Source organism: Camelus bactrianus, chromosome 11 (assembly GCF_048773025.1).
Source record: "Camelus bactrianus isolate YW-2024 breed Bactrian camel chromosome 11, ASM4877302v1, whole genome shotgun sequence".
Lineage (NCBI taxonomy): Eukaryota > Metazoa > Chordata > Mammalia > Artiodactyla > Camelidae > Camelus > Camelus bactrianus.
This window is the reverse complement of record NC_133549.1, coordinates 47,365,342-47,492,826: the sequence shown is the minus strand read 5'-3', so window position 1 is coordinate 47,492,826 and position 127,485 is coordinate 47,365,342. Positions and strand designations below refer to the sequence as shown.

The 127,485-nt window shown below is 38.2% G+C and overlaps 1 protein-coding gene across 3 annotated transcripts; it reads right to left on the bottom strand.

The window, feature by feature from the left end:
• Positions 1-29,753: 29,753 nt before the first annotated feature.
• On the bottom strand, positions 29,754-118,901 carry IDE (insulin degrading enzyme). 3 transcript variants are annotated; one of them, XM_074373953.1, is made up of 25 exons: positions 118,683-118,901; positions 91,299-91,483; positions 90,091-90,298; positions 86,808-86,977; positions 74,142-74,264; positions 69,814-69,926; positions 69,137-69,299; positions 68,342-68,434; positions 67,805-67,896; positions 66,736-66,816; positions 65,095-65,198; positions 57,224-57,326; positions 56,087-56,209; positions 53,986-54,068; positions 50,114-50,258; positions 48,136-48,246; positions 47,019-47,139; positions 44,172-44,263; positions 43,147-43,258; positions 40,294-40,461; positions 38,658-38,930; positions 37,594-37,655; positions 33,464-33,536; positions 32,666-32,733; positions 29,754-32,048 (listed from the first exon to the last, which is right to left on the bottom strand). In XM_074373953.1, exons 1-25 carry the CDS (start codon positions 118,778-118,780, stop codon positions 31,953-31,955), a joined length of 3,060 nt encoding a protein of 1,019 aa, XP_074230054.1. In that variant the 5' UTR covers positions 118,781-118,901; the 3' UTR covers positions 29,754-31,952. The 3 variants fall into 3 exon arrangements, with proteins under 3 accessions (XP_074230054.1, XP_074230053.1, XP_045363325.2); XM_074373952.1 differs by lacking the exon at positions 50,114-50,258 and adding an exon at positions 50,749-50,893 and having other exon boundaries at positions 118,683-118,896; XM_045507369.2 differs by lacking the exons at positions 50,114-50,258; positions 118,683-118,901 and adding exons at positions 50,749-50,893; positions 95,500-95,622.
• Positions 118,902-127,485: the final 8,584 nt, after the last annotated feature.

The window sequence follows — 127,485 nt, the reverse complement described above, 5'->3', positions numbered from 1 at the left end:
GACCAGGCTTTCCTCATATTTCAGTTAGTTATTGCAGCATAACATATCATCCCCAAACTCAACTTTAAACGAGAATTTATCATTGCCTACAAGTTTACAGATCATTTTGGTGGTTCTCTGGGTCTTGTCTGGGCTCAGTTATACAGCTGTTATAAGCTGTGGGATCTGCTGATCATGGCTTCACTATCTCCCACTATCTCTTCACTATCCCACTATCTTCGTTTGGGGCAGGTCTGCAGGCTGGTCTAGGATGGCCCAGACTAGGCTCCTGGGCTAAATCCCATGTGCTCGGCTATCCTCTGGTAGGTGGTAGTAGAGGGCCCAGAGAGAGAAAACATAAGGATGCAAGGCCTCTGAAGCCCTAGGGGTTGAAACTGATGTACCTGCCATTTTTGCCACTTTCTATTGGCCAGAGCAACTCATGAGGCCAAACCCAGAGTCAGTAAGGGAGGATACTATCAAAGGTGTAGATCCAGGGAGGGCTGAAAAATTGGGGCCATAATCAATCTACTATGCCATCCCAGCCCTGATTTCAAATCCAAGACCCCACTGTCAGAAAGGCCCAGAGAACAACAGAATCATTAACATCTCGGGATCCCCCAGACTTGGATTCAAATCTACTTCCTTGTCTGAGTGTGTTCAGGCAAGTTACTTAACCACTCTGGCAGTGGGCTCCTCATCTGCAAAAGGACAATAATCATCTCTCCCCCTTAGGGCTGTGAGGATGAGATGACATGCATTGTGAAGAGGCTTGGAAGGACCCTAACTAGTGCTCCAGGACTCATTAGAACACATGGGGTTTGGAGTAGTGGGGGAATCGCAGGGAAACCCTACGTGCCCCCGTTCCCTCCAGTCTTTAAGTGGGACGTGGAGGATGGGAAGGAAATGAGGAGGGAAGGGATGAGATGGGTACAGGGCTGGGTGGGGAGGGTTGATGTGGTCACGGCCCTCGTGCAGGACCTCAGGAGGAACTTGATGAAAGCAGAGCACATTTCTGCAAAGTCACAAAGGCCCTGTTGTCCCCACATCTGCAGGCACTCCTCGACCCAGGAAGCAAACACAGCTGATTCTCTCCAGGGAACAGGGAAGAAAGAACAAGTTGATTCATTAATTCATCAAGTCAGCTCAACTACTCCAGGAAAGGGGTCTTCTGCACACATCTGTGTGTTCACACGTGAGGGACAGGCAGAGACATATGCTCCCTGAGAAAACAAGAGCTTCATTTAACAACAAGGCTACAAAGAGCCAACAGACCATTTGGTTTACCCTCCTCGTTTCACAGATGAGCAGTGAGGCCAAGTGGCTCTTCCCAGTTCCCACAGCCATCTACTGAGCCTGGACTAGAACTCTGGGGTCCTACTTCCCTTGTCACCAACTGCAAGTTCAGGTTTCCAAAACCACCCTCAGGGTGAGTAATTCATTTACTTAAACGAATCAATCATAGAACTCATGGAAAGCTGTCTTACTCACAGTTACAGTTTATTTCAGGTAAAGGACACAGATCAAAATCAGCCAGAAGAGATACAGAGGGTGGAGTCTGGGAGGGTTCCAAATGCAAAGCTTCCATTGTCCTCAATATATGGCCCTCGGTGCACAGATACTGATGTATGGCAATGTGTGTGGGGTGTGACCAACTAGGGACGCTCACCCAAGCTTCAGTGTCGAGATTTTTAATGGGGCTTCATTCCATTAGTATGAGTAATTGATTTACTGTCTGTGGAATTGAACTCAGTCTCCAGCCCTACCCTGTTCCCTGGAGGTCAGGCTGTTATCACCTGGCTAAGCAGCCCATTCTGAGTCACCTCATTAGCATAAATCATCGGGTGTGGGCTAAGGGGCCCACCATGAATAACAAAGACACTCCCATCACTTGGGAAATTCCAGGGGGTTTAAAGGGTACCTTCCAAGAACCAGGGACAAAGGCCAGACCAATTTGGATAAGGCCGAGCACACACTTTTCACCTGCTTACGCCTTATAAAGGCAGTTACATTGAAAAATGAAGACAGCTCTACTGAGCGTGTGCTAAGTGCCAGACACTGTACACATATTTTGTCTAATTCTCATAACAACCCTGCAAAGTTGGTGTCATTTCGTTTTATTTTACTGATAAGAAAATTGAAGCTCAGAAAGTTGCCTAAAGTTTTAGAGCTGGAAAGTAAACAGATGTGATCATGCTGACACACTCCTTGGGCCATTAGATCCATGTTGCCAACTTCATTCATTCATCCATTCAATAAAAAACTTCATCAAGCCTACTATGTGCCAGTAACAATTTTTGATCCTAAAGATACAGCAAAGAACAGACAAAAATCCCACTCACAGAGCTGATATTCAAATGAGACAGAAAATAAGGTCTAAATATGTAAAACAAATAGCATTTTGAATGGTTTAAGGCAATGTGTGTACTTTGCTTGGACCTTTATTCAAACACGTCAACTATAACATGACATCTTTGGGACAACTGGGAAATTTGAATGTGGACTGCTACTGTACTATTAATTTTCGGTGATTCGATGATGTTATGGTGACTGTGTTCTCCCAAAATAAAGTACTTATCTGTTAAAGATGCAGACTGAAGTACTTATGGATAAAATTATAAAAATGTTGCTAATCATTGATGCTGGATGGTAGATACATGAGGAAAGGCCTGTATACTATTCTTTCCAATTCTGTGTATATTTGAAAATTTCATTAGTACAAATGTTTTTTGTTTGTTCATTTTTAAGTGTTGGATAGGGTAGCAGATAGGATGTGTAAGGAGTGTTTCAAGATGAAAAGTAAACCGGGGAAGGCTTCACTAAGAAGGTGACAATAGAGCAAAGACTTGAAGGAAATGGGGAAGAGATCTATGTGGATCTCTGGGAAAGAACATTCCAGCAGAAATGGGAGCTAGAGCAGAGCCCTGAGGTGGGAGCATGCCTGGGATGGGATGTTCAAAGAATAAAAAGCCAATGGCTGGAAAGAGAAGATCAGTGGATAAAAGAGTAGGAGGCAGCATCAGAGTTAACAGAGCTGGGTGGGGAGGAGAGGAAGTGCACACAAGGCCACATCCAACAGAGAATTCTTACTCAAACTATGGAAGAACACCTGCGACGAATAAGAAAAATAAAGGCAACTCAGTAAAAAAATGGGCAAAAGACTTGGAACCGGCCCTCCACAGGAAAGGAAATGGCCAATTAGCCTATGAAAAGGCATTCTTCTTTATTAGGCATCAGGGAAATGCACATTAAAACCACAATGCACACCTCCACATACCCTCAGAAAGGGTACAGTTAAAAGGCAGACAATACTAGGTATTCGAGAGGAAACAACTCTCCTACCCTGCTGGTGGGTCTGTAAACTAGCACAAACAGCACCTACAAAAACTAAAAATATGCATACCATTTAAGCAATCACTCCCATTTCTAGGTATATATCCAACAGAAAGCCATGTAAATGTCCACCAAACACTGGAGAAGGATGTTCAGAGCAGCACTATTCTTAACATCCAAAAACCTAGAAATACTCATCTGACTACTAACAGCAAAATGCACAAGCAATGGGCTACTGTACAGCACTTACAACAAAGTCAACAATATAGATGCTCACAAAAATAGCGAGCAAAGCAAGCAGACACAAAGGGTTTAAACCATGTAATTCCAGTTATGTAAAGTTCAAAAACAAGCAAAACTAATCTATCCTATTAGAAGACAGAATAGTGGTTACCATCACAGAGAAAGTGACTGGAAAGGGACAGGCAGGGTGGGAGGGTATTGGGGGAGCTGGTAACATCCTGTTCCTTGATCTCGATGCTGGTTAAGTACCAGCATCAATTTGTGAGCAGCCACCAAGTAGCACACTGATGATTTATGTACTTTTCTATATTATAGGCAAAACATTTTTAAAAAATCATGCAAGGGCATCTTGGTTCCCTCCTCTGAGCTACAGGAGACAGGTCCAACACCCAGACACCCGGATCCCCCATCCCATGCTGAGTCAGAGCGACAGAGAGCAAGGTGGATTGTTGGCTTAAAAAGAGTAGAAAACATGCTTTCTCAACTCACAGCTGCAACCTCTACATTTAAAGATGCTGAAATTGACATAGTGAGTTCTTTGGCTCGTGGAAGGGAGGCATCTACTCCTAAGAACTGGGAGAAATTGTAATTAAGAAAATCTGGCAACTATCTTTCCTTAATAGATGTTAATAATGTATCTTGTGTCTCATGCAACAGAACATTTTCACACAGTATCATGCTGCCAGTTAAGCTGTGGCATTGTTTTGAGAGTAATCATATAGTGAAAAAGAAAATTGATTATTTTAAGTGTAGACTTTATGAGCTCTTTAAAAGCCAAAGTTACAGCTTTTCAAACTAGAAATGGAAAGGTACTGAAGCAACTACAGGTTTTACTTTCAAATAAGATATTGATAGGCAGGCACAACCCATATAAACAAAAAGCTCTTTGAGGGTCTCAATTTAAAAAAAAAAAAAAAAAGAGTAATGAGTCTCACTTGAGATCCAAACGTGAGAAAATCACTGCAAATTATCCCCAACCTTGTTGATAGGTCGGTTTCTTCCTATGACCTCATAAGGAGCTATTGTTTTGGAATTTTAAGAACCAAATAAGCACCTAGTTAGGCCTAGGTTATTAGTCCTTCTGGCTCAGGAAGCTGCTTTTCTGCAACCTGAGGGACTTTGACCAAAGTCAGCCTGTTTTCTCGGCATTTTGGTCTGTTCTGGTGGTTGGGGATTCTTTTTTCCCCCTATATTATTTTTTTCTCTCATTTCTTTTTTCTTTATTCTTTAATTTTGCTTTTATCATTTTTCTTTTCCCTCATTTTTTTTCTTTTTAAATATAGTGTGTTGGTATTTGCTTTAGTTTATTTTTATTTTTGTCTGTCATTGTATTTTGATCCCATTGTAAAGACCAGTTCCTCAGGTGAACTGATTTTTTTTTTTTTTTTTTTTTTGAGATGCTTGAGACCAAGGTTCTCACCAGTTCTTCTCAAATGTAAGCTGACCTTAGGACATCTTGACTCCAAGCTCAGCAGAGTCAGCCCAAAGTGCTGCAAGGCCTCTAAGCTGTCTCTGCTGAGGAAAGACTCAGATTCGCACGATCTCCTCCAGACCTTCGAGACCATGGGCAAGGGTGATTCGGCTACGGTGAAGTTGGCCGGCACATCCTGACTGGGAAAGCGATAGCCGTGGAAATCACTGAGGAGACTCAACAGACTCCTCCAGCCTCCAAAGGCCATGGCGCAAAGTGGGAATCACAAAGGCTTGAATCATCCCAACACAGTGAATATTTGAAGTGACAGCAGCTGAGGAAACTCTCCACCTCGTTAGGAAGGACACTAGTGGAGGAGAGGCGTTTGAGTACCTCGTGGCTCATGGCAATAGGAAAGCAAACAGGCCGAAGGCAGATTCCAGCAGACAGTGTGCGCTGTGCAGACGGCCACCAGGAGGGTACTGTCCATGGGGATTTAAGGGCAGAAAAGCTGCTGGTGGATGCTAACACGAACATCAGACTTTGGCTTCAGCAACAAATTCACCTTTTACAACAAGCTGGATACCTTCTGGGGCAATCGCCCTCACGCTGTCTCGCAAATCTTCCAGGGAAGAACCACAGGAAGTCAACCTATATACTCTGGCGGATGGATTCCTGCCTTGTAATAGACAACTTCAAGGAGCTGCTGAGGGGTGCTTAGAATAGAATATATTATATTCCCTTCTACATGTTTGTGGAATGAAAATCTGTTTAAGAAATCTGAATCTCAGTAAGAAATAAGAGCAAATCATGAATCGTAGATTATTGTGGGTCATGGATATGAAAAAGAAAGCTCTACACGGAGCCACTCTGACTACAGGGACCCTGGGCAGACTGAATTCATGGTTTCCATGGTTACACATGGAGAGAGAGATCGGGACTCACTGATAAGCCAGACATAGGAGGTAACGTTCCAGCACCTGCTCCTGGGTTATGAGAGATCTGAGGGGAGCTATGCAGTCGCCCTGAAGCCTCAGCCTTCAGCTGCTCTGACCAACAGCCCCGCTCCTTCCCTGCCCCCCACGCCCCTTACAGTGCAGGGTCCCTGCCAACTGCAAGCAGCACACTTTCAGCAGCCTGTGGTTCCCACCTCTAACTGTTCCTCTAAGATCACTCAGGAGGAGGAACGAAGATTCCAAGAAGGATCAGTGCAGAGGGTCATGGCACAGCCAACGTGCAAGCGTGGGAAGAAGACCACCCCTGTCCCCCAGCCAACAGCGAGCCCTCCGCCGGCACAAATCAGAGCAGGAATCCCCTACGTCCTCGGGGGAGGACCAGCCTCGACCAGGCCTCCCTGCAGAGCCTGAAAGACAGCCTGACCACGAGGTCCAGGGCCACCGTGGCTTCAGCTTCTGCCACGGGCTCCCCAGCCCGCCTGCACCAGGAATCCAAGCGCAGCCCAACCGGGCCTCGGGGCCCCGCGGCGTGGAGAGCACGGCGAGGAGCCCAAGCCCGGCACAGCCCCACCCCGCGTGGCCCTGTGCCCTCCGGTCTATCTGCAGTGGAGCCCGGGTCTGTCCGAAGGGGGCTCCGCCCACAGGGGGGCACTGGACAGATGCCTGACCTGACTGCCCTGAGGTGAGACCCCAGCCTCTCCCCGCGACAATGGCCACGGCCGGCTGAGGGCCACTGGAAGCTCCTTCAGGAAGTTCAAGTTCAACTCTACAGGAGGAAATTTTTGTTTGAGGTTTGTCAGAGGAACCTAAATGAACCTGAAATCAAAGACAGAGGGGAGACACTGCATCCTCACATGGTGGGCAGCCGAGGCAGTGATTAAACAATGATGGGGAAATTCCAGCGGCCTCCACACTTGAGGTGGAGGACGGAGACCGCGAGGTCCGTGGAGCCTGAGGAGGTGATGCGGTGACAGGAGATGATGCTGAGACAGGAGATGATGCCGGGAAGCGCGGCGCTCACGCCAGCAGCTGCCGGTGAGGCTGAGACTGGTGGGCGGGGAGCGCGACGGATTGAAACTCGACCCCCGAACTTACAGGGTCTCCAGAATCATTGCCGCCCCGGGCACCAGAGGACTGGCTGCTCGGAAATGGGGCGGGCTCGCCCACCTGAGCCAAAAGCCGAACTCCCTGGAGCCCTGCTCCTGCCTTGGCCCTCTTCCTCTTCTCTTCCGCCTGGTGGCCAGAAGGGATGCTCTGAAGATAAACACAGGCAATGAGTTAGAACGCATAGCTGTTTACTCACAAACTACCAGCACGGCCTGCCTGACCTTGGCCTGGCCCCTAGGCGAGTGGGATTGGCGCTGCTTTGGGGCTGCAGAGATGAGGGGTGGGGGGATCTGGCCTCCCTCCAGCCCCAGAGCTGGCATTTGTAACGGGTGTTTGTACCCCTTTCCAGTCTGTGCATTCACCTCCCCCACCGCCCTCTGGGACTGGGATTGTGGAGGGGACTGTAGGGACATTAGGCTCCTCTGGGGGCCCCTGGGCTGTTGGTCTCCCTGGTGACAGGGACTCTGAGCAATCTCTGTCCTGGGAGAGCCTTTGTCTGAATACACAACACACCACCCTCTTCCCAAATGCTTCCCTTGGTTGGCACTGATTTGGGTGACAGCTAGTTCCTCAGCAGTGACCTCATCCCACCTGACTCTGCCTGCTAACCTCACAGCTGGTGTAGGAATGAGCACTGGCTGGTTGCAGTCACGGCATCCTTCATTTACTTCTCTGCTGTTTCTGTTCTTGAGAAATTGAGGCTCAGACCAAGGACTTCACTCCCTATTCTTGCCCTGTGGAACAGCCCAGATGCTCTGAGGGGCCCAGGAAATCATGGTTTTGATCCCAAACAGGCCCCTCCCCTCCCAGCATTCCCTCCAGCAGGGCCCTCTCTGCCTCCCAGACCCAGTATGGCCTTCCCTCCTCTTCTCCTGATTTCTTCTCCCAGACCCCCTCTTCCAGCTACTATCAGAAGATTCCAGTAGCAGAGGCCAAGGGGAGTACTATAAGATGTAAGTAAGTATAGAACTGAAGGAGAGATGACACAGAGAAAGAGAGGGCCATCAGTTCATGCAAGCAACAGAAACCAACTCAGGGTGATTTCGACAAGAAAGGAATTTATAATGTTGGGTACATCATGAAATTGCCAATATGGATGGAGTGCCAGGTTCTATGAAACACAGGATCAATGCCCGCTACCAAATGGCACATCTCATCAAGTATGGACATCCCTACCACCACTGGCAAGCACAAGACTCTAGTCTTGTACCACCAACCCCTCTAGCACTGCATCCGGCATACCACTCCTGGCCCTGCTGCCACAGGAACTCAAGCCAAGTGGAGGCTCTCAGCCTTTATCTCTTTGAGTCACTGGTTCCTGCTTCTGAGTCACTAAGTCACTAGACCATGCCCTAGCTGGGACCGTGCCCTAGATGCAAGGGAGCCTAGGAAAGCATGAGTCTGGCATTTTCATCTCCCACTGGGTAAGGCAACCTCTGCATCCCACTATGGCTAACAAGGTTGGAGAAAGACCAAATATCCAACGGATTGCAGATGCTCAGCAGACTAAAACAATACAGAAGTGTCCATAAGGGAAAGCATATCAGGTGGGGACCAGTGAATGAACTATGATTATAAAATTACCAGACTGATTTCATTCTGTGGCTCTAATCCACACTACCAGAAGGAAAATCCAGGAGAAAAATTACTCTCCTGAGGGAACCACCTTAAATGGAAACACTTGTTTGGATATTTGTTTAAATATCATTCTCCACAGCATGATAAAATTTTCATAAAACAATGTTTGATGAATAGATATAACACTCAAATCTGGACAATACCATTTGACACCCACTTTGATTCAGCTGTAACTCAAGCTGAATGCACCCTTGGAATGGCCAGGTATTCAAACAAATTACCTTTTCAACCAGTTAGTTTGAGGTGAGTTTCTGTTACTTGTACCCAAGAGAATCTGGAATAAACAAATATTTGAATAAACTTGGCACTAACATGTGTTGATTCTATTTGGACTACAGCCATAAATGGACTTATGTGGGACTACTTTTAATTCATACCAGAAGGAAATGGAAAAAATAGAAATGATTGTAGATTTATTTTTGCAAGCTCTGTAAGATCTTTGATAAATTTTATTTTCTTTACAATTTTCTTAGTTTTTAAAGTTTAGTTTTTCTTAATATGTGTAAGTGGGACAAAACCACGTTTAATAAAAAAGAAGGACGAGATCCTACTGTATTTTGAAAATTTTTTACATTGTAGGCAAGGCAGGTTCTACTTGTTCCTGAAAAGGAACAAACTGACATAGATTTAAGGCCAATGTGTGAAAAAATAGATTTAAAAACTTAAACTATTTATAAAATATGAGGGGAAAGGAGCAAAGAAGATTACATTTGTGATTAAATATAGTAATAGTATAAAATTAGGGTCAACTAAACATTTGAGTCTAGTGCTGATGGCCTCTTCTCAATACACAAACACATATGTGTGCCCACTAAACTTACTCTCTAGGGCACTAGATTAAATTTAAATAGTACATAAAATGTGTCTAAGAATTTTATGAGATACTTCCCAATGACCACCAAAAAATGAACAAAAAATTTACTTCTACTCCCTCCTATAACTCTACTTGTTAGAGCAGGTAGGTAGCTTGATATGAGCAGAGAAAGTGGGGGCACTGGCCAAATGGCAGGAAACCATACATCTTGTAAACAATGAGGGTCCTTGGGCAAACAAAAGCAGGAACCTCCAGAATGACAAGAAACCACACATTTTGGGGTGATGAGGATCCTAGAGGCAGACAAAGAAAGGTGAGAAAAGGTAATCTCCAGTGTCTGAATGTAACCTTTTGCTCATTATGCCCTCATTACAATAAAATTAGCCTTGTAGGTAAGTACCTTCATGCACTGACGCCATGACACTTCCCATCCAGACTAAATAAGGACAAAAATCCCTCCTCCTCTCAGGAAGGTGGAGCTGGAATGAAAATCAGAGAATTCGACCCCAAACCCCTCCCTCCCCAATGAATATTCCATCCATTCATTTTTTTACACCCCACATAACCAGATGCCAAAGAAACCCAGCTACTCACCTGGAGTCTGCCTGCTCTCCCCTCGAGAAGGTACTATCGCTTAATAAATCCTCTCTTTGCTTTCTTGACCTCTGTGTCGTCTACAAATTCTGTGATGAGGCAAGAACCTACTCTCTGATAACACACTGAAATGAAAGTAAAGGGATTAGATTAAAAGGTGAAACCACAAGGATAAACAGAAGTGGCAGAGAGATGACGGCAATAAAATCTGGAAGCAAGAACGCATGCGTGTGAGTCGCAACCTTTTGGCAAATGTGAGAAAGCCAGACCCTAAGCCAGCAGCGGCACAGTGTGAGCAAGCCCTGCCCCGCGCAGCCCCTCAAAAGCTCTGAACCGGAGGCTTCAGGGACCCCGTGCCGGGCCTGGTGGGTGAACAATCAGGGGAGTCACTGCAAGTCTGAACACAGAGTGGCTGGAAGCCCACACCCCCTCTCCGCTGGCCCAAGACTTTTACTCCCCGGAGATGCTAATTCAACAAAGCCCTGGACTCTGGGGCCCCAGCCTCCCCTGTAGGCAGTAAGGCTGTGCTGAAAACACGGGAACCAGGGAGAGTCTACACACCAAACAGACCCTCTGGCCTCTTGTCCACAGGGCTTCCTGAATATTGGGGGTGAATTTAGGCTGCACCTTTCAGGCTACCGTTACTTCCTTGTTTCTGTTTGTATTTTTTGAATTCTTTAAAATGACATATATTATTTATGTATATAAACAAAATTCAGGAGGTAAATTACTTCCAACTTAGATATATCAGGTGCCAAAGAACATGTCACTTTGCTCACACAAAGAAATGACATCTTGAACAGCAGCTAAATCAGTGGCCATCTGATTAAGTTGGTAATCCACTGTTACTCACCAAGATCCATCTGCCCTTTGCATAGACATAACTGAACAATCTTTAAAAGAGAAAGAAACTGGGGTTAAGACAGCACAACTGACAGATGTCTGTCCAGAATTCAAACCCACTTTCTGGCTCCAAAGCCTAAGCAGACGTCCTTCCACCATGAGATCTCAGAGGCTCTGTAATCACATTCAGTTGCCCGTCTATTACTAGGAATTAGTCTCATTTTTGGTTAAAATAAAATGCATTTTTTGAGAATCACCATCTCCCAAATATTAAATAAATTGCAAGGTAGGTACCAAAGTAAGATCCAATCCTTCTTCCGTAATAACTGAATTATCTCTGATGGAGTTCAAACTGTGACTGTGTTTATAGGTAGCAGCTTGGTAACGGATCCACATCCTCAACGGCCACCAGTATCCTGAACGGCCGCGACGGGCGCGAGGCGCGGGCTGCACGCCGAGGGCCCGGGTGTCCGCCGCACGCCGGCCTCGCGCCGATGGCCCCGCGGCCGCGCTTGGAGCCCCAGCTCCCCGGGCACGGACCACAGAGCCTGGCGGAGCTGCGGGAGGCGTTGAAGCACCAGCAGAGACTTCGACAATGACAAATTCACTTGCAAGTCGCCCACCGAGGGTGAAAAGAGCTTTGACTCTGGCCAACTCGCAGAACGTGAGGAGCTTGGGGAGTGGAAACGACCGGTTTCATCCCGTCAGACTGGACTGTGAGCCGAGATGAAAAGCCATTGCGGGAGTGGATGTGGACACAGATAAGGCCCAGAATTCTGACACTGATTTGAGACATTTCCTGACTAGTTCCTGGCTGTTCCTCTGCAGATAACAGCAGGTCATCTAAAGCAACGTCAGGCTAACAGGGACTGCCTGCCCCTTCGAAAACGGTGGAGAAACTTCAGAGGCCGAGTCTGCAGCCGGAGAGCCCTGGCATTCCAGCTGCAGAGTCAGGGCAAAGAAAACTATCAGGGATTAAGAGGGGCGTAATGATAAAGGGGTCAATTCCCCCGGAAGACATATCAATCTTTAATATGGATGAACCTAACAAGAGAGGGTCAAAATTTGTGAGGCAATGATGGATAGAACTGCAAGGAGAAATAAATCCATCCACAGTGTTAGCTGGTGACTCCAACACCCCTCCATCACAAATGGACACATCCAGCAGGCGGAAAATCAGTAAGGATGTAGTTGAATTGAACAGCATCATCAATCATTTGGTCTGTTGACGTCAATAGACTACTTCATACAACCAGTGCAGGGTATACAATTTTCTCAAGCTCATGTGAAACATTCACCAACACAGACCACACTCTGGGGCATAAAACATGCTTTAACAAATTTAAAACAATAGAAATCATAAAGATTATACTCTCAGATTACAATGGAATTAAACTAGAAATTAATACAGAAAGGTAGCTGGAAAACCCCCAAATAGTAGAAGATTAAATAACATATTTCTAAATAACACACAGGTCAAAGAAAAAGTCTCAAGGGAAATTTTTTAACTAAATGAAAATATAACAAAAATTTGTAGGATCCGGCAAAAGTGATGCTAAAGGAAAATGTATAGCATTGAATGCATGTGTTAGAAAAGAAAATTCTAAAATCTGTAAGTTTCCACCTTAGTAAACTAGAAAAGAAGAGCAAATTAAATCCAAAGTAAATAGAAAAAAACAAAAACAAGAGCAGAAATCAATGAAATTGAATATAGGAAATCAAGAGAGAAAGTCAAGGAGACCAAAAACTGGTCGCTGAAAGACAAGTAAAATCAATAAGCCTCTAGCCAGGCTGATCAAGAGAAGACAAAAACAGTATCAGAAATGAAAAAGAGGTTATCACTACTGATTCCACTGACATTAAAACAATAATAGAGGTATATTATACACAACTTCTTGCCCACAAATTTTGTTGATCGTTTTAAAGAACCAAATTTAGCTTTTGTTGATTTTCTATTTTTTTCTATTACTTATTTTACTTATCTCCTCTCTAATATTTATTATTTCCTTTCTTCTGTTACTTTTGAGTTTAGCTTTCTTTTTTAGTTATTTAAGGTAAACAATTAGATGATTGATTTAAAGTCTTTCTTCATCACTAATATATACATTTATAGCTATAAATGTCCCTCCTAGCATTGGTTTTGCTGTATCTCATACTTTTTGATATATTGTATTTTTGTTTTCATTTTTCTTATGATACTTCATCATTTCCCTATGATTTCTTCCTTGATCCATTTGTTGTTTAAGTGTATGTTGTTTGATTTCCACATATTTGTGAGGTTTTCCATTTTTTCCCTTTTGTTATTGATTTCTAGTTTCATTCCATTGAAATCAGGAAGGGTACTTTGTATGATACCAGTCTTTCAAAATTTATTAAGATTTGGTTGTGGACTAACATGTAGTCTATCCTGGAGAATGTTCCATTTGTGCTTAAGAATAATGTGCATTCTGCTATTGTTGGGTGAAGTGTTCTGTATGTGTGTCTTAGGTCTGATTTATAGTGTTGTTAAAGTCTTCTGTTTCCTTACTGAGCTTCTGTTTGGTTGTTTTATCCATTATTAAAAGTGGGGTATTGAAATATCCTATTATTATTGTAGAATTGTCCATTTTTCCCTTCAGTTCTGTCCATTTTTACTTCATATATCTTGAGGCTATATTACTAGATGGGTATGTTTTATAATTCTTACATATTCTTGATGAATTGAAATTTTTTTCAATATATAATATCCTTTTTTGTCTCATAACCTTTTGACATAATCTGTTTTGTCTGGTAATAATGTAACTACCCCAGCTCTTTTCGGTTACTGTTTTCATGGAATATCTTTTCCATCTTTTTAATCTCTTTGTGTCTTTGAATCCAAAATAAGTCTCCTTTAGACACCATGTGGTTGTATTATACATATATAAAATTTGTACAAGATCTCCATAAAAAAACTGCAAAACTCTGATGAAAGAAGTCAAGAAGATCTAAATAAATGGAGAAATAGTCCATATTCATGGTCAGGAAGACTAATTTTGTTAAGTTATTAGTTCTTCCCAACTTGATCTATAGATTGAACACAATTGCAATCAAAATCCTACCAAGTTCCTTTCCAATACCAATAAACTGATTCTAAAGTTTATATCAAAAGACAAAAGACCCAGAATAGCCAAAACAATACCGAAAGAACAGAGTTGGAGGACTGACACTACTGACTTCAAGACTTACTGTAAAGCTATAGTAATGAAGATGGTGTGTATTAAAGAATAGACAGGTAGATCAACACAACAGAATAGAAAGCCCAGAAATAGACCCCATGCAAATATAGTCAACCAATTCTTGACAAAAGGGCGAAGGCAGTCAATGGAGAAAGGATAGTCTTTTCAACAAATGGTGCTGGAACAACTGGACATCCACATTTAAAAACAAAAAAAAGGAGCCTAGACACATGCCTCACACTTTTAAAAAAAATTAACTGAAAATGAATCATAGCCCTAACTATGAAATATAGAACTGTAAAATATCTAGATGACAGGATAGGAGAAAATTGAGGTGACTCTGGGCGTGGCAACAGTTTTTAGGTACAACGCCAAAAGCATAACGCATGAAAGAAAAAATGGATGAGTTGGACTTCATTAAAATTAAAAACTTCTTCTCTGTGAAAGACAACTTTAAGAGAATGAAATGAAAAGCCACAGACTGGGAGAAAATATACCCAGAACACATATCTAGTAAAGGACTCGTATCCAAAAGATTCAAAGAACCCTAAAACTCAATAATAAGAAAACAAACAACCTCATTAAAAAGTGGACTAAATATTTGAGCAGATTCTTTACCAAAGATGGTAAACAGCAGATGAAAAGATGCTACTCCAATGTCAAATATCATTAGGGAATTGCAAATTGAAACAAGGAGATACCACTGTACATCTCCTGGGAGGGCTAAAGCCCCAGACACTGACGAGCTGCATGCTGGCCTGGGTGCGGAGCCACAGGGACTCTCACTGCTCGTGGGGATGCCAAACAGTACAGCCACTTTGGAAGACAGTGCGGCAGCTTCTCACCAAGGTAAACATAGCTTTACTGTACAACCCAGCATTTGTGCTCCTTGGCATTTACCCAGATGAGGCAAAAACTATGTCCACTCAAAAACCTGCACCCAGATGTTTATAGCAGTCTTATAATTCCCCCAATTTAGAAGCAACCAAAATGTCTTCAATAGGTGAATGGATTAACAAACTGGTACATCCAGACGATGGAATATTATTCAGCAATAAAAAGACGTGAGCTATCAAGCTAAAAAAAAGAACTTGGAAGAAACTTAAATGCATATTGTGAAGTGAAAGGAGCCCTTCTGAAAAGGCTACATACTGCGTTATTCCAACTCTGACATTCTGGGAAAGGCAAAACTAGAGAGACTGTAAAATGCTTGCCAGAAGTTCTAGGGGAGGGATAGATGAATAGGTGGAACACAGAGGATTTTTAAGGCAGTGAAACCATTCTGTTTGTACTGTAATGCTGGACACGTGACATTATGTGTTTGTCAAACCCTTTGTACACAGAATGTACAACACAAAGAGTGAACCTTAATGTAAATTACAGACTTAAGTTAATAATAATATATCAGTATTGATTTAATTGTAACAAATGTACCACACTAATGTAAAAAGTTAATAATGAAGGAAATTGTATTGAGGGGGAAAATGGGGGGAAATGGGGTATTTTGGAATCTGTACTTTCTGCTGAATATTTCTATAAACCTAAAACTTTTCCCCCCAAAATAAAACATGATCTTTTAAAAAAGTAAGTTGATTTTTAACATAAAATGGGAAACTGCTAGAAAGACTTTAGTCAGGAAAGTAACATGGTCAGATTAGGCTTTGGGTAAGGCTGTCTGGTGGCCGTGTGGAGGGTGAGGGGCAGAGAGGACAAAGGGGGAAATGTACAAAGCCCAGCATCACGGAGTAATGCCCTGTGCACAAAGAAGATGGAGACAGTATCAACTAGGATGATGAGAAGGGAAAGAGGAGATGGGCTTGAGAAATATTTAGGAGGTCAAGTAGGCAAGATGTGGTAGTTGGTTGTATGTGAATGTTAAGAAGGAAAAGAGAGGATGACGCCCGGGTGACCAGGTGGGTGATATTCTGCCTAAATAGACAGAAGTTCCCCTGTGGACTCTCAGATACCCCTGTGTCCACTCCTGTCATCACAGACTGAAGTGTGTAAGCATTTGTGGTTTATTTGTTTCGTGGCAGTCTGCCCCTCTAGCCTGAGAACGCGGTGGGGCAGAGCCACGTCTGGTTTGCTCCTCCTGGTGTCACCAGCGCTAGCAAAGCGAGGGCACACAGCACTGAATAAAAGCTGTCCAAAAAATATCCAGAATGAGAACAGGAATACACAGGAAGAGACGACATTTTAATGAGCTCCTTTTTGGACGTTGTGAGTTTGAAATGACTGTGCAAAACTCCAGCTGTAGATAACCAGGGGGCAGCTGGAAAGGAGTCTGAAGTTCAGGGAGATTAGGTTTAGAGATAAAGACTTGAGAGTTACCAGCGTGTAAAACAAGCTGAAAGTGAGAAGAGTATCAGACGCAGACCCTAATGAAGTTCAGAATTTAAAGAGGTTTACTTCCTCCTACTTCTTAGCCAATTACCTTCGCCTTCTGGAAGTACACGGTCACTGTCCCCTGGGCAGCTCCCAGAGGGAGCGAATGACACAGCTCCAGAGGACACAGTGCTATGTTGTGTTTCAGGGAGGGCCCACCCACACCTTTATGGCCTTTCCAAGGAGACATCATATGCCTATCCTATCTTCCCCTCCTTTTTGCCAACTCAGTTCCCCCAAGTTCTTTAAACAACCCCAGATTTCCAGGAAATCCACTTCTATTAAATCTTCCCACACTGAACCTTAGAATAGCAATTCTCCTGAATATCCTGGCCATCAAATAGCAAACTCTCCTTAATCAAAATATAAAAATCTTCTTCTTTTCCAGCTCATTTTCCAATTGGATACCTTTGTTTGTCATCTGTCCACTCTCAAGACAAAATCAGCCCTGGGCTGATACAAATACCTGTCTTCTATTACTATTTGGTTTATTATTTCTATTCTGTTGACTATGTGTTTGGTCACAGCAGGGGCTATATACTTTAATTTGGCGCCGACCCTGAAGAAATCACAGGCTCTGTCAGGTAAGGTGATGGGACTTCCTGACTTTTCTAGTCCTGTTCTGTAGAAAATAGTCACCCTACAAGTGATATGTCAAACTATGGATTTTGGCTCAGATAACATTCAAGGAAGGATCTAGACTCCTTCTGCCTGTCCTCTCTGCCGTCCTTACTTCAACCGGCTTTTGTCCTCACACTTGTCATCTCGTGGACAGTGATGGTTGCTCTCATTCCAAGTTTTGTGTCTCCAACAAGATGGGGCAGGAGGAGAGGGGAACAAGGGAGAAATCTCCGGTACTAAGTCTTATTTCATTCCAGAAGGGAAGCCCTCCTTAGTGGTTTTTACCTACATTTCATTGACCATCTGTAGCTAAAAGGGGACAGAGATCAAGACTGTAGTGTTTGGGGGAGGGTATAGCTCAATGGTAGAGCCCATGTTTAGCATGCACAATGTCCTGGGTTCAATCCTCAGTACCTCCATTTAAATAAACGAACAAATAAATCTAATTACCTCCCCCCTTCAAAAAAAAAAAAAAAAGAAGATTGTAGCTTTTGTAGTTTTTATGGTAGAGCTTGGCACATGATGGGAGAAATGAAAGTTGAGAAATGCCAATCTAGGGTTTCAGACTTAGGAATAAACTATAAGGTTCATTATTATGCCTGCATATTTCCTAAAATCCTGTGAGCATATCTTAAGCTGATGTTGATTTCTATTTACGTAATTCTTAGAGTGACCTTATTTCAAAATTTTCCACTCTATAATATACAAACAATATTACTGTCCTTTTCTATTTTCAGTTTTGATGTCAGTTCATATGGTCTATTTTATCAAAGTGAGCTAGACAAGGAATTGAAAATATTTCTAGATGCTAGTTCTGGGGGAATAAGATGTATTTTTATCCACATGTTATTTCTTAAGTTAGTACCTGGAATTTTTGCCAGTGGTGGCAAGAATTTCTTTGGTTGGCAAGCAACAGTACAAAAGATAATTTTACCTATCTTCCCACATTTTTGCCCTGCTGGGTACATTACATAAATTGGAGTCGGTGCAGCTGTGAAGACAGAGAAAGGGTTTTGAGCAGAGCCTTCTATTTTTTTTCCTTTTTAACGGGGAAGTGCTTTGTCTCCCTCTGGTGGACAACCTTATCTTTGCAACATCAGCCGAAGTTCTCAGGCCAGGCTGCACTTGAGGTTACCTCCAGCGGTGCTTGTTCAACAGGCCCAACGCCCGGTCCCCTCCCTAGGCTAATTCAGTCAGAAGGTATGGAATAGGACCCAGGATCTGTGTTGTTCTTTTTTAAGATCTGTAGCTAATTTTAATGTGCAATTGGGGTTAAGAACCACTGAGTTAGAAGCAGCTCTAAATCAGTGATGAACACTGGACATTTGTTGCTCCTGTAAGCTTGTTACAAGGAAAAAGAGCAATCTGCGTAGGTGAATTCTGTAATCTTCCAGAGGCCCTTTTCCACCTGCCAGAGGGGAAACCATCAAGGAGTTGTTAAGAATATCAGAAATCTAAATCTACTTCCTGAGTGACTCTTCCTACGATGAGACAATGAGCAAACACACACACACACACACACACTATCAGACTGCTCCCTGGAAAAAGCTATCAAGTACTTTCAACCCGATATTGATACCTTATGTATTTACTAAAACTTTCTCGTGTATTTTCTCATTTAATTCCCTCCAGAACTTGTTAAAATGAGTATTCCCTCTTCCCATGAGTGTAAATACTCACCTAAGAACACAGAGCCCTACAGTATCTTAGGTGCACACTCAGACTCTACTTTCCCCTGCATCTTTTTGCTCATTAAATCTTACATTGCCGGAATCAGCTTCCTCCTCAGCCTGCTATCTTTTCAAAAGCCTTCACAAATGAATTCCCACTGACCATGGCTCAGCCTTCATCGTGATGCATGTGTTATTGATATTAAATTTAGTTATTAAAAAGGAGACCAAGTTCTGCTGCTGGCAACGGTTGACCAGATGGTTCTGCACCCTCTCACTGAAGACAACAATTAAAGTTGTACAAAGTGCATACCATTGAAAGAGTGAAAAGGCAAGCCAGAGAGTGAGAAGTAATATTTGCAATTCATAAAACTGACAAAAGAGCTCACATCCAGAAGATACACAACTCCTATAACTCCCTAAGAAAAAGACTGGCAACCTCCCCCCCACAAAATGGACAAGAGACTTCACAAAGGGGAATACTGAAATAGGCAATAAACATATGGAAAGGCTCTCGTCTTCACTAGTATACAAAGAAATACAAATTAAAACTACAAAGTATTCACCCACCACACCCATTAGAGTGGTCAAAATTGAAGAGAGTAACAATTCCTAGTGACTGTAAGCAACTACAACTCTCATACCCTGCTGGTAAGAGTGGAAATTGGTAGAACCACTTTGGAAAATTGTTTGACGGCATCTCCTAAAGTTGAACATACATGGGTGTCTATGACAGCAATTTCACTCCTAGATACCCCCACAGAAATGCATATGAGTGTATACCCAAAGACAGGCTTAAGAATGTTTATAGCAAACATCAACCAAAAACTGGAAAACTAAATGTCCTTCCATAGTAAAATGGATACATTGTGATATATTCATACAATGAAATTCCATATCACAAAAAAGTGGAAAAAACTAGAATTACACACATAATAAATGGGTAATCTGACAAATGCAATTTTGCACAAATAGGACAAACAATATGTATTTAAAAGTTTTCATTTATATAAAGTTCAAAGCAGGCAAAACTAAGTTGCTAGGTGTGAAGACAGTGGTTACGTTTAGGTAACAGGGAGAGGTAATAACTGTAAGGGGAAAGGATAATGATTTATTTCTTCCTCTGGATTGTCATTACATGGAAGCGTTCACTTTGTGGTAATTCATTGAGCTGTAAACCATTTTGTGCACTTGAGGGCAAAAAAGTTAAAAAAGCAAGACAGGATATTCAAAAATAGTTTTGTAACACTCAAGCCTTCCTTGTATTTTTAACCTTAAGTGGGAGAGTTTTAATTGATGGGATATAATCGACAGTGTTCCTCAAACTTTACAGTACCTATAACTCTTCTGAGAATCTTGTGAAAAGGCAGACTTGATCCAGTATTCTGGTGTGGAGCTCACAATTCTTGCATTTCTAGGGCTAACCTAAAGAAAAATGCACAACATGAGAGTTGTGAGTTCAAGTTTGGTAACTCCTGAGAATTATAGCTCAGGAGATAGCCACACTAGCTCTGTGTAGGGGAGAAGCCAGTACACATATGAATTTTTTGGTTGGGAAATACATGTAGTCAAGCATACATCCTCTCTATAAAAAAAAAAAAAAAACTTTAAAAAATTTTAATGGAGGTCCTGGGGATTGAACCAGGACTTCATGCATGCTAAGCAGGCACTCTACCACTGAGCTATCTCCCTTGCCCCAAGCATAAATCCTGATAAAAGATTACTGCTAATCACAAAGAACAGATATCCCAAGTTAATGATTTTAGACTTTTCCATGTGTGAGAAGATGCAAGAACCTGGGATCATTGAAATTCTTCCCGAGAGATGCATCAAATTATCTAGAATGCCTCATCCTGTTTTATCATCTGAATCCCCTCAGGGTGCACTGTCCGTGGTTGACTGCAGTGGGCTGGATTTAACCCTTGTAAAACTGGATAATGAGCAACACTCTTCTTTTTTGTTCAGAGTCTCTCCCCTTTTGGCCATAAATTCAATCAAGGTTTGGGAGACATTTCATGACCAATTTGTCCCACAGCACTAGGAAAGCTCATTCTAGGTCAAGTGAGGATTTCATTGATAGGCCATTCATGTGCTATAACTGGACTAGGTCTTGTTAATAACCTAAAAATTCTCTGGATCATCTGTCTTAGTCATCTGTTATGATCCAGGAAATGTTTCTCCCTTGTTGCTTCTTCCTGTATCTATTACAATTAATGTTATATAGAGCTATAGATGAGATCAGTTGCCTCAAGACGCTTAGCCATCATTAATTGTGTCAGAGAGCTGGTTATACATCAGATAATGCAAGAAACAACAATCATAAAACAAGATATAAATAATATTACCATCAACATTAATAAGGATATGGTACAGCAGCAAGAGACACAAAGCATACATAGTTTAAAAACAACAAAGAGAGAACAAGTTAGAACAGCAGTTAGTATAGACAGTTGCAACCTGAATCACAATAAACTACCAAGTCCAGAGGGGAGCCCCCTGAAGAAGCCAAATTCTAGATGGATCAGGTAGAGAGAAAAAGATAAATGTTTCATCTTTGTTTATATAGGTATGCTTCATCAAATTTCTGTAAGTCATAATTAGCATTAAAAGAAAGGTTTCCTCATAAGTGGAAAACAAAGACTAAAAGCCAGTCATATTTCAGACCAAAAGTCATAAAAATTATAAATCATATACATCAGTTCACTCAGTCCCATGTAATTAATTCTTGCTAATCTTGATCTTTTGTTTCAGTAGATGAAGCCTTCAGGTTTCCCATTAGAGTTCTGTAATTTCTTACCCAGTTCAGTGGTATGATTTAAGTTATCAGAAATCCATATTTGTCAAAAAGGTTATTTCTATGAATCTTCTTGAAGAGCTTCATTTTTGTAAAAGCATCAGAGCAAAACAGTAACTGTCTACAAATGACAAAAGACTTAAAATGGCATGGTTAAAGACCTGATTACAATGCAATTGACAAGGAAATTTTGTTATTTCTGTGACATACAATATTTTAAGGTAATAACTAAAATTATGACTGATAACACTATATCAAGACATATCTAATTTTAAGAATCTCATATAATTTCTAGAACATTTATATTAATAACATTTACCCATATAATCTAAGAAGGCTTATCATCATTCATTTGACAATGCTGCCTATGTAATTTAACATACCAAATAAGCCTAACTCGTTTAATATCTCTCTTTGAGATGTTTCAGGGGCCTTTTGAAGCACCCCGAAAGTTTGCTAGAGGTCCAAAGGACTCAGTTTGGAATTTGATTTGAGGAAGTTTATCAAAGATATCAAAAGTTAAAAAAAAAAAAATGTTGATCAGTTAGGATCATAGGTCACTGAGAAACAATACTTATTAATTTAGCCAAAGTGACAATAAAAAATTTCAAAGGCATATTACAGAAAGTTACAAGATTATTTAAGTGGTAAAGAAACTTTACAACTGTTATCAAAAGCAGATTAATATTCCAAGAAAGCTTTATCTTCTTAACAGAGAGAACCAAGTTCTCATTTTCTACCCTCTTATTTTTAATATTGATTCATTTACTTTATTCTAATTTTAGCCAGTCCTAAACATACACAAAACTCTTTTCTCAGGGTTCTTTTTCCATAAATCTTGTACAGCATCCTTTTTTATCTTCAGATTTTTATCTTGTAAATTCCTTTCCTCTTTTTCTCTCTTTCTTAACCTCTCTTTAGGACAAAATTATTTTCTTTTCTCTTAATAAGATGCATTTCTATTTCTTATATTTCTTTTTCTTACAAATAAAACATTTTTCTTATCAATTTTAGTAATTTCAACTTATATATATAAATTAATTAGAATTCTAAATTTAAAAAAAAGCTTATTTCCTAGTGAAAGCTAAAAAGTAAGCAATTATAAACTGTCTTTTACATTAGCATTCTGTAGATTGGCAAACTTAGAAATGTTATTTATAATTTCTAAAAACGTGCTTTCTTATAGAAAATTTCTCAGTACGGCACCAGACATATTTATGAATAGTCCTAAATATCTTTAAGTTTCTCTATAAAAGGAAGCCTATGTCCAGTAACTGATGTTTCAGTATATCTTACCTGGGAGAGATCTAGATAATAAATTTTCATCGTTTAGCTTAGATGATGAAACTCTACAGTTTCAAGTTACCAGAAAGGTTTGGAGAAACTATTTTTAAGCAGACATACCAAAGAACATAATTATTCTTACAGAGTTTACTTAAAAACTCTGATTTGCATTTAATTTACTTATGGAAATAGCATCATACCAAGTTATTTTTCTTGCTGACAAATTTTGTAACAGATAACATGAACTTATTTGATCAGTAAACCCAGGTAGAATAAAAGTTTTATATTTAATGTTGATAATTCTAAAGACATGTCTATTTAAATCAACTTTAAATTTTCTTTTATTTACTAGAGATTAATCTTAGATCTTGTGAACTTGAAAAACAACTGGGTTAGTTTGTACTGTATCTAGAAATATTTAATCCATAAGTGCTTATATTTAAGCCAATTAAACAGAGCTCTTTGAAAATTAGATTTTGGGCGAGGGATACTTGCCAGCAGCTTGTACTTTTTAAAAGGCCTCTTCTTTTTTCTTTGGTTTTAGGTTCTACTTGATTGAGTTAACCAGACTCAGTCTCAGGTCATGGTGGGCTGTATTTGCATTTCTGATTCGTAGAGGCAAGACAAAAACAGTTACTTTTAATTCCCCAAAGAACTGAGCTTTGGAAAGACGGATCTGCTCAACTACATTTAAAATTTTGTTTCTGTGTATCAGTAAGAAACTTTCCAATTAAAATAGAAGTCAAAAGATTTCTACGTTCCAGAACTTCAGGGTTCAATGTATTCAAAAGCATTCAACAAAGGCCCTCTTTCCAAACACATAAGTCAACCCTACGGCAATTGACCCTAGGGGTAAGAGTCTCCATTACTGTTTCTAGTGGCCCCTGAATATAAGCCCCAAGTTTTTAACTCACACTTTAAGGGCTCAGGTAACCTTACTGGTTTTCTTCAGCATGTTCAATGAACATTACCTGAAGGGCAGACTTATATGCCCTGTTTTATAACACCAGGCACAGGGGAAGCATTCCCCAGTGGGACATAATGTCTATCCCCACAATGTAATCATGCAAAAGAGATGCAACCATCTTACACAAAGCCTGCTCAATAGACCAATTTTCTTACAGATTTTGTTTCAACTCCATCAACTCTTCTATCCTTAACCTTAGCCTTCGTTAGAACCCCATCAAGTCTTGATCTTAAAAGGATTCCCAGAAACTTTTCCTTTTTATCCCACAGCCATTTAATCCATTCCTGTATAAAAGGCGTTGGGGTCCCCAGTGAGGGGTGGAGCCGAGGGATCCAGGCCCCTTTATCAATCTTAAACTTGATTAACTGGCTTAACTGTTGTTCCAAGCAATTGCTAGTGAGGTCTCTCAGTGTAATTTTTTCCTTCCAGCCCCTTAAATGTTTCCAAACTGGGGTACATAGAGTGAACTTGTTTAGGGCTCTTTAATGCTGAGTGGACCCCTAGAAGGTTCCTTTGGCACATCCAACCTTAGGTAGTGCTTTACCAAAGACTTTGTTTTAATTCCATCAATGTCAGTTTTATTTATCCCATTTCTTAATAACAATCTAAAGATTCCCATCCTGCTGGGACAAGTCCCATGACTTTCCCCTTAATAACCCATTCTATTCCCTAGTGAACCTAATTAACATTCATTAACTTAATATGTTTTTATTAGCATTTGAAGGACCCAGTGAGGGAAGCAAAAATTCAAACAGGCTTCCTGAACAGGTGTGCTTTTTTTTTTTTTTTTTTAACTAAAGGAGTTCTTAAGGTTAGTTAGTCGTTATATTTCTTTGTACCCACATTTTAATTTGGTCTTTCCATAGGGACCAATAAAACAGCTGTTTACAATGAGAGCACTCTAAAAATTTACCAATTTAGAAATATTTCCAATTTAAAAGTTCGATCAGTCGGCCACTGAGGAATAGGATCTTAATAGGGACTCAAAGCATGAAAGGGATGTCCCCATAAGATTGTGCAAAGGATTGCAGCACTCACAAGCTTTGAGACAGATTCAGATACTGGTAAAAAGGTTAGCTAGTCACCTATAATAAATGAAGGCCTTTGAAGAATCTAGCCAGTAAAATTCCAGTCTAGTGCCCAGTCTGGTCACTCTTTGGGAGTTAGCCAAAGCAGATATATCAATAGCCTCTGTGCTTTACCAAATATGTGGAAGGGAAGGAAAATGCCCATCTTGATCTAACTGTAATCATAGCAATTACACCCGCAGTGATGGTTGTTGGCAGAGATTACATCGCTAAAGTGCTTTTATCTTGCTCCAAAGCAGTGATGGGAGGAAGACCAAGATAAGGGAAACAGGGCAGCTGGGAGGGAAGCACAATTTGACATGGTGGGTTAGGATAACCAGAACACCAGGTTCCTCCTTCTGGTGGAATTTAATCTGAAGATTAAAGGAGACTCAAGTCAGAACATTCAGTGTACTGGACTGTGACTTGCAAAAACTGGTACAATTGGACCAAGTGATGAACAAACCTCCTGAAAGCTATAGAGACCAAGCGTAATAGGCCCATTTAACGTGCCCACCAATAATAATAGTCTCCTGAATTTCTTTGAAGTTGTTCTCTTGGTCTTAACATTCTTAATTTTTCTTAAATGCTACTGAAGATCCAGAACATTATAACCAAAAGAGCACTCAGTAGCATATCATTTCCCCACTTGTAGATGCTATATTTGGCTTTCTTCTCTTGTGCTTTTAAATAGTATTTATTACCTACAAGTTTTCATTAGTACTTGCTAAGTGACTTCTATCACATAATAGGTGTAGCCTTCTATAATAAAAAAATAAAATTTAAAAACAGATAGATGAGAAAGTGATTATTCTCAGTATTAAAACATAACGTTCCCTTTGCAAAAGGCTTCACAACTGGGTTCCTTTGGCTGATAATTTCCCCTAGGGCCTTTAGAATTAATTTAGCTACACTTACCTTACAAACTACTTTGAGTACTATTTACAGAATTTCAAACTGTCCCCCAAATCTGTCCATCAACTTCATCAAGTGGAATTATCAACACTTGTTTTCTAAGGTGAACTTTAATAAAATACTTCCCTTATTAACTCCATAATTCTAACTCAGCATACTTTATAGTTGTGAAAAGCTGCCTCCAAAATATGATCTTTTGCTACAAGAAAAAAGTGCATCTACTCTATGGCAGGAAAAGAAACCTTTAAAAAAAAAAAGCTAGAAGCTAGAGGCTTTCACTTGGCATTGTCAGTATTTCTAACTATTCTAGTCTGCATGAAATGGTATCTCATTTTGGTTGTTAAAAATTTTATTGACACAGAACATTTCCACTTATCTAAGTTTCCTTACGTCATTTGATTCCATCTCCTGGCCTGCATCTCCAGGCAATCACTGGTCTTCCTTCTCACAGCCGTTTTGCCTCTCCTGTTGGCTTTAATTTGCATTTCCCTGATGACTCATGATGTTGAGTACCTTTTCGTGTATGTATTGACCATTACTTCCATCTCCTTTAGTGAAGCATCTTTTGAGCTCTTTTCCAACAGTATTGTCTTCTTTATGAAGACAATATATATATTGTCTTATATATTCTTGTATATAAGTCCTTTGTCTGATTTATGTAAATACTTCCTCCCAGTCAGCAGCTTGCCATTTAACTTTCTTAATGGGGTCTTTAGAAGAGGAGTTTTAAACTTGAAAAGCTTCAATATGTCCATTTTTTCTTTGATGGTTAGTGACTGAGTTCTGCCTACCAAACTTCAAAAAGATTTTCTCCCGTTTCCCTGTAGAACTTTTAGTTTTAGTTTTAAAATCTGTAGTCCTTTTTGAGTTAATTCTGTATATACTGTGAGATAAGGGTTAAGGTTCAATTTTTTTTTTCCATAAGGAGATCCAGTTGTTCTTGAAATATCAGTTGAAAAGACTGTTTTTCTCCCATCAAAGTACCATGACACTTCTGTCAAAAATCAATTGAAATAAATGTGGAGATATATTTCTGGGCTCTTCTCTTCCGTTGATCTATGATTATCCTTAGGCTAATATCTACTAGCTTGATTATAGTTTCATATAAGCCTTGCTATCAAGGATAAATGTGTTCTTTTTTAGAATTATGTTAGCTATTCAAAATTCTTTGCATGTCCATGTAAAATTTAAAATCGGTTCGCAAATGTCTACTCAAAAAGCCTGTGGGAATTTTGACCAGCATTGCTTTAGAAATCTACAGCTAAATGGGGGAGAATGGAACTGTCTCCCAATCCATAAATATGATGCATCTTTTTATCTGGGTCTTTAAAAAAATTTCCTTCAGTAATGTTTTGAAGTTTTCAGTGTACAGTTTTTTCACATTTTTGAAAATTTGGCCCCTACTTAATTTTTTGGTGCTATTGAAAAGTATATATGAACTTTGTGCACATTATACAGATATAAAATTGATTTGTTAATGCTGATTTATCTTTTGCAACCTTGTTAATTCAGTTATTAGTAGCATTCTTCTAGTCCTTAGGGTTTTTTGGGTTTTGGTGAGTTGTTTTTGGTACGTGCTCATGCCATCTGTGAATACAGTTTCACTTCATTCTTCCCAATCATTATTGCACTGACCAGGACCTTGTATACAAGTCTGAAGAGAAGTAGTGAAAACATACATCTTGGTGCAGGGTCCAAGTGTTCAATATTTTATCCTTAAATATGATGTTACCGTTAAGTATTTTGTGAATTCCCTTTATTAGGCTGAGCAAGTTCCCTTCCATTCCTTGTTTGTAAAACACTGTATCCAGTGAAATGATCACATGGTTTTTCCTCAATTCTGTCACTATGGTAAATAAAACTAATTGATTTTCAAATATTATAATAATCAACTGTATAAAAAATTCCTTTTCAAACATTGCTGGATTCAAATTGCGAATATTTTGTTGAAGACTTTCGGGACTTTTTAAAAGGGTAATTAGCTTGGAGCTTTCTTTACTTGAAATATCTTTGTCTCATTTTGGTATAAGGATAATGCTGGCTTCATAAATAGGGTTCCCTCCTCTGTTTTCTAAAATCCTATGTAATATTGGTATAATTTCACCCTTAAATGTTTGCTAAAATTCCCCAGCAAAGCTGTCTGGGTTTGGAATTTTCTTTGTGGAGAGGGCATTCATTCAATTTCTTCAAACAGATAAGGGAATATTCAAATTTTCTATTTCTTTTCATGTCTGTTTTGGTAATTTGTGTCTATCATCTAAGCTGACAAATTTACTGGTATATAATGTCTAAACAAAGATAAAGGGGACGAAGGCCAGACTTTCCTTCGGGTGAGGCTCAACTCCCGACTACACACTGACCTTGTTATTAGGAGAGTCATACCATCTGCAACCTACTGAGAGACAGGGAGTAGGTGCAGCAAACACCATAAAACTGGTGAATCCAGGGTGAAGGGTATATGGGCATTCACTGTACTATTTTTACAGCTTTTCTGTAGATTTAACATTTGTCCAAAGAGAAGTTAAATGATATATTCATATTCCATTAGCCAGTAATTTAAAGAAATAATCAGAAAAACACACACGTATTCTGCATAAGGAGTTTTATCATGGATCAAAGTTTGAAAAACACCCTAAACATCCCACAAAGAGGATTTGATAAACAACTACAGTATGACACAAAAAAACCCCAACAACAACAAAAACAACAATTTTGTCAAAAGTATCCATGTGGAAAATTCTCAATACAGATAGACTATTGAAGGAAAAAGCTGTAACACTGGCTATATGACCCATTCTATATGCATGGGAAAAAGACTGCAAAAAAAAAAAAAAAAAAAGCAAAAAAAAGTAGTTGTCTCAGAGTGGTGGGATTACAGGTGAACTTGACTCTTCTCCATTCTCCTCTTCTGAATTTCTTGAAGGATGCCAGATAATCTCACCACTCTAGGGGCAACAGAAAGGAGCGCCTGCAATTGATTTAAGGGCTTAGCAAGACAGGAGGCATGTGTCTGGATTAACCCCAACAAGGAGATCCTGCAGGCAGTGGTGATAACTGGCCACAAAGGAGCCCAGCAGAGTGGAAACATCAGCGGACTGGAGGAGAGGCACACAGACTCTGAGTTCTGGTCTCACCCCCTCTAAAACAGGCAAAGGTTGGGAGATTAAGTAAGATGGCACCCGTGAAAAGGTAAAGGTTCAGACAAATGTAACAGCAACTGCCTTTCTACTTTGTCCCACAAGTACATTAATGGCCTTGGTACCTATTATTACAGGAAATCCACATGGACCAATGAGATCTAGAGAGAGGGGAAAACCGCCCCAAGCCATAAAAGTTGGGGTGACTCCAGGCCTCTGGATAGGGCAGCTGCGTCATGTCACCCTGAGCACAACGCTGTGTGCACTGCATGAGTGTCCTAGGCTGGAAACTGAGGAACCAGCAGAATTTCTTCTTGAAAGGCCTTTTTGAGTCAGCTAGTAACCACGAGTAGAAAGATTATGAGCAGACAGGGAGCCAGAAGCCAGGGATGAGACAAGATATCTGCCGAACCTGCTGCTGGAGATACGGCAGGAAGATGCAAAGACTAGCTGTAGAGGAAAGAAATATTTCTTTCTACCTTAAAAATTTTCCTCCCTGTAATGCCTGGGATGAGTCTTTCTGGGTTTTGGGTCAATGACGACACTCACAGCAAGGAGTTCAGCCTCTCACACCGAGATTCCTGTTTTACGAAAGTGATCTATTCTTAAGAGTGAGACTGACCCATTTATTTGATTACATCACTACTAAATCATACTCAGATTCACTTAAAAAAAACCTCACTGCTTTCTGCATTAGGAACAATGAAAGCAAGAAACTGTCAAATCGAGATACTGAGAGGTAGGATTGAGGACTGGACACTGAAACTGTAAAAATAATACAAATGCAAACTCCAGCAGTGAAATTCAGGAGATTTATTGTAAACAGGATCACCCTGGCACTCCACCACACACTGGCTGTGTCACATGCTCTCTCTTCCACATCAACTAGTGGAAAAGAAGACTTTAAAAAAAAAGTCGCAGGCAACTAACACCTTAGTGTGTTTCACAAATCTCATGTACTGGGCACTGAGTAAAGAGCCGTATCCGGGGTAGTCTGTTATTGCTCATGGACTGCAGCTTGCACCCATTTAGATGAATCCGTTAGTATGCCCGAGTGATCCAGTGGTAGTTCTAGATCAAATCTGGAAACCAGACAATGCTGGAGCACGTTGAACAGCAATCACAGGTTTCTGGAAGACTACATGACATGCCTTTCAGATTTCTTCATGTGACTTTCTCATAAAAATGACACTGTTGATTTCAACCCCCACCCCCTTTTTAAAAAAAAGAGTTAAAAGTTATCCAATAGCACATAATTTTCCACAGAAAAGGTATAGGTGGATCCTCCAGTGGTAGATTTAAACACTCAGGACTAGGTTTCAATCCCTCTCATATTTATTTGCAGTTTGATGAAAAGCTGCATAGTCTACAAATGCATAAAACCAGAAGTTAGTGATGACTCACACACCTTCTGATGGACAAAGACAGGCTTCGTACTAGGAAGCTCTTGAAGGTAAGGATAAAAAGACGGTTACAGCACCACATTTATCTGACGGTAGACATGGAGCCCTGCTTTCAGAAGCAGCCTCCACAGTTGTGATTATCATTCTTGCCCCAAATTCAGATTATTTGGAAAAATGGCAAATGTGAAAACTTAAGATGTGAAAAGACATGACTCTACAGAAAGAAGTCCTGGCAAACCAACTCATATGGAGGTAAAATGTCCTCTGAAAATGCCATTCTTTACTTTGCCTGAGTTAGCAGACAGCAGGGCCACTTACTGTTTCTATTATCTGTATGTTTCCAATTGCTCTTGAAGTTTATTAACAGTAAATATTTCAAAACAGCTGTTAAATCTACAGTAACAATTTCATCTAAAATATTATCTGATAAAAAAATATTCTTTAAAAGTTCACTCCAGTCACCATCTGTGTGTTCATATGTTTATATTTATATTGTCAAAAAATAACTTAATACTTAAGGCAATATTAGACTGGCAGCAAGAAGGGATTTTAGTCTCTATGGAGATCACACTATTTAAGAACCCTAAGCTTTCATTTTATACCTTCAAAAAGGTATCTTTACACTTGTTGCCTTTTAAATTCATAATGGGGCAAACATTTTGGTTTGTATACTGACTGCAATTTTACAGGTGTTTAGAATAGCTGATGTTGGAAAAGCATGTCACACACTCAGTGGGATCTGAAGTCGACCCTATTTGTATTTGTTAAATAAATACAGTAACATGTTGATGGGAAAAAGTGAAAATGATGGAACACTGCAAACCAACTATGAACAACAAGAATATCAATATAAGTCAATCAGAAAGAAACAAATCACAGAAATCCTGAGAAATTCAGTTTGGGACAAAATTGATGTACGGTAAGTCTGTATTTCTAGCACTGTAAATAAGTAGGATGTTCTAGAGTTTTCCAGCATTTTACTAGTTTGAATAAAAAACATGTTCAAATTTTACAAAAAGATTAAAACCATGCCTTATATAATCAGCAAGTTCACTAATAAAAGAAAATTACATTGCTCTGTTCATTATCTGCCAAATGTAATGTTCTCCATTATTTACATGAAACCATTAAGTAGAAAGCAAAATTGAGAATCAACTTTTAAAAAGGTATTTACCTTGCTGTATGTTTCCAAGTCTTTTCTGTCAACCTAGGAGGCTTTTAGAAAAAAGCTAACGTATTTTTCTTCTGAGAAGTCACTATTTTACAGAATAGGGAAGGAAGATTCTATAGGAATATCATTGATCATTTTAATTATTGTTATATAAGGGACATTTCTCTTAGTAATGAAAAGAAAACTTTTAAAATATTTAAGAGGCATGTATTTTAAAAATACTCTACATCTATAAGATTTCATGATTTAATTACTTTGGATTTTTAAAAAATATTTCTACATAATGACATTTAATGACTTTTTTTTTCCTGTTTGTCTCTCTAATAGTGAACTAGAAACTATTAAAGTGGCCAAGATTATTTTCCTAGCCCTCGGAAGACTCAGGAATGCATCCACTTGCACTTTTCCGCCTGTGGGGAATCTTCAGAGTTTTGCAGCCATGAAGTTAATATGTGGTTTCACAAGGGGAAACAGTGGCAAACCACGCTTGAACTCGGTCATGTTCTGAATCACTTCAGGCTGTAAAGGAAAAAAAAGTTTTCTCTTAGTGTATTTAGCCTAGAAAGAAGAGTGAACAGGACATCAGCCTTTTTTTTTTTTTTTTTTTTTTTTGCACACACACACACACTAGTTTCTACACCATATATTATATATTATGTCTGCTGATCCCTCTTCTAGGGCCAGATGGAAGATGCTTGGCTCTCCTCTGGGCACTCAATGGTGGGCAAACCGAGGTTCCAGCACTGAGGCTTTGGTGGAATGGTGTGCCCATCTGGCAAGGGCCTGCTTATACTGCCAGCTCCTCTTCCTGCAAGTAAATGCCAGCCTTTCCAGATGATTAAAATGCACAAGCACCATGGAGAAGACTGGGGACAAATGTGACTGGAGACGACACTGCGGAGTAATACAACTGTTCAAACCAGAGGCAAAGGCAGAAAAGGGCAGAGGTTGAGTCTCTGCAGCTGAAAAGGAAAAGAATGGTGGTCTGGTCTTTAAGGAAGCCCTAAAGTAGAGGCCCGAACATTTGGTGACCTGAAACCTCTAGGTCTTACGTGCCCTGGTGAACAAGCTCCTTCTAAGTAGGGAGTCCTCTAACCTCTAACAGTGCAACCTAACATGACATGTACATTTCTTACTTGTGGCAAGGCTGGTGCTTCTGACAAATTTATATCATTTTGACATGGGAATTCTCCAACCACAGGACCTACAAAAAAACGAAAGGGTTTAATGTTTTGCACTTACTGATACTAGCATACAAAAGCAACTTTCACCAAGAACAAACAAACAAAAACAAACCAGACTCAGCTCACTAAAAAACTGCACCAGGCCCACTCCATGTACTTCTTAAAGCCTCTCAGGCTGCATGCTCCCAAGGCTTTGACTGCTCGTCCTGCCTCCTATCCAGAGTCCCCAGCGATGGCTGATGGTGTTACTGTGCTTATGCAGCCTCAGCAGCAGCTGCTTTAATGCCCAAGTCTGAGCTCACTGGACCCTGAGCCTCTGGTCACATGGAAGGGCCCAGTAAAACAACTGAGAACGCCAGCGGAGTTCACGGTCATGGGGCAAACCCTGGCTAGTCAGAGACAGAAGATGGGAAGGGCTGAACGGACAAATTGCTCACCCATCCTCCCCACGTGCAGTGGTTCCACACAGCTTCTCTGGAGATGTCCTACCAGCAACTGGCCATGTCTTCTTATAGAGCTGTCAGCCAGCTCAGCACTGTGCCATCGGGTGCTGGTACTCTCCCTCACTGCCTCATTTCCCTTTTCCTCTTATTTTTGCTTTGATAGATTAGACCCTGTTTCCAATGAGTTCACCTTCTGTGCCCCTTTACCTCCTGGTGCTCTGTAAGGGATGTGGCTATGGCATGGGACAGCTATCACGTACTTAAAAATATACTTAAAAAAAAAAAGAAGTCAATACTCAATACTTACAAGAATCCATTTCTCTGGCAAGAACATGGACGGACACCTTATGTCTCCTCGGGGCATCTACCGCCAACATTTCCTAGGCGGGAAGAATAGCAAGGTCACCCTTTTGCCTCACTAAGGAACCTAAAATGAGGTGCTCTCTTACACCCATAAAGTATCACCTCTCACAAAGTCAGAAACAGAAAAGAGGCCTCCCTTTCTTTGCCCTCACAGTATTTCATTTAAACAAAGATTAGGAGGGTAGGCAAGAATTATTCTTAACCCCAACTTACAGATGAAAACAGTGAGCCCAAGAAGATGAAGTGCTCAAACTCCCAGGCTAGTAAGTACCTGGGCTGGGGTTAAAAACCTAGCCTAGGACTTATGGGGGTGTGACACAGGGCTGCACCTAGTGACTGTCAGCGTCTGCAGAGACAGTGGCCTGAGCTTAGTCAAGGGACAACCATAACGCCTGTTCCCCTAAGAACCTTCTCAGCTTCTGCACCAGGGCACTGCTGTGGTTCTTCACCTACCAAAAGAGAAGAAAACTAACATTCCTCAAGTCTTGCCTTGTATCAGCCTCTCTCTTATGTTAGCTCACTTGATTCTTTTTAAGCTAAGTGTTACGATGGTTCCTATTTTAGAGACTTGGATGCTAAAACACAGAGGATATGACAGACTGTAAGGATGGTCTCAGACATGAGGTCTGCTTGTCCTCTCCATCCCACCACGATGCTTGCAGGGACTCCCCTTAGTTACTGCCAAGAATGCCCGGCGTGGCAGGCTGGCAGAAGGATCCCGTGGGGAAGTGTCTCCTCCTTTTCCTTCTCCTTAGTGCTGGACCTGTATCTGCCTTTTCCAAAGGGAAAACACACCTTGTAATGAAGCTTCCCCTGATGCCTCAGCCAGAAGTATTGTTTTGTATCCTCAGAGGAAGACATTGTCAGCAAAGCTAAGCTGACTCCCGGTTATTTACAGAGCAGTTATCATATAAGTCTGGCCCTGTGCAGCTACAGTGGAAGCCCTGCTTGCAGAACAAACCTGACCACAGCTCCCGCCAGCTGGCGGAGCAGCCTCTTTCAGCAGCTTAGTCCAGGTTTGCCTCCAGTAACGTGCAGTGCCTCATCTGAGAGCATTGTACTTACTGGAGTAAAAAAGTAAAGGTTGGCTTCCAAAGATCCGTTCTAGATCCCTTTTCACCCAAACTTTCACTGCTCTCTTAAGCTGTATTGGTAACAGTCGAACACCCTCTTCAGTTTGAGACTGTTCAATTTCCTGACCATCTTAGGACAATCCCCATTTTTCTAAAAACCAATGAACCAACCAACAGACTCACTGCTTTTTCTTCCAAACTGTATTCTAAGGAACACTAGAGTCTTAGGAGATATTTACAGATATTCTGTGCAAAAAAGAGGACCCATAGTGAAATCATCTTATGAAATATTTTGTTAATCGAAACTATACAAATGCTGGGCTAAAGAAATCTTGACTATGCAGCTTCTTAGAACTTTTAAAAGGCTAACAAGCTCTGTGATTCTCCAAGCTTGGGAATAAAGAGTGAGGTCATTCCCAAACTACATGGTCACGAAACCCTTTTTCCTAGGTACCCCTTATCTTGTAGAACACAAGTGTACCACAGAACATAGCTACGGAAATGCTGTCCTAGATTTAGCTTAAGCTTGGTAATAAATACTCTTATTTTTTATGACAAGAAAGAGTCAGTCTTATAACTACTATTTTCACAAATTTAGTAATCTGGTACCACTTGTAACTTCAAATAAATGTTAGAATTTGTGGAAGGAAAGACAAATCTTCATTTCTTCTGGAAACATTACAGTAAGTTATGTTAAAACATCATTCTTTTCGAACATATATAACTAATAATGCTTTAAAATGGATGTCTTAAGAACCCAAAAGAGCTGAACATGAATACCCTCTTTTGTAGGCAACTGAGAACAGATAACTAACCTCACAAAGTTTAACAGTCTTAAGTAGTAAATCAACACAACTAAAACTTACTTTATAACATCAAGGAGGAAAATATACTCTGATTTAAAGCATGCTGATTAAAACATTTAAAATCACTGGGATTGAGTATTACTAATAAAGAGATAACAACAATAAAGACTATTTATTAAATGCTACTAAGTGCCAACCACTTTACATACTTCATGTCAACGAATTCTCCAATTAATCTCTATTTTGTAAATAAGGAAGCTTAAGTAACTTGGCCAGGGTCACAGAGCTAGCTAGTTGGTGATGGGGCTGAGCCCTAAGTCTGTGTTCAGAAACCATATATGCTCCGGCTGCTGCCCCACAGGTAAGAGAACCTTGGAAGAAGCTGAGGTCACTGAGTGAGGCTGGCTGGCGGAGAGCCGGGTGGCGGGCGTGCGTCCTGGAGCACAGCTCCTGCACCTCTCTGCCCCTCACAGACCTACCGCAGAGCTCTCTTCATAGACACACAGAGTATCTGGCCTTATACTTCATATCAGAATCTTGTCTCGTATATTTTTTTATTAAAAAATGTGTGTTTATTACATACATAGATATTTTAAAATAGATTATTTTTTAAAGCAGTTTGGGTTCACAGCAAAACTGAGTGGAAGGCTCACAGATTTCCCACATACCCACTGCCCCTTTACAGGTCTAGCCTCCCCCTTATCAAAATATATGTATTTTTAAAAGACTATCACTGCCAGAGCAAGACTAGTTTAGATGAGACTGTCTTCCCCTACACAATGCAAGGGAGCCATGAGGTAAAGAAAATGGTAACGTGCCCAGCCAACCACTTCCATAGCCAACATGACTCACATCCCATTGCTGAGAAAGGTACATTCAAAATGCTGCATTTTACTGTCAGATTTTAAGCCTAAAATTGCTGTTGTCTCTCTTTTCTTATTGCTAAGGCATTACTGGCTATATTAATATTTGTTTCCACATGCAGGAATCCAGCAGCCTTGTTCTGCAGAGGATCTGGGGGAAGAAGTCTAAGTAACTGGTAGACGGTGCAAGGTATCCTTTTCCTCTAGGAAACTATCAGCACCCGCAGGTCAGGGACTATTTCCTTTCCCTCACTCTCCCACATAGCGGCAACAGCGGTGGATTAGATGTGATTAGCCTTTACTGTACAACTAACTTGACAAAATCATCCTAATGAGAACTGCAAGTATTGACCCTCATATGAGCACTTACATTCCTGAAAAATGACAACGTAAGGCAGATGATATCCCTCCAAAGTGATGTTAGCACAAGGCAGGGCTGAGTTCCTGACCAAACAACTGGTGCCTAATAAATCAGGTATGAACCAGGAGAAGTGGCTAAGGATGCTAGATAGGGTATAATTCTAAGGCACAGTGGTAATTACAGACTATAATTATGCTCCTTGTCCTACAAAATAATAGACATAGAAGTATTTTACACAAGTTAGAGGCCCTAATACATTACAAAGAATACATGTTAATACTTTAGGTACAACTCTACTGCAGTGTAAGTTTTTAATTTCTGCACTTAGCATGCTTATTACATATTATATGCCCACTTAAAATTTTTGCTACTCTTAGAATTTTGTTATAGGTGGGGAAATTTTAGACGGTGTAAACCACTTAAAGCTGTACTGGGAAAACTTTAATGGTGGTGTCTCTCTTTTTTCTTGATAAATGTTCTCAGTGAGCATAGGCATTTAAAATTCACAAGATCTTGGAACACAGTTCAAAGGTGAGTAATCACTTATTTAAAAAAAGAGCCACAGTGGCACCTAAATGGGTGAAGATGATTAACAGTTGTCAGAGACTGGAAAATAATCTGATTCTCAAGTTTTATTTGTTTTCTATGCTCTTTCTTCCCCCCAGAAGCTCAGCAGTGTTCTTTGTGGGCTGGGGTGGGTAACAGAGAGAAGAAACAAAAGGGTAACCTAGGTGAGATCTGGGAAGCCAGGAAGGACTGTTACAGTCCTCAGTCCAGTGAGAGAGGAAAACAGTACTGGGTTCAATAGAAACTGTCTATTTTTTTCTAACACTAATATGTGTCAACAATCCTTACATCCATAAAAGTGCCTTCACAAATCCTGCCTGAATAGGTTCAAACCAGGAACACACAGCACAGTGCATACAGGAGTTTCTTACCAATTAAAATCTAAATATGCAAATTGAACTTACCTTATAGAATTTGATAATATCTTCCTTGGTAAGTGTCTTTAAATATGCAACTTCTGTATTATCTGAAAAAGTAATTGAACAGGAATTTACCAATATTTCCATTTTAAGTAGCTCAGAATACCACACTAAATGACAATATACTTTACTCCAACACTCTTAAGTATCCATCTTTTTAAGTGATCATATGCTTCTGCAAGTAGTAAGGGAATAAATTTCAAGTAAAAAGCAAGAGGTTATCCTGGCTCTCTACCTAACAAGCTGCTGGATTTGGGGATAGTCACTTCAACTTTTCTGAACTTCAGTTTCCTCATCGGGAAATTGGAGGTAACAACTACTTAACTGATAGTACCATGATGCTAGGGCAGATGGGAAGTGCTCAATAAGTGGCAGGTACTATTATTAATAGTGAGTGGGCCCAACTGCAGAAAATTACAGGTAAGAAAATGGAGGCCCAAAAAAGGTGACTTGGCTGAGATCTCTGTCTCGTTGGTGTCAGAATGAGAACACGACCCAACTCTCCTGACTTCTAGGGTAGCCGAACATACTCCATCATTAATCTCGGCTCTAAGAAAGGCGAAAGGAAGCTGACAAGCAGGAGACTTTGGGGAGCACAGCTCTCCCAAATCTATAAGCACTGACAGATTTTTGGAGATCCCGAAGGCAAATGTTTGAACCCTGTGCCTCTAGGACAGCACTCGCCCCATGACAGTTCAGTCTGCACATTCTCCATTTAGTGTTATGAGAAATAGATACCTACACATCTGTGCTCAGAACCTTCATACTGACTGAACACAAAAAGTGAAATCGGACTTATTATTAGTGCATTATTATGAGGCACAGATAGATCCAGCTCCATTTTTAGAGAAAAAAGAAAGATAAAGTTTCTAATGGAAAAGTGCTGTTATGTTAAACAACGGTTTTAGAAGTGCTATGCCCCTTCCCCCCCTCCCAAATCATACCGGAACATCACCTACAAAATGAATACCATTTTGTAGAATGGCATCAATGCCCTCAAATGTTTCACTTACCCACCATGAATGCTGGGGGCCTTAATTTTGCCTTACCTCTGTCAAAATTGTACTGCTGGGAGATGATTTCCCCCCAGTATTTAGCACACTCTGCAGACAGTTTCTTTGGTTTATCTAGTCGACGAATCGCCAATGCCTGAATGTGTTTTTGGAAGGCCTCTTCTGTCATGTCCTCTATGGACTTTTCCATGGCAATTAAGAAAGCTTCCACTCTGCTTTCTAGGTAGTGAGGTGGCTTTTCTGACTGGATGATGAATCTTAAGCCCTGTATACCATTGGCTCGGCGTGGCCCACTGAAGACGATGTAGCCTGAAACACAAACACCCACAGTCAGGACTTGGGCATTTCAGACATGGGTCATTTATAATCTTTCAAAAATTATTCTGTCAGAGCAAATAAAATCCACTTTAGAGGTTTATATTATTCACCTCTGAAGAAATGAACAATTAAAAATATCTTCAGTTCCTAAGAATAGAGCAGAAGAGCTCTCTCAATAATTAGAAAGTTGGAGCTAACACTTTCTTCTTAAAAAAACAAAAAACAAAACCCCTATTCTTCATTCAAACTCAACAACCCCAAGCTCCTCACTGTCTGTGAGTTAATCCCCTTCTATCCATGTTAAAGTTATTCTCATCCCTATGAAATGCTGGACCCATTTTCATCCCCTAACCATTGTCCTAGCTCAGTTTCCTTTCACATCCACGTTCCTTAAGTGAACTCGCCTCTGCTGCTGCGTTTCTTGTTAGATAACCCACTCCCAGACCAGCTCCATTCAGACTGCAGATCTTTAGAGACCACGTAACTGAAGGTTGTACTTCCACTGTCATCTTGTGACCTCACACACTACCTCCCATCAACATCTTTCCTAAACTGAGCTTGCGGCTTGCCTCCTCCAGCTAATCTGCCCAGAACCACTCCTCCCTACATTCAGCAAAGCCTTCAGAGTTGGAACACTCTTAGTATAGCATTTACCACACTATACTATAATTACTCCTTTACAGGTCTGCCTTCCTGATTAGACTGTGAGCAACTTGAAGGGAAGGACCATCCACAATTTATTCATTTTCACTGTCCAGCATCGAGCATGGTGATTGTTTAAAAAGAAGATTGTTACTTGGGGAGACTCACCCAAATTCTTTTTCACTGACTCTTCAAAGTATATTACTGGGGCTTCTTTCTTTCCTTAACTGATCAAACCTGCCAGGATCTCCACAGATTTTAAAAGTGCCTACAATTCTGCCTGAAACATTTCCTCAACAGGCACTTACTGAGTACCTTCTATGTGTCCCATGCTTGGGATACAAAGATGAATAAAAGAAAATACCTGCCCCTACAGGGAACCCAAAATTCAGTAAATCTAAGCTTCTCTGGATGGCGTGCCTCCCACCTTGCCACCCGTAACAGTCTTCCCTTAACATCCTCTCTCCCCCACCCAAAATGACCTCTTTATTGACATGTATGTAATGTGAACACACTGTCAGCTCCTTAAGAATTGCTCTAATGCCCATAAGATATTAACTGCTTATCTTCTAGAGGTTCCCCACAAACAAGGCTTTCACAAGTCTTTCTGAGCAGAGCATGCCTGAACCACCATGCTAGGGGAGGGTACATGCAGAGAATGTTCTCGAGGACAAGGTCTGTGCTATCTTGCTGCCCACTGCTTCCCCCTCACCCAGCTGCTCCTTGGTGCGCAGGGTGTTGAAGCAGGGCTCAGAGATGATCTGACAGAAGAGCTCCAGAAACATATTCTCCGAGGTGCTCTGCATGTCTGTCTGGTAGTATATCTCGATGCCACAGTTATTGTGAACTTCATTCCTCTGCTGATAAACAAACCATCCTCCTAGGAAATTTCAAGAAGAGAGGAAAACGTTCAAAAACGTACAGTTTAATAAAGTTCATGCTTTGTTTGGCTGTTTGAACTTGTTCAATTTGGTTGGTGTCTTTTGGCAGTTCCAAACAGCAATTAATCTATTAAGAATGTGAAACTTAACCCAAGAGAATCCTAACATACTGATCTATACTTGCGGCCCTCAATAAACACTCACTGACTTTAAAGGGCAAAAAAACTTACAAAAAAAATTTTATGACTATGTGTGAATGCTAAATGAGAGCCATAGTTAATGAAATGTACAACATAGTTTACATACTAGATTAGAACTAGCTAATATGTGTAAGAATCTCAACAGAAATACCATCTATGTTTTAAGAACCATACAAAACAATTTTTTAGATTAGTAGTTGTGCCTTTATTACCTATTTAGCATTTTATTCCCCATATTGATTACCAACACCCACACTAAAGGTCACTTCACAAATTCACATGAATGTGTACAATGCTTAGAGCTGACTTAGCCTAACATCTCACTTTAGAGACGAGGAAACTAAGACCCTGAGAAGCGGGGTGACTTGTCCAAGGACACAAAGTCAGATGGTAGAGCGAGCTAAGACTAAAACTCAGATATGCTGAGTTTTAGTATTCCACGCTTTATAATCTGTTAACTATTTCATGAGCAGTAAATGTGCCTAAGCAAACGCACAGTGCTTACTTAGTATTTAGTATTATGTAAGACACACAAATAAGACTTCTCAGACCCAGCAGTAAATGCTACGCTTGCTCACTTTCATGAATGATGATTTAGACAGACATCAACAGTAAAGGGAGGCAGAGAAGCCTGGAGTTGTATTTTGTCTATTTACTTTTCTGACCAGGTCCAAGTCTGATCAATAGTCGAGCTTCCTGATTGCATACTGGCAGCACTAAGTTCCTTCATCAGAACAGGATGGGGAACACAGGATCTCAGTCTGTCTCCCCCACACACTTCCAGCCTTTTCATACATATCCCAAAATGTCTCCTTCTTCACAATGCCTGAAGTTTTCCTTTTTAAACTGTAAATACTGTCCCATGGAGAGGAACAACTAATAGCGAAGAACTATTTAAGACATTCACATCTGATCAGTTGGCTAAATTAGAATGATTTCCTAAAACCTAGCATTTGGAAGTAAACTGAGTCATTTTTGAGCATAGGGCAGTTTGTGAGGGCCCTTGGGGGACAAAAAGAGACAGCCATAGAAGAGAGAGAAAGCAGGAAGTGTAGTAAAAAGAGTCACTGTGAAAGACAGACCTCACTTTGAAATTTTGTTTCCAGACTGTCTCCACTTTTCCTGATAATCAAATTCTATGGTTTCTGAATGGCAGCAGTTCCTGATTCTTCCTCTCTGCCACGTGGCAGTGACTGGGAACAAACAGAAGTTTGAAATGAACCATTACCAGGTCTGTGACGAGTAGCCACACAGAACAGCAACGCTGTGCTCACGGTGACTTTGAGCATTCAACAAGGACATCCTGAGGTAGTGCTATGTCCGAGCTGCTTTAGTAGCTACTCCAAGGAGCCAGACACAGATCCCTGCCTTAAGAAATGAATAGCCTAACAAGAGAGATGTATATGCACTTCAGTTCCAATGCAGAGAAGAAATGCTGCGTAGCTTAAATAAGGAAAAGTTCAGAAAACCTATGCTGGGAGGTCAGAAGAAGAAGTGATTACTTTTAGGAAAAGTTCAGTGGAGTAGGTAGCTTATAAAACAGGCCTGGAAGGATGAACAGGGTGTAGGATGAACAGGGTCCATGAGGAAGGGCGGGTGGCATGGAGGGAGCACTATTTCAGTAAAACAGCTGGGGAAAAAACAGCTGGGTAAACCAGCTGGGGAAAAAAGCACAGAACACGCATGCATGGGGAACAGCTGACAATCAAGTGTGGCTTGAAAAAAAAAAAAATCAATGTTTCTCATTCCTGTACTTTCCACTATACAATTTTGAACAATACTGAAAATGCTTAATGAGTTTTATACTAAAAGAAATCACTGTTACTGCAGAAGTAATCCAGCATTGCAAACTCTAGTATGCTACTGACAATTCTTTTTTATTTTTACTTTTGGTGGGGGGAGGTTATTAGGTTTATTTATTTACTTACTTACTTATTTTGGTGGAGGCACTGGGGATTGAACCCAGGACCTCATGCATGCTAGGCACACATACTACCACTAAGCTATACCCTCCTCTCTGTTATTAACAATTCTTTATGTTAATTCTTTACAAATATGGATATAATGAATACATGTTGCTATCTGTACCTGTGAGTCTTCTGCCAAAGATTCCTATGGGCTTCTAATTAAATATTATGATTCTCATTTCCATTTTTTATAAACAAATTTTATTTCGAGCTCCACAGCAACATTTCTTTAGCTTTATGATTTTTTACTTTCTAACTCCTCTACGTTCAATTACCAGCCAATTCTAGTACCAGTCTCTTCAAAATAACTACTTCCAGTTTCACCTCTTTAGCCCTCCTATAAATAATTTTCTGACGGAATTCTCTACCTTCAACATACTTCTTAAAATAGTAGAGGATCCCAGTAGATCTTTACCACAAAACTATACATTATCATCCAAGTGAATTCAACCCACCTGTAATCACACAATATTATGTCAAAGTAGTTCATTATCAGAGTTATAACATTTCCACTTACTGTCAGGGAGCTGAACTTCTCTGTACCGAACCAGCTGACTTGGAAGAAGAGGTTTTGTATGAGCATGCTCAATAAGGGTGTCTTCAACCATCTGCATAATTCCTAATGCAGCCTGTGGAAAGAAAGAGGTCACAGCAGCCCATGCAATATGAAAACAACACGCTTGTGAAATAAAAGTGGATTTTTAAATTTTAAATACATTTGATCCTATTCAAATGGATAAAAATTGAACTTGTCAATCTGCAATATAGTCAGTATGGTAGGGGTGAAGAGAAACAGAGACCCAGACAGTCATCAGCACTGATCTTGATGCTGGAGCGGTACTGGTGATAAGAAGTTGGTCCCAAGTGACTGACCATCATCTCAGACAGCTGGGGTTACAGCAAAGCAAAGGAGGTCAGTGTAAAGCTTTATTTTTAATAAAACGGACCTTGGTAAGAACCTTGTCTGGGCCACTTATTAGCACCTGACCTTGCATACTGTTTTGGAGGCAATACAGCAAAGTGGTACAGAGTGTGGGCTCTTGAGACAGATGACAACAGGAATTCTGGAATCTTTCCATGTTCTAAACTTCTGGTATGTACTATTTAATTTAATCCTTATAGGTCTAATTTTATAGATAAAGAAACTAAGCAAGAGAGATGAACACATTCAGAGGATTACATAACTAGTAGGTGGCAGAGTCAGGATCTGAATCTAGGCTATCTAATTCCTTACCATGTACTCCTATCCACTACACAGTTCAGCTTCCTACAGAGTAGGGATGCTTATTCCCATTTCCTCCAGTGATTGCACAAGGCAGGCAACAACACAGGAGATAGCCGTAAAAGTAGGTCCATAGTTACCCATGACCATTCTGCTTTCCCATGCCCTCTCCTACCTTCCTCCATAGAGCAGAGAAGGCTGAGTCAATGCTAATGTGCTTACACAACCACACAGTGGTGGTTAGTGGTCTTAGACCGACTAGGGTAAAAATTTTCTCTTGGACTGAGCCATAAAAGATTGCTAAAACCTCAGCCACCTACCTGCTTTGTTATGTTCCCATGGAGAAGGGCTTCAATGTGCAGCCGTGACAGGAGCTGAGGTATGAAGGCCTTAAGGCGAGGAAGGGTGACATCTGTAAACAGATGTAAGAAATAGTAAGCTCTACCTATGAAGTTTTTTTTTTTAAAAAACAAAAAATAAAAAAACTTTGAGATAATTTGAAACTTACAAGAGTTGCAAAAATAGTGCAGAGTTCCTGTATTCTTTTCACTTACATTTCTCTAACGTTAACATCTTTCACAGCCTAGTACAATGATCCAAACTAAGAAATTAACACTGGTACAATACTATTAACTAAAATATAGACTTTATTTGGATTTCAGTTTTTCCACTAATATCCCTTTACTGTTCCAAGATCTAATCCATGAACCTGCCTTGCATTTAGTGGTCATGTGTCCTTAGTTTCCTCCAATCTGTAACAGTTTCTTGTTCCTTCCTGATCTTTCATGACCTTACGATTTTTGAACAGTACTTCTCAGTTATTTTACAGAATGTCCTCTATTTGGGTTAGTCTAGTGTTTTCTCATGATTAAACTGAGCTTATGTATTCCTAGGAAGACTACCACAGAGGTAATGTGTCTTTCTCAGGGTATCACATTGGGGGCACACGATGCTGACATGCCGTACGTAGGACTAGTGATGTTAATACAGATCACGTGGCTAAGGTGCTATCTGCCAGATGTCTGTACTGAAATGACAGTGTACTGTTTTCATCTTTTGGTTATAAGTAAGTCACTCATGCGTACTCTACTAGCACTTAGGAAAAGCCACCTACCCCTCAATGGCTACTTTTCCCACTGTAATTTTTAAATATTTATTTTGGGGGAAATACTTTGAGTCCATACAAATATCCTGTCCCTTCTTAACTTTTACCCACTAATTCTAGCATCCAGTGGTGGATATTGCCTGTATCAATTATTATCATGGAATTCCAATAGTGAGTTTTCTATTCCCCTAGTTACTTTTACAGGCATTGATCTAATTCTTCAGTTAAGAAGAGTTGTCTCTTCTCTACTAGAACACCATACTAATAAACGCTATAATGGATGTTAAAATTAGTAACTGAAATTTAAAGACAGGCATGGGAAGGAAATTAACAAGTGCTTACTATGCATCACGCATTTTATAAATGTTATAAACTATCAAGTATGTGCTATTAAACCTGTTTTAAAGATGAGAAAACTAAAGTTAAAAAAATTTAAGCTTCCTGTCCAAAGTCAGCAAGCCAGTAAGTCACAGAGCTGCATCTGATCCTTAGTCTAATTTGAAAGTGCACACTGTTTCCACTCACTGCACTGTGCAAGGAGCCCCCTTTACTAGAGACTCTCAGTACTATCTGCAGACCTCTATCACAACACCTAGTCTCTCTGCCTCTACAAAAAGAATCTGTTTACACTTATGCACCTGAAATCTAATGCCTGGTGCATAGCACGCAGTCAGAAAATGCTGTTAGACCACACTGAACTCCAAGGTTCTTGCTACGCTGGCACTTGGATAGCTGACTGACTGAGAATCACATGGAAGCCAGCCTCTCACACTGAGCTATCTCCAGATTAAGCCATGTTGGCTCTACTGGATTATTGTGTGTGTGTATGTGTATCTCAAAACAGAATGATCATTTATTAGAGTAGAAAATGTCAACAAAAAAGTGCTGACTTTCTGTTTATAAAACACATTTTAGGAAGGCTTCACATACCTATGAGATACTTTAGAGCTTTTTCTGCTTAAAATTCATATACCACCTGACCCAGAATCTAATAAAAGGGGGAGAAACCCCCAAACTTCTGATTTTTGATCATGCTGCATGCAGGTTTAATTGCTCAAAAATATATTTTAGATCAATTCTTTGGTATTTTTTAAAAAGGTAAAATTTTTGCTATTAACCAGATTTGACTCATAACCATTTTGCAAAGAAAGGTATATTAACTGTCCAGATTAAAAATGCATTTGATCTAGTTAATGAATTTTATATTATATGTGCCTACCCAATGCCTGAAGCAACCAATAAAATAATAGTTTTCAATACTGTGTTCTTGATTTGTTACTGAAGACATCAAAGGTGTAGTGATACATAATAAATAAGGACTTGTCATAAAAGATCACCAAAAATTCAATAGTATTCTTTTTTCTTATTGCTGAGCATGTAGGAAGAAAGATTAACTGGTAAAGCAATGCTGAGAAATGGAAAAGATAAAACACTAATAAAGGGTGATATCAGTCTACATTCTTTCCCCAAAAACAACCCTGAATTTAATTTCATTCCATTGAATAGGCATTCACTATACTAAATACTAAATAAAGAAGATAAAAGGAAAGTATAATCACTGCCCTCAAAGAATTTAGGGCTTTCAAGCAAAACCTCTGAAAACTATATCAAGGATTTTAGGAAAAAAGCAACAAAAGATGACTCTTTAGGCTTTACATATTTTCCATTTTTTAACCAAACTGAACAGATCTAAAAATGCCTAAGCATTCTTCCTGTGTGACTTTCCAGCTCAGCCTTTTTCCTTTTCTGAAAACTTTAATATTAACAAGGTTAAGTGCTTGGTTCAAAACATTCAGTCATCTGCAAGGAACTATGAATAGTAGTAACTGATTGTTATGGGTCTAGGTTGAAAATAGCAAATGTGGTAAAACTGCCTGAACACAAAAGTCACTTCAAAGGCCACACTGTTTTTGTCAGAAAAAGTATGCACAGCTGGCTTTAACAGATTACAAGTTATCAGAAAACATAAACCCTAGATAACAGGATAAACCAAAATGATTTTGGGAAAAAAAAAAAAAAAAAAGAAGAAGAAGAAACCATCGGGTTCTATGTAGAATCTCACCATCCAGGGCTTCCTTTAATTCATCTTTAGTCCAGGCCACTTCAGTCATCAGCAAGCGGAGGTAGTACATGGCGTGCTGGTGAGGCTGTTCAGCTCGGAAATTGTTAAGAGATCGCATATACTAGTGAAGGGAGACATGGGTTCATTAATGTTATCAATCCTTTTCAAATCATTTCAAAAGAGCAGCTATAATCAAACTTCATTTTGCATAAATCCTATGTTGCTGGAATGCAGAGATATCTGCTTCTTGCTCCTCTTTGTAAATTTTCGTATTATGTAATTTAGAATGGGACTTACTCTTGTCCCCTCTCTGATCCTTAAACTAAAGAGTCTGCTTTTACTTTGTCCAGGCTGTTGCTTTATCCCCAGCATCTGACATGTACTCTAAGCATCTTCACTATGGGACCCCTTTTATTCCTCAGAAAGTTATCCTGAGTTTTCAGGACCTCCATCTCTTGGCATTCTTTAATTCTTCACCATAAAGTCATCCCAAAAGTCTCTCTAAACAAGCAACATGGATATGTATGTGTATGTATGTATGTGTGTGTGTGTGTATGTATGTGTGTGTGTATGTGTATGTAAAATACTGAATGTTTACCTGAAAATTGATCATTTCTTTTGGTGTACAATGAAGGTCATAGTTTGGCTTTTGAAGTAGCTATCCATCCCATATTTCCATTACTGGACCAACAGTGAGTTCAATTTAAGTGGAAGGTACATCAAGCCTAAATAGTCTGCCTTAATGTAACAAGGCTGTCATGATAGACTGAGGTCCCAACCGCAGAATTGAGCATTCTTCTTAATGAAGGTTGGATGAAACTATCCATGAGTCCCTGAAAGCCACTGGTTTACCTCAGGCTTCGCTCTGAAAAGTAAGTAAGTGCTGCAACTGTCCTAGCTCTGAGGGCCTACAAAGAAGGGGCCAGATGTTCACCAGAGTCTGCTGGGATTTCTTCCTGGGTAGAGTATAGGATTTAGCAAAGATAGGGTGAGATGACTGCCACAGGGTTGTAACACTTCTTTCCTCGTGACTTCTCTAAAAATGTTCATAACATGGCAATATTACCTTATAAATAAAAAAAACAGCACATTATAAAAATAAGTTCAGAAAACTTACTGCCTCTTTGATGATTTCAAATCTTTTTTCATCAATCTCAAAGGTAGCCATTTTCTCAATAATCTTCTTTAGCAAAATTGGCTGCTTGTCATTGTAACCTTTCACTGAGAGCTACAGAAAGAGTTCAGGGTATTAAAAGTCTAAAAACATCATGAAACAACTTAAACTTGACTTTAAAACATTTAGAAAATCCCCAAACCAAGTGTATCAAAATAAAAATAAAACAAGAAATTCAATTAATTTAACTTCTTTTAAATATAGTTTAATACTTAGTAAGATAACGTAATCATCTTTGTTTACTAATACACAAAAGCATAATTTTGCTTCTCTTAAGCAAAATTGACAGCAGGAAAACTCACCTGATGGCAAACTATGGCAGCACACTCTACACAATGAAAATTTAAGTTCTTATTAAATCAAAATTAATTACAAAATATGATTTAAGTTTAATCTTCAAAAAGAATCACTAAGGAATGGCAGGCTTAAGGTTTTTACAAGCATGTTAAGAAGGTAAAAATCATAGGGGAGTGTTATCTAGAAAACTATTGGCTATGTCCCCAAATTGTCTATATTTAAATATTTAAAAAATCATCTTTCAAGAAATCAGGTGGCCCCAGTTTTGTATTATGTGGCATTTTGCCACTTTTCTCATTCAATGTTGCCCAATAACGATCTATATGCCTCACTACTTGCTTGTTTGATGAGTTCTGCCAATGTACCAAAAGCCAATGGCAAAACAGATGTGAAGTGAGGAAACATTGTCTGGATTTTGCCTTAGGATAATTTACTTTAATAGTTTCTGAAAGCATAACAGTTTGAGAACCAGGGGAAGCCTATTATCATATTTCCTACTATTACATTGTCACATGGTGGCACCCACAGCAGTAGAGGATACATTGCAAGTAAAATACCTATGGAAGCCTCTACCTTAAGAAAAATGATAGGCAAGAATCTCAGAAGGAGTGAAGGTCACTGGCCATGAAAAACACATCACATACTGTGGGAACTATACTGACAACTAGCAGAAAACCCATCTTGTCACATATAACAAATTATTTATTTTAATGGTAATATGCTACTAAAACTCAATAGCGAAATATAAACCATAGATTATTACTTTTCTATTTGGATTTTATTTTGATCTCTCAGCTTCAAATTTCCCTGGACTCTGAAAATGATTAGGTTATACACGTTGTAATACATTACAAAACAAAAACTACTAGAAAATTCACTTGTGTGAAGAAAAAAAGTCACTGCAAAATAAATAAAATTTAAAACCCTAAAACCGTTTGTATAAGAATTAGAAAGAGGAGTACACAACACATGCTCTCATTTCAGCTGCTACGAAAATATACAATACATTTTCAAGAAAAGTGAAGATGAATGTGTGCCAGAAGACGGGTATTAATTTGGAAATGAGGTATAAATTTGGATATGTAGCAGAAATGGTCTCAAGACAAAGGATCTAGTTATTTCTTAGTGTATTTAATGTAATTAATAATGCTTCTTAAAACATACTTAAAAGAAGTTAATGACACATGCTTCAAAACAAATTGAATGAAAATGTCAGGTGTGTTTGAACACAGGAACTTTCTACTACCGTTAGCAGAAATACAGAAAGCTTATAAGTAAAATTCAGCACCACAATAGTAACTATGGGCATCTTTCATTTACAGATATTAATATAATCAAATATATGGAAAGAACAACATGCTTTCAGGATTAATATGTTAAACATTTCAAGCAGAGGAACATGCAAATAAATGTAGCACACATACATGTTCACAAGATGCACTGAACTCTACTAAATCATATGTTAGTGGAACTAATACTAACTTGAGTTCTTCAACCATTAAAAAGGTGCAAGGAAAAAACCATCAATCTTCTTGTTTTAAAATGCAGAAGTTAATAGTTTTCCCAAGCTCAACATAATGCTTAAACGGTGTGACGCCTTTTCTTTGGTTTTCATTTTACTTACAAGTATTGCATTCATTCCTGATGCAATGCCATAGCTCAAACCTGAGAGGCGTGCTGCATATGTATACTCTTTTAAATCATCCTTCAATAACCTGATAAACAGGTATGTCATGTTGCAATGGAGAGGATCAGCATAAATGTAGCGACTAACAAAAAGAAAAACAAAAGAAATGCTTTGATACCTCAAGCAGTGGCATGGTAATGAAGAAACATGACCGAAGAGTATGGATATGCAGCCTCATGATCTGAATTTCTAGGGAAACAATATAGGCCAGCCTAATGTTTTACAATGGCAGGAAGACTTCATTCTCTGTTGTCAAAGACCAAGACTTCAGATACAGAATGGGTGAGAGCTAAACCTAAATCAGGGTCCAATTTTGTTTGAGGAGAAAAATATGACAATCTGATGAAAGATGTTTAAAAAAAAAGAAATCAAGGAAAATTTGCATAATATGAATGGATATTGCTGAATACTCATAGTAAGAGCTAAGTTAAAAATTAAATGATGAGAAAATACGATTAGCTACAAAGATTAAAAAAAAAGAAATTAAACTCATACCCTCAATCAAAAATGCTTCCATCAAATCAATATAAAAAATGTTGATGAGTGGAAGGCTCTAAGACGTGGGTACTTACATACATCCCATAGATGGTATTTTGGAGGTCATAGCTCAAGCCTGCTAGCTCTGCTGCATATGCATACTCGTTGAGTGAGTCTTTGAGGAGCTCAAGGTACAAATAGGCCATGTTACAGTGCAAGGGGTCCACATAAGCAAATGGGCTGGAAGAAAATGTTGACAGTAAAATAGCTGATTTATTACTTCCCAATGTGATGTGGCCTTTCAAGATGAATCAAGGAACTGAACACCAGTTAATATAATTTCCTGAAGATACTCTTTGAATTCTTGAATCTGTCTCTTCTCATGAGGGAAAAACAAGATATCTAAAGAAGAGGCCTGAAATATACCACGTGGTGTGCTGGTGTTGGTAAAGAGAAAGAAGGAATTGCTTACCCCAGATGGTGTAGCAGAACTGACAAGTCAGAAACGCAGGAGGAGGTATGGAGGGGGAATGGGACAAAATGCATGCCTACATTTAGGCTGATATGAGAAGGCATGGCTGACAGAGCTAATACAGCATCTGCATGTCCTCTTTCTCCCTCTAAGCAAGCCACACTCTTGGTGGACAGGAGCATGAGTTTGAGAAGTTTGTGTGCTAGGATTGTATGAATTTGAAAGAGAAAAACTGAGACCCATGAAAATGTTAGCTTATCTCTGAGTCCCCCACCAAACCAACAGACTAGAACACTGTCAGTAATTAATAATTTCTACCATATAACTGCAGCCAGAACTAGGAAAAAATATAAAAATAGGAAAATGTTTAAGTGAAAAAGAACAAAAGAGAGGAAACAATTATACTGAGAGAGCTAAACAGGGCAGCAGAGATCACCTAACTTAAATCTTCATTTCCCAAATAAGAAACACCATTTTCCTCATGTCACCTGGGTGGTGGCAGTTTAGTTAGGATTCAAATTTAAGTCAAATGACCTATGGATTTGGCTATGTGACACTGCTTACCTTTATGAGAAGCAAGCAAAAGATTCATTCATTCAGCAAATAAATACATTACTACAGTGCTAGGCAATTCTCTAGGTATCAGGAATAAAGAAGAAACAAATCAGGCAGAGTCCCTAACTTCAGAGTTTACAGTCTAGTTGGAGAAGACAAATAATAAATTTAAATATGATACATCAGGGGGTGATACTGTTATGGGCTAAAATAAAACAGAGTAAGAGGAATAGGAGTGATGGGTAGTGGTGGTGAGACAGGAAGATTTCTAATTTATAAAATTGTTATTCAAGGCCCCTCTGATAAGGTGACATCTGGGCCCAGACCTGAAGGAAGCCAAGGAGCAGGCGCTGGGGATATCTGGGTGGAGAAATTTCCAGGCTAAGGAAACAGCTAGCACAAAGGTCCTAAGGCAGGCGCCTGGCTTGGTTTGTCTGACAGCAAATTCAAAGTTTCATTCTATCTAAAGCATAGTAAATAGGACTCAGAGCAAATAGTAAATGTACTCAGAGCAAAGCCAACAATTCCATCAAAAACTGATAGTGAAGTAAAAATAGGGGCAAAATGCTTAGCCCCAGAGAATTAAAATCAAAGAGAAAATTCTACAGCTATACAAACATTCTCCACCTAGAAAATCTAAATGAATATACTCTGTCATTTAATTTTTTAAGTATTATACATGATGACAGACTTCCTTCTTTAGGCAAATAGCTCAGAAACTTACTGGCACAACTTGCAAAAGCAAAATCATCAAAACAAAAGAGTCCTTGAAAGGGTTCATACCCACAGGCACCTTTAGGTGGAAGTGAAAAGCCAGATCAGGAAGCTCAAAGCCACAAGGCTCAAGCTCAGAGTGCAATCCCAAGAGGTGTCCTAAAAAGCTGCATCCATAGCAGCTGTGCTGGTGAGTTGGCGAGGGTCCTAAACTAACTCTTAAAAGAACAATTCACGTGGAATGCTTGGTTCACTTGTTCATTTAAAACATATTATTTTGTAATCAGATGTTATATGCTTAATATGGATCACAGAGTTTTAAAACTTTAAGTATGCATAATATAATCCTATTTCTGAAAAAGATTAAAAGGATATATACAAACAGAACATTTCTATAGGACTGTACAAGAAACCTAACAGTGTTTACCTCTAGGGAGACCAGAACACAGATAGGGGGATTGGTGGGAAGCAGACATTTTTAATTCTAAGAACTATGCTAGGCAGATTAGAGAATGCAAAAATGTCAAATGGTCTCTCAAAGGGTCTTCTGAAGCCAAGCATAGGACCCAAAAGGGAAAGTGTGATAAGTTGCTTAGAGTGTTAAAAATATCACTCTGAACTATGAAAAAATAAAACCAGCTTTGTAATGCTCTCTACCAACAATAAGCCATAATCAGAAAGCTCATGTTTGATGTGTTTTTGAAAAAAAGAAATCTCAGCATAGTTCTAGATAATTTATGAATCTCATGCTATAAAACACAATGTTTACATCCCTACAATCTCAACATACTTTCTACTTAGAGGTTCTTTTTCCCTTTTCCAAAACATGTAAAACACATCTAGCTTTAATTTCATGTCAAGCAAATCAAACAAAAATCAATGAAAAAGCTGATCATACTGAACATTATTAAATGATAGGTTTATTTTATAAGCATTCTAGTGAATTTTAGAAACATAAAATTATAGAGCACAAATTCAAACTAAAATTTGAATTGGGTGACATGCTTTATCACACAAATACATAACAGTAGACAGAGATGAACTGAAGATTTATATTGAGAAATCATTGCAACAGTAGTATTATTCATAAATTTTACTGAACATCTTCTTCTTTTTTATTAAATCTCTTTAAGCAACCAAGCCAGGAATAGGGAAAGCAGTATCTAAAGGCCCCAGACAATTAAATGGCTGGAAGGGACTCAAGATCATTTAGTAACTACTACCTCTTCTTCTGGGCAAGTTCCAGGAATACAAAATGAAAATCGTAACAACAAAAAAAAAACACCTCGAATTATTTAATCTTTCTTCAGTGAAAATTCTGGTGAGTCTATAGTCTCCCCAGATTCCAAAAGCCTGAAGTTTAGAAAGGTCCCCCTAATAGCTAACATAAATTATTTCAGTTAAAGGGTGTATGTATCAATGGAAAGGGAAAATTAACCTTGGTTCTTACAACAGGAGCAGCCTTCCCTTGTCTAGGCTAAATAATTCCTTTTATTTCCAGACATAGATCCTTAAGGAGGCAAAGAAAACTTTTAGAAATGTAATTATTACTTCTCATAGGAAGTCTTGTAGCTAGATCCATTTTACATACCTGAAAAATTCAAAGTTGAGACAGGCCTTGGGCAAGAAAAACTTATCATCTTGTTTGAACCAGAGTTTGCTCATAGCTGTATCCTGTAATGGAGAAAACAATTTGGTTAGGGAAATACAGACACATTCGGCAAAAATGTTCAATCAAATCTTAAAGAGGAGGAGGAGGACAGAGGCAATAGTTGAGTTTTGTTCTGAGAGGCGGCTGTCTCATGGCCTTGAAGCATACTCAGAGGGTCAGCTGGTGGGAAACTAGAGAGAAGACTGGTGATTCCAGAAGTAGAGAGAAATCACCCTTTTATCCCCACTCTGGGTTAAAGACATGAGGACACAGTGGAGAAAGAGACAGGAGAAGCTAATACCAACTGTCCTATCCTTCTCTTTTTGGACACCGGGAGGCAGATGCAGGAGTCCTTGATGGGTGGGTGAGTGGCAGCCAGCCTCCAAGGTGGGCCGCATGGATCCCTGTCTGCTGGAATTCACACACTTGTGTAGTCCTCTTTCCTGCACTGGGCCAAGGTTGGTCTGTCTGACCAACAGAACATGGCAGAAGTGATGGCATAATACTTCTGAGATTAGATTACAAAAGACAATCATGGTTTCCATCTTGATCACTCACTTTCCCTCTTGGGATCACGCACTTTGGGGGAAGCAGTTCCATGTCAAACAAATCTATGAAGAGGCCCATGTAGTGAACTAAGGTCTGCCCAAAACCACACAATTAAACTTGGAAGAGAACCCTCCAGGCCTAGTTGAGCCTTCAGAGGACCAAAGCCCCAGCCAACAGCTTGACTATAACACCATGAGAAACCCTGAGCCAGAACTACCCAAAGTGAGCCACTTCCAGATTCCTGACCCTTGGAAACTGTATGAGATAAAATAAATGTTTGTGGTTTTAAGCTGCTGACTTTTAGAGTAATTTGTTATACAGCAATGGATAACTAACACAGCCAAGGAAGAACAAATAAGCCACTCCCTTGAATCTCCACATCACTCATTCACACTACATTTTTAAAAGTCCACTTGAAACTACCTTGAAACTCTGACAAGAGGTATAACTGGTTTAACATTCTCCCTAGTTTACTCTGAGGCAGCCTATTTAAAACAAACAACAAAGTGGGGAGGGTGTAGCTTGGTGGGGAGGGTGTAGCTCGGTGGTAGAGTGTGTGCCTAGCATGCACGAGGTCCTGGGTTCAATCCTCAGTATTGCTATTAAAAATAAACAAACAAACCTGATTACCTACCCCCACCAAAAAAAAAAGAGAAGTAAAAAAGCTTTCTCTTTGAATAACCTAAACTGTAACTCTTTAAAATGCCATTTTTAAAGAAAAATGGTTGTCTCATTAATAATCTAGTTGCTTGAGATAAACTAAATTTCATATTCCTAACATTGATTCTTGTCTCACTGAGTTAATCTGAATGTTACGTCATCTGAAGAAAAGAGAAAGAAATACGTTTGTCTATGGTGGTGAGTTTAGAAAGAGCTGGTTTTAAAGTTTAGAAAAGAAGATGTATTGTACTAATTTGATCCATTTTTCTACACAATTTACCCAAGGTGTGAAATAATGACATGAAAAGAGCATTCTGGAAAAGAAAAATGTAACTCCTCTCTCAATCATCCTTCCCACTAGCTTATAACTCTATTAACTTTATACAATCACTGTCAAAATGGAATTGTTTTTAAGGGAAGGAAATCCAACAGTTTTCCTTGGATATGCTCTCTTCCAAGCTTTAGAGATTCTCTTTTATCTCTACTTACATGATGCAGTATAAATCTACTTCCTTACTGGGTCTTCAGTGCACTGGAAAATAGGCCACTATCTTTCAAATTTTGTGGTTATAGTCCAGACTTGCTATCTTTTTCTTTGAAAAGAAAACAATTCTCTAGAGTTTATGTTGTTTAGTAGTTTTGTTTACTTGTTTGCTTTAACATCTTTAGCTTTTTAAATATTTCTTATATTCTCTCTACAACTTTTCTATTATCTCTAGGGTGTGAGTCCCCCAAATCAACATAGTATCAAATGCGAGAGACCATCTCTCTAGTCCCTCCCATGTAATAGGTCTGTCCTGTAAATTCAGTATCACTGATTCTAACATGTTACCTTAATGAGAGAAGGGTATGGTGTCGCATCTTTTTCTAATGATAAAATCTCAAAGTCTGTAGGAATAAATTCATTCTTCGTTGGAAGCTTAAATTTCCCATTCAGGTCAGCATTTTGCCATTTCTGGATGAATAATAAAACACACACAAAAGCAGTTAGAATCTGATTCAAGCATTTAAAAGGGTCATTTTGCTTAATAATTCAGGCCAATATTAAAGGGATAAATGTCACACAGCATTCTTTTCCATCATATATAAAGAGGCTACTCCCAAGATGTATTGATGACTTTACAAGAAACTTGAGTTGGAGTCCCTGGTACGAATCAAGGTTTTTTGCTTATCTATCTTTCCTCTTTACTCGTCTCTAAAATGACCAGCTGAGGTGAAGGAACAATCTGAGACTGTGGACCACTAAGTGGTTCGTGTGAAGATCATGTTTGCTCTAGCTCTTTAAATGCAGAGTAATCTGCACAGAGATATACTCGCACAACAGCTAGACAAGAGGTCATTTATACAAGGGTTAAACTTTCGGTTGCACTAAGTTTCTTGCATGTATGGCTTGAAAACTAGGTTAAAGGGCGCTTCTTTCACTTCAGCACTTCTAAAGGCCTGGCCCACTCTTCTCCGAGATGACCATGTGAACTTTCAAGCGAAGCCTTATGTTGACAAAAAGAGCAATGATACAATAATGAATAAAACATAGCCCCTCCTAAAGTGGAGACAGTATCCATCCCAGAAACTGCCCCCTGCCTGTGTTCAAAGCCTGCCTGTGGGCTCACAGAAGCCCTTGCATCTGTCTTCCATGCTCTCCACTTTCACCTCCTCCTGCCAGCCTTAGTGCCTTTGTGTCCCTGAGTACTTTGGACTTCAACGATTTTTGACCACTTCAGGCTGGGAGTCTGCTCTATAGCCCTGCTGGGCTGACAGACACATGAGAAGCTGGCTGCCATGCCATTTTTTCATGCAAAACCTAAGCCCCAGCTCTCCACCTCCCTGTCCACCCTCTCGGGATGTGATGGTACAGACAGTGCTGAGCCATCAGTCTCCACAGTCTGGGCGGGAGTTGGCTGATCTAGGGAGCTCATGTTCTTGTGTGCCCCTCATACGTCGGGCTTACTTGGAGATAAGATAACCTTACCTTAATGACTTCATCTGATATAGCCTCTTGTTTGTACTGGGTTCCATACCACTCTTCTGTACGATCAGTTTTTCCTTCAAAAGATTTGGAAACTATTGCAACCCTAGAGATAGAAGGAAAAAAACAAACAGAAAAAAACCTATAAACTCATATTATATACATAAATTTGTAGAACCTGACTCATGAAAATGTGAAGAATATTAAAGAATGAGCTGAGTCTCTAAGACCCAGTAAGCCCTATGAGGCTTAGGCTGAAACGGCAATGTAAGTATAGAAGTCTCTGATCATGGTCTCTGTTGTCCTTTGGTAGCCCAACATTTTTGGGGTTAAAAAGTCCTTGCAGGAAAGATTCTTATATGAATGCTATTGACTAAAATGTTAAGAGTAGCTAGGAAAAAAAAGGAACAAAGTCAGTTGAAAAAAAGTCTTTAAAAAAAAGCAAAACAAAGTACTCCTTTCCAGGAACAGCTCAGGCTCAGAGTTACAAGAATGGCTAAGACAACTTGTTGGCTCATTCAGAGATCAAAAAAATCCAAAACACACTTTTATTATTACTTGCTAAGTCTGTACTTTTTTTTTCCTGCCTGAGACAACCATCAGCTGTATGTACACATGTACAGTGGCCTTCCTGCTGCTGAGAAAGGAGACAAGACCAAGAAGAATATCTCTAACTTTCTCTGATGGGGTAACAAACAGCCCAGAGGAGAAATCAGAAGGGAAAAAAAGCTCAGGGAGGGAAGGCAGAGGTAAAATAATGTCCAAAGATCAAGTAGAGGAGTAAAAGAAGCTCTGCACCAGTGGAACGCCCGCTCCTGTGGCGGATCATCAGGGACAAGTCTGCCTCTGTTACCTTTTAATGACCAAAGTTGGAATCATTTCACTCTGACCAGCAAATTCAACCCCAGGCTGGGACTGAACCTATTTTCAATCTTGTGGATAGAGTTCTAGGCCAATAGTTTGGATGGCTGGATGTAAAGTCACTGGTTTCACTTATTCCTCATGTCCCAATTCAGATAACTAGGTTCATGTCTATTCTTGCTTCTTCTCACCTGTCTTCCCAGAGGTTAGGTTCTAACCTCTGAATATCGTCCTCACAGATGAAAGCTCAATACTTATGATCAAAACTCCCCCTCTACTGAACACTGATTCATTTTCAGAATCCTAATCCCTGTGTCCAAACACCTGCCCATGATTGGAACCCCCAATTTCAGTGCCAGACTATCTTAACTGCCATCTATTTCTTATTTATTCTAGACAAAATACTCTACCTGGCTAACTGGACTTGGCCTTCTCACTTGCTTTAGGGTAGATTATGATAAGCAATCTGATTCCCCTGTCTGTTTGTATGACTGACTATTCTTCTAGTTTACAATGTTCCTGATCTGGCCTAGCTGCTACTGACCACTACCAGTTCAAGAAAACATGCTATATAAGAATATGTTCCACAGAAACATACAGAGGAATCACAGGGTTTAACAGATGGAAGAGTTCTGTTATCATGTCTAGAAGAAGTGATACATGTTGGCAGTCGGAGAATCCCTTATGAGGGATATGTGTACAGTGTACATAGAACTCACATGGCCAAATAAAGGGCATGTGATGTTTCTTAAGGGAATTCATTTAATACATGACAGAGTCTGCTAAGACTCAGTTATAGAAATTGCTTCCATTCCTGTTGATTTCTCAAACAATGAATGGACTGACTCTCAAGGAGACCTCTGAAAACCGTTAGGAAGTGGAATTTCAGGGTAGAGAGGTGGTATTTCCATCTTCTCTTCCACAAGATGCTTGATTTTGGAAATGCCTGTCACAAGACAGCTTTGGTTTCCCTGAATGACAGCCCATGAATCAGAATAATGAGCAAGGGATTGATTACAATTTGTAAGGACTGAAGCATTCATTTTGAGGTGGCCTTGTCCTCTGGAACCAGAAAACTTTTTTAAACTCAGTTCTGAGAGAGAAAGTGAAAAAACTCAGGGAAAGCTGCCGAATGCTCTGGAGGATGACAATGTAACACAGAAAGAAGCAGACCCTGGAGGCTGTCTAGCAATGCTCAGGTTAAAGAAGGGGGGGCGAGGGGAAGAAGGGAAATATGTCAGGTACAGTCCTAAGGGTTTTAGACAGATACCAAAGTAAAGTGTAGGGGTAATGTTTGAAATGTGATCTAAAGGAAGTATATATAAAGTAGATAAACATAGTTCCTTACCTGGCAAATACCAAATACTGGCCTAACAAAAAGAGATACCTTTGCAGACCAAGAGTTTGTGTACCACTGAGGAATTCAAAACTGAAATACAATGGAAGAGTATGTATTTTGAAATAAATTATGAAGGGGGAATAACAGAAGAGACAGAGTAGACACATGTCAAACCTGTATAGAAATCTACAAACCAGAGTATGGAAGAGCAAGAGCACTTGAATTAGGAGAAAAGAACAGAGAAGTCACAATGATCGAAGTATACCACAGAGAACTGTAGTATATGTAACTGCAGACAGTTGGGAAATACTGACACAGGCACTGCAGCATCTTAGATTATCTGCTACAAACCTAATTATGCTAAAAAATAGTCCTGATAAGTTTTTTCTTAAGTGTGTGTGTGTGTGTGTGTGTGTGTGTGTGTGTGTGTGTGTGTGTGCGTGGGCAACGTTAATCTTCAATTCTACCCACAAAAAACCGGCTACTGATATGGTACTGATATGATCCTTAGAAATACGAGACAAAATGATCTTTTATTTTCATAATGAAACTTGTAACAGTAAGAAAAGAAAACAGTGGGCTAGAATGAATGCTGACTGTTGACCTCAAGTCAGCCATTTAGAAGTATTTAGAGGGAATGAATAGCTGTTGTTACTGATGGGACCCATCCAGAAATAACCCCAATTACAGACATTAAAAGGCAATATGGTCCCCAAGGAATAAATTCTCATGAGACCTTTGCAAATAATCCCTGAGAGAGAAAAGAAGGAAGACAGCCAAGAATGAGGAGAGGCTTCATGGGTAACTGTGATGGATTCAAACAGAATTAGTAGAAAGGGCACAGACCTGGCCACCAGAAACTTGGATTCTGGTCAATACCATGACTCACTTTTTTTGAGATCCTGCCAAAAATCAAGGTTAAGGTCTAAATTAGGCAAGTCTCTGGGCTTCAGTTTCCCTACATTTTAAGTATGGATTCAAATTAGATGAACTCTATCCTTCTACTAATAGAGTTCTACAATATTATATCAAATCATATTTTTAAAAGATACACACAAAAGAAAGAAGGTGTAAAAAATTTTACTGATGAAACTCAAAATCAAACTTAAAGAACGGTGAAAGGAAGGCCAAAGTGATAAAGAAATTGAGGTTCATGAAGATGTGTTTAAAAAAACATTTTTAAAAAAGTGTTTCATAAAGTGAGAAGGAAATAAGAAAAGTTACGCTGACAGTTTATAGAATTCAGTCAACTTTAACTGAGCCCTTACTAGCTTGAATTCTGGGAAAGATAAAACACAGTTCCTACCTGGAAGGAACTCATAATTCAATGGGACATATGACCTAAAGCAAAATGTGATATGCTGATCCTATGTTAGCAGATGACAGGACTACTGATCATTTCTCTACATTGTCTTTGAAAGAAGCACAAGTTTTTAAACTGCAAAAATGGACCAAACAACAGTAAAAAGGAGTTGAAGCCCAGGACTGGTGAGTGATCCAGCCAGGTAACTCAAATGAACTCACAATTCCAACACAGGTAAGTCACATTCTCTAATGCTTAGGGAACTAACAAATCCCAGTAGGATTATTGCCCATCACCTTTCAGAAGTAATGGATGATGGGGGGAAGAGGCAGAAGACTGAAGATGGGCAAATGCTCTAATTTTCAGAAAGGAAAAGGAGTGTAGCCTAAAAATCATAAACCAGTGGATTAGCCATTGATCCCTGACAAAAGTCTACAGTCAACTGTCAGACTGTCAAACATCTGGATAAGACAGTTATCTCTAGGACCTACATGGATTCACCAAGAATAATTCATCCCAAATGAATGGATTTATGACTTAATCAAGGAATGTGACAAAGGACTTTATAGCTGTACTTGTAGGTTTAAAATGGTAAAATGGGTACCAGACGATAGGACTGAAGGAGGTGGGTGATGATGATGATAGAGTGGTAACAGCAACATCTTTGAAAAGGTAAAGCAAGTCTCAGTATTCAAAAGAACTCTCTAACAATTAGGACTGGCAAAAATGGACCTGGCTACCTTGGTATTTAACGAGTTCCCCATCCTTGAAGGAATTTAGGCTGAGCTGGTAACTATTTGTTAGAGATAACATAGGAGACACATACTTGATAGAGGTTGGATTAATGAACTTTAAGATTCTTTTCATTCTGAAGGATTTTCCCATTAACTTTCTTACTTGGCTGCAATGTTAAACTTGTCTCAGTGGGTATTAAAGAAAGTAGTCTTACCCTCGAGCAACCCCAATCTGGCCTGGCAGCTGGCACTATTATCCCAGGCTGTTCTGCACTACATCACTGATTACAGTTACAATTATACCAGCCAGAGAGGAACCCTATAAAGAAAAAGTGCTTTTTCTTTAAAGGTGAGGGTACAGAGAAAAAGAGGTTCTCAACTCTAACTGTGTAAGATATTGAATTTAGAAACAGGCAATTTAAACAAAAGTAAAATGTGTGCTCCTGCAAATTCATTCCTACAAAATGTTGCTAGGTCAAATTACTGGATCTAGGGCAGCAAAAATTATACAAACATAATTTTAATCATGATTTTCCTTGCAAAAAAAGTACATCCTTATTGTATGATATAATCTTAAATAGCATTACCTCATATTTGTACAACACTGTTCAACTTTGCTAAATCATTTTGCATCACATAGAAAGAAAAAGTACTGTCACATTTTGCAGATGGACAAGTTTCAAGTGAATTAAATGAGAGCCAGTGACATTATATAAAGTTAACTTTTTATGTGTCCCCTTTGCAGGATAATGAACTCTGAGGTTTCATATTAGTTATTCAATAAACATTGGTCAAAGGAAAAAGTGATCTATCCAAGACAGCATGACTAGTAGGTGACAAAACCACACATAACTAGACACTGAAAGAAAACTTACAAAAATGTTTACTGATTTTATGAGTAAGTTTTAAGTTCTTCCCCTCATTTTTAAGAGGAGGTTTTGCTTTTAGAAGGCATATAATAAAATTCAACAGAATTTAGGTTGATTTTTTTCCCAGAATATATAAACTATATTGAGGAAAATACAAATATTTAAAAAGTTTTACTTACCTAAAATGATTTAGTGTGTGTATTTTAATCATGTAAGCAAATGCGTAAATTGTCTTATGAACAGAAGTTTTTAATCTTGATAAAGTCTAACGTATCAATGTGTTTTCTTTAATGGCTACTGCTTTTTATGTTCAAGAAATCCTTTGCTTATCTCAAGGTTTTAAAGATATTTTCAAACTACATTTTCTTCAATAAGTTTCCTAGTTTTAGCTTTTATACTTGGGTCTATGATCTATCTTAAATTTTTGTGACTGTTGTGAGGTAAAGGTCAAGTTTAATCTTTTTCCATATGGATATGCAACAGGAAGAAGAGCACAATTTGTTGAAAAGACTTTCCTTTCCCAACTTAATTATGTTGATGCCTTTGTCAAAAAAAAAATCAATTGACCAATGATGAATGGATAAAGAAAAAGTGGTTATACATACTATGGAGTGTTATTTAGCATTAAAAAGGAAGGAAATCCTGTCAATGCTACAACATAGCATGACTCTATGGATGTTATGGTAAGGGAAATAAAGACATGTTGTAAGAGTCCATCTTATTAGGTATCTAAGTAGCCAAATTCATAGAAAGAGAAAGAATGGTGGTTATCAGGAGATGGTGGGGTGTGAGGTAAGAAGTGTTGTTTAATGGGTATAGTTTCAGTTTTGCAAGATGAAAAAGCTCTAAAGATCTATTTCAAAACAATACAAATATACTTAACACTTGTACATTTAAAAATGGTTAAAATGATAAATTTTGTTACGTGTTTTTTTTACCACAATAAAAAAAATCAATTGATCATATATATATGGGCCTATTTCTAGACTGTTCTTTTCTAATGATTTCTTTGTCTATCTTTATGCCAATGCTACAATGTCTTAAGTACTATATCTTTATAGTAAGTTCTCAAATTTGGCAGTTAAAGTCCTCCAACTTTTTCTTTTTTGTACAAGAGTGTTCTGGGTAATCTAGGTCCTTTGTAGATCCATATGAATTTTGGAATCAGCATACCAATTTCTAAAAGAAAAAAAAGGCTACTAGGATTTTGACTGTGATTACACAGAGCCTATGAATCAGATTGGAGAGAATGGACATTTTAATAATATCAAGTCTCCAAATCTATGAACAAGGTCTTTAATATGTCTTGGCATTCATTGTTTTGTAGTTTTTTGTGTAGAGGTCTTGTTTATCTTTGGTTTAATTCATTCCTAAATATTTAATGTTTTTGTTGCTATTGTAAATAATTTTTTTAAATTTTAAAATCTTTTATTTTGAAATAATTATACATTCATAGGAAGTTACAAAAATAGTACAAGGCGGTCCTGTGAACTCTTCACCCAGTTTCCATCAATGGTTACATCTTGCAAAATTATAATAAAATATCAAAACTAGGAAACTAGTGTTGGTACAACGTGTGTGTATAGTTTTATGTCATTTTATCACATTATAGATTTGTGTAACCATCAATAATATTTCCTTTAATTTAATCTTCCTACTAATATATGTCTAGTTTGTTGCTATTATAGGTCTAAAAGTTGCTAGTATGTGTCTAAAAAAGTTCAAACAATGACAACTAGGAAAATGACTTTGCTAGAATAGTTCTGTCAGGAGGACTTTTTCTTTAAAAGGTTTTACCAGATTGTTGGATTTTATTCATAAAATGACTGTTCCAAAAAAAATTTACTCAATCACCAAGTTCCAAGGAAAATTTGGGAAATTCATGCTCAAGAGAGGAGACAAATAAAAAATGCAAACTATGTGCCAGTCAAGTGTATCCCTTCTATATTCTTGACTATAGAAAATACAGATGAAATTCAATTTTAAGGCAGAAATATCATGTGATAGCTCATAAGTTCTTTAGGGCTGACCCTCCTCTAATAGAAATACTTCTGTTATTATAAGAGCTCCTCTAACTTTTGATCTCCTGGTTAACCACTGGTCAGTCAGAAGCATTCTGAGATTATAATGCTTACTTCCACTTAAAAAAAAAAAAAATAGAGGTTGTCCTCACTTACTTATACATCAGACAGGTGAACTGACACTTTGTTTTGTTTGTTTGTTTGTTTTGTTTTTTAAATATATATTTTATTGAAGTATAGTCAGTTACAATGTTGTGTCAATTTCTGGTATACAGCAGAATACTTCAGTCATATAGGAAAATACATATATTCATTTTCATATTCTTTTTCACCATAATTACTACAAGATACTGAATATAGTTCCCTGTGCTATACAGTATAAACTTGTTGTTTATCTATTTTATAGAGCTGACACTTTGGATATTTGAGTTAGGAAGAAGCCAGGTTAAGATGATCTCTTACTGTTTTTTTGTTTTTTTTTAAAGAATCTTCATATTTTCAAGATACTGACTTAAAATAATCTAGAGTGGAGGGAGGATAAGAGAAGAGGGGTGGGTAAAGAGTAAAAAGACCAGCCACATTCTGACTGTTGAAGTTTGGTATTGGTTCATTATACATATTCTCTCTACTTTTGTAATGATGCTTGATAAAAAGTTTAAAAGCATTTTATTCACAATTTCAAATTTTCAGATTCTAATCATTAGTGAAAATTTAGTATGTAACAGTAAAATCTATAGAGTGACTCACCGGACATTTTCTGGTCTTAGTTTATCGAGAACCATCTCTATTAAATCGGGTCTAAATTCTTCCAGTAAATATTCAGCTGTGAGCACTTCTTCTAGGGGATAATACTTTTTAAAAGGAAAATAAATAAATAAATAAAATGTGCAAGGCTACTACAGATTCTAACTTATTAAAGCAAACAGATCTCTAACACATTAAATCCTCTATTTTATATCCCACTCTTCCCTTCAATTAAATTTTACTCCACTGGAAAAATTTCTGAATCTTTTCTCTTTCCTACCACACTTAAAGCAAATTCATACTGTGGGATGATTTTGTTGTTAATCCCCAAATACACTTAACATTATAGACAACAAAATCACATTTTTTCAAAGAAAAATGTGATTAATACCTCCGACTAAAAACTGAGTGCTTGTTAATAAAGAAAATCTGATGATTAAATGCAGACACCTATAGTTTCTTAATATAAAGCACATACATTTTAATTTTAATAAACAGAATTTGTACTCAAATTTCTTTGAATGAAATCAGACATTTAGAAAGTTGTTGTGGGGGAAAAATGGTTTATATTTTCAGTTAGTGAAGAAAAGTAATGTAGAAGATGCTTTTTAGTAATAGCAACTTACTGAGATAGATTGATTCATTCATTCAACAAGTATGAAATGAATACCTATTCTGTGCCAGGCACTGTTTTAGGTGCTGCTGTGGATACAATGGTAGGTAAGACAGATGATGTTCCTGCTTTCTAAGGAGCTTATATTCTAAATGGGAGGGAGGCGGACCATAAACAACCAAATACTGTGAGTATAGTGATAGGTGCTAGAAGAAAATTTTAAAAGGGGCAGGGCCATGATTGGGAGGTCAGGGAAAGCCTCCCTGAGGGAGAGACCTCCGGGTAAGGCTAAGAAGAACCTAGCCATGCAAAGACCAGAAGTGTTCCAGGCAGAGAAAACAGCAAATGTAAGGGCCCTAGAGGGAGGAATAAACTTAACGCTTGAAGGCAGACAGCCAGTGTAGCTGGAGTGGAATGGGGATGAGAGAGGTGGGATGCGGAGTGGGATAGGGAGTGTATTCAGTGAGATAGGCTGGGGCCAGATGGCCTTGTAGGTCAAGGTGAAAATCTAGATCTCATTCCAACTCTGATGGGAAACCACTGAAGGACCTGACACAGAGGAGTGAAACAATCTGATTTTGGTTTTCAAAAGATCCCTGAGGCTGGAAAAATAAACTATAGTGGGGGATAAGAAGGAAAACAGGAAATCCAGGTAAGAGACTATGATGGCAGTCCAGGCAAGAAATGATGGTAGCTCATACTAAGGTGTAGCAATGGAAGTGGAGAAAAGTGGATGATGTATAGCTTTCACGTAAGTAGCACCTGACACATTGTAGAAATGAAAAATATTTAAACCCAATAAGCAAAATGCCTAAATAATGAAAATATTACAGACGACAATTTTTAGGATGATGAAAATTAAAAGATTTTAAGCATATTGTCATATGAAAGTTTGGCTGGTTGCTACAAAAACTAAAGTATTAGACTGTAGCTTCAATTTTTATCATTTGTGTAGCATTGAAAGTAATGTATACCAGATCACTGAAATACCATACACGCCAGTGTATACAGGAAAACAACAATAAACTTACGTGCAATATTCCTGCAATCTTAGAGGTATAACCCCGTGGCCTCTCTTTATCTTTAAATCTAAAAGCAACAGCATTCAAGTCCTAAAATGGAAAGTTAATCCAATTAGACATAAGTCACCTATCATTTAGAAAAACTTTTTTAGTGTTGGTTTGCACTACAGACTTTCTACTCCATATTTAACTATCACACTTTCTGAAAAAATGACTATGCTTGATTTAGAAATGTACAGAACACAAATGAAAATAACAAATATAGACTATGATTCTATAGCATAAATTGTTGAAACTATTAGTCAAAGAATTAGGAAAACTGTGGAGGAATCTTGTGAGATCCAACAGTTGCATAGATGACGATTTTGTTGAGCCATTCAGAGAACTGCACCCTGATTAGAAGTTACCGTCTTAAATTTCATAAGCAGAGAGTATACCTTTAAACTTTTATCTAGGTAAAGAGGATGCTTCTTATGCTAAAATACATCTGAGTTTTGATAGGCTGTAAATATAAAGTACATATTTTAAAAAAACTCTTAAAAGAAGCCTTTAAAAATGAAAAAGGCAAATACCTTCTGTTTTACACACCAAAAAAAAAAAAAAAAAAAAGAACCAGGCTAGTCCATACGTAGAACAATAAAATCACTTTTAAGAACACAACCATATATGAAACAATTCACTCTTTTCTGAGTGTTTGCTATAAATTTTTTATCACCAGATCAGAAAATGACACATCTCATGCAGCCTCAGGCAGAGAATAGAGTCAGCCCTGATAGATTGAAGCTCAAGAAACTGCTGGCTTTCTCCTGAGGGATAGAAAAGCAATCTGATTTCTTTTCTTTTCCTCCTAACAAAGGCTCTATGATGCCTTAACCCTTAATTGTGCCCCAGGTAGCCAATCAAACTAGCACAACTAAGCCTTAATTACAGCTGCTATGCATTGCAAAATTTTAAGAGTTTAGATTAGAGGGGAAAAAAAAACTTTAGAAGTTTCATTGGGCCTTAAATTAAAATTAATTCACATATATTTGTTTCTTGAAAAACTTCCTTAAGAAAAATTTTGGTGAAACAAAAGTACCTTGCACTCTTGGAAAACCCATTCTTGAGGTCCTTCTGCACGTAACTTCTGAATGTATTGAAACATGTGCAAAATTATATCTTCAACATGTACTGGAAAAAAGGGGCACACTTAAAAACCGTTCAGTCCTCGAATCCTTCAAAGCAATGAGCTCACTCTTAAGGTAAAGTCAGGTAAGTAGAAGATGGTCCCTCTTAGAAATGGAGTTCTCACCTCCCTGAGGCTGGTTTTAGGGTCCCACACACATGGCCCTCCAGACTCTGGGATATGTGACAGAAGGAGCTTTGGGGCAGTAAGTGAGCAAATAAAAAGCCAAATACACATTTCACAAACGCAACATAACAATCAATTTTAAGGAGGGAAAATCATCCATGGAATGAAGGCTAAGTTGCACATGGAAAATACAACAGATAAAATGGTATGACTTAAAGTGTTTATAGTTTTACAACAAAAAACAGATCCACACCATAAATAAGTTAATAAAAATAAATTACAAGAAATCAATTTTCATTCAAAAACAAAACGGTTAATACTTACATAATCCTTCCTCAGTCAAGTCCACATTAATGATAAAAAACATAAAGCCTCGGGCTCCTTCCTTTTGCCCACCAACAAGAGTATTTACCCAGCCTGTAACATTCAAAGGAAATCAACATGATTGCATGCGTGTCTTCTTTTAAGACAAGGAATTTTTAAAAAATGCATTCTATATATTCCCAAGAGATTAGAATGGACCTTGTGCAGAAAAGACTCAAAAATATCAGTTCAGAAAAACAGTTTCAGACACTGCAGAAGATTCAAGGCATTTTGTGGGTTGGGAGCCTTCCTTGGGACTCCTCAAACCACTTCCTAAATCAAGAGTAGACTACTGGGCTTAAGTGCTATACAAAAACAGAGTCTGAGTTGAGAAGGGTTTTGGAAATCATCTACTGTCTGATCCTAGTACACCCTTTGATTTTATTTATGGATAAGAGGAAACAAATAAATAATGTCTGCTGACATTTCACAGAGATGGTAAAATATATCTATCCAATGTGAGCTTTTACTTATTTTAACCTCTATCTTATTTAAAACATGCACCACAACATCTTTTGAAATATCTATACTTCACTGCTCAATACTGAAGGGTAAAACAAATTACAGAGAAAAACAAAAACAAACACCCCAAAGCAAAAAACAAAAGCACACTAACTACCACCTCACTCTCCCATAAACCCTGATTAGTCTCATCTGAAAAACGTTCATTCACAGGAAAATATTTAGGAGAAATGAGAGCCAGAGTGAAAGATTATGGTGGAGGTATCCTTCGAAGCTGGTGCCCAAGAGACTCACCCTTTGATTTAAGTTCTGATAACAGACTCCCAGGACCTTCATGCCCAATGAGATGACCAAGATAATGACCAGGATTTGATTTGTAGTATTTCTGAAGGTCAGGTATGGGAAATGTCACATAAAGATTCCTAATATCCTTAATGGGTACTATTTTGTAAAGTTGCTGGGGAAAACAAACAAACAAATCACAAAAGGTTAGCTACATACAATTTCTACTGAATAAAATATTTATAACTATGAAGAATACTGATTTTCATGGAAGAATCCCAAATTCAAAAGAGAATCAACTGCCAGAGAAGATCACACTGACCACAAAGAAATAATGACCTGGGCTCTTTGTTAGTGGGATCTCATTACGGTTGGTATACAGTCCATGTTGGTCCCCGGGATGATGCAACTAAACACTTTTGGATGCTTGCCTTCTAGCACTGGATAACAGAACAGCTTCTACAGTCGGCCAATTTATAGCTACCAAAACTACTTTTAGCATGGAAAGATCAGAACATACTGATATCTTTTTGGTGATACATGTCCCTAATAAATGTGAAGCTGATTTGACTATGTGGACAAATTATAAATAATGAAACCTCAAAAAATTTTCATGTACTCTGGTGAACTAGGCATATATTCTGTACATAAATTTAAAAGAGGAAAATACTAGAAATAGATGCACTTACTTTAAGATGTTCTTCTTGGAAAGGATGTTCAGGAAATTCTGGCAATGGGACATTTTTGTTCTCTACTTCAGAAAATAACTTTACCACCAGATTAGTCAAGTCGTCTAAAGATTCTACAAGAAAACAGACAATGGAAGCAGAACTTAAACTAATCATAACACATGACAGGTAGTATTTTAAAATCTTAGGATTATACATATATATATATAAAATCACTGTGTGGTACACCTTAAATTTACACAACGTTATACATTAATTATATTTCAATAAAGCTGGGCAAGGGGGAAGGGGGATCTTAGGATCTCCTGAAAAATCTCAGGATTATTAAAGGGAAAACCTAGAATTTTTTAAAAACTCCACCTGAGAAGGTTGAAGCATTCAGTTAAATCTTACCAGTGCCTATACAACTTCTGAAGCTATGGAATGTTGATAATGATTATATTTCACATGTCTGCCTCTTTTATAGTTTAAAAAACTGTTTTATATATATTATCATATAATAAATTTAAAACAAATATTAGAAACAATAATAGGATAATTAATGGCATTTGGAAACTATTTTATCTGATTCCCAACAGGCACATACTAAACCACTAGCTGACAGATTATAACACTCACTTTATAAGTACACAGTCTAAATCCATTCTTAAAAGTCAAACATTAGAGTTTGTAAGTAATTGAGTTTGTGGGGGAATAATATAAAACAGTGAGAAGAATTGTGGGTCAGGGGATCAGACAACTTTGATTCTAACCCCAACTTCATCAACCAACTATGTCAAAAGACTACTGGACAAACCACCCTAGGTTCTATAAAACATGAAAATTGGGTAGGATATCACAAGTCTCTCCCAAGGTCTAACACTATATGATTTTCTATTATATTATGCCAAATTCATGCAAAGATTTGTAATTGTTCATAAAATTATACAGACACTTAAGTTCTTCTATCTTATCACCTATTGATATATTTTATAGAGAGTTATACTTGCAAAAGTTTACAAAGCTCTATGTATAAGATGTTCACAGCAGCACTGTTTGTAACAACAATAAAAACTGGAAATGACCTAAACATCTATCAATGTGCACATGTTATAAAACATCAGTACATTGGAATTTTATGTAGTTATTAATGAGGGAGAGATCTCTATGTGCTTATATGAAATTATCTCAAAGCTCTATTAAGTGAAAACTGCAGGCTTCAATGTCATATAGTATAATCTCATTTAATTTGTTAACAGACATACATAGATATAAGTATATTAACAAAATTCTACTTTTGGAAGTATAACAAAAAATGATTTTAAGGTGACTATCTTTGAGGAGAGGGCATAGTGATCATAAGATGGGATGAGGAAGAAGAATCTGATTTCCAATTTATACCTTTCCATGTGGGATAAATTTTTTCTGTGTACACATACTACTGTTATTCTAAAAAGGAAAAAGTAAAACAGGTTATCTTTTTATAAACAAGATAACCACTCACCTTGATTCTGTCTTCTCAAAAATAGGTTACTTATAAATGGTATAAACATTCATCACTTGTTACTATCAGGAAGCATTTGAATCAAAAAAGAAATTTCCCTTGATATTCTATGGCCCATTTCAAACTTTTCCATGAACTCTCTAGAAAACACTTAACCACTGTTGGAGAATTGCCTTTATAGAGTATGAAGTTGTCTTTTAGGCCTATGAATGTGGGTATGGGCACTTTCTTTATAAAACACATGTATTTTTACTTCAATTTTTTGTACATGTCTGAAGGACCCCAGAATATCCAGAGCCAAATAAAAAGCCAACCAGCGGTTGCTTGTTATATGACAAGTGAACTCAGTAATGGAGTGGGTGTATTTGGAGCAAGAGATGTCAGAGACATCTGACAAACAGACATAAAGAGACAGATGGGACCTGCGACTGGAAACAAGGTGAGCAGTCAACAATGATTTGTCGACCTGAAGTGCTGATGACCGTGAAGCCTTTTAAAGCAAGGTTCTACTAGGTTTGCCTTTCCTATTGAGGATTTCTTCCCTAAAGCACAAACTCACAATGTAGTTTTTTAAAGGTAAGGCAGCTGTACAATAATGCACCGTCTGTCTTCACCACTAAGCTGCGTGCTATCAGAGATCAGGGAACTGAGTCCCATTCACCTCTAAATTAGCAGGGTTTGGCAATCCCAGGGTCTCTACTTGACAGTTACCTATTAGTCAAGTGTCCAGGTAACTGGCGCTGCCACAACTAGAGATGGCCCATGGGAGAACACAGAAAAACTTTTTTGTCCTTTTGTGACAGAGATCCTTTCACGTGGTTACTCTTCCTCTCCCCTCCTCCTAGAAGAAGGAGCAGATTATCTATTAATCCTCTAAGAGATCCTGTTTCCTCCTCACACCACTGTGCTATAAGGACACCTTTCCCAGACCGGTCATCAAATCCACTGAGCTGAGCACAGAAGGTCAGTCACACTGAGCGAGGGAACTGAAACAAAGAAGCTCTCTGTTTTCTTTTAGATGCTTATTCTGTCACTTCTACTAAACCAAGAACACTGAGGGCAGGGCTCATGTCTAATTCATCTGTTGTCATTATTACTTGCTCAACAAGTGCTTATTGAAAGTATGTGTTTTATTTCAATACGACATGGACAAAAATACAGCTTAGGCAACTACTCCCAGGACTAGGCTCTAAATATCAAGGGATATTTTTAACACTCTACAGACCTACTATAACATATACCTTTTTTTTTAAACTCCATGGGCCCATGTTCTATCCTCATTCCTATTACCAACTTAAAATATATATAGTTGTTTATTTTCTACCTACAAAACATCTGTCAATAGCAGAAAACTTAGAAAAGCAAAACCAAGAAAACAAAAAACCATAAACAAAAGAAAAAAGGAAGGATACAAAAGTCACCCAAAATCTCATGACTATGGGATGCTAAGAGTAGCTACCATTAGTGGAGCATTTGCTGTGTGCCAGGCATGATGCTAAACACTTCTCCTGCATTATCTCCATTAAACTTCCCAGCAGGTATGAAGCACCACATTTACTTTACAAATGCAAAAACTGAGATTCAGAGAACTGAAGTTAACTTTGTTAGCTCACAGCCACACACTAAGTAGGAGGCATATTAGGAGTTCAAACCCAAGCTCTCAGACTCAAGAGCAGGAGTTCTTAACCACTTACTATGCCACATTATTAAATTTCCAGTATGTTTCTCTACTTTGTCTTATATCTCTCTATTAGAATTTTTTAGAAAACCCCTAATGGGATCACATAGCACACAGTGTTTTTATAGGGTGCTTTTGTTTTCTATTTAATACATTAAGAATATTCTCCCATGTTATTAAAAGGTCGTCATAAAACTGTTTATTCATTCAATATTTATTTACCAAGTGCCTATGATGTACCAAGCACTAACCCAGAAACCTGGGTACAAAGCAGTGGACAAAACAGTTTCTATCCTCAAGTAACTTACATTCTGGCACAACAGACAACAATAAGTAAAATTTTAATATTTTAGGTGGTAATAAATTTTTTAAAGAAAAATAAAGCAGGTGGGAGGATAAAAAGTGGGAGAAGGGATGCTATTTTCTACAAGATGCTTTATTATACAGTTAAAACATCACCATTAAACCAGCCTCCTGTTAATGAACATTTAAATTGCATCTAACTTTTTCTAAGAAACAATCCTGTACATCATCTGTTTGAACAACTTTGTGTCCTTAGTTGCACTTCTAGAAGAAAAAATGTACTTTTTAAGGGTCATGCCTCTTGTTAAACTGTCCTCCAGAAAGTGTGGAGCAACTGTATAAAGTGTATACACTACCACTCATACAAAAGAGCACCTCTCCTCCATAATGGGTGTTAGTTAAAACAAAACCCAAACCAAAATTATGGTAATTTAATAGGGAACAACAATACATTATTAGTTAATTTGCATTTTTTAAATCAAAACTTTGTTGGTTTACATTCCAAATAGATTTTTCCAGTTTATAATCATCTGCCTTTCAATGTTTTTCTAATTTTTTTGAATTTTATAAGGTCAAATCTGTCAATCTTATCCTTTATATGTCCTTTCCTTGCTTTTTAAAAATATGCTTAGAGTACCTACTATTAATTTATATTTTCTTCAGGTCTCCATTTAAAATCACCTAGGCTTCTTTTTTAGTAAGTTAAAAACAAAATTCCCCTCCACATATTCTCCAACAAGATCATTTTCAAAAGCCTCCGAGTCGATGAAAGGAAATATATATTGCTTCCAATATTTTGAAAAAACCAAAATGGAAAACTTAGATTACCCAATTCTGTAAAAAAAAAAATTTAAGGATTCTTACCTCGACCTAAAACACAGATAGCCATTAAGTTGGATGAATAATAGGTAGAATGGAATTTCAGCAGCTCTTGTCTTACATCAATGCCTTCTTGGTTTGGTCTAGTCTCTAGAGTATATTTGTTACCTGAAAGGAAGGAAAAATATTTCTTGGAAAAACCAAAATATGTGAATTTTAAAGTTTTGCGATTATTCCTGATATCGTTATAAGGTAAACTTAAAAACAGAGTCCAAGTATACACATATAATGATTAGTTAAATACTTTTGAACATAAGATGGATAAACAGGATGGTATAGTACAAACTAGTAACATTTTAACCTATAGAGAGTTTTCCCTCAGGAACTTAAAGTGCTTTATAAAGATTATACTTCTTAAAATTCCTATGAGATAGTAGGTATTATGAGCACTTACAAGACAAAATGAGATCCACATGGCCTCCAGTCACACTTACTTTAACTTCCAATTCCCTATGTGCCCCATAATTAATTGAACATAGTCACTAAGGGATCTTTTTTGGAATTTGCCAAGTTGCTTGCAGAAAGAAATTACTATTCTTGGCTGAAGCATTAAATTTGTGATGTGAATTCTCAAGGATTTGATCTACACTGGTAAAAAATAGAAGGCAATGCTATTTTTCTAAGTCTCAAGTGATGTATATAGCATACCACTATGAGAGCTCTTATGAAATTTAATAACTAATTCAATTAGGATAAAATGTGCATGTTAAAAGCAAATAGTCAAACTCTCTGAGTACTACCTTTCAAATAAAGATCTTGCCATTTAAAGACTGGGAGGTGGAATTTCAATGATTGACAGTTCTCTAAAAATGGCATCTTGAACCAGAAATATCCTAAGATATTATGTAACATATAATAATAGTATAACTTTTATTACTATTATTGCTTACACTAGATGGGCTCCTATCTTTCATCTGCAGAGATCAAACTATGGCAGAACATTTTCTTGATGTATTTTTTCCCCTCCTTGGGTTATCAGGTTATTGTAATGGCTGATGAACTGTCATTGGGAGACTCCTTTTCACTAAATTGGGTATCTAAAGAGATCCACTAGGTGGTGTTCTCAGACTCGGTGTTTAGTCTTGCAGAGCTACATAGTACTCTGAGCCAAGACTCATGCCTCAGAATGCTTGAATCAACGGATCTAGTGGAGTATGCAAGAAACTCATACATTTGTATGCAGCAGCAGCCTGCTAGTCAAGTTTCCAAGTCATAACTAGTCCTCTCAGTTTCACTAAAGATGGAGTTCAATTCCAGATCTATTCTACTTGGGGTCCTGGGACATTCCCTCATTCTACCTGAGGGATCCAGGTGATCTAAAAAAGTATCTGGAGTTCTAACTCCTCGCAGTGGGGGCGGGGGGTGGTTTGCTAGGTTTGAAGTTCTCTCATACTAAGATGAACATTCAAGTATTTATAGTACTTTCTTTCCCTACTAAATGAAGGTTCTAAAAGCCTCAATTCCAGAGGGACTAGTCCTTAGAGCTTCCTTACTCACTTATACTGCCACACTCAGATTCCTACAACATGTAAACCAGACTGACCACTGGGACACCCATGTTTGCAGAAATTAAGCTTTATTTCAACAAACTATAAATGTGATAGTGTTAGATAGAAATCAGATTTTCGGTCTCAGTGTGACCTGATGTGCCTATTCACAATCTGGGCAGTATTCTGGTTAGGGAAAAAAAAACCCTCAAATCAAAGTTTACGAAGACCAAGATCATAGCCTCCATCTAGAACATCAAATTCTTTCCAGTTGCCTAGCTCTAGCTCATTCTGCTTTGATTTTAATGTGCCTGAATAACTTACCATTCTAATTCCTATTCTTTATCTTTAGGTACATTTTAAAATACAGATATAAAGCAGGAACGTACCCCAAACACACTAGATATGTATCACTGGCAAAATACTGACAGTGCTATACAGCACAATGTGCCAGAGGACCACAAAAGAATACTATACAGCAAAAAGAATGAATAATCCACTGTTTATATGCAACAGTAAGGATGAACTTGACAAATTTAAGGCTGAATGAGAGCAGCCAGACACAAAAGAGTACACTTTATCATCTCATTTATATAAAGCAGGAAAAAAGGCTAAGCTAATCTGAGTCATGAGAAGTGAGAACAGAGGTTATTCTTGGGTTGGTAGATAGTGACTACAAAGGGGCACAAAGAGGTGCTGGTTCTGCTTCTTGACTGGGTGCTGGGTCCATGATGCGCTGAGTTTTTAAAAGTTCAATGAGTCATACATAAATAAAAGCAGTATATTCATTCAATTGATCCTTCAAATAGCAAAAGTAGAAACAATTTATCAGAGCCACATACACCTTTCAGTATATTTATTACATTTCAATACAAGGTTAAAAGAAAAACAAGCCAAAGGAGCCACTTTATCAACAGCAATCTGGCTCACCAAAGGTACAAAAATCTAATGATGCTGATCTCTGGCCAAACTGCGAAACAGAGGCACAATCGCATTTGTTCTGAAAAGTGGCTTTAAGCCACAAGTAGATACCATTCTGTGAATCTACACATTCATTTCTTTGCTGCCTAGATCTTTTCAGTCTAATATGTAATGACAGAAGGAAACTGTGGTCAATTTGGGAACACAGCCCAGACGGGCAGCCCTATATCCTTAGAAGCTCCTGAATTAGAAAGAGGAAAAGGTTCTCCACTGGGGGGTCAGGATACCCAGCTCGCACTACACTGACAGAGAAACATGAATATCAGGTACAAACAGTCCAAAGAGCCAGGCTCGTCTTTAAGTTTATTAACCCTTTTATAAAAAAATCTTTTTTAAAAGTTTTCTAAACACAGGAAGGCTCGTTGGTGGAAGTTCTCAAGAAACAGATGAGGAGGGGAGAGGGTGTAGCTCAAGTGGTAGAATGTATGCTTAGCATGCATGAGGTCCTGGGTTCAATCACCAGTACCTCCATTAAAACAAACAAATAAATAAATAAACCTAATTACCTTCGTCCACCAAAAAAAAAAAAAAAGGAAATGAAAGGAAAAGCAGGACATAATGCACAGAATTCCACAACTTAGTCCTTAAAGTACCGAGGAGACTCTGTTACTGTCAGTGCCGGGATCCCAGGTGGGGAGGTGCAGAGGAACAGGCACTAGCTTTGGTATTGGCAGAGCTATCACCTGATCCAGGGTCAGCCATCTTCTGGCTGCATGACCTTGAACAAGTCACTCTGCTTCTCTTAGGCTCAGTCTGCTGTTCTGATACTGGTAGGCTTATACCAAATTAGAAAAAAATACATATAAAAAGCATAAGATTAATATTTAACATCTAATAAAATGGCATAGAAAGTCTGATGACACCAAATGCTGTTTAGGTATGTGGAGAAATGAGAACTCGGACGCTGCTTGAGGAGGGCAAACTGGATCAACCACTACAGGAAACCTGGTGGTATCTGCTGAATCTGCAGATGTGCATATCTCATCATACAGTAACTGCACTCTGAGATTTCCACTCCTAGAGCCCTAGAGAACTCTGTGTCCACGGAAACATGTACGAGAATGCTCAAAGCAGCACTGTTCCACTGACGGAAAATGGATAAATAGCGGCACATGCATTCAATAGTTTTTCAAAAAGCAGCAAAAAAATTAAAATAAAAAACTTGTCAGAGGCACACTCACCAACACGGATAACTACTACAAATAAAACACTGAATGAAGAAATACAAGGGGCAGAGATTACTCACAATAAAATATCATTTTTATAAAACTTTAAAAAGTATACAACATATTGCTTAGAAGTAAATGCATGGCTAGCAATTTTTTTTAAGCAATGTTTTTATTTTAAAAAAGCATGGGAGTGATAATCACCAACCTTTAAGACAGTGGTTATCTCTCGGGAGCAGGGAGGAAAATGCAACTGGGGAAGTATATATCAGGTGCTCAAACTATATTTGCAATGTTCTGTTTCTTTAAGTATTATGTAGAGAATGATCTGGCAAATGCTTTTGTACGTATCTCTTTTATGACAAATAATAAATCTGTTAAAAATGTTACAGTGTTTAACATAATACTTGATGTGCAGCAGAAAAATAAATACATAATAATAAGGAGCAGCTACTACTTCTGAGGATAGCAAAGAAACAGTGGCACTAAGGTAGGGAAGAAAGCTCAGTAAATGGTCCAGATGACTTTCCTCTACGTTAGAATCCACATGTGGAGGAAAACGTGAATATGGCTGGAATAACAAATACCAGTTCAGCCTCTAGACATTCACTGTCTTAATTTAGCACTAATTCAGCTGGACCATTTATATCAAATTAAAATACTGCTAACACAATCTTGAATCCTACTGTTCTGGCTCTGTCACTACTAGAGTGAACAGGAATAACAAGAGAACCAATCTCACAGGATTGCTATGAGGATTAAATGAATAATCTGTGTTAAGGCTCAGCATAGCATCTGTCAGACAACAGTTACTTACAAGAACTTGGAATGTTGTAAAGTTTACAAAAAGTAATAACCGATATAAAGAGGGCTTTGTAAATTGTAAAGCTCAGTAAATTTTATTTTATCTTTTCATCATAACAACTATAAATTCTACTTTTTAAAAAAGCTTACAAACTCAGTACTGATGTATATGAATACTGATTTTCAAATAAATGGAATATTTTCCCAGAAAATTCTGAAGTCAGCCAAATATTTGTTATGCTCTGTGGGAAGGACTGAGTTTGAAGTTTTAGAAATGTGTTTTAGAAATCAGAGCTAGCTCCAACTGTATGTCTGATAAGGTTCCCAGGGAAAGGTCAATTTGATGGTTATAAATGGTCTTAAATGTTCTCTGAAAACTCAAGATTCTGAAGATTAGGTTAATTTATCTAGAGTTAGTTACACAGAATTATTTAAACTTTAAAAAATTCGTTATTTGTTTTTAAAATTTGGGGGGGGTCATTAGGTCTATTTATTATTAGTTTTTCTTTTTTTAAATGGAGGTACTGGAGACTGAACCAAAACCCTCGTGCATGCTAAGCAAGTGTTCTACCACTTGAGCTATAACCTCCCTCTCTATAAACTACTTTTTTTTATAGCTCTCTCTTCTTGTTATAGCAATCTTCTAAAAATCCTAGGAAAGAACAAAGCCTTTTGAGATATATGAATTTTCCTAAAAATTTTAAAAGGCAATTCTCCTGCAGCTGGGTAAGTACAAGCAAGTACAAGATGTTTGAAACGAAAACCTCTTAAATGCCATAATAAAACACCTGTACACTTAGAGTTTTCAGTAAATTTCTAGTTTTCCATAGACACACTTCCTAGGAAGGAAAAAAAAAAAAAGACACTAACAAAGTCCATGGAAAAACCTAGAGAATAATAAATGGGCTGAAATATAAAATACTTTTATATCTATGAGTTTATCACGACACTTAAAAAACAAATTAGTCATCATTCAAGGGTGCTAGGGAACCAACTCAATATTTTGAAAACTGGTAAATGAAGGGAATGAATCAAACATTTGTCTTGCGTTTTCCTACAGTAACCGTACCACTGGGTAGCCAAATAGCAGAAAGGGAGATTTTCTTTTTAGAGTAGTATTCAAATTAATCTAGATGAGAAAAAATAATAGAATTAGATTTAGAGAGGTGATGCATTTAGGATGGTTGCAACATCATAAATAGAGATAAAACTAGACATTATATGCCCCTGATGGAAGAACACATCACCACCTATGAAGCTTTACACAAAAAGAGTCAAACATGAATCTAATCAAGCCTCTATATCCAACTGCCAATTTGGGGAAATATAGAAGACAAAGGAATATGTTAAACCTCACTGTTGGGAATGCAATCAGCAAGAGCTAGGCTATAAAAAATTCTACACAACAAACAACCTGATTCTTCAATAAATAAATTCCAGGAGGGTAAGGTCAGGGAGTGGGTGAGAGATAAAAAAAATGAATCTATAGACTAAAAGCTTAAAAGACATATCAATCATTAACATGAAGCTTACGTGGATCATAATTCAAATAAACTTAAAAAAATTTTGACTTTTATGAGACAACTAGAAATCTGAACACCACCTGGATATTTGATGATATTAATGACAATGGTAATTTTATTATGTTTTCTAAAAGAGTCATTATCTTTAAAGACATATACTAAAATATTTATGAGTGAAGTGATACAATGTCTGGGATCTCTTCAAAATACAATGACTGGGAATGTGGATCAGACAGGACTGGCTGGGGCAAAGTGATGCATACGTGAGGCTCATTAAAGTATTTTTATTTACTTTTGTGTGTCTCAAATTCTTCATTTAAAAAGAGGGATGGAGGTTAGGGAGTTAAAAGTAAATGATTAACTTTTATCAGGATCTAATTTTATGTGTCATTATCACCATCCCAAGGTCAGTAGTCACTCAATTTCTGGTTCATATTCCACAATATTTTTTGGTTCTAATCCATTTTCCTTCCCTTCCTATTTTCCTATGCTAAAACATCCCTTGTTATGGCCAAACTATTCTAACTCATGTTCTCCAGAAGACACTGAGCTCACTCCTTGGTCTGCTTCTTGTCATGGTTTTGAGGATCAAACTAAAATGCAAAGAACACAGGTTTTGAATTCAGACTGACTTGATATTGAATTCTATAACCCCCACAGACACTTCCACTACCACCCTATCTCCCACATCCCTGGATGCCCCCCAAGGCTATGGAACTTTGGTCTAACTATTCTGTCAGTATTAATTTTGGCATCTGTCAAAGGAGATGATGAAAATTTCAGTATTGTGGTAAAGGTTAAGTGAAATCATATTAGATAAAACATCTACCCCAGTGTGTGGCATTTAACACTCATACAATAAATATTTGTTCCTTTTCCTTTTCCTCTTGAGTGTCTCTTCCTCTTCTTAAGAAAATCCTACCCACCCTTCAAGAAAATTCAATTTACATCTCCTCTGAGATCCTGGAGAGATTAATCATAGGCAACCCTAAAGTAGGCAGAACAGATCAATGGTTAAAAGTACCAGACCTGGCTCTAGCATTCAAAAGCTGAGTGACCCTAAGTAATTTAATTACCTCCTCTGAAATCTTAGTTTACTCATCTATAAGATGGAAATAATAAGAGCATGTATCTACTGGGGAGACTGTGAGAATTAAGTTAAATAATCCAGGCAAAGTGCTTAGTACAACACTCAGTAAAAATTAGCAAGGAGGAGGAGGAAGAGAAGGAAGAGATAATGATCCTGGAAAATCAAATCTGAGATTATGCTCCACTGAAATCCTGGGTTTGCCTTTCCTCTCCTACTAAACTAGAAGCACCTTGAGGGCAAAGACATTGATTATACCTCTTTGCATTTGTAAATGCATTTTACATGAAGGGGATTTTTTTTTTAATTACCTGTCAATTTAGAGAGAGAATCTGAGCACATTTATAATACCCTGCTCAGATTCTTGCAATCCTGTGGTATGTGCTACAATACACAATTGTCACACAGCAATTAAGAAAGAAAAATGTCACCCATATCTAGATCCAGCTCCACCCTCTATTTCCACATGCCCTCCCACCCTGCCTTTCATTCCACCAATTTGTGAAGGAGTGCCTGTTTTGTTTCCCTCGCCCACATCCTGACTTCTTTTATTTCCTTCTCAGCTGACTAAACCTAGCTCCCACAGTGTCTGTGGGGTTATGTTTAGAGAAACAGATCACTAAAAAATAACCTAAACTAACTTTTCCCTTTTCTGTTCCAAACTGCTTTTAAAAATTCTACTGCTTCTGCTTTTATTCCCTGAAGAGGCAAAGGACGGAAAAAAAGGCAATAGGGTAGAGAAAAGGCATACAATTTATCAGGAACTATGGAAAATATAAAGGCATACGTGAGTGATAAATGTGGGGCAAAGGGAATGTGGATGGCAACCATCGGTTCAGTTTAAAAAGAGAAGAGAACACCATTCCTCCAATAACACTGCCCTACAGTCAGTTCACCAAACCTACTGGTTCTTGAAGCAGCCCTGACTGCCTCACGACTTCGATGGCAAGGACCTTTTCAAAGTTTTGCTGTCTTTCACAGCTGCCAATCCTCTGTTATACTGTTATTATAAAGGCTACTATCATTTATTGAGCACCATATAATGGCCAGACTTTTGGCTAACCACTTCACATGCACAACCTCCTTTCATCCTCACACCAACCCAACATGGGAGGAAACTGAGGCTTACAGAAGTTCAGAAACTGGCCCAAGTCTCTTGGCTGGTCAGTCACAGAGCAAAGAACTCAGTATAGCCCAACTTTAGAGGCCAAACTTTAAATCACCCAGGAATACGCTAGTGGGAGGTGGGATTCCTGGTTGAAGTCTGAGGCTAGGAGAACCACACAGGGGAGTCAATGAAGACATGTGTGTGAATACAGATTTAAGCAGAGTATCTATAAAAACGACTTCCAAACAAAGTAAATGACTCAAAACAGACTGTGTATTTCTTGTGTGAGCTGTTTTCTCTTTTACTTATTTACTTATACAAGTTATTATCCATTATATGCTCTGCAAATATCTTCACTGGGTATGTGCTTGTCTTGTTTTTGTGTCTCTATTGAACAGGAATTTTATATTTTAATGAAGTCACATTTATCTTTAAATCTCTGGTTTATCTTTATCTCTAAAAGATATGCTTTGTGCTATGTGTACTTGAGGACCATTTCCCTATCTTGAGATTTTAAAAATTCTGAGATTTTTTTTTTCTTCCAGAAGTTGTGTAAAATTTTGTCTATAATTAGGTCTAATTGACCTGGAATTTATTTTTGTACATGGTGTGAGATGAGATCTAATTTTATTTCTCTCTACATGGATAACTAATTGCCCCTGCACCAGTTACTGAAAGGCCCCTCCTTTCCTTACTCATTTGTAATATACCCCTGTCTTATGTCAAGTTTCCACATATTTGTGGATGTGTTTCTAGGGTCTATAGTCTGTTCTACTGTTATCTTCATGTATCCCTGCACCAATTCCACTATTGTTAACAACTAGAACTTTATAGTAAGTCTTGACATCTGGTAGAAGTAGTCCCTTCTTTGGTGCTCTTCAAAATTACCTTAGCTATTTTTGCCCTTTATTCTTTCTTATTAATTTTATAATCAGATTATTAGATTGTCAAAAAAATAATAAACTTCTAGGACTTTCAAATGGCACTGCACTGAATTTAGATAAAGTCAGAGTGAATTATATCTGTGTGATGAGTTTGCCCATTCACGAAAATGGTTTATTTCCCCATTTACTGAAGTGTTCTTTTATAGCCATTATATATTTCTTGCTCTTTTGTTAGATTTCTAAGTATCTATAGCTATTTATATAAGGTGAGTGAAATAATTTTTCCTGTAGCATTTTTCTAATTGATTACGATTGACACAAGAATGTAATTTTAGTGTTTCTCTTCTTTTGGCAACCTTGGTGAATTATCTTATTTTTAATGATTGATCTGAAGATTTCTTCAGATAATCATGTCATATGGAAATAAGAAAAGTTTTGTTTTGCTTCCTTCCTATCTCTTACTTATCACATTTTTCTCCCCTTGACTTCCTGCAATGACTAGCACCTATAACACAGCTGAAGGAAAAAGTGATTAGAGGGTATTCTTGTTCTGATTTTGCCTTTCAACAGAAATCCTTTTGAAACTTCAGAATTAATCATGATGTTTGACATAGGTTTTTATCAGTCCAAGAGCTTTTTGTTGCTTTTTGTTCATGAACGAGTTTTATCAAATGCTTTTCCTAAGTCTACTGAAATGATTGCCTATCATTCTGGATTACTTAAACTATGGGCTGCGACCCATTCGATTTGTAATGAAATAAATTCATTGTACTCGCAGAGCAAGATTTTTTTTTTTAAGAAACAGAATATAACAGAGGATATCAGACTACATCCCAAGGTGTAAGATAGATATTTTTTGGTAAAACTTTTGTTTCAGTTGCTTACATGCACTCTGAATTACTAAGTAAAATATGCTTCTTACTGCAGGATGTATACAGAAAAGTTTGAAATTCACTGATCTATACTATTTTTGAAGCATGAAAAGCCACTGTTAGGGACAAATATCTTAAGGTTTTCTTAAAAATAAATAACATAATGCTGGGTTTTTGTTCATTTTGAAATACCCAGCCTTTGTGGGGGAAAAATAAAATACCCAGCTTTCCTGATATTAAGTAATACTTAACATATTAATATTAAAATAATAAATCAATACTTGATGAACAAAATGGCGCACATTCACAAAAACATCTGAAGTTACTATAAAATAATACAAGTAAACTAAGTATGAATTTCTGACAAACATTCAAATAACTTTTGCAGAATTCTCTATGTGTGTAATTTCTAGGGCAAGGGTATATAGCTTTCATCATCTTTTCAAACATATCTGTGATCTTAATGAACAGAACCTCTACTCCAAGAAGTTCAAAGTTAGTTTATATTTCCAGAATCAGTAGGTAACTTGGCATTTGCATTACTTATATCAGATTTTCCATACTTTCGTACTGAGTCTGGCTAATTCACCTCTTAGCTGTTTCTATGACCTCATCCTTTGCTGACTAACTGCCTAGCCTTGTCAGTGGTTATAAAAACAAATATGCTCTTAAACTGCACCCATACATATAGGACCATTTGATGTTTCTCTTTGCCCATCACTCCTGAAACCTTCCTCTAGGACATTTTAAGTTTGTTCCTTGTTTGTGACCAGAAGTAATATTGCTCATCTTATTCACTGGATTTATTTCAGGAAGATTTGTGGCTGCTTCCTGATTATGCTGATTGTGATTTATCAACAGTGAGACTATTTAACAGAAGGCAACTCCCAAAGAGGAGCTCTAACACTTTCTGCACAACAGCAGCAGTGTTGGTGGAAGTTTCTAACCTACCAAAGGGACTGCTTAAAGGACAACAATCATTGGATGTAGTGATTTTGAAATTTGTTTTTAAACCCATATTCCCTTCTTGACATATCACATATGCTGTTATTCCCTATGAAAGCCACTTTTTAGACAATTAATCACTACATAGACATTTTAGGAACCACAGTATTCACCTTAGCGATGACGCTGATATTGCATGCCAAGTATTGTAAGTCTAAAGAATACAGTATCACTACTTCTAACTGCAATTTTTAAAAACTCCTATTTCTATAAAGCTATGCTAATTCCCTGGCTGCTGCTGGATATATTAACTTACATGATAAGCATACATGTTTTTAAAAGTTTAGAATATATTTATTTATTCCTTTCTTGAAGTACAGTTGATTTACAATGTTGTTTAAGTTTCAGGTGTACAGCAAACTGATTCAATTATACATGTATATGTATTCTTTTTGAGATTCTTTTCCATTACAGGTTATTATAAGATACTGAATATAGTTCCCTATGCTATATAGTAGGCCGTTGTTTATCCATTTTATATATAATAGTGTGTATAAAGCATAAATTTTCAAGCACACTAAACAATCTATTATTTTTATGCTATTTTATAATCCTTCAAGCAGTATTTTAAAATCATAGCAACTTTTAACAATATCTGGTGAGTGGGAATGGCAGGAGTAGATGAGGAAATGGACAATTTTTTGTTTTTGCTTTTAAAAAAACATTTTTGTATTGTTTAAATATTTAAATTAAATGTTCTTTTTAATGAAAAATTAATAAAGAAAAAATGTACCACTATAAAATCAAGTATCTCTAATATTTATTTTATTCTACTCCCTGTCATCTCCACTTCTAATCTACCAGGAGCAGAGATCTCATGTGTCTTCAGTACTGTTCTGTCTTCCATGGAGTCGTACCTGGAGCAGACGCTATGCATCTACCTATAGATAGTAGACGTGGAGGTGATGGGAGCAGGAAGATTCAACAAGCCTTGAAGTATAGCATTCTACTCGGAAGACAGACTTCAGAATAAAGGGATCTATTATCAAATCCTTTTGAAATGCTGGTTAATATCTATGCACAATTCTAAGCACTTAGCTCCTTAAACAGTCAAGCCCTATTTGTATGGGATGGCCAGGGTAACCCTCTACAGGGTTAAATAACTGCATAGGTAATTGTTACTACAATTTTGAGAATATCATCCTGAGTATTGTGTATAAAGTCCAATGCCAGAAGCACTATGTTGTACACCTGAAAATTACATAATACTGTACATCAATTATACCTTGATAAAAAATGTTCAAAAGGTCCAATGTCAAGGGCCCGACTCTTGTTTAACATTCTTCTTTTTGAACTACTAGTCAAAATATTAATCACATGTTTTAAAGGATCATTGCCACTTCATTCTTACTATTTCTAAAATCTGAATTCAATTCCATACCTTGTTATCCAATAAGCTTGCTTCACATTTGGTCATTCTTCTTAATAATCTATTACCTTGAAGTTCATATACCTAAGCTTTAACTTCTTTTTAGGTAATGAGTCACAAATATAGTCACAAATACACAGGGACTTGGCAGATAACTTAAGTTTAGGGGCATGGTTTAAAAAATAACAGGGAGTAATAGAGATGTAACAACCACTTATCAGCTCCAGACTGTGAGTTTATAAAGAACAGGAATTAGGAGCTCTGCAATCTTCTACCCTGAACTGGGAAATACCATACTGGACAAAGAGGCCATGGTTCAAATGAGGTCAAGGAAAACTAATGCATTAAACCCACTGCTGACAAACCTGTCCCAAATTTGCTGAAGGGGTGTTTGGGATTTCCTGTAGCTTTTTCCAACTGAAAGAGTCTCCAGGCATCGTTCATCACATTCTTCTCATGTTCTGAATCAACTGCATTCACTTCTCTGTCTTTGCAACTCTCATCAAACAAGGGGCACAAGAAAAACTGTGCAAACCTAAGGGTGTGAAACATAATTAACAATTTGAAAGCTGTTATTTGAGGAGTGGCCTTTTAAAAATATGCTTGAAACTTTGATAGGAAATATGAATTCTACAGAATCAGAAAAAACTATCACTGCTACTAATAAAGAAGGAATATAATTCGTAAGCAATAGGAAAAATATAACATTGGACACATGTAAATTCAGAGCAGTCTACCCCTCCCCGGGATGTTAAATAATTAGTGAAAATATATAACGATTAACATCTCTGATTCTGACAATTCCATGTGTTCTTACCACACCACCAAGCAATTCCCCAACACCAGCTGAGCATCCTAAAATTTAACTCAATTCTGATACCATCCACCTGGAGATAACATCGGCTCTCAAGTCCTATAAGACTCCTCCTTCCCCTCACCTCCTCCCCCTGCCCCCCAACTGTAAACACCAACTGCAAGTCCAGGTTGTCACCTGGGCTTCTGACCAACTGGCTATAGATCAGAAGTTCCCAAAACCTCCTCCTCGGAGGTTCAATTAATTTGCTAGATCAGCTCACGGGACTCAGAGAAACATTTTCCTTACTAGATTACCAGTTTTATTATAAAAGGATATGACTGAGCAACAGCCATATGAAAGATGCATAAGGCAAGGTATGTGGGAAGGGGCATGGAGCTTCCAACGCCCTCTATGCAGGCTACTCTCCCAGATCTCTATGTGCTCACAACCTGTAAGTTCTCCGAACCTCATCCTTTCGGGTTTTTAGAGTAGCTTCATTACACAGGCATGGCTGATTAAGTCACTGGGCCATTGGTGACTGAAATCAATCTCTAGCCCCTGGACTGAAAGTTCCAACCCTCTAATCACAGAGCTGGTTAACCCTGGCAAGCAGCCCTCACCCTCAGGTTATCAAGGGACTTCCCCAAAGTCACCTGCTTAAAATAAAAAAAGACAACTCTATGGCTCTCATTACTTAGGAAATTCCAAAGCTTTTAGAAGCTACGGGCCAGGACTACGGACTAAGACCAAAGATATATTTCTTATCATAAATCACAATATCACAGCACCAAAAAGTCAAGGCAGACTTAATGAGACAGCAACAATCTATTTAAGATTGGCAATTTGGCATGTCTCTGAAAACCCCTGTTGTATATGGCTAATTCTCCAGAAAAGGAAAAGGCAAGTGACGATGCTTAGGCAATAAATCTTGCATCTACAGTTTAAAGTACAGTATCACTAAGACTCAGGCATTTTAGGACAAACTAAGTGATTCATTTTTAAAAGGCTCTATTTGAACATGCTTCCTTCTTATGAAGAAAAGGAAACAAACTTTAATTAGTGGAAAAAGTAATGGAGTGAAAAACCTACAACATAGTAGTCTGACAAAGACATAATTATGGGCTTTTATGAAATACTAACAGAATTTTAAAAACTGAATAAGCAGTGGTTCAACAAATAACATGGCATGTAACTCTAACATAAACAATATGCTTGAGGCTATTCTTTAATAGCAATACTTTAAGGTATACTGAAGCTGAGCTAAGATCCCTTTAGTTAGTAAATTAATTCTAATATCAGGTTGCAATTTAAACCATGATTTCATACAGTAATTCTTAAGAAACTTTAGACCCCATTGTATAAAAAACAAAGTCCAGAATTCAGATGAAGCCAAGAGCAGAAGCACGATCTGAATGGGACTACTATTCAGTGGGCCTAAGAGACTTCTGGGTTTACGAACATCTCAGCAACTACACCTCACAGTCCAGCCATCAAAGAGGCTGTTATCATTATCTGATATTACTTTAAGCACACACTGAATACAATACTGTGTTAAGTACTACACACGTACCAATCCACAGGGACACTCCATCTATCTGGAGTCTATAATTAAAAAGATATGGAAACAGGTATTTCTGGACATGTAACCTCTTTTACCTACCTCAATACATTCAGGCTAGGAAAAGTACCTAATAGCTACATACCATGGCTGGACAAGCCCACAGAAAAGGTCATGATTATGACATAGTATAATGAATTTTTTTTAAAAGATGCTCTTCTACAAGTGGTTTTTTTTTTTTTAAACTCTGAGCCAAGTAACAGATATCCTCCATCAAACAGAGATCTATTATGTGAACATCTGCTGAGGCATTTGTAACACAGGAAATTAAATTCAGTGTATGATCCCAGGGAACTCATTAATGAAAGCCTTCTGGGAACACATACAAAAGATGATTACACCTCAAAGCTGCTGCCTAAAGATTGAAACATAAGCTAGAGTAAGAAACAGGCCACTCTGACCCAGTCATGTATCCTGAATCCATGCCTTTGTTTTGTTAATGTTCTTTGCACTACAGAATAAATTCAAACTATTAGGTTTGGGGAAAAAAAGACTATTATTAATATAAGTAATTACAGCAATTAAAGCTGAAAATTACTAAAACTGTGAAATCAAGCTTCATTATAAACCCATCAAAAGGCTGCAGAATTACACTTTCTTGGTAACACAGAAAGCTATAAAAATTCATCAAGGAAAAATTATGCTTTGAATAATGAATCAAATCACTGATATCATAAAAAATTAGAAATTATTAGCTGTATAGAAAATTGACCAAGAAATTAAACTGGCCTAGTGGAGCTTGCTCCAGAAAATACTTTCACAAAATGTCTCCAGGGTTGAAACAGCATGTCAAAACATTCTGTATCCACTAAGTATCCTTGAGGATCAAGGACCTAAAGGAGAATAGAATATTTAAGTTCTAGCATTCTGGAACAGGGGTATGTTTGAAAGGAGATCCATGACACTATTACAATTTATTCTTCAACACGTTTCATATGTAATACCAGTTAGAATGGGAAAGGCTGGTGAGAACTTTATAAGTCAATAAAGTATTTCATAGGCCTGAAGGCTGGTTTAAAGTCATATCATTATTTTTCCTCTACCACAAAGTAAATACATGATATCACTCATTATTATTTTCTTTTTCATAAAACCCAGGGGGAGGGAATAAAATGGTTAAAATACCTTTTGTTAAGCTATAAAGCTGTGAAGACGTCTTTGTAAAAATAATAATTACTATTATAAACATGATAAGTAGACAAAGTTGGATAATTTATAGGGTATTCAGTATTACCTGTCTAGGGCACCTTCTAGGTGCTCATGGGAAACATCAAAATAGTAATTGGTATGTTCTCCACTAGTAAAGGCATTTGAACTTCCTGCATGCTCACTGAGAAACTGGCTGTATTCATTTTCTTTAGGGTATTTCTTTGTTCCCAAAAATAGCATATGTTCACAAAAATGACTTAAGCCAGCAATATTTGCAGGATCTGACAAGGAACCTGAAAGAGAAGAGACAAATCTATATAAAAAACATTTTTTTTAAATGTTGTAAGCTATCAAGTACTGATGAATCACAGATGATTTGGAAATTTTGTTAGTATGACAAATCTAACCATACAGTCAGAGCAAGTTAAGCATAGGCTACTCTAAAATGGTGCTGCTTAGATTCTAGTCCCAGCTTCAGACATCAGTTTGTTTGTGACCTTGGGCAGACACTTAATTTCTATGGATATTAGTTTTGTCATACATCACACTGAGAGAAAGAGCTGAATTCACTGTTCTACACTTTCTAGCTCTTATATTTCATTGCAGGAAACAATATAGCGTAGTGCTAAGAGCATAGGTTTGAGGGTTAGTAACTCTACTAGCTGTGAAACTTTGAACAAAATACTTTATCTTGCTTCAGTCACTTTTTGTATATGTGCCTTACTTAGAGAGTTGTGCAAATACAAATTAGATAACCTGCAAAGAACACTGTGCTATGCTTGGCAATAATTATTCGTTCAACTTATGACGGTTATTATCTTACTTCCCTTATTCTAAAATGCCATTGAGTGAAATAAAAAGCTTTTCATAGAGGAAAGAAGAAATACACCTCACTAAATGTATACATGGATTAAGAAGTAACTTGTTTAAAGCAATATTAAATGTGGGAGAAATGTGCACACAAGAATTTAGGAAATACGGTATTTCCTAGTGTACAAAAAGTATATGAAAGTGAAGGCATCAGAACCGTTACTGAAAAGGATGGGAATGAACTTCCTTGCTGCTAGGTCACCTTAGCTGGGAACCTAACAAGGTAAAGGTAAATGTAAGATGATTTAACTCAGACGACTGTAGATTACCAACAGCTGTGCAGGGCTACTATACAAAGTAAGGCACATCAAACTGGTAACCACCAGGTCTTTATTCACACAAATATGGAGAGTTCTAATAAATTAATGTCAAAATTAGGTCAATGAAACTGAACAAAGCTTAATTCACAATTTTAAATTGTACCTATGTGTACATCAAGTGCTGCTGATGATTTATCCGTGGTGGGATCACTGATGAGAAGTACTTTGATACCATTGGCCAGTTCTAGCCCACGGTATTCTCGCTTGTCTTCAGGAGACTTAATGATATGATTTTCTAGCCTCTTGATAGCTGGATTATTCATTTTGCTGTAAGTCTTTCTTTGGAAACTGAAAAGAAAAAAAAACTATTAATTGTTGGATTGTGCCTTCTCTTTTTTAATAAACAAAGAGTAGCATGTGGAGGAAACTTATTTTGTTCCTTTTTCTTATAATGAAGTACAGTTGACCCACAACATTAGTTTCAGGTGTATGACAGTGATTCATTATAAATTGATCACCACAATAAGTCTAGTAACCATATGCCACCATAAAAAATTATTAAAATATTATTAACTATATTCCCTACATCCACATTGGCACCTGTTTTATAACTGGAAATCTGCACCTCTTAATCACCTCCATCTATTCTGCCCAACCTCCCTCCTCTCTCCCCTCTGGCAACCAAGAACTTTCCCTCTGTGTCTGTTTTGTTTCTGTTTGCTTGTTTTGTTTTTTTTTTTTTTAGATTCCACACTTAAGGGAAATTATATGGTATTTGTCTTTCTCTGACTTATTTCACTTAACGTAATACTCTCTGGGTCCATTAGAGCTATTGCAAATAGCAAGATGATCCATGTTTTTCATGGCTGAGTAATATTCCATTGTGTGTGTAGAAGATGTACACACATACAGGAATATTAGTCATGAAAAATAATGAATTCCTGCCATTTGCCATTCATCAGTGAACACTTAGGTTGCTTCCATATCTTAGCTACTGTAAATAGTGCTGGAGCAAACAGGACTGCCTATTATTTTTCAAATGAGTGTTTCCATACTCTTTGGATAAATATCTAGAATTAGAATTGCTGGGTTGTATGATAGTTCTAATTCTAAATTTTTGAGGAATCTCCATACTGTTTTCCATTATGGCTGCAGATTTACATTCCACCAACAGTGTACAAGGGTTCCCTTTCAGTCTGTGTATGTCTTTATATCTAAACTGAGTCTCTTACAAGGCAGCATATAAACGGGTCTTATTTTTTAATCCATTCAGGCACCCTATGTCCTTATCAAAATCATGAAGCACTTAGCTCATTTACATTTAAAGTATTTATTGATAGGCATATAATTATTATCATTTTGTTCATTGTTTTCATAAATTTTCTCTTTCCTTTTTTTGATGCATTTGTAAAATGGGATTATTTTCTGCATTTCTCTTTCTTAAAGTTTGTTATTATTGTATAGAAATACACCAGATTTCTGTATACTGATTTTCTGTATCCTGCAACTTTTCATTATTAGTTCTCTTTCCTTTCTTATTCTCTTGTTCCCTTTGCTTGTGATTTGATGACTTTCTTTAGTGTTATGTTTGAATTCCTTTCTCTTTATTTTTTGTATATCTGTTACAGGTTTTTGGTTAGTGGTTACCACGAGGTTCATATACAACAATGTGAAAATCTGTCTTCTAGTCCTCAGGTCATTCTCAGAGATGTTTGTTCTACATGTAGTTATAGTTTTGGTGTGTCCATGGGAGGAGGTAAGGTCAGGATCTTTCTACTCCACCATCTTGACCTAGACTCTAGAGGAAACTTTTTATAGCTTATCTACAGGGTATAATCATTTCTCTCCTCCCTCTTACCCTTCATTCTTTCAGAGAAATGCTAACAATATTGTTTTCATGGAGCCAGTTTGTATCTAGGAGAGCATATGGATGGGAATTTGAGACAGAATTGGTTGGGCCATGAGTTGGTCAGTGTGCTGACCTAGAACAGTGTTCAATTACCAATAACTGCTTTCCCACATATTTCAGAGGTATTTACTAGAGTAAGTGAGGTGAGAAGTTGTACAAGTATCATTATTGGGTCAACCAAAACACTACTCAAACTTATGATATTCAAACATAGGGCTGATCTGGAACTCATGGGTCTGATATGCACATGCTCAAAACCTAAGGAACAACACCACTGAGGAAAAATCTTGCGAAGTCCCAGTAAAAATAAGACACTTGGGCTGTCCTATGAAGGCAGCAAAAGTAAAGACATAAAAACAAACAAAACGTTGGAAGGACTCCAGGCAATTTTTTTAATCTAGTGAAGAGTTGAATGCCAGACTAGGAACAGTCCAATGACCTTAACAGAGATGTTAGATAATTTCTCAAACAAAGGACTTCCCCTTCCCCCAATAGTCCTCTCCTTTCTTCTCTAGTAAGGCTGGAGTTACAGTGATGGGAAGGGACTATTAACACACAGAATCCAGTAGGAGTATAAGTTGATATTATTGCATTGAAGGGATTTTCCAGATCTGGGGTATGTATGTTTTTAAGACTAAAAATGAACACTATCTTTGTCTATGTTGGGGACTGCTTAAGAGACAAAAATTGAGCCTGCTATTAACAGTAGGCCAATGAACTAATCAGGTAAAGCCAAAAACTTTTCTGAAACTACAGAGGAAAAAATGATCCTAGGCTAACACATTTGCTTCTGATCTGGAAGACAGAAGAAGCGGATCTAACTGCTCCTTAAAGATTGACAGACATTCAGATTTAAAGATAAATCATAAATAGGCATGAAATTAATTTTGGATAAAATATTTATTTTTTGTGTTAAAATCTCTCAAGATAAAGGGAGAGAAAAATCCAGTTTGTTTTTATTAGACTATCTTTCTCTATGAAATCATCTGTAACTAGTCTTCCAGGTAACAACTGATAAACCAAAGAGATTCACTCATTTTAAGAATGTCCACTGGAATTATACTATAGGTCATACTTAATGTGTAATACTGATTTTTTAAAAAACAAATAATACTTTACACAGACAGTACTAATAATCTTGCCCTGTTTATAGTAGAAGTATTTTCTTTAAAAACAGAGCATATTCATACTAACATTTTAGGGATATAAGGCCACCATGGAAAATTCAAAAGCAATTTGGAAGTGAAAAGGCATTATTTATGACTCCTTTCTATTTTCTTAGCCATAAGCCACTTAAGTTCAATGTCAAAGACAAAAATATCTAAGTGAAAAGTCTTTAAAAATGGTGTTTTGTGGTTAAAACAAAAAATTCTTAAAGTAACAGAAAATGGTCTATCTAAGCCTCCAAAGAGGGTCATAACAATAAGAATCCTGGTTCAGGTATTTCCCAAAGGACAATCTGTTTGGACTGCAGTAAATGCCTTCAATACACAGACGGCTTCAAAAACTTTAATTTGGGTTCAATATGCATTACTATTTAAAAAAATAAGTTCCAACCTAGCAGCAACATTAAGATTAAATAAGTCATGAGGCAGTCTCCATTAAGACCCCCAGCAAGAAAGACAGCATTAAAAAGCAACAGTAAAAAAAAGCTCCACGTGCACCACAAAGGATGCCTAAGCTCCTTCCTGTAAGGCTCTGCTAGAGGAAGGGAGAGGCTTGGAATTCTAGTGATGGATTCCATTAAGCGGGAGCAAAAACCAAAGGCCATTTATTTTGGTTCCATTGCCATTGTTTACACCCAACTCCCTCTACAGTGCTTGCCCCAGGCTAGTTAGATTTATAGGGAAACCACGGGTTACAAATTATTAAAATGTAATAATGATGATAATGATGATGACCATGAAACAAGCTCTAAAACTTCTGTCCAATCCATAAGTATATTGGGGAGATGAAATACAGCTCACTTTGGAAGGACTGTCTTATTCTGTGGGAGGTGAAAATTCATTATAATTAAGATAACCACCCTCAAGTATATGCTACATTCTGTATTTTTTTCAGGGTTCAATTTCCCTTGTCCAGCTTTTCATTTTCTTAGAGGAATAAAAATTATCAGAGTCCATCATAGGCATGTATATAACTCATTCGGACACTGAAGCTATGCCTGGTTAATATCCCTGGTATGGTTGAGAGTAAAGAGATGGATTTATTCTGTAAGTCAAGCATAAAAATTAATCTGACTACTTGAAAGTATATGAGATCAAAGACAGATATATATTTCTAAGCTGGCAATGCTCCCAAATCAAATATGACTTCTTGAGGAAGTAAAAGCCAAATGAAACAGTAGCAACATCTTCAAACAAGACCCGTCCCCAGCAATCCATATTCATTAGGCACAGTCTGCCTTTACCTATAGCATATCTATCAATTTGTTCTACAACAGAATGATTCTCACCTTCTGGAGAACTGAAGGAAATGACTGGGAACTCCTCCTCTGATGATGAATTCCTCAACAGCTTGCCTGTCTCTGTATTTATACTCATGAGATCACATGTCCATCCAACTCAGCTCCCTCATTAGCATTTTATTTATTGCAAATGTTCTCCAATATGCACCAAAGAGCAAGCAACAACGTATTCTGACTTTTAGATGATAAATTAGTGCTAACTCAAATGCTTTTCCAGATATCTTTTTGATATTTTTAACCTGTCAAAGTCAAAATCTTGGGAGTAACAAAATTACTTTCAATTTTAGGGACATTATCATACAATTTCATAATAAGGCACAGAACTGTCAATGTTTAGCATTCTGATAAACTGGAGATGTTTAGTAATGATAGCGTATCTTGTAACTTTGTTCAGAATTTAAAACAGTGACTAAAATCACAGAAGTTAAAAGCTGGAGTAGCCTTTAGATGTTATCTACTTCTTTGCAGTTTTTGAACTGGGAGCATTAATTCTTAGAATGCAAAACATCGAAAACCACCAGAGACCTACTGAGCCAGAATCCGCATTTTTACAAGATCCCCACGTAGGTTAGTCCCTTCATCTTACTTGTAAGGAAACTTAAGGCTACTTGTCCAAGACCATACACTAAAAATTTACAATTAGGACTCAGCTCTTAACTACCAGTCCTGTGTCCACCTCAGCACCCCATATCCAAACAATTAAGGAGGCCTGTTAAGGTCCAGACGCCACACCATGCATACTGGTTACAAAGTTAAGTGCACCAGAACCTGTGCTCTAAAGGAATCCAGACTTGTGAGAGATGAAAACGAGTCATTATCTTTTAAGTGTGGTGACAAAGTTATCCCCTGGGTACTATGGCAGTAATGAAAGGGGCACCTAACTCTCTCTAAGAGGGGAGACAGGGAAAAGAGAAGATGAGTAGAAGCATGTCAAATAAGAGGAAGGGAATACCTGAGCAAAAGAATGGTGGTGAGGAAAACATGTGAGGCATTCAGAGGAAAAACAAGAGCTTGATGTTAACAGAACTACAAGCAAAACTTCCAATGAAAGATCATGGACTTTTATCTAGGCCTCAATTGCAGGTTTGCAAAACGAACTCCCAAACAGATCAATAAAAATTCCTGTATCAAGAGAAAAACTTTTATGCAAATAATTTTTTATTCAGATGACACTTTATAGTCTTTTTTCTCATATCTCTTTAAGTGTCTCAGCCAACTGAATAGAAGATTGAGCAATTTTACTTTGCCTTTTGGTCCTTACTAACCCCCATGGCCCCAGACATATTTAAAGTTAGACTCAATCCATTTCTAATTTCTAAATGGATGACTTATAAACCTCAACAGGTAAGTGATGGAGCTAATAGTCAAATTATAAGTCAAAACCTCCCTTCTGTGGAATCCATCCACTCACTCCCAAAACCATAGGTGGAAGTCAAGTTTACCTATGGCACTCCTGAATGTGGAGGAGGTGCCCAGAGAGAAAATGCCTGAAATTAGAATCACATCACAAACCTCTCTTCCCTGCACAACTCAGAGGTCAGGAAGAGAGAATATCAAGGCAGTGGTGGTAGGAGCCCTTGGATGCCTCACCATAAGACCACATATCATATTCCCAAATACTATTCATGTTACTTTACCGAAAAATAACATGTCTCAGGGAACCACCTATGCCATGGCTTTTCAGTTAGAGGGACCAATGTATCTCACTTCATGCACCAGCTGTATCATAAAGGTGAGTACAAACTAAAATCCTGTCAATTAAATCTTACTTTCTCATGATGAGATGAACTGCCTTTATTCCAGGCAGAATGTCAGCTGCTCTAACTCTATGCCCTCTAAAAAGGAGTTTACAATGAAAAAAACAAACCTTTAAATGAACAAGGGTTGTTGTAATTTAAAGGAATCCTACGGCAGTAACGGTTTAGAGAAAAGAGCTTTTGCAAGTTACAGTTTTGGTACATACATATCAATGGTTGTTCATTCCAAAAGCAACAAGCTTAACATGGAATAATTTATAGAAACTTTATGAAGATTTAAGCAAATGAACAAAAACTCCATTTTACACCTCTTGCCACAGTTAACTACAGGTTTCTAACAGTCGTAATTTGGGGATCCAGGGTGTTTCCCAAGTATCCTCCTTCCACAGGTAGACTTCCAGCTGTTAGAAAATGTGAGACAGATGCCACTGTACAAAACTAATCCTAACAACCATTCCCAAACTGTCATAAGCTTTATAAACTGCTCATTGAATCTTTCCATTCTCCATAAGTGGCAGGTCACAGCAGCTGTTCCTGACCATTCTCCTCAATCCCAGATGAGAAACAAAAGCTCAGTGATTAAGTGGCTTGCCCAAGGATATTCACACAACTGATCTGTGGCAAAGCTGAAACTACAGAGGAAGCGTGGGAAGGGGAGGAGCAGAAGGTGATGCTTAAGGAAATCATATGTGACTTTCTTCCCCAGCTCCCAGTTACCACCCCTCAGCCCTTCCCTGACCCCATTCTCCTCCCTTACAATTCCAAATAATAAAAACGAGAAAATAAAAATTAAACTAGGTCAACATAAATGCTCCAAGGAAAACTTCCAGTTTTTCACTCATTTCTCCTTATATAAAACAGAGATAGGTAGTGGAAGGAGCCTGGAAGAATGTGTCTAACCTGCCAAAGGAGTCCCTGGGCTGAGAACCATATTATCTACTTTGCTAATAAAAAATAAAAAGGAAAATGTATGGTAGGATTAAATGTATAACAGGTTTCAAAAGACAAGAGCGTGTAGAGTTGTCTCATGGATGAAAGGAAATATGAAAATAATACCATAGTAGACATGGCATGGTTACGGGTGATTTATTTTTCAGAAACATACATTAAGACATAGGAATAGAAAAAAAGGAGAAAATAACATAATCATCTTGGTAGATGCAAGTAAAGTGTTTAACTAAATTAAACAACCATTCATATCTTTAAAAATAGTCAGCAAACTAGAAATAGGAGAAAATTTCTTCATCTAAAAAAACTACAAAAACTACAGCAATTATCATACTTAATGATGAAATAACGTATTCATCCTCCATCCCTATAAACAAGATGCCACTATCATTTCTTCTATTAAACATTGTACTAGTAATTAGGACCAGTCAATAATGCAAGAAAAAAAAAAGATAAGAAAGAAAGCAAAAAAAGAGCTAAGACTATTCATAGGCAACGTAACTGTGTACACAGAAAATCCCAAGAATCTACTGACAACTTACATCTCTGAGTGGGATATAATAGGTCATGGCAACCTGATTCAGCTTCAATAACTAAAAGCCACAAAAAAAATTACAAATCACATTTTCAAGAATGTTGGAAAGTTGTAGAAGCAAAGAGAATTGGATAAACTGGAATTCCGGAGAAAGCAGAGTCCTCTGAGGTTAGCTGATAATCATCACCTGTTTTCTTCCTGGGAGGTATTTGCCAATTCTGGGTTCACACTAAAGATCACGCATGGGCTAAAGATCCAGAAGGGCTCTACTCAGGAAAGAAAAACAAGCGAGGCTCTGGTGGGTCCATGAACTAGGGTGACAGAGTAAAGCCTCAAGATGCCCCAAATTCACAGGAGATTTTCTGAAGATACTACTACCTATCAATCAGAATGGCTAAAATGAAAAGAATGGAAAATACCAAGTGATGGAGAAGTCACAGTGATACCGAGCGGGACCTGTGGTTCTCCCTGGTACAAATCTTTCCGTGTTCCCCATCTCTTGTTTGTAGGAAATAGGTCATGGTCAGTCTCCTTGACCTCTGAGTTCCAGAGGGCAGATCCAAACAGCTGCTAATCAGGGAAGGAAGGGAATACAAAAACAAGGGAGGAAAAATCAAGAAACAACAGTGTAGCCTTGGGGCAGGGTCCTGGTTCCTTCTCAAGGAATGTACATAACAATATCTTTAAGTTCTTCTGTAGGAACTAAGTCTCCCCAACCTCTGCCTCTTGTTTATAGAAAAGCTAAAGTCTCTCAGGCCTTAGATATTTTTTCCTGGGGGACACATGGTCCACCAGATTGTTGGCATTCTGATTAAAAGCAACTTTCCTTTTTGTTACCAAGCCTGTTGCCCCAGAATCATACCCCTGCCCCTCCCTCAAATAGAAACCAATTACTCTTATCAAAGTCTCAGGAGGCAGCCACAAAGAGAATAGGAACTGGTTAGAACCAACAAAGCCCAAAATGGCAGAGGATTTGACTTCCAGTGGACCTCTAGCCTCAGTATACGCTAATTTTCATGCATTAGCACGCTAAATGACATATTCACCAGTGCCATGACAGTTGACGACTACCAGACTACCATAACAACCAGAAAAGGACAGAAAAGAAAGGCTACTGGACCAGAAATGGATGCAACATTGTAAACTGACTATACTTCAATTAAAAAAATAAATAAATAAAAGTAAATAAAGGCTACTGGTTCCAGCAAACTCAGAAGGACATAATGGGGAAAGTCTCGCGTAAAAGTCCACGTGGCCCGTCCCAGGCTAGAGGTCTCTAGACCAGCCATCTTGGCTGATGGCTCCCCAGTAAATCCCCTTTCCCCCTACCCTCCACCCAGTATCTTTCTTTCCTTTTCCCCACTTGAGTGCTTTCTTTCCTCTTCCTCTTCTGAGCAATAAAACAGCCATTCACTTTGTCCCTCTGCTTCTCCTGCAAATTCTTTCACAGCCGGTGGCAAGGATCCACACTTTCACGGGCCCCCTAATTTAGGGGTCTCACTAGCCACTAACAATAGAGCAATCCAAAGTTCCATACACTGCTGGTGGGAATACAAATTGGTACAACCATTTTCAAAACCTGGCAGTATATATACTAAAGCTGACAATATGACCTAACAATTCATGTTTTATATACTCAAAATAAATACAGTTATATATTCGTAGCAATACTATTCATAATAGCCAAAACTAGAAGAGATCGAATGTTCATTAGCAGTGAGAAGATAAATAAACTGTGATATCTTCACACAAACAGCAATAAAAATGAATAATCTAGAACAAAGAACAAAGATAAGGATGAATCTCACTAACGTAAGGTGGAGTCAAAGAAGTTAGATGCTAAAGAGTATTTTTTTCCTCCTATTTAAATAGAGGCCAAGAACAAGTAAAATCAAGCTATGCCTTTATGTTAGGATGGTGGTTACCCTTGACTTAGGGTGTAGTGACTAGAAGGAAATATGAGGGGGGCTTCTGAGATACTGATCATGTGCTGGTTATACAGCTATGTTCATACAGGTAGGTTCTGTTTGTGAAAATTTGTCAAGCTGAACACATGACATATTTCAATTAAACATTTTTTAAAATAGAGTTTTTGAAAATACCATAAAACACAGTAAATTAAAAGGGGAGAGAGATATATGAATTATTCAAGGTTAGAAAGATCATCCACCAAAAGTCATCCTGGAAATGGTACCACTTGGATACAGAGAAGTAGCTATTCATATAAAACAGGTGCTAAACTAAGATGGCTCATAAGAAATAATAGTCCAATTAACATAATAATTAGCTAAACCTTCACAGGTGTGTCCTGAGACAATTATTTCCATTGATGTCATCTTGGCCACAAGAACTAGGAGAGCCATGTAAGCATAGCATGAGTCGTAAGTCAATAATAAAGTATGTTAAATCTTTTAACAAGTCTTTACTCATTATGTATGATTTGAAAACTAGCTTTCAGCAATTACTTTAGACCTCAGTTAAGATTTAAAAATAAAACTTGACACTCCCAGCAACCAATTAAGAGTGACAAGCAATAAATGTAACCCAAATAAAGGCAAAATGATTAAACTTTGAATAAATTCTCCCTTCAACAATTTTCAACATTTACAGCAAACAACTTCTAACTCAAGATCTGAATTAGACAGGCTCTTTAATTTAAAACAAAACAAAAAGAATACTACATAAATCAGAATTTCTTCAAACTCAGAATTAATTTTACATTTTGGTCATCTTCCTTATAGATTTTCCATGATCTCAGAACAGCAAGGACATCTCAAAGATCCCTATCATGGTCTCTAAAGATTAATTCAAAGGCTAGGAAGAGTTATCAACCTGTAACTAATTCTCTCAAGACAGCCCTCCAAGGTAAGGAAACCACAAGCACTCATATTCTATACAGAGGGGTGTATCTTCACTTGAAGGCTCAGTTCCACTCAGATGCACATCCTGGTTCTGACAGAAAGAGAATCTGACCTCTTCAGATAATGCTGGTTCAGGAAGCTTGACGTCTGCACGATTTCTCCATCTTGGTACCATTTCCAGTGACCCAAGGACCAAGTCCAGACAGTGTTCAGTAACTATACACCTTCACTTCTACTAAATGACCCCTTTGCTGCTCAGATCCTGGATCCTACTGAACGCTTCTGGTCAAACTGGACTTTGGGTCCTCATCTATTACTGCCAATCAAGAGTCACATGAAGTGTTCACATGGGTGCACTAAATTAACAGAGGTACCTAAAGTTGCATCAGACTTGGGCAGACTTTACAGCATTTCTCCTGTAAAATAGGTAGAGATAAACTTCACCAAGGCAGTGTCTAGAACATAGTAGGCACCCACAAATGGTAACCTTATAATCATCAATATTATTATGTTTCTAGGGTGGTGAGAAGTAAACAGACCACCTCAACAGGCACCATGTTATTACTGGCATTCTTAACACATACTCATGCAAATTCCAGTTGTATATCATCTCCGGGAATGGCTGGTAATAGGATGGTACTTCATAAGACTATCAGAAAGACAGGTAAGCGATTACCACTTTATAATTACTACAGGCAAGCCACCGTTTATAGTCAATGGTTCTCAACAGAACCACTTGCTTCCCAAGGAGATATGTGACAGTATGTCACAACTAAATTGTCACAACTGAAGGGTGCAACTGGCAACCAGTGAGAAGAGGCCAGGGATGCTGCTAAGCATCCTACAATGCACAGGACAGCCTTCATGACAAAGAATTATCTGGCCCAAATTATCCAGCTCTGGTCAACAGTGCTAAGGATGAAACATCTAGTTTATAGTTCTGACTTTATCATCCAAAAATAATGGATAACTACAACCAATTTAATCCACTTAAAATAAAACCAGGAGATAGCCTCAACAAAACACAGAAAAGCTGTGTATGTATTAAACCCCTCACCTATTTATTTTTAAAAATCTAAGCCAGAAAAGGCATAAATGAAGAAAGGGGGGACCTAATAATGAAGAAAGAGAGAGGTTTGCAGAAATCTTGTCCTTGAGTAAACAACCTAGTACACAAGTGAAGGGACCTGCCTCAGAAAGGAGCACAGCCAGGATACGGGACAGACTCTTACTGAACGCTCAGTCAGTACTCAGAAACTCTTTATAGGGATCCTACCTCAATGAAGCCCTTAGGTAGATTCCATTATTCTCATTTTTCCTGGATGGGGAAGTTAAATTGCATAGTTATTTGGCTATGGCGACACAGGCATTAAATAAAAGGACTAAGATTCAAAACCAATTCTTTAGGCACCAAAGCACCATGCTCTTAATCACTCCACCAAGTTAACAAGTTTATCTTATGTACAAAGACTAAATCCCTAGGATACTCACAGAAGCGTTCAGTATGGTTATCTATGGACAGCAGACTATTAGGTGGTCTTTAATCTTTGTACTTTTCGTAACAGCACAGAAAGAATCTCTGAAAAGATAAAACTTAATGGACTTGAATGTACTAGTCTCTGCTTACTAAATTTATAAGCCCGAGGTGAACTTCTTGTTGTTGTTGTTAACTTGCATCAGCTACAGCACAACAGAGCTAATAATAAAGAAAAAATCTGAGTTCCATTTCCATTCACTGTTGTTGCTGACAACTTGGTTCCCTTCAGAAACCAGTTTGTTGGCTCACAACTGGTACAATTTCCAAACAAATTTTTAAAATTATTTGTGATGTAAGGGGAAAGCTTTAAGCAGACAACAAACAGAACCCACAGCCTAATCCTGGAACCTACCTCCTCATTCAGTTGCTGACCTAATGTGGTTTGGCCCAATGCCGCTGTCAATTTTAGGATTCACTTTGTTTCTTTTACAAATAGGATAAGAACTGTAGGCAGTTTAGGAAGTAACAGCCTAGATGCTGACCTTTTATTTTTAAACCACAGATGCTATTCTATTTATTTAGATACAGACTTAAGCAAACTTACCCCTCAAGCCCCATCTAGGTGGCTGCCTACAACTTTGAAATTATAACCCTGTTGTTGCATCCAAAAATAAAATAAATAAATATACAACACTTTCTTCTCCTCTTCATAGCAATGGTGGCATTGTTATTGTTATTAGTGTACATTATTGAACACAGCTATATGATGGAGACATACACATTACATGCCTTTCCTCATTTCATTCTTACCATAAACCTATGAGGTGGATACTATTATTGTCCCCATTTTGCTGATGAGGAAAAAGGCTTGAAGAGGGCAGTAATGAGTACCAGATTACACACACGTAAGCGGTAGAGTCCAGGCATTGTGGCTCCAGAATCCTAACAGCAATGTAAGCCAAAAGATAATGATATACATCTTCATGTATCAGAATGGACTCTTCCACAATACTATGACCAATCCATAAAAGCAATGTTTAAATATTTAAGACTATTAGGTAAAAGAGTGAACCCACTTTGTGTTGCTTTATTTTATTTTTCTTTTATTTTTATAATTACTTATATAATAAAGAAACAAAGCTATTTATGCTGATTGCAGTTGGTTTTTATTAAGTATAAGAAAATACAAATTACCTTGATTGCATCATTAAAAGATAAACATTTTTAATGTATTTCCTTCTAGAAAATGTACTTACATACTTTTCCCATATAAACGGTTACAAACTTAAGTCCAACAACCCACTCTATACTTAAGACTCCCTACTCAAACAGCACCTGTTTGACAGCTACCCTAGAAAACCCCTAGGAAAAAGTCAAGGTAAGATAGAGTTGTCTTTCAAGACACCATAAACCTTCTAGAAGAGAACACAGGCAAAACATTATCTGATATAAATTGTAGCAATGTTCTCCTAGAGCAGTCTACCAAGGCAATAGAAATAAAAGCAAAAATGAACAAATGTGACCTTATTAAAATGACAAGCTTTTGCACAGCAAAGGAAATCATAAGCAAAACGACAGATTACAGAATGGGAGAAAATATTTGCAAATGACGTGACTGACAAAGGCTTAATTTCCAGAATATATAAACAGCTCATACAACTTATTAACAAAAAACAAACAACTCAATCAAAAAATGGGCAGAAGGCCTAAACAAACAATTCTCCAATGAAGACATACAAATGGCCAATAGGCCCATGAAAAATGCTCAGTATCACTAATTAACAGAGAAACACAAATCAAAATTACAGTGAGTTATCACCTCACACCTGTCAGAATAGCCATCATTAAAAAGTCCACAAATGATAAATGCTGAAGAGGGTGTGAGAAAAAAGGGAATCTTCCTACACTGTTGGTGGAAATGTAGTTTGGTGCAGAAGAAGGAGGAGGAGAAGGAGAAGAAGAAGAAGAAGGCACGCATACTTTTGAGGAAACAGCCTTGAATGGGGTGTCAAAGCACTAACAGAATAAAAAAGGCAACCACTCCTAGGACAGCCCAACATGGGGTGACAGTGCCCAGGAAGCACCTGAAAGGGAAGGAGGTGGCAGCAGTGATAATATACTGGTTACATTTAGACGGATGAATAATTAAATATTTATTAAGGATAATGATGGAATATAAAAAAAACATAAATACAAAACAGAAACAGACTCATAGACATAGAATACAAACTTGTGGTTGCCAAAGAGGCAGGGGGTGGGAAGGGACAGACTAGGGTTTCAAAATGTAGAACAGATAAACAAGATTATACTGTATAGCACAGGGAAATACATACAAGATCTTATGGTAGCTCACAGAAAAAAAAATGTGACTATATATATATGTTCATGTATAATTGAAAAATTGTGCTCTACACTGGAATTTGACACGTTGTAAAATGACTATAACTCAATTAAAAAAAAGTTAAAAAAAAAAAAAAGCAAAGACAGGCACGGATTAAGGAAAAATAAAAATAAAAACCGTAGAGCAGAAAAAGAAAAAAAGGATAACAAGAATCAGAGTCCTCACTATCAGGGCAAAGAACTACAAACATGGAAAGGAAAAAAGCTAAAATGAACCTTGTAGTTTATTGGAATTGGAGGTTATCCTTGTGACTCATGGTTTTCAATATATATAAACAAATAGGAAGTAAATGTAGATGCTAATATGTATGTGTGTGTACAGAATATCTATCTATATCTATATCAAATACCTATTTATTTATATACATGTATTTCTAGCTCTGATACTAAGAGTGCCTGGAAGCAGTTATCCTCCTCTTTCTCCCCAAACAGCAACGAGTACTCTTAGCACCTGGAACCTGGCTTCTAAATTTTATTCTCCACTAAAAGGAACCAGGGTTCCTTGGGAAATGGTTGATTCCAGGACTGCGGCTGGGAAATTGCAAGATGAGCCTGGAATATCTTGTTACGTCAAAAAATAAGTACTGGATGTTAAATGGATATCGGAAAAGGCTGAAAAGGCTGAAAAGGCTCCCATTGCCCATATATGGGACAATTTGAACTTCAGATTAAATAATGACAGTAATGTATTAAAACCCTTTAAATAAAATAAGACATCAAAAGCCCATACTGATATAAACAGGGGGAGGGGATAGCTCAGTGGCAGAGCACATGTTTAGCATGCACGAGATCCTGGGTTCAATCTTCAATACCTCCATTAAAAAAATACAACAAAAAAAGACAAAACTAATTCTGAAGTAAATCAGTTAAGGATATAATTGGAAAACTGGTAACATTCAAATGGAATCTGAAGTTTAAATGGTAGTAATGTATCAATGTTAATTTTCTGATTTTAATGACTATATTATGGCTATACAGAATGTCCTGTTAATAGGAAATCACACTAAAGAATTAGGAGGTGACAGGGCATCAAATTGGCAGCTTACTGTCAAACGTTTCAGGAAAATACTCTTTTTACTATAGTTGCAATTTTTCAGCATGAGACTTTTAAAAATACATCTCTTCATACCTCTTCATGATTAAAAAAAAAAAGTCAACAAATTAGGAATAGAAGGGAACTTCTTCAACCTGATACAGGATATCTATGAAAAAGCCAAAGCTGGCAACATAATTAATGGTGAAAGACTGAATGCTTTCACCTTAAGATCAAGAACAATACAAGGATGTCCACCCATTCCATTTCTATTCAGCACTGTACTGGAGGTTCTAGCCAGACCAATTAGGCAAGAAATTGAAATAAAGACATCCAAATTTGAAGGGTAGAAATAAAACTAGCTCTTTTCACAGAAGACATAATCTTGTATATATAGTAAAAAAAAAAAATCAACTGTACTTCCTACAACAGCAAAGAATAAACTAAAATTGAAATAAGAAAACAATTCCATTTACAATAGCATCAAAAAGTAAAACAGAAATAAATTTAACAAGGAAATGTAAAACTTATACAGTGAAAACTGCAAAATGTTGTTCTAAGTAATTAAAGAAGATCAAACAAATGGAAAGAACTCCATATTCATGGATTAGAAGATTTAACATCTTTAAAATAGCAATACTCCTCAAATAGATCAAAATCCCATCTGGTTGCTTCTCTGCAGAAATTGACAAGTCCATCCTAAAATCTGTACGAAAATGTAAGAGATGCAGGACACTGAAAACAATCTTGAAAAGTAAGAACAAAGTTAGAGGATGCACACTTCCTGATTTCAAAACTTACTATAAAACTATTGTAATCAAAATAGTGTGGTCTGGATAAGGACAGGCTTACATATTAATGCAATAGATTGAAAGTTCAGAGTAAAATCCTCACCTTTACAATTAACTGATTTCTGACAAGGATACCAAACATTTCAATGGGGAAAGAAAATCTTTTCAACAAATGATGCTTCTCAACTAGATATCCACATGCAAAAACATGAAGCTGTACTCCTACCTTACACCATACACAAAAATTAACTCAAAACATATCAAAGACCTAAACATAAGGTAAGAGCTAAAACAATAAAACTCTTAAAAGGAAACATAAGGGTAAATCTTTATGACCTTGGACTAGGCAGTGGTTTCTTACATATGACACCAAAAGCATAAGCAATTTAAAAAATGATAAATTAAACATGACCAAAATTTAAAACTTTGTTTCAAAACACACAATCAAGAAAATAAAAATATAACCTACAGAATGGGAGAAAATACTTGCAAATCATACATCTGATAAGTAACTTATATTTAGAATATATAAGGAACACTTACAACTCAATAAATAGACAACCCAGTTGAAAAAAATGGGCAAAGGATCTGAACCAACTTTCCTCCAGAGAAGATATACAAATGGATAATAAGCATATGAAAAGATACTTAACATCATTAATCATCAGGGAAATGCAAATCAAAACTGCAATGAAATATCACCTCACACACACAAGATGGCTATCACGAAAAACACATATAATAACAGGTGTTAGCAAGGATGTAAAGAAATTGGAACTCTCATATACTGCTGGTAGGAATATAAAATGATGCAGCTACCTTATAAAATAGACTAGTAGTTCCTCAAAAAGTTAAACAGAGTTTCCACACAACATAGCATTTACATTCCTAGGTATATACCAAGAGAAATGAGAACATATAGCCATATGGAACTTGTACATAAATGTTCATAGCTGTATTATTCATAATATCCCAAGACCAGGAAATAACCTAAATGCCCATCAACTGATGAACGGATAAATAAAATACATCATATTCATATAATGAAATATTATTCAGCAATAAAAAGGAATGAAGCAGTGACACATGCTCCAACATGGATAAACTTTGAAGACATTATGCTAAGTGAAAAAAGCCAAACACAAAAGACCAATATTATATGATTAATATCCAGAATAGGCAAATCCATAGAGACAGAAAATAAATTAATGGTTGCCAGAGGCTAGAGGAAGAGGGAAATAGGAAGTCAATGTTAAAGGGTATGGAATTTCTTTTTGAGAGGATGAAGATGTTTAAAACTGATTGTGGTGATGGCTGTACAACTCTGTGAATACACTAAAAACCACTTAATGGTATACTTTACATGAGTGAATTGTATGGAATCAATAAAGTTATTATAAATATAAATATATATATATAACACTTATAATTATTACTATAACCCCTAATTTGTTCATTACTCTAATATCTGTAGAAAGATATTTTGTATTTTGCTGAGTCATGATAGAATTAGTATCAGTTTGGCTTATTGATTTATAAGTTTAAATACAAACAAATAACCATTTTACCTTAAAAAAAAAAAAAGGCTATTGTTTTAACCATGTATCCAACTGAACAGATAGTATTGTCTACTCAGCTTCTAGGAATGCTATCTTCCCAGAGTCAGTGTTCGCATCTGCCTTAGGTATGTGACCTGATCTACCAGAGATCCTAATGGAGTCATCCTGTTTCTCTCTGTCTTCCCTCCCCTGTTGCATTAAACTCAGCATCTTCTTGATATACTGTACACTAATTAGTTCTCCTTTCCTGCTGTCTCTTGTTGGGCATCTCTGAAGACACCTCAAAAGATTGGGAGAAATGACTTGCTATTCCTTTTATGTGTGCCCACCTAGCCCAGGCTGACAGCTCTACCTATTTTCCTAGAAGCAAGCTTAACACTTCTACACTCACACACTCTCAACTCCTTCAGCCTTGCCTAGGGTCTAGACTATAAGGTAAATTTAGAAGCAGCAGAGCTGCCAATTGAAATGAACTTCTTAGGAGCGGTGGGATTTTTCATTTATTCCACCACATACAGTTGCCATAGGGATCAAATAACATGATGTGTTAATTCTTTATAAACCATAAACAAGGCAGGGAGTAGTCCTGATTACACAATCATTTCTGTAACTTCACAGCAATTTATATGCATATTTTGTTTCATTTTAACTATTACCCAAAACCTCCAGTATGACTAAAAACTAGTAAGACTGGTTTTCTCCCATCACTTTTTAGCAAGGCTCACAAATTTAAATGTGTACAAGGCCAAAAAGGTAATGTAAATGAGCAAATTGTAGTAAGAAGGAATATATGTCCCATATGAAAGGAAAGTAGAAAGTAAATCTTAGCTCAGGCCAGTCGCTGCCAGGAAGGAATGGGGGCCCAGCATCACAGATCTCGCGACTTTCCCTAAAGGGACTAAACTCTTGGGATTTTTAAGTGCTGATACACATTTAAAAAATATAAACTGCAAAACACATCCCAGCCTACTGATTCACAACCACATGCTTTTATAGCTGGCCAGAATAACTCCCTAAAATAAAAACTACACAAAGTAATGAGGTAGCAACATTTTAGCACAAATAAAGAAAAGGAACCACATTATCAGCAGAAGCCAATGCTGTTTAGAAATCAAAACTTATTCAAACAGGGATTTTGAAGCTACTTAATAGTCCAATGCCTAGTAAAAAGAGGCCGTTGCAAGGGAACCCATTCAAGATAACAAAGCCAACCCATGCCAAAGAGGGCTAAACTCAGGTCTTCTGACTACTAGACAGAGTGACTTTTTCACTACATCACACTGGCTCCCAAGGGAATAGAATTATATGGAGAATGAGACATTTTGTCATGGGATGGAAGTTCGGAGTACAAACTCAGAACCAGGAGTCCACTTCACTGATATCTTCCTGGAACAGACTCTGAGCTCAAGAATATTTTACCCTAGATTAAATGGCACCCAATACCTAGCCCTTCAGATAGTGACTAATGATCTGTACATGGTGACTTGTATTAGCTATCAGAAGAGCACACAAGAACCACCGAGTACTCCCAGGGAAGAACGGGAGGTGGAAACTTTCACCAACTGAAGACAGAAGGAAAAAAATAGAGCTGATGTTTGTTTCCATTTTTCTTGTTTGAAAAGCAAAATTTCAAATGCGCTTGCTCCATAAAAGCAAATCTCTTAAGTTCAATTAAAAACAAAGGACTTCATTCCTTCTATGGATGAGTAATATTCCGTTGTGTGGAATATACATACACACACACACCCCAAATCATCTTTATCCATTCATCTATTGATGGGCACTTAGGTTACTTCTACATCTTGGCTGTTATAAATAATGCTGCAGTAAACATATAGGACTGCATATATCTTTTTGAATTAGTGTTACCATTTTCTTCAGAGAAATACCCAAGAGTGGAATTGCTAGATCATATGGTAGTTCTATTTTTAATTTTTTGAGGAATCTCCATACTGTCTTCCACAACGGCTGCACCAATTTACATTCCCACCAACAGTGCACAAAGGTTCCCTTTTCTCTACATCCTCACTAACACTTGTTATTTGTTGTCTTTTTGATGATAGCCATCCTGACAGGTGTGAGGTGATATCTCATTCTGGTTTTGATTTGCATTTCCCTGACGATTAGTGATGCTGAGCATCTTTTCATGTGCCTATTGGCCATCTGTATGTCTTCTTTCAAAAAATATCTATTCAGATCCTCTGCCCATTTTTTTATTAGGCACTATTTAACTCTTAAAACTGCCTGTATTACTGTATGTTAAATTGATTCATTTAAGTTTTCCCTTAAAGCGCAGGATTTTGATTTTTAGCATATATGTAATATGCCATGTGTTCTTCAAAAAAGAAAAATCACCAGTGCCTAATTCAGAATCTCAGTCCTTAAGAAAGTCAATTATGCATTAGGTTTGCCCCACAAACCATTTTATTTTGTACATAGAAGAAAACAAAAACAAAGACAAATGAGTTAATGGGGCCCATTATGCAAGTCACTGAATTGTTGGATATTTTTTATCCAGTTACTACTGCAAGAGAACTGTGATTCTTTGTGACAAAAAGCTCCATAATAAGCAGCATTATCTTCCTCATAAACTCATCCTGATTGAGGCTCTCATGTTACAGTACAAGGAAACTAGAGCTATTTTAAAAATTAAAACTGCTAAGAGTAGCAACTGATTATAAATACTGATATGCATCAGATGAGCTGTCTAAGGATTATTATTATATATCACTTCATAAAACAATTATATAACTCTACTGCCAGCAACTCAATTGCACTAGCATCATAATTCCAATTGATTACGAGAAACTGCCTATTCTGAGAGCCACAGTACAGCTAGAGAGCAAGGCAAAATTCCTTTTGAGGTTCTAACAGATCAGAGTTTTTATAAACATAATGTCTCAGATTCGTGGAGGTAGCTGGAACTTTAAAGATGAACTGGTCCAGCACCCACAACCACACAGCCAAGCTAATGGCAAACCAAGACCAGAATCCAATTGAATTGAGGCTTTGTATGTAGAGCTCTCTCCCACCACACTGCCCTGTCCCTTATGTCCTACCCTTTTTCAAACCAACTTAGTTCCTATGAATAACTCAGAACTGCAAGAAGTCTTAGAAATACACTCCAACCTCTAATTTCTTTATAATAAGAAACATACACACAAATGCTAGTTACTGGCTATGTTGACATTTAGAGTATGGAAATGGCAAACTGTGAGCAAAAATTGAATAGTGTTTATGATTAGAGCTTCCTACTTCCAGGAGCCTATGTCCCTGACAAATTCATCTAACAAATACTGAACTCCTACTATGTGCCAGGCACTGTTCTGGGTACCAGAGATACCATTATAAGGGACCCTTGCTCCTTCAGAGCTCCTGGCCCCAGTATAATTCTACATGTCCTAAAATATAGCAGCCTGTAACACTGGGCAAAGGATCATCATGATCTTTCCATTGAACTCTTCCCCTGAGCTACCAATCTACAAACTGGATCATCACGCTGGTTCTCTTTCTGGGTGTTTACAGACAGCTCAGTCTTGTCTGCTGCCCTGAGGGGCCTCGAGTCATCTAACTTCCCAATACAGCCAGCTCTTGAAGTGCCAACAAGATGCACCACTGTGCTCCACTGCTGCACCTGACCAACCTGTTCTCTTGGTATGCCCTTAGAACACCAGCCACCCACCAGGCAGCAATGACACCTCACCTGGCTGGACTTCCTCCCACTGTGTGCAGCCGAATGTCCTCACAAGAGACTTCCCTACCCTGGTGGTTCCTCCTAGCTAATTTCAAAGTCACTCAGGCCCAAGTTCTTAGGCCTCTTTGATGCCTCCATCTCCCCCCATACCCAGTCAAAGCTGCTGAATCTCCTTTCACACCTAACTTCTGCAGACACTCTCCTTCCCTTGTTATTTGCACTACTTCTCTATCTTTTTGTTAATCTCTGCCTGCATTTCAACTGTGCTTCCAAAAACCAGCCAGATTGTCAAAAACCACAGCTTTCACATGTCACTCTAGTACTCAAAAGGTATCTGAGGCTCTCTACTTCCTTTAGGACAAAATCTTACTGTCCCTTGATTACATTGTGAATTGTCCTACTTCTAAGCCTTTACTAATACCATTCCTTCTGTCTAAAATATTCTTTCTCTTCCCCTTTTCTGTTCATCCAAATCTTCCATTTCCTTCAAAGACACTTACTCCAATACTAGGTTCTCTGTGAAGCCCTAACTGATCTCACTGGTAGAAAAGCATTCTGAGCTAAGGGAAAACAGTGCAAATAATCTGAGCAAGAGTGAATCAAGCAAGGAGACCAGTAAGACTGGATGGAGTGAAAGTGATTATTTTGGAAACAAGATCAGAGAGGTAGTGAGAGACCAGCCAGATGCCAGAGAGGCTGCACTGCCACCCTGGGCAACTTCAGCAAGACCACCTTTGATGTCATCTCCAAGTCTCTACAGCTATCTCACCCCCAATCTCTGGAAAGAGAAGTTGTTCATCAAGTCTCCCTATCAGGAAGTCACTGACCACCTCATAAAGACCCACACCAGAGTTTCCGTGCAGAGGACTCAGGCTCCAGCTGTGGCCACCACATAGTTTTATATGTGAAAAATAAAGTGAATGAAGCCTGTTTAAAAAAGAAAAAAAGAGGTTATTATAGTCATCTGGGTAAAAGGGTGTGGTTAGAACCAGGGTGGTGGCAGTGAAAAGGGTCTGAATCTGGATGTATATGCTGACTGGATGAGGAATACAAGAAAAAGGAGCTAAGGATGATTCCAAGGTGTTAGCCTAAACAAGTTGAAGAAGAGATGTCATTAACTGAGATAAGGGAGACGACTGGCAGGAGCAGTTGTGAGATACAAGATTTGGAGATAGGTTTTGGACATGGTAAGCTTAAGATGTATATTAGACATCCAAAGGAAAATGTTAAGTAGGAAGTTTATTACCTAAATACAAAATTCAGGGGAGAGGTTCTGGTTAGAGATATACATTTGGGAATTGTCAAATAAAGATCAGGCCAGTTCCATAAAACTTCTGTGATGATGGATATGTTCTATATTTGCACTGCCCCATATGGCAGCTACAAGCCACATAAGACTTGAAATGTGGCTAGGGTGACTAAGGAACTGAATTTTAAACTTTAGTTAATTTACATTTTTAAAAAATGTTGGGGAGGTGGAATAAGGTTTATTTATTTATTTAATGGAGGTACTGGAGATTGTACTGGGGAGGTACAAGAACGTCATGCATGCTAAGCATATGCTCTACCACTGAGCTATACTCTTCCCCCCTTAATTTACATTTAAATAAGCACATGTGCTTAGTGGATACATATTGGAAAAAGCACATATATGTGATTGGATGAAAATCCTCACGAGTGTAGGTAGAGAAGATGTCCAAAGACTGGGTACTAGGGCAAGACAACCACATGGATTATTTGTGATAGGAAAAATAAAATAAAATAACCCAAATCTTCATTAACAACAGAATAGAAAAATAATCAGTGGCATATTCACATAAGACTGCCATTCAACAAGGAATGCATATATCTATGTGAATGAATCTCAAAAACAACTTTAAATAAAAAAACAGAGAAAATTTTCCACAAAAATCAAAAGCACAATATACTGTTTAGAAATACATTAAGACTGATTAAGCTATGAAGAAAATCAAGGGAATTATTATCCAAATATAGGACAATATCATCTCTCCAGGGGAGAAAGAAGGTTCCAACTGGGAAGGTGAGTACAGAGGACTTCAAAGTTAATGGAAATTTCCTCAACTAGATGATGGGTACAAAGGTGTTCATTTTGCTTTTCTTCTTCCTTCTATATACTCTGGCATGTATAATATTAGATAATTAAAAAAGTAAAAAAAATTAAGTGTCAAATGGATGTTTCAAAATCTCTTTAAATGATTAAGTTTACAAGACAGAAAGGTAAGTGTACAACCTATATAAGGTCTAAAAAGAAGGATGGATTTAATCATATAAAGAAAAGAGGGAAGGGTATTCTAGAACTGAGAATGAACACATCATGCACAACAGAGTAAATTAGTGAGTCTGACTGAAGAAGAGGAAAGTTGGGTTGAAAAGTTCGGCTAAGGCCAGCTTACAAGATGCTTAAACGCTGGGTCAAGAAGTTTGGACTTGATCTTGAAATAATGCAGAATCACTGGTGATGTCTAAGCAAGACAATGGCATGGGAAAATTGGCATATTTGTAGGATTAATTTGATAAGGATCACTAATAAGGAAACAGGAGGCTAGAAAAGCCAGTTATAAAACTTGTAGATGTGAGACATCAGGGAAGATTATTATGGCCTGAACTAAGATTGTGATAGATGATCAACTTTACTCCAAGAAATTTTAGGATGAAAGATTTAAGGGAGTTAGGTCTTGGAGTTAGGTCTTGGGAATAGGCAGTGAAGGGACAAGACAGATTCAAAGATTACTCCAATTTTCAAGCTAAACTGAGAAAATGGTAACACCAACATATGCAAAACTAGGAAAATCAACAAAGAAAAACCATTCATTCATGGATTCATGGGATAAATGTCAAGCACTGTAATAATTTCCCCTCAGGGAACAGCTTGTAAGGTCCCCTCCCCCCCTTTTTAAGTTACACACTTTTAATAGGCAAAGAGAAACTATACAGTACTTTGGGAGGAATATAAGCTTTTACAGTTTTTAACTTTACAAGAATTTTATAAGTACCATTTTGAAAGAAGGGTACTGCGATAGTAATACTGAGTTGTTTTTCAAAATACTGAAAAAAGCAACAGAACCCTAAAGTGGAGATGTTTAGTGAAAGGTCAGAGGTGAAGGAGTGGAACTACTGACCACCTGACTGAAAGCTCCTTGAAGACAGAATTTATCACTGACTGAGCACAGTGAGTGATCACTACAGAACAGACCTTCAAGTAAGGCTGAACAAACAGATAGAGAAAAGTGAGGGCCGACTAAAGACAAGCCATTTAGGAACACCCAACCCAAGCCTCCAGAACCCAACATTCCTTAGAGGATCTACCCCTATGGAAGGAGAGGGCTTTAGCCTTATCATCCTGGCTAAAAGGTAGGCTGAGCCTCTGGGTACCTGTTTAGGAAATTTAAAATACCAATAGAAAAATGAAAAAGAAACCAATTCTCAAGGAACTATACTGAACTTCTCCCCACATTGCTCCCTAGTGAGATTGTCCCCAACCCTACCTAACCTTTTAGGCAAATAGACAGAATGTAACTTTTTATGTGTGTGGCTAATGCTAAAGTTATTCAAAGGGATCCTGTCCTTTCAAACTGTTAAAAGACAATGTTCTAGTTAAAAGTAGTGTAAAAGCATGAATCTTAATAGTCCTACCTGGCATGTCACTGTTTCTTAAGCCTGTAGAACAGAGAAATGCAAGTAGAGCTGCCTGCAAAGTGAGATGACTGACACTCAGGCATTTCAAGTGGTTGCCAGGGACTGGGCTTATTACCTCCAGGTTCTCCCAAGGTTCAGGTGATTCTGCAGAGCCCCTTCTTCCCCAGTATGGCTAAACAGAGAACAATGAGGCTGCTTTTTAAATGAATTGATTTTACACAAATGCTTTAAGACCACCTCCTTCTCAAGAGATTAGAACAGGAAATAAATGTCCAAACACTGGCAGAGGCAATATAAAAAAAACAGATAGGCTCTGGCACCAGATAGACACGGGTTAAATCCCAGCTCTTCCAGTAAATAGCTACTAATCATCTCTGTTAACACATTCTTCCTACTATACTGAGTAGGATTGATTACCTTCTGTACGATCTGAATATGTGGTAACTTCAGATGTTATTAAGTTCCTTCCTAAAACTACACCCCAATCCCTTCAATTGGACTGTATTTTCCTTAATAGCCTCAGCCACTAATTTTTAGTGTAGAGCTTTCTAGATGGTTGATCTCATATATTATGCTTTGAACCTCCTGAATTTCCCTCTCTGAGAACAACCTTATCTTGAAGCTCTGGTTGTCCAACTAAAGCCCTGGACTTCATCAATGAAAGTGAAGAAGAGTGAGAAAAAAACATGGAGAAAATCGAACTGTAAGTAGAACATATAAAAATTCTAGTTGTATAAAACTTAAAAATTGATGCTTCCTTTAAAATCATAAATTCTGTACAATGAAGACAATATGGAGCGAAACAGCCTATTAACAACTAAAAACAAAAAGTGTTCTAACCTGAAGGAGGCCCAGAGAGGTACCCCATCTGTGCTAAGCACCCCCACTTCCCTCTCTAAACTCAGGGATCTTTTTGCATGCTGTAGTGGATTTTGTGGCATAGTGGGAAATAGAAGAGGGAAGACAAGTTCCACAGATTCTTTATTTGCGTTAGGCCTCCTTAGTACCACTACTGTCATCCTAGTTCAGGCAGTTATAAATTTCAACTGGTTTCTCTGCCTCAAGTCTCCCCACTCCCTCACAATCCTGCAAACAGCCACCAAACTTAATTCCTAATACTCTAAGTTTCATTAGATCTCTTCCCACCTCAAAAACTCTTTTAATAGCTCCCTACCTACTATTCAACGGAAAAAGCCCGACTGAAATCCAAAACCCGCACTAGCATTATCCTACTTTTGTAACACAGGACTTGTTCCTCCTAATGCCTCCAAGGGAATTCTCTAAGGCTCCAACTAATCTGCTCACTGTTTCCGCCCCTCCAACACAGACAGACTACCTGCACACGTAGGCTGCATTACACCCCCTCTCCTCCACCTTCTGCCTCTCCTTCAAAGGCCAGGCCTCTATCTCTGCCCCGCACTATGCTCCTAAAACACGTACTGTCCGTCCAGCCCATCTTCTGACCCTCTCAAACACCTCTTCAGCTAGCATCTCAGTGCACTCCAACCGCTTTGAAGGCAGCTCACATTACTTACACAGAGGGACTATCACTGTGCCCTGCCCTTAGTAGATCCTAGGTAGTTTTTAAACCAGGAGGGGTTCAAATGATATATCTAAGTAGGGCAAGACAATACTGCCCATCTTTGCCAATTTCTCTTAATTCACAGTAAAGCGTATTCAGCGTTCGCTACAACGCTTAATATTTCTAGTACACACAGAGCAGCCAAGCGGAGAGAGCACGCCACCGGATGGCAAAAAACCCTGCGTCCTAATCCTGGTTTTTGCCACATTCTCTGCAATTGTGGGGAAATCACACAGTCTCTCTGGGCCTCGGTTGTCTCGGTAAAACGAAGGAGCTGCCAAGATACAGGCTCCTAAATCCCCCTCAGAAAAGCCAACACTCAGCTACTCACTAAGGCGCAGGCAGGCAAAGTTTTACAGTTCCCCACGCTAGCGTTTCCAGACAGTAGTGGAAACTCAGTCCGCACAGGAAAAAGGGCTGAGAGGAAGGTGAGAAGCGGTCTCCCTGGACTCGGATGCCTTTACCCCATGGCAAGGGACAGTCAGCCTCGGGTTCCCGGCCCCTCACAGGCAGACTCCCGTGTGGCGCGGCGCGGCGCGGCGCGGTTTCCGAGAGCGGGCCCGGGTGACTCCGTCTGCGCCTGTGTCCCCCGCGCTTGTGACACACGCCGGTGATCCGAGGTCACAACCCCCTCCCGCCCTCACCCGCCCGAGGGACGCCCTCCTCTCCGGGCAAGGCCCTTCGTTCGCGCCCAGCGAGCCGCCCTTCCGGGCCGCGGGGTGGCCTCAGCGCGGCCGCCCGGGCCCCAGGCCGGCGAGACCGGCGGCGTGAGGGGCGGCGGCGGCGGCTTTAAGTGCTGAATCACCACTTTGCAACCCGAGCTCCAAACCATCGTGACCCGCGGGCCCTGAGGGCCCGGGCGCTTCGCTCTGCTTACCCACAGAGGCGCTCCAGGGTCGGCAGGCGGACGCCGAGGATCGAGCGAAAGGTGCCGGGCAGCACGGGGTGCAGCAGCCACGCTAGCCGGTACCGCATACCCCAGCGCGGCCGCCGGGATCACCGCGAACGCTTCCTTCTAGCGCCGGAGCCGGCCTTGCTCACTGCGCATGCTCAGTACGCCGCGCCGCGCCGCCTCCCGGGAGCCGCCGAGCTGCCGCCGCTCCAGGTTTTGCCTGGAGCCTGACAGGGCGGGGACGACGGAGACGACGGGGACGCGGGGACGAACGGCGGCCAAGGCCGGAGCTAGCGGTTGGGACGGAGTCTCGCAGGGGAGCTGCGGGAACCCAGCCACCGGGCTTCCCCGGGCGGGAAGGGCCTGGCTAAGACACAGCGGGCGCTTGCGTGAGGGCGGCGATGTGTATCTGGCTCTGTGTAGGCCGGAGGTAGGGGACTCACGAACACCCTGAGGACGCAGGGGGCCATGTTTGCGGAGGCGCCCCCACCGGCTGTAGGCTCCGCCGTGCAGGTGTTGGAACAAAGTCCCCGGGCGAGGCGGCCTCCCAGAAAAAGGAGTCGTCTGCCGGCGCGCGACCCGCGGGCTCCCTCTAGAGCGCTATGGAGAAGCGGACCGCGGGGTCGGGGACGCCGGAGTAGTTAGACCGAGGGTCCCTCAGAGAGAGGCCAGGACCCTGGGAGGAGTTTCCATCCTGGGAATCTAGCAGCCCTTCAAAGAGCAAGGTGGAGATGGGACAGGCCACAACAAAACAAGCCTTTCGGGCAAAATTTACAAACCCAGAATAGAAACTACGACTCTGTGCTACTACTATAGTTTAAATTACACACACACACACACAACTACTACTATTGTCAATGTACTTAAGTCTCTATTTGTAAGACAAGACCTTTTTCTCTGATGGCTTTCTGGCGTTTTGCATCGGAGAACTATTTAATAGTTGTTATGGATCTGACCTTCCGTTACACTGTTTTACAGGAGGCTTCAAAGAAGAGCACAACTAGGGTTAGCAATTCCCTAGCTTAAGTGCTTTTAAGTTCCTGACGTGGCCGACCGAAAACTGCAAAGAAAAACAGTGCTCTGAATCCTATTATTGCTTCAAATGGGAATTCAGGCGGAGAATCCCTTAATCAGGTGGACGCTTCATCCTTCATACTTGGGGATCTTCGGGATCTTTTTTGCCATTCAGTTGCAGCTAAAGGCAAACCCTAGAGATGAAAACCCTAGAGGTAGCAGAAAGGAGGAGGCACTGCTAATGCAACGTGAAGTCAAATTCCACCATGTTACATTCTAGCTCCAACCCATCTGTATATATAGTTTCCTGTGGCTGCCAAAATAAATTACCACAAACTTAGTGACTTAAAACAGCAGAAATTTATTTTCTCACAATCTGGAGGCCAGAAGTCCAAAATCAAAATGTTGGCAGGGCTGCACTCCTTACAGAAGGTCTTAGGAGAGAATGTGTTCTTTGCCTCTTTGAGCTTCTGGTAGATGCCAGCTTCCTTGGCTTGAGGTCACATCACTCCAATCTCTGCTGCCACCTTTACAGAGCCCTCTCCTCTGTATGTCTTTTTTTCTTTTGTCTCTTCTAAGGACATTTGTCATTGGATTTACGGCACAATCAGGTAATCCAGGATGATCTCATCTCATCCCTAACTTAATTAGACCTTCAGAGACACTTTTTCCAAATAATGTAAAACAGGCTTCTGGGATTAGGCAGTTACTGACCCTACCGTTCCAGCCTCCACCCCTGCCTTCCACCAACTCCAGTTCACACAGCTTTCACAGCTAATTGATGCTTCTAACTTGTCAGTGCTCTAGCAAATTTCCAGTCTTGTTGAGAAGGCATAGCCTTTAGAAAATTTTTCAGTTCCTTTCCACACATATCCCATTGGAAGTGAGCACTCTCTCATCTGAGCTGCCACTCTTTAAAGGCACTTATTTGAATCTTAGCCTTCCATTTGTGTAAGAAGCAGTAGGTTAGGAATGGTGGCTTAGGTATTTTTGTATGTTACCTGGCAGCAAGCATAGTGCTTAGTTAATGCTTGTCAAATGCATGTTTGCTGAATCTTACTAAGCCTCTAGATGTAACTACCATTTATGGGAAGTACCGGAGACGAGCATGTTAAATCACACCATAAGACTACAACCAGCAAAATTTATAATTTTGGAACATTGCACAACAAATGACTCTATTTCTTTGACAAATAAGTTGCAAAATTAAAAAAGAGAGGAAGGAGAAAGCTATGGGTTAAAGGAGACTTAGAATTGACAAGCTATGACAAGCTGTTTATAAAATTTTATATGAAAATGCAAAGGTCAGGGAAGACCCAAGCCAATCTTGAAGGAGAATCTGGAACACTTACACTACCAAACATTAAGAGTTACTATTAATCTATAGTAATTGAGATAATATGTTATTGCACAAAGGCAGACAAATAGGCCATGGAAAACTAGTAGTAAGTACTAAAGTTGCACATATGCATACGTTACGACCCAGCAATTCCACTTCTAGCTATATACCCATCAGAAATGTGAAGATACATCAACGAAAATACATGCACTAGAATGTCCACAGAAACACAGTAATAGTCCCAAACTGGAAACAATCCAAATGCCATCAACAGTAAAATGCACAGAAAAAAATAGCTTGGGGAATAGACACACAATGGAATACTATACAGTGATTAAAATAAACATACAAAAATTATACTCAGCAATATGGATGAATCTCACAAACATGGTGAAAGAAGCCAGACCCAAAAAACTATATACTACATGAGTCTATTTATATAAAGTTGAAAACCAGACGAAACTATAGTATTAGAAGTCAGGTTAGTGGTTACTCTGGGGTCAGCAGTCACTGAAAGAGAGGAGGGACCTGTGGGGTGTGTTTTTCATGGGTGTGTTCAGTTCTTGACAATGAATTCAGCTGTACAATTATAATTTATTTACTTTTCTGTTTGCAATACTTCAATAAAATCTTCAAAAAGAGAGAATCTTCAAAAATGCAAAACAGAGAAGAGATACATTAACCAAATGAAATGTTTGGTTCTTTAAATCCTGATTTGAAGAAACCCATTGTGAGAAAGAAACACTTTATGAGACAATCAGAAAAAGTAAGAACACTGACTAGACACTTGATATTAGGTAATTACATTAATTTGTGGGGTTATATTAGTGGCTGTTCACAGCAGCTTTTTTTTTTTTTTTTCTATACAGCTCTTTGAGATACAGACTGAAATAACACGATGCCTGGTATTTGGTTTAGAATAATTGAGTGGAAGATGAGGGGAAAGGGGGAATACTGGTCACGAACTGATAATTATTGAAACTGGATAATGGATGCCTGGGGGATTTATAATACTATTCTCTTTGCTTTTGTACGTGTTTGAAATTTTCCATCATAAAAACTTTTATAATGTATATTAGTTTTAAGTAGTACTTTCATAGTACTATGGTAATAACAATGCCTAAAAGCAACATGAATTTCTTTAAATGTTTATAGACAACTGATATATTAATTACAAATTTGTTAAAAGTTCCCCTAAATGACTCATACTTGCTAGCCCTTAGTGGTAAGTTTGAGTTACTTTATGGGCAGTGCTTGAAATTTTAATGTTAAAACCTATAATTCATATTTTCCATAGTTAAGACTACTTTTGATTTATCCATTCAACAAATATGGGTCCAGATCTTGCTTTAGATGTTGAGGATACCTTAGAGAAAAGAGCCACCAGGTTTCTGTTCATGTGGGGTTTATACTATAGTGAGAGAGAGAAACAAGTAAATTACTACTTACATAAAGAAATTATATAAAGTGATTAAAATAATATTAGGGTAAACAGGGTGTTCCCTGTTTGGGTCAGGTTCACCCAAATTAACAGTGCTGGGACTTTCCCTCCATCATCACTACTGCCCCTCTGGGTGGAGGGAGGTGGCAAAGATTCGCCATCTATATTAAGGGGGCTTATGCATGTCCTGGGCTGTTGACAATAGGAGGGTGCACATGGGACAGTTTAGGTGGCAGTTCATCAGCAAAAGCTCAGGGTATAGGGTTCAGGGTTTGGGCTGCACAGGCTGCTACAGTTGGAGAGACAGCTTCTGTCATCCTTCTCATAGGCTAACTCTCCACCAGGTAATTATATATACTTGTTGGTTTTCTTCTTTTCTTTTTTATTTAAACAACCCCTAACCTCCATTAGCTTCTTCCTCCTTCATCCCTTTCTTTCCATCCAATGTCCCAGGCAGGAGTTTCTCAAGTAGAGTTTGAAAGTTGTGGAGGGGCAGTTATCTACTTCTCCCTGTGTCACTGCCTTGCTTAGGGTTCTTCTCAGGGCCTTCCCTTAAGAGCCTAATTTCAAAGCTACAAATACTGAATATTGTCTTTTTTCTCTTTGCATTCCTGCCATAAGACCCCTAATTCTCCCAGACACCCTCTATCTCTAGGAAAAGGTAGTGAGGTGTGGCAAATAAAGGAAAACATGGAGAGTAAAATTTCAACATCTTCTTTTGCTATGTGGAGAAAGAAATAAATGGGGTTTCGTAAGTGAGTTGTTGATGGGGAACTAATTTAGATACAGTGGTTGGGGAAGGACTCTCTGAGGAAGTGACATTTAAGTTGTGACCTGAAAGGTGACAGAGAGAGAATTATAAGAACAGGTAAGGGAAAGACTCCAAGCAGTGGAAACATCAATCACAAAGGTTTGGGATAAGAGACAGTCTGCATGCATGTTCTGGAATTTGACAGAAAACCAGAGAACTGGAAACTCTTTCTTTCCCTTTCTTTCCCAACTAATCTGTGCTACTGAGATTCTACTATTGGAACACTAATAATAGTAACCAAAATTTGGATTTGGGGAAACTCAGTTCTTAAGCATTTGGGGATTGTTTCCTTACAGGTTTATTAACAATTTACGAACTGTGTTTTTTCCTTAGTTTATAAGTAGAAGCAGATAAACTTACTGTTTGTTTTCTTCGGCATCCATACCCACAGACTTACAGTACTTGAACCTAACATGATTCTGGCAACCATGGAGAAAGATAGCTAAAGTCGTTACCCCTCGACTATTCACTAGAGAATTGCATAGATGTTACTCAAGTGCCTTAAAAGATCATATCCATAAAAATGTTTATGAAAATTTTTTAGAGCTTTGAAGAATGTTTAAGTTATGTTAAATGAAAATTCAAGATCTAAAACTACATATTTATGATTTCAATTATCAAAAATATAGAGACATTGGAAAGAAATACATCAAAATAATAATAGTAATCACTAGGTGGTAGAAATCTATTATATGTATATAGGAGTTTGAGAGAGAAAGAAGAGAAAAAAAACAGTAGAGATGTTCAATGAATACTTCAAAACTATTTTCCAGAACTGAACTTGTGGTCACATTTAGTATCATTTAAATAAAATAATGTGATATTTCTTACACCACAAGATCGTGGTTGCAAAATCATACCTGCTATAATAGTTATACTAGGGTAAAATTTAAGGACATAAAAATTATAGTAATAATCAGAATAAATTAATTACTATGGAAAATTAGATGTTGGTGAGCTGGTGATTTATCTAACACCCTAAGTTCTCCAGATTGCTAGTAACTTCCAACAGGTTTCGCATAGAAAGTCCAAAATAGTAGCAAACACTTACCATCCTTCAGTTATTCTTTAGAAAGGCCTAGCGACCTGCTTAGAAGGAAATATAGTGAGAACAAAACAGAAAATATAATTCTACACTTGGATAGCAGGATGTCTATTAAATATGCTTTTCTTTGTTGTGAAGGTAGAAATAAAGCTCTGTGAAGTGATGAGAAGCACTTTTTTTTCCCAAAGGTTCTAAAGGTTCTCTTTACCACTGAACAATATTCAATTCTCTGAATGTATCACAGTTTATTTACCCATTCATTTACTGAAAGGACATCTTGGTAGCTTTCAAGTTTTGGCACTTATGAATAAGCTGCTATAAACATCCACGTGCAAGTTTTCACGTGGACATAAGTTTTCCACCTCTTTGAGTAGATCCAGTCATCCCTCAGTGCTCACGGGGATTGGTTCCAGGACAACCTCGTGGACTTCACAATCTGCAGATGTGCAAGTCCCTTACATAAAATGGTGTAGTATATAGTTGGCCCTCCATATCAGTGAGTTCCACATCCTTAGATTCAACCCACCATGGATCAAAAATCAATTTACATCCGTGATCCATTTCATTTTGTGAAGGGTGTAAGGTCTGTGTCTAGAGTCATTTTTTTTGCCAGAAGCACTTTTATGTTTAAAAATTAATCACTGCAGAGAGAAGATGCAGAAGTACTTCTGTCTCAAATAGCAAAAATCATACTGAAATTTTTTTTATTGAGATACAATTCATATAACATAACATTTGCCATTTAAAAGTATACATATCAGTGGTTTCTGTATACTCTCAAGGTTGCACAACCATCACCACTAATTCCAAAATATTTTAATCACCCTAAAAAGAAACTCAATCAGCAATTACCCCCCACCCCCTGCAGGCCCTCATTCCCCAGACTCTGGTAACCACTAATCTACCTTCTGTCTGGATTTTCTTATTCTGAACATTTGACAAATGGAATCATACACTATGTGGTCTTTTGTGTTACGCTCCTTTCACTTAGCATAGTCTTTTCATGTGATAGCATGTATCAGTACTTTACTTTTTACTATGGACTGGTAAATATTCCATTGCTTAGATGTGCTACATGTTAAAAAAAATTCATTCATGAGTTGATAGACATGTGGATGGTTTCCACTTTTTTTGCTGTTATGAATAGTATTGCAATTGAACGTTTGTGTACAATTTTTATGTGGACGTTTGCTTTTATTTCTATTGAGTGTATACATAGGAATGGAATTCCTGGGTCATGTGATAACTCTGTTTAAGCTTTTGAGGAACTGCAAGACTGTTCTGCAAAATGGCTATACCATTTTCATTCCCATCAGCAGTGCTTGAGGATTCCAGTTTCTTCACATCCTTACACTTATCATTATTCTTTTTTTTTTTTAACACAGCCGAACTAGTGGATGTGAGGTAGTATCTCCGCACTGAGATTTTAAAAGTATTTGTGGAAAAATTACTGATTGTAGACTAAATACTGATTGTGGAGCAACTATTGATTATTTTAATCAGTAAAAGTTTTTCAAGCCAAAAGTTCAGTTATTTCTGAAGTGATTAATGAGAGTGTAATTAATGAATAATCACTATCTCCTACTCTAGCCATGTTTTATGACTTCCCACAAGTATCTAAGTCAAGTTATACAACCCAGACAATTATACAAATATTGGATGACTATATTTCTGATGGATATCAACAGTCTGTACAATGAAACCATTGACAGCTAGAGAATCCTGTATGACAGCACACAGAAAGAGAAATTTTCTACATTTAATAGAGAACAGAGTATCGCTACATTTAATCTTATTTGGGATCTTTGCATTGACTTGTTTAATCCACTAACTGAAGCCCTTTAAAAAAGAAATCCATTAGAATATAAATTCAGTTTCCTCATCAGCACTAAGACATTTAACATAACAGCAATAGAATACATAAGGTATTTTTATGGTATCCTTCCTGTGGTAGGCTGAATAACATTCCCCCAAAAGATATTCACATCCTAATCCTTTTGAATGTTACCTTATGAAACAAAAAAGGATTCTGCAGATGTTAAATTAAGGATCTTGTTGGGGGTGTTGTCCTGGATTACCCAGGTGGGCCCTAAATGTAACCACACACATCCTTATAAGAAAGAGACAGGAGATGTGACACAGAAGAGAAAGCATGGGGGTAAGTTGAAGTGATGTGCCACAAACAAAGGAATGCTAGCAGCCACCAAAGGCCAGAAGGCACAAGAAATGGATTCTCCCCTAGAACCTCCAGAGGGAGCCTGGCCCGGCTGACACCTTGATTTTGACCTAGTGAAATTGATTTCAGACATCTGGCCTCCAGAACTGTGAAAGAATAAATTTCTGTTGTTTTAAATCACCAAGCTTGCTATGATTTGTTATAGCAGTCATAGGAAACTAATACACCCCTCAAAAATAATCTGAAGTGAAAATACTTAGAATCTGGAATTCTATGTACAACCTACCTAGCAATCAAGAGTCAGTAGAATAAAAACATTTTCAGACAAGCAAGTTCTCAAGAAATTGATCTCCTCTGCACTCTTTCTCAGGAAGCTACAGGAGGATGTGCTCCACCTAAGTAAGGGAATAAACCAAGAAACATGATCTTCAACCCAGGAACTTGGCAAAGGGAATTCCAAGGATGGAAAAACAAGGAAAACCCTACGATAGTAGCTGGTATGGGCCTAGAGAGTACGCAGTTCAATTAGAAACAATTTGAAAAAGTTTCTTCTGTATAGCACAGGAAACTATGTTCAATATCTTGTAATAGCCTTTAATGAAAAATAAATGAAAACAAATATGTTACCAAGTCCAAACTTGTTCTGCTCGCTGCACTACAGGCCAATAAATTGGGAGACAAGGTGTTGGGGCAAGGATTAGCGACTTCATTTGGAAGGTCGGCAGACGGAGAGGATGGCAGACTAATGTCTTGGAGAACCATCCTATTCCAGTCAGAATACAGGCTCCTTTTATACAAAAATACAGGGGAGGGGCTGTGGTTGGTTGTTGCAAACTTCTTGCCCCAGGAATTGTTTGTTCTCTGTGTGGGTCAGGCCATGGTGTCCCTGTAAACCTCCAACAAAACAAAGGTTATTCTCTTATTTTGCAACTTGCTGTCTCTACATAAGTGCAGAAGTGCTA

What these genes read in the sequence shown, in the direction of transcription:
- IDE (XM_074373953.1), bottom strand. Translation starts at nt 118,780, where the DNA reads ATGCGGTACCGGCTAGCGTGGCTGCTGCACCCCGTGCTGCCCGGCACC. An exon ending in GCAGTACAATTTTGACAGAG is followed by an intron (nt 37,656 to 38,657) that starts GTAAGGCAAAAT and finishes TTACTTTTTCAG; the next exon opens with ATAATACAGAAGTTGCATAT. An exon ending in ATATTATCAAATTCTATAAG is followed by an intron (nt 33,537 to 37,593) that starts GTAAGTTCAATT and finishes CTTCCCGCCTAG; the next exon opens with GAAATGTTGGCGGTAGATGC.